The 144,179-nt window shown below is 38.6% G+C and overlaps 1 protein-coding gene across 1 annotated transcript; it reads right to left on the minus strand.

Moving 5' to 3' along the window:
- Positions 1-10,514: 10,514 nt before the first annotated feature.
- DLGAP2 (DLG associated protein 2) lies at positions 10,515-114,216 on the minus strand. Its single transcript, XM_063291145.1, has 10 exons — positions 113,200-114,216; positions 105,050-105,261; positions 85,726-85,873; positions 81,014-81,233; positions 50,253-50,602; positions 32,695-32,780; positions 31,784-32,199; positions 23,557-23,648; positions 16,026-16,178; positions 10,515-11,182 (listed from the first exon to the last, which is right to left on the minus strand). Exons 1-10 carry the CDS (start codon positions 114,199-114,201, stop codon positions 10,964-10,966), a joined length of 2,898 nt encoding a protein of 965 aa, XP_063147215.1. The 5' UTR covers positions 114,202-114,216; the 3' UTR covers positions 10,515-10,963.
- Positions 114,217-144,179: the final 29,963 nt, after the last annotated feature.

Consider the following 144,179-nt stretch of genomic DNA (forward strand, 5'->3'; position numbering starts at 1 on the left):
TCCGCTCCTTTTTAACATCTACATGAAATCACTGGGTGAGATCATCTGTCACTACGGGGTGAGGTATCATCAATATGCAGATGATACCCAATTATACATCTCCATCCCGGGTGAAGTAAGTGATGCCTTGGCCACCCTTTCCGAGTGCCTGGGGGCTGTGGGGGCCTGGATGGGGGACAACAGGTTGCTGCTGAACCCAGGGAAGATGGAGTGGCTGTGGATTAATGGATCCTTGATTTCTGGGAAATTGTCATCTTTAGTTCTGGATGGGGTTGCACTGCCCCAGACAGACCTGGTGCATAACTTGGGGGTCCTCCTGGACTCACAGCTCCTGCTCAAAGAGCAGGTGGCAGCCGTGGCTAGGAGGGCCTTTGTGCAACTTCGTGTTGTGTGCCAGTTACGCCCCTTCCTGGAGTGAGAGGCCCTTTGAACCGTCACTCATGCCCTTGTTATCTCCCATATAGACTATTGCAATGAGTTCTACATGGGGCTACCCTTGAAGAGTATCTGGAAGCTACAGCTGGTGCAAAATGCAGCCGCGCGGGCGATCTTGGGTATCCCAAGATCAGCACATGTCACCCCTTTGCTCCGCGAGCTGCATTGGTTGCCAGTATGCTTCCGGGTCCAATTCAAGGTGTTGGTTATCACCTTTAAATCCCTACATGGCATGGGTCCAGGCTACTTAAGGGACCATCTCCTCCCCATATCAACCCATCCCTCCCAGTCATGCAGAGAGGGCATGCTACAGACCCCGTCTGTAAGAGAACTCCATCTGGCGGGGTCCAGGAGGCGGGCCTTCTCTGCAACAGCCCCTGCCCTTTGGAATATCCTTCCCCCGGAAGTGAGATTGGCTCCCTCTCTCCTGGACTTTAGGAAACAACTAAAGATCTGGTTCTGTTATCATCCTGGGGCGGGAGAGAGAGTAGCCATTCCTGGAGATGGTTAGTCTCTTAGAAGGACCCTGCTCTGCTTGCAAATCACAGAGAACTTCCAGCCATCGGGGTTTTTATCGTATTTATTTTATTGTGTATTATAGTATTTTACAGTTTTATATTTTTCTTATTTATGTTTTATTGTAAACTGCCCAGAGTCCCTTTTGGGAGATGGGTGATGATAAATTTGATTGATAGATAGATAGATAGATAGATAGATAGATAGATAGATAGATAGATAGATAGATAGATATTGTCCACTCATTTTCTCATAGCACTGACTGCTGGCAGAAGCAGCTAAGCTCACCTGAGGTTAGTTTGGGGCAGGGTGGGCAAATTTTATGTGGCTGGTGGGGGTGGATCCAACTCTACAGTTTAACAGTGTGGGGTTTCCAAGTTTTTTTAGCTATTTAACTAAAACAAAAAATCTGTCTGAGCAGCTCCTCCCACCACCCTCCACTTCTATTCCAAACTATAAACCAGGAAATGTGCTTGGGTGAGGCAATTGTTTCACTGGAATGCACACTGTGGCCCTGGAGTAAAACAATAATAATGAATGTGGCCACTGACGGAAGAAAAATGCCCATAATTGATTTACGTGCCAGAAATGTCCCATCTCCCTCACTCCTCTTTGACACGTAATTGATATAATGTGCCTCTGTTTGTACATAAACATTAGGAGTGTTCCAGTCCTTCAGAAGGGTTATTTCATGTGCAGGACCATATATGAAACACCTCTTTTCAGACTGTTGAAGCAGCTACTGTACATTTTTTTTCTACATTTGTTTGGCTACTATGGAAACTGCTTCCGGCAGTTTCTTCCTGTGTGGGTGTGCAGTTACTTCTCTCTGCATTTTCCCAAATACACCTGATAAGATGTTAATCGGGTTACATTGTAACAACTAATTCTGCTTTGTCTCCTATTTGCATTAGAATGTGCATTAAATAGCTTCTGCTCTGTGCTAATGAAGCACAGTGCAGAGAAGATCATGCCATGCTGTAGTCATGATGCTGCAGTAAGATAATGTCGCTACATTAAATGAAGTTGCTGAATTGATTTTAGGTATTATCAGTTTCTTTGATGTGTCCTTTTGGTATGCTATAATCTCAAATAATCAATATGGAGTCCTCCTTTGGGGGAGATGGGCGGTGACAGAAATGTGAAGTATAAATAAATAAATAAATAAATAAATTATCAAATGTGATTTGCCAATGTTTTTTGAATGAGGTATATTATTTACTGTCTAAACCACTCCTAGGAACCTTTCAGTTGAGGGTATTTTTAAAAAGGGATAGTGGCTTGTGTGTAAATTTGCTTCCATTTGCCTTTGCACATCTAATACAGGTTTTAGTTTGTTTCAAAAGCTTGCATGACCTATCTGACCGAAAGCAACACTTGTCTGCTCAGAAATTCTGCTTGCAAACTGCCTTCAGTTCTGTTACAATAAATATAAAAATCTTGCATCTCCCATGGAATTATATTGTGAAAAGCATCTGCAATCCCAAACCCAGCAATAAGGAGCACCCGGGTACTCAGAGACCCACCTCTTGGTGCCCACTAGCTTCCCTGCTCACCTTTTAACAACGAAGATGATGGTGATGATGGTGGTGGTGGAAACAAGCAGGCTACAGAATGACATCATAGACTTCAGCATCATTCTATTTACAAGAATACAAACGTATAGTGTCCTTGTCTGTCCAAAGGGAAATGACAGGTAATGATGCTAAGGGTGTCCTGTGGGCGGGGTAGGATTTGAGGAAATGGGTAGCTTAAACCACTGCTTGTCTCTTCCATTTTGTGAATGGCCAACTCTCTCGACAGCTGTTGTTTGAGAGCCCCTGCAGGACTTCAATTGCTCCCAAAAGATTAGGAAGCCCAAATCTCCAAAAACATTAGGAAGTTTTACTCGACAGGTAACTTTCCAGTGCAAGGGCAGTCTTTCCTAACACAGAAGGCAGAAGCAAATTAAACAGATGTTTATGCATCTTTGTACATAAGAATCCACATATATTTTGGGTTTGCTGAATAAGCAGGTCTGTATCTCAGGGTTTCCATTTCCTAGAACTACCATAGCTGGGCAACAAAAATCTAGATTACCACTAGATGGCAATACAGGTCCTCGCTTACCGACCACCCGTTCAGCAACTGTTTGAAATTTTGATGGCGCTGAGAAAGGAGACTTAAGTCCTTGAAGCTGTGGCCATTGCAGCATCCCTGCGGTCATATGATCACCATTTGGGCACTTGGCATCTGGCGTGCATTTATGAGAGTTGCAGTGTCCTGCAGTCAAGTGATTGCCATTTGGAACCTTCACAGCTGGCTTCCAACAAGCAGTTAATGGGGAAGCTGGCAGGAAGTCGCAAGTCACAGTCACGTGATGTGCTTAATGACCAGTTGTGATTCCCTTAATGACTGCAGTGAAACTGAGGTGCGGTCATGTGACGTTTCACTTTACGACTACGTCGCTTAGCGAGAGTTGCCAGTCCCAATTGCAGTCAGTAAGTCAGCACTACCTGTGTTCTGCATTATTGCCATCTACTGGTCATCTGGTGTTTTGCAGCCTAGGTATGGCATTCCTGCGCCTTACCATGTTCTGATGCATGCTCAATAACCCGAGGCTGTGTTAATAAAGGAAAAAGCCAGTTATGTCAAAAAATTTAATTGCAGAATTATTTACAGAATATGGTCATAAACAATACAGGAACCAATTTAAAGAGGCAGCTTCATAAAAGAGCCATGGGAGAGTGGGGAAATAGTGAAGCACATCTTGTTTTTCTTCTTACAGTTAGCTGAAGGCAGAGAAAAGGTAATGAAAAAAGAGGAATAAAACAATTGGCAAAGAAGTTTCAAATAAACAACATTTTTGTCAAATGAGATATTACCGAGAAGCAAGAAATTGTTGTAATGAAACATTACACTGTATATTCTGTATAGATATCCTGCATGCTACTAAACAGAACTTCTCAAAAGAACCGTAAAAGCATGGAAAAAGAGAAGTACATAAAATAGTTTCTCTAGTAGTGTAGATTTATACAGATGACAAATATTTGGCACTCAGTTTGTCCTCATTGTTAATACGATTTCTTGTGTGTGTATGTATATATATAAAATTTATATTTATATATATATATATGTCTATATTTCTTTAACAATAAACTAAACAACTATTTTCCTGTTTCTAACATTCCTTGAAAGTCTATAGGAGGAATTTAATTTAGTTGCCAGGCCACCCTTGGATATTTTGGCACATCACATAGTAAGTGAACCTCTGTTTATTTCTGCACCGAAGAAGCTGTACTATAATCGTGACTTTTTGCTTTATAGGAAAGAACAGTTCCAGCGGAGTTGCATCTGCATGAATTTTAGAGAGTTCTTTTTTAAAACAACCCACTGCAATCCATTTAAAAAAACCAATGCATATAACAGAGGGGGTAATGCATACATCTTGAGCCCTTTAAAAGTGGAAGGGTGACAAATACCAAACCTCAGTGCTAAATTAATTCACAGATAGGGATGTACAGATAAGTGTATACACTTAGAATGGGTTGAAATGGATAGGACAGAGAATACAAAATTTCAGGAAGGACTTCATCCACATTTATCATTAAATGTTGAGTACATTTTGCAGAATGGAAAATGCTCAATTATAAAAAGAGCTGTTTTTATAGAGCCAAATTTATATTCAAACAAAACCCTACTGTGATTATACTTTGGTTGGAAGAAAAAAAAATGGCTGTTATAGACTCGTAGCAAGGCTTGGCTGATTTCTATTCTTTAATTCATACTGAGTATGAAACCATTTAGTTATGAAAAGGTTTCCAGCATTTGTATCACTCAGGCATCTACTGTTTCAGCCTTGTTTTTTAAAAAAAAACGATTAGGAGAGGATACAGAAAATAAAGCAAAAAAGAGCTATGTTTATATTTGTTGCTTTTGTGAATATAATACCTTCCCCCCCCCTTAATTTCTTTTCAGGGGAGAAGCTCTCATTTTATAGTTTAGAACTTAACTGTATATAAATATCCATGTATTCTACAAGGCCAGGAAGATGCAAGCAATGTGATCAACATTTGAGAATTCTGTATCTTCATTCAGAAAGGGAGAACTCTGCATAGAACAGATACCCTAATTTCTTTTCTGATTACATTCATTCTCTTTCTTTCTCTCTCTCTGATACACCTTTCCTAGAAGCCCTTGTGAATAGATGGAGCACAGATTTCTAGGGCTGAGCCATAGTTAAATATGTACTAAAAGAATGAATGTGAGAAGTGAAATTAATATATAAGTGATACGTTTGCAAAATTTGGAGAATACACGCACTGCTAATTAAAAAGAAGCCGATAGGATGATATAATTCCTAGGCTCTAGAGCGGTGTCTCTCAACCTTGGCAACTTTAAGGAGTGTACACGTCAACTCCCAGAATTCCCCAGCATGGCTGGCTAGAGAATTCTGGGAGTTGAAGTCCACACATCTTAAAGTTGCCAGGGTTGAGAAACACCGCCAGAAGCTCCAGTAGCAGTTGTGCAAATGCAAAACTAGTGCAAGCCAATATTTAGAGAAATGAAGTCACAGCAGTCCTAGTTCCCCCAACACCTCAACTGGATCAGGAAGGAGGGCAGTTGTTGGGTCATGGGAATACCAACAAAATTTTCTCTTGCATAGGGTTAAACCTCACACAGTCAGTTATGTCACCGAAACATCTTTATTCCAACCATCGGCCCATTTTTCCTATCTAATATTCTGATGAAAGAGAGCCAGAGAGATATAGCAGTGAGGGAAAAAACCCTCTCTGACAAGCCCTAATAGTACAGGAAACAACTGCCAAAGATTGCATCCAAGTTACACCTGTTCCTCCTTGCTTGGCCAATGGAGAAGGAAGGATGCCTGTATCAAGAAGTCCACTAGAGGGCAGCAAAGTGAGAATCTAGTTGTCATCTGTATTTCTGTGGCCCAAATTAAATAGTCTGTTAAAAGTAACTTGTCTAAGAGATGTTTTAGTTTTTTTTTTTTCTTAAGGGAGGGGGAATCCTTGGCCAATCCTTCATCTAAAGTAAGCCAGTCCAATCTTGACTTGTCTTGAAAAATTGCCAAATATCCACTGCCACATTTGTGCAGGGATTAACAATTATGCAAAAAGGGGAGGGCGGAGGAAGAATTGGTCTAGAACAACATGCGTCTGTTTTCCCCTAATAAATGAACATATTTTCAGGCTTGTAGAATACAGCTTCTTAGCAGCTGGCAGCATACAAGTGACCTTGTTTAGGCTTGGAAGCCCAGCAGGGCCTAGTTAGCACTTGGGTGGGACTCCTCCAGAGAAGCAGAGCTCTAGGCTAAACTGGAAAGTTGAAAAGCATCATAGAAAGACAGAATGGCAAAGTGCTTTTGCATTGTTCTTAAGGAAACTGCAGGATGTGTAGTCATGCTCAGTTTGAGGGCCTCTTTACATTTACAGAAGAGGGAAATCTTTGAATACATGCATGGCTTCTGAAATGTATTTGATACAACCAACCTTAAGTGCTCATGAGTGTGTCTGTGTGTACAATAACAAAACAGTGAATTCCTTTTTCCAAAATGGTTTCTATGAATATTTTATATAAAATCACATCTTTTCTCTAAATTCAACATATGATAGGGAAGAAAGTAAGACAAAGATTAGTTTGTTGATGATTTTACCCACAATGTTATTTTCATCCTCGGATATTATCCCAGGAAAGGCCATTTGGATCAATCATGTAGTAAATCACAATGCGCATACAAAATATTTTATTGTAATTGGCTCTAATCATGTTTTAAATGATGGGGTATAACTCATAAAGAACGTTAATAAATGTGATTATATATGGCTGGCATAAAATGGAAGACAAGTGATACGAAACACAGTCCATAATCCTGGAAAAGGAAGTCTAGAATAGTTTCCACTTTCATTTGGAGAGGTTTTGTTCCATTCGGGCTAATTCTCTGCATATTTACTTGAAAACAAGCTGCGATGTTTTTAATGAGGCTATTTGAGATACGCTGGCAGAGGACTGCTGTTTGCAATCAAGAATTAAAACTATTCCCTATTAAGGCTTACTGAATTCAGTGGGGCTCATACCCTGGATGCAGGCTTAGGATTAAACAACAATCCTACTTGGTCTGGAAGTGAACTCCATGAAATATAGTGCTTATTTCTGAGTAAATATACATAGGACTGTGTTGTTAACCAAATGTAGTAATGTATAGGGTTCTGTTAATTGCATGTGCATTTTGATAAAGAAACAAGGCTGCAACCCTATGCCCACATGGCTTGACAATAAACCATCTGAATTTAATGGAACTTACTTCTGGACAGATATGTGTGTGAGATATTATTTTGCAAGTTCTGCTATTATTTCTTATATTACTAGGATTAAAACATTTATTTCCCAAAGTAGTAATTCTGTCATGTCTTGAAACAGGAATATAGTCATGTTGAAATGGAAGTGATTAATTTTCAATGCTACTGCAATATACAAATGTATTCTATATTGTTGAAAGAGTCTTTAAATCAAAAGCACTGCAAGTCATTCCCAAATATATTACTTATAACATTCATTCTAGACAGGGCTGAATGACTTGTAACATGTGTAATATAAACATTAATTTTTATCTCCCTCTCCCAAATTAAAAATATAATACATAAGAAGCATGGCTTATTATTTGCCATTATTGTTTTAATCTTTCCTATATAAAAGAGATTGAATATATTGCACTTAAAAACTTGACTTGTGAACAGGTAACACTTCATCAGAATTGGCAGAAGGCATCTGGTTTACATTTTAACTATTTTTCTTTGGAACAGAAGTGGGACATATGGGGACATACAGTGGCAAAGGCATTTCTTCAACATATTCCCATCATTGCATGAACAACATGCAATTTAGCATTGAAGTTTCAAAATGGCCAAATTTACCCTTCATGTATTTTGCCTTCCTTTTAAATGAGAGTACAGTTTTTAAAAATGATTTTATGTTAAAAAAAAAAAAGACCTTCAGATGACTTTGAATAACATCTTGTTTGTCCTGGAAGTGAATTTCCTTTCTTAAATTTCCTCTCTCAAATTCTTAGGGAAAGGATCACACTATATATTATATTAAGTGTATGTGAATGGGATATATACCTTTTTTTAAACTTGCATGGTTGCTGGAGTTATGTGTTTTTGTATGTGCTTTTACAGTCTAGCATACTTTTTTTTTTTTTGCTGGTATGCTAACTTATGTTGCAAATGGCAGAAAGAGAATATTGAATACAGAAGCACTTTACTGTGCAATCACTAACCACAGCTCCAGCAAAAGCAGTTTAAAATTTAATGAGATTTTTGCGCAAACAGTACTGGAGGGCATTGATGTGCAAACATGGTTAGCTGTGCTAGGCTTTCTATTTCATAGCTAAGAACTTTTTGTCTCTGAGTATGCTATCATTGGGAATCAAATGCAGATCACTTTATCACAATCAGTCCCTTATCTATATAAGCTAAGTGAAGGAAGAAAAGCATATGTGATTTGGCAATATCTATAAAATAAAATGAAATAAAAATATAGCAGCATAATAGGGATGCAGCAGAAGGAGAGAAAGATATATTTCAAATCTGCTGTCTCAAAGAAATGCATATTGTATTCATTTATTTCCATGTAGTTATTTCTAATTAACAGCTCCATTTGAAATAAAATTATGTCTTTAAAGATGCCTATCCCTGCAGATATTCTTGCATTTAAAACAAAACTATAAGCAGCAGTAATATTGTACACTACCCCAAAATCAATTTATTTCCAAGTACAGAAATTCTTTGAACGCTCTGTGGATGAGAATATCTTAATCATCACAGACTAATAGTTCAGAAATATTATTGTTTCATTATTGACTTCTCCTTCTCCTTCTTCTTCCCATTTTAATGCTAAACATTCCTCTTGGGTTTTTTGTTTTTTGTTTTTTTGCTTCCAAATGCAGTTTAAGGCTATTTGGTAAACTATACATAAGAGATCAGGCTCAATTTACAGAGTTCCCTCCTTCTCAAACATTCAACTCTAAAGATTCGTATCTTGAAGCTAAACATGCTTATATCAGCTTTGTCCTAAAACAGAATGCATGCTGAACAAAATACATTGGAAGAAAGAGGGATGGGATATGGAAAACCTAATGTTTTCTTAACTTCCTACAACAGCATTCTCCAACATGTGCTCTTGAGATACATTAGGACTAAACTTTCCCATCTTTTGTACAATTCTTATATAACACTGCTATTGTTCATGCAAACTAGCACGACGGGAGATGTAGTTCATCATGTGTGGAGAGCACCGGGTTGGGGAATGCTGTTAAAACTTCTAGCATTTTCAATCATGTGACAAGCTGAAGGGCTTGCAAAGTACATATTTAAAGTGCTCATCACGGTGAAGAATCAAAGTGCTGTAGGCTAGTTTAAATAGCGGTTCTGTCTATGGCTAAATACATTTTGTTTAACAGACTGATAACAGAAATTTGTCTCAGTTCTAATATTTTGTATTACTCAGAATTCTGACTTCAATAGTGGCGGGATATGTTTTCTTGTATCTTCACCTGAAAACATTCAAAAACTTGGATCACAGCCTTTGAGAAGGCAAAAACAGTAACATGTTATTTTCAGAAATGGTTAAACTTCGGTGTAATTTCTAGCTTTTGCTGTGATGTTGATCATGGACTTGGAAACATGCTACTTTCCTTACATTCTATTGTTAGAAGCCACACATCTTTTAAAACATGTTCTTTATGTGTGAAACAATCAATAGACGTTTTCTTATTTTTAATTCATACTGCATAGGAAAAAAGAATTCCGGAAAAAAAATTACAAATGTAAATCACAGTTCACCTTTTTTTACCTCAAGATTACCATTTAAACTGAGATATACTTACCACTCACATTCATATTTCTTAAACTGGTTACAACATCACAACTGGTATTTTAAACAAGCAAAGGTTTTTTTAGGTTTTGTTTTTTGTTTGAAAGGATACCCTGGAAACTCAATTGATCTAGCATTTTGAAACTTTGTGTATTATGTGTAGCATCACTTTTCAAATTAAAAAAGAGTGTTCATGAATGAAATTGGTACAACAGAAAATAATTGTTTAAAATGTAATGAATGTTCCAAAAGAGTAAATAGAGCTTTCACATCTTGCTACGGATGATCGAAATTCTTAAGGCTTTCCTTTTTTCCTCTTTCTTCAAGTTCCTTTGCATTTTTCCTTCGGATTACTGGACGTGTGTCCAAAGGGACACTTACCTCAGGAGAAGACTTTCCCAATTCGAAATGATTCCCATGCTTCTCTGTCCTGGGTGAATTTTGGAGTTTAATGGCTGGATATTTCTGCTCATCTCCAAAAATTCAGTGTGAGATGTGATGAGAGACCTAGTGCTAGTTTGCAGTAACCAAGAGAAGCAGAGTTGCTGAGCACATGGGCATAAAATGTGATTAGGTTCAAGGCAAAGAAACTGGAGCGGGGAGGGGAGGGGAGGGGAGGGGAGGGGAGGGAGGGAGAAATGGATTCTTTCTTTTCTTGCACTTTACGTTTGTAGCACCTTCTGCTTGGATTAGCTAATGCCTCTGGTGAATGGAGAGATGCACCCAATTAAAAGTTTGGTTTTCTTACTCCTAGTTATCACATCATTTATAAAAATAGAAATAACCAAAAAAGTAAGCTGGGTTCCATCTCAGGAGGTGTTTCCTGTTGTCCTCTGAGAACGTAATTTTGTAAGTAAGGTCTCAACAAGCCCTATGCGTTGGAGCTGACTGTGTAGTCTGATCCTAGTAATACAAAAAGAAAAAGAGCAGTAATTCTTGCAATGGGCTCAGCAGATTCTGAGGACATAAAAAGCATTCCATTGTGCGTATGGCACAAAGGAGACAACACCATGGGCCGCTGGGTGTGGGGCGGGGGATGGTGAGAAAAAATAGCAGGGAAGAGACAAACTGTACAAGCACTTGCTTGGTTCCTTCATTTGTTTAAAAAAGAGGAAGAAACGATGCAGCATTTTGGTCTTTAAAGCCTTGTTTGGGCTTCTGGAATATAGATCTCAATGCTATCTGCACGCTCTGTAGCTGAATTTTGCCGAAAAGAGGCTGCCCTCTTAGCAGCCATGAGCCGTCTTCGAGCTTCTTGGCGCTGTCTGTCAGGCAGATCCAAAGACTTCTCTCGTGTGATGGGGAATTTTCCTTTAGGGGGCTTCTTTGGTACAGGCGGAGGAACCTTTCTCTCTTCCTAGGATTCATGGGGAAAAAAAGAGAGAGAAATGAAAGAAGGAAGGGAACATCAAGAAGGTGTGGGCATTCAGGGACTCTCACTGGGAGTAGCAGGTGCCTCCCTGTGATGCATCCATGACAACAGAGACTGTCCCAAGCTTGGTGGCCACTCAGCAATGTCAGCTGCGCACATGCACAAATGTCTGCATAGGACCAGGGACAAAAGGGACACTGCAAGACAAGCTCTTCCCTTTATGTATTTGTGTGCGATGATGAGCCGGGTCATGCCTCTGTTTCATCATTTTGATATTATCACAGTTAGGAAGAGGCACCTGTGGTCTACGTTGCCCTTCAGGTTGGACAATTCTTCTTTATTTCCCACATTTGAGAATTTAAGAATTTGTTATTTGTTTATATGGTTTATATGGCCACTCAGCTTGCAATGCAGGTAGTCCTCACTTACTGACTGCCTTGTTTTAAGTTACGATGGTTGGAAAAACGCAGCTTTGTGACGAATCCTTGCATTTATGGCCATTGCAGTGTCCCACGGTCATGTGATCACCATTCAGGTGCTTTGCAGCTGTGCACATTTAGGACCGTCACAGTGTCCCACGGTCATGTGATCACCATTTGTGAGTTTCACAACTGGCTTCCAACTAGCAGAATTAATGGAGAACACAGAAGTGAAATTGCAGGTCATAGTCATGTGATGTCTCACTTAACGAACACAGTGATTCACTTAATGATGGAAGTGGAAGTGACGTTGTAAGTCTGGTGTGGTCATGTGATTTTTTGCTTAGCAACCACAGCACTTAGCAACAGAGTTGTTGGTCCCAATTGTGGTTAGTAAGCGAAGACTACTTGTAGTGACTTTGGGCAATTTACATATGGTTAAAAGCATAAAAACAAAAGAACCAAAAACAAAACAAAACAAGCACCTTATACAGAATAAGTAAGGCAATCACAGCATATTTCATGCAAGGAATGTATGTACATGTACATCTCTCTCTCTCTCTCTATCAAAACCAAAACAGGTTTTCATGGCCTTCTGGAAGGCCAACAAGGTCGGGGTCATCCAACTCTTTGGGTAGGGGGAACACTATTCCATAGGGTAGATGCTGCAACAGAGTAGGCACACTTCCAAGGTCCCACTAGGTGCCATTGCTTCATATAAAGGGACCTGAAGGGACCTGCTTCTGCCAGATCTTGTGGGGCAAGTAGGGATAACCCAAAACAGGTGATCTGTTTGTACTGCCTACCAGTGAACAGAATGGGAAACCAGTGTTTGGTGACTTCTTGTTTAGTCCTGCCAAAATTACTAAATCTGTCTGGCAAGAGTGGCTGCAACTATAAACGCAAATTAGAAGTATTTAACTTCTATGGAATTCAGTGCAGAAGAGAAAGGATGTGGAAGAGAAGGCTGAGTTTTAAACTCTCACACTGAAATCAGTAGGGCTCGTATTTGACAGGATAATACTCAGAGGCTTTATTAAGGATTCTCAGCCTTCAGAGGTGAAGTGAAAACTGTCTAAAGACAAGTTTTTAAATACTAATGTGTTTCTTCACTGGAAATGAGAAGCAGCTGTGTGCACATTTCTGTGCTCCTTCTGTACTAAGATCCTGGCCAAGTTATTGACTGAGCAAGTATTCAAAAGGGAGTTTATAAGAAAGTGTTCCTTTTAATATTCAGGATTCATTTTGCTTACTATAGGGAGAATGCTTTAACTTAAGTTAACAAAGAGCTGACAACTCTCCAAATTAAATTACAGTAATGGTCAAAATGTTGCAAAGTCATCAGATATTACCCAAAATCTTGTGAGATGGTTCTGCAAGATCGGCACCTTAACATGAGGTCAAGGTGAGAATATAAGAACTTATGAAATTTTGGCAGTTTTGTGAGATTACAGGGAATAGTTGGACCACATAATTGTACTAAAGATATAGCTGATCCTTGGCATATGATTTTCACATTACACTTCCAGTCCTGGTCTCAGAAAATCCAAATATTCTATCCAAGGCTAAGACAATTGTGTGTGCACTAATCTACACATGTACACAATGAATGCATAAATAAAGATGCAAATAACGATATTGTTGTTGTTTATTCGTTTAGTTGCTTCTGACTCTTCGTGACTTCATGGACCAGCCCACGCCAGAGCTTCCTGTCGGTTGTCAACACCCCCAGCTCCCCCAGGGACGAGTCCGTCACCTCTAGAATATCATCCATCCACCTTGCCCTTGGTCGGCCCCTCTTCCTTTTGCCCTCCACTCTCCCTAGCATCAGCATCTTCTCCAGGGTGTCCTGTCTTCTCATTATGTGGCCAAAGTATTTCAGTTTGGCCTTTAATATCCTTCCCTCAAGTGAGCAGTCTGGCTTTATTTCCTGGAGGATGGACTGGTTTGATCTTCTGGCAGTCCAAGGCACTCTCAGCATTTTCCTCCAACACCACAGTTCAAAAGCATCGATCTTCCTTCACTCAGCCTTCCTTATGGTCCAGCTCTCACAGCCATATGTTACTACTGGGAATACCATTGCTTTAACTATGTGGACCTTTGTTGTCAGTGTGATGTCTCTGCTCTTAACTATTTTATCGAGATTTGTCATTGCTCTTCTCCCAAGGATTAAACGTCTTCTGATTTCCTCACTGCAGAAATAACTATATACTTACTAGAATTTAAATAGAAATGTTAAACATCAAAACACTGAGGTGAAAAATTTGAGCTAAGGGTTGTGTGGCCTGCCCAATCTGCTGTTCAGTTGAAGAGGACCTCTGTGCCACTGTGAGGAGTTTTGAAGACATTTGGAAGATAAAATTGTTCAGGTCTGATGGAGTTTTTAAATGTTAATAAAAGAACTCCAAGCAGCTAACACGATCTTGTAGAGTAGAAGCATGGACCAAAAAAGAGAACTTGCACATCAAGCTTAGATATGTTCAGAAATAAGTTCAGTCTTCACACAGCAGTTAGATGAAGAAAAGTAGAGGTAGCTTACTTTATTCAGCAGATCTGGATACAGGTAGGTTCATAGTAGGAAGGCACTTCATCACTTATTCTTTGTAGACACTTTCTACGTGGAATAGAAAGTCTGTGTGCAAGCAAGATGGTAGGGGGAAGGGCTGCAAGCCTGCAGCCTCCCTGCTTGCATGTCTGCCCACGAGGTAAAGATGGAGACTGTGAATCTCCCAGACTCAAGAAGGAGGAGGAAGAGGAAATCAGGTGACCCATGTGACTTCCCACAAGCACAATAGAGACATGCCTACCAGACAAACCCTCTTATTATGCTCGTGAGACAATGCTGGGTTGCTGTGTTGACCCCTGATAATTCCAACAAAGTCAGGTTTCAGGCCTGGGCTTGGTATTGAGACCACACAGATCACTCTTATGGGTGACTTGTGGCAAGAGCAGGCCAGTGGAAGTACAACTGATCTGGTCTTGCTGGAACTCACTTGCTGATACTTTTGATATTATCAGTTGTGGTGTCTTACAGGACTGCTTCTGAGGGTTGGGAGTTGGAGGCACTATTTTGTGGTCACTTGCTTCCTTCCTGAAAGGGAGGTTCCAGTCAATAGTCATGGGAGGGAAGAGATCACACCCTAGGCCTCTCTATTACAGGGTGGCAGATGGTCGGAAAGTATTTAATATCTATAGGATGCTGTTGTGTGAGGTCATCCTCTGGCATTGGGTCAAGTATCATCAGTATGCAGATGATACTCAGTTATAGATCTTGTCCTTGTGCTAAACAGGAGATGTGGTGGAGTCTTATCTCAGTGCTGAGAAACTGTTAGTGTCTGGATGGGGATTAACAGGCTATATCAATCTCAGCAAGATTGAAAGGCTGTAAGTGCAGAAGTCTTCTGATACCAGAAATATTCCATCTTTGGCTCTGGATGGGATTGTAGTGTCCTGTGCAGAATTGGGTTTGTTACTTGGGGATCCTCTTGGATTCATACCTGCTACTTAAAGACCAGGTAGCAGCTAGGATTAGGAGGACTCTCACACAACTTCATCTGGTGCACCTTCATCATGTTTTTTTCTGAATCAGGAGGCCTTAGCCATCTTTTCAGCTGGTCCAAAATGCATCAGCTTGTGTAGTGATGGGAACTTCTAGATTTCCTGTCTAACTCATCTACTGCAACAGCTGCATTAGTTGCTAGCTTCCTTCCAGGTGTAGTTCAAGATGCTGGTTGTCACCTTTAAAGCCCCATATGGCTTAAGACTTGGATATCTATTGGGACTGCCTTCTCCCAGTGGCTTCTGCCTGCCCAATAACATTGGGGAATATGGGTTTTGCCAAGGTGTTTTCTCAAAAGGGGTGCATCTTCAGAGAGCACAGGGATGAGCGTTCCCAGTCATGGCCTCACTTTTTTGGAAGCACATTCCTCCCAAGATTAGATTGGTTACCATCCTGTTGGTTTTGTGAAAAGGTACCAAAAATAGCTTTCTCAGAGAGCCTTGGGGAATAGTTTTTCAATGAGGGAAAGCTACCTGCTATGGGTTTCGTTGTTGTAGCTGTTCCTTGGGATGCTCGGTTTGAAGGGGCGGGGGGTTCTATTGTTTATTATGGTTTTTATTTTAATGTGTTTTTAAGTATTATTTTGTAAGCTTCTTTGAGCTTTGGACTGAGTATATAAACTTTAGTTTCGAGGGAGGGAGGGTGGGAGGGAGGGAGGATGGACTTCACTGTGGTCCTATGTATGCCAGCATGGCCAGAAATACTGGCCATGGTACTTGCCATGTTCCCTGCACTTTCTGGAGAGTGTTGTCCACTAATAATTTCACAAGAAAGTAATTTCAGGCTTAAAAATCAAAGGAATGCACCACAAGCAACCAGACAGTGCAATCTGAAAATGAATTGTGCTTACCTTTATTTCAGGTGATTCTATTATTTTCCATTCATTTAGTTTCAGCTGATGTAGTTCATCAAACTTCATACTGACATCTTCAATTGAGAGTTGTAACAAGTCCCAGAATCCTGCTAGGTCTTGTGAAGTTGGCCGGGGCATAGCACTGGGATCCTGCCATATTCACAAAAAGACCAAACGTCATTTGTTTGAAAGGGTGTAGAACATGTTTGGCATAATATAAATGATCATATTTTGGATGGAAGACTCATGCCATCAAAGTCCAACTCCTTGCTCAGAGCAGAAATCCAGATTAAAACATCCCTAATAGATTAGTTTCTGCTTGAAAACATCCAGCAAAGGGGTAGCTCTCAATCTCACTTGGTAATTAGTTCTGCTATTGAATTGGTCTTAACATTAGGATATTTTTTCTGTAATTCAATCAGGAGTTGCTTCCTGTAGCTGAAATCCATTATTCCATGGCCTTGCCTTGTAGAGAACAGCCTCTTCAGGTTCTTGAAAAGTTTTATCATATCCTTTCTCAGTCTTCTTTTCTCAAGGCTAAACATATTCAGTTTCCTTACTTCTTATGACTTTTGTACCTTGGTTTAGCAGACATCAGAGTCATGGGCTAAGGCTACTAAACATTTTACAATCCAGAGAGACTGGACATACTTTTAAGATTCCAAATTTAAAAGTATCACTAATGATTTTTTCAATTTGTTTCCAAAATTTTGCTTCCAATGATCCCATTCACAACTCCCCATCTCCTTGACGCCAAGAAAAAGTAGCTGTAATCTGCAGATGAGTTTTCATTAACCATTCAGAATACCTGCTAAAGGGATTTCTTTCAAAAGGAAAGCATATTTTTAGGGAACAGTGTTTTTTTTTCAGAATCCATTCACCTCATAAAATGGAAAAAGATATTCTCAGATGAACAATGTTCCTAATTATATATTGGATTATTATTTTTTAATTTTATATCTCAACCATTCAAAAAGAATATTATATGTCAGACCTCTAAGGAACTTAATGTCTTTTTATTCAGGGCAAAGGAGACTTGGGGCACAGCCAGATGGCCACAAAAGACAATCCACCAGTCATTGAGCCAGCAATTTCTTTTCTGAGCTCTGTTTGAATAACTGGGCCAGCATGTGGTGCTGTCTTTACAGTTTTAATGCAAAACAAGTTGAGGAAAGCAAGTGGTGAATTTCTCCTGGCATCATTTCCCCTCCCACTGACCATCAGCTGCCAGTGGGAAGAACAATGACCAGTTGCTCCTATTAAGGCTCTGAATGGGTAGTTGAGGCACCTATCAGTTAGAAGGTACAGAAGTCCTCTATCTACGACCTATAAATTTGGCTATTTCTGAACATAGGTCTACCACTCTGTTGAAAAAATGGTGTAGCCCAACTACATAATTTTCAGCCTCGTCTCTTCCAATGGAGCTTGCTTTACATGCTCTGGCCACAAGAGGACTACCTTCTGCCGCTGAACTATATACATCAATAATAACGTCTGTGGCTCCAGACTAATATAATTTGCTTGAAAGGTAAAAGAGGTGCTTCATCTTGAGGCATCCTTAAATGTAATCTTACTCAGGAAGTTATGTATCTTAAAATAATAATAATAACAACAGCAGTCCTCAATAAACTGATTCTATCCAGAGGGAAACAGCTAATGAAAAGAGCCTGGATAATGTTTGCACATCTGTATTGACTTATAAACACAATGCTTTGAGCTATGGTCTCATTAAAATGGCTACATTAATCTCTACTACTGCAGATTTGTGCATGTAGAAAAGTCCAGTTTCAACAAAATATAATGCAGAAGGTATTTACTTAGGCCATCTTTTCCTAACCCAACAACCTCAAGGCATGACAGTTTTCAAACACATCATTTGTCAGCCTAACTGAAATAATGGAATTTGCAGACCAAAATGCCTAAAGATCATCAAGTTGGGAAACACTGCTTCAGAAGTACTTGTGTATATCTGCATTTGTGTGTGAATATGTGTCTATACTAGCATTACAATTTGTGAATAAAAGGAAATTTGGCAATTTATTGTTAATTTAGCATTGAAATTAATAGATCCGAATTAATTTAAGGGTTACTTAAACCAGTTTTGCTTTCTTAAACAGTAAAGCATGTGCACTGGTCTGCATTTGTTTTCTGTTGTGTTAATTTACTCTGTATTCTTTTAAAACCTCTCCCAGTTTCAGAACAGGCATATAGTGCAGAGGGCTGCTGTTTAATATACAAAAGATCAGTTTTGGTTGTCTGGAATTAGCTGTGCTGTTCTTTGGTTCTTGGTCTATGAATGTAACTCAGGATAATATGTTCTACAATTCTCTAATATGAATTAAGGGTACCAAGTTTGGCATTGCATAGAGGTTTACAGAATGCTGTTTTTATCAATTCACAGACAAATTGTATTAAGACTCTACAACTTGGACTGGCTCCGAAATTCTCTTCCTTTGGACTTTTAAAAAGTTGGCTTCTGTACTTTTTTCTTTCAATGGCCTGGTTTCAAGCAGATTATTGTTAAATGAAACATGCATGCCTCAATTTACTCAAGAATGATGCATCATCTACTTAAAAGGACTTGAAATGTTTGTGTTGACTGTCTAGAACAATTTGGACAAATAACTTATATAGTCTACATGCTGCTTAACTCCTTGCATTTCTGAATGGACGTTGGCATGATTAGGTGGCAGTACTGGACCTTCTCTGTGTTATAAAGATAAATGTGTGTGTATGTTACCATGAGGTATCTCCTCATCAGCCATCCGACTCCTGTTGGCCAATTACCAGCCTTAGATAGCACAACACATAGCAGGATGCCATTACCAGAAATGATCCTCTCATGCATCTGCACCCTTTTTTGTTTATTTGTTAAATTCTAATCCTATTTCTTTCATACAGAAGCTCAAGGCAGTGTGCAAAGTCCTCCATTTTTTTCCCTCAACAACAAGAATCCTGTGAGGTCTGTTGAGCTGAGAAAGAATGACTGGTTCTGAATCACCCAGTGAATTGGATTACTATAATGTGGCTTAACAACACTAACTGAAGGTTTGTGTGTGTTAAGCAATGTCTTTGCTGAAATTCCAGGGACAATCATCCACCACAATCCCCCGAGTCATCTATTAACTTTAATTTTTAAAAGGTACAATTAACATTATGTCTATTTGATTTTATCTCTCCTCTCCTCTCTCTAGATCTTTGTGAGTTGGTAGATATTTGTATGTGTGCGTGTATGCATAAACAAAGCCTGCTGCCCTAGGATGTATCTCCTTACATAATCTTAACATCTGGATAAAAGAGGCTGTGGATAAAACTGGTGAGGTCATATATCTTAAAAAGAAAACAAGCAGCAGATAGTGACAAGTAATGATGAATCATTAATAGTGACAGTTTTTCTACATAGATCAGTCACAGGTGATTTGGAAGCAAGCATACAGATTTTTTAAAAAATTTCCTACACAAATCTCACTATTACAATTTAAAGATCAGTATAACTTTAGAAAGTTGTTGGGATTGCTTTGGACATCTTTAAATTGCTTAAGTATATCAATCAATTTTTATTTTGGTCATAGACCAGCATATAACTAGTAACATAACAATTATGCTAAAATAGAAATACAAATAAAAAGTCATATTGATAGCAAAGAATAAGGTAGAGATGAAATTATTAAGGTAAAATAACAGAGTACAGGTATTAAAAAGCAAAAGAATCCTATAAAATTACAAATAATTTTACAATGAATAATCTAAATACCATAAATAACTAGGGCAAATAACTACAGGACATAAGTAACACTAGAATTTGTAAAACACTACAGGAATGTAAAGCTATGCTAGCTTATATTATAAAATCAGATCAATTTTTATTCAGACATAGACCAGCAAATAAAACAGAAGATTCACATCTGATTAGAATAAAAGAAAAAATACATAACATTCCAAAAATATCTAAGAAAAATTAGAAGAGATATTGTGGCATGCTGTACAAATTATAGAGCAATATTTATCTGTGGTCAATGAAGTAAAATCTGACTGGTCTGATAGAAACAGTTCAAGGTAAAAAGTATCCGAACGACCTGGGTGTTTAGTAAAAAATTGAGATAATAATTCCTGGCGAGCATCTGCATACGGAGGACAATATAAAATGACGTGTTCCATCGTTTCAATTACTCCTCTGCCATATGGGCACAGTCTTTGATCGAAAGGGATATTTCGATATCTCCCTTCAATAACAGCTGTTCGAAGGACATTTAATCTAGCCAAAGATAAGGCCCTTCTAAATGTTGGAATCATTATGCAGCTAAGATATGTGGCTGGTTGGAGAAGATGTGTGGAATGGCCCAAGAAAATGTTTTTAGGTAAAACTGATAAATCTGATTGTAGCTCTAAATCAATGGCCCGTTGTTTGAGATCAGCTAGTGCACATTCACAGCCCAACAAGATGATGGCTGCCCCTGAAAAGCCATATAATTGCAGTTTGGCATGTATTGCCTGGCACCAAGAAGATTGAAAGCTGTCGGTCATGATCAAAGGGGCCAAGCCAATTGGGAAGAAAGAAAGCTTAAGCCAGTATAAAAAAGTATAAATCCAAGCAGAAGTTTCTATTTTCTATCACGGCAACGCACCACGTTGGGGACGCAGCAAGGTAGTTGAAAGACAGATCTTAGAAACTTGGATTGGACTCTTTCAAGAGAAAGGAATGACCTGTAGGGGCCCAACTGCTTAAGTATATCTTGGTGTTCAATACTGTATATCATGAATAAATGTGTATAGCAGTGATTAAGGCGCATTTGAGCGGTCAGGGGTAACACCTGAGGCACCTGATGTTCTGAGAGCCAGCTGGTGAGACTGAGATGTAACTGTAAGGAACACGGCCAATATTTTCAGTTCATAATTTGGCTTTTTTGGGGATGGGAGTAGGACACCTACCTGGCCATATTCTTAATGCCCTCCCCCCAGGTCAACATCATGAAGCTGGAATTTTGCCCCCAGTTTTGGTGATGCAGCCTTGGGAAGCTGGGAGGAATTAGGGAAATGTCAAGCACTAACTCTTTCAAAAGTCTTAAAGCAGAAGTATAAAGGGTTACCCACAAGGACACAGTTGAAGAAAGGAAATCAATTTATGTTTTATAATACAATGGGACTGTGCAATGGTTCGGTTTCAATTTCAAAAATGTGCTTTGGAGCACAAATGTAGCCCCATTGGCAACTTCTTGAAGCAGCTGCTGCTTTTCTTCCTCTATAGCTGCCATGTGATTCCATGAAAAGGCATGGCTGTTTTAGAAAGTTGCACACATACACTATTTGCACTTTCATGCACTCCAAAGCAAGTTTTCACTGGTTGCCTTAGGTAAGTAGTGAAGCACAAGACAAAAAGGTAGAAAAGGAAACATAGAGGGTTATATCCAGTGGAAGCTTTGCTTTCACAGAAAGTGCTTCCACTTGTATGGGTCAGATTTCTGACCATTCCTCTCACCCCAATTAACCTTCCGATACTCTCAATGGATGTGGTGGAACTCTCTGGAATACACTAGGGCTTAGCACCCCCAACTAGCCACAATTAAGAAAAAGTGAAGACAGGTATGTGATGTCATGACACAAATCCACTATTTTGTACTTGTGCCCTGACTTTGGACAAAGGGCTTATGTTCTGCCATTGTGATACACTTTTAATTAGTTGATACCCCCACTCGCTCCTGCAAAACAGTTGGCCTGCACTGCCAAAGCAGAGGCAGTTTTCACATTTGCAAAGATATCTGATTAAATAAGTTGCACAAGTTTTGTGATTTTTCTAGAAGAGGAGGAGGAGGAGGAGGAGGAGGAGGAGGAGGAGGAGGAGGAGGAAGCTAGCATGGTTGCCTATAATGTTAATTCTATGAACCAAAACCAAATGAGTTCTTCAGCAATAGTAACTAAAGACTATGTCCAGTTGCATTTCACATATATGTTTTAATCTTACTGGATAACAAGTTAAAATAGACGTAGAGAGAAGAAATGCTTTCTCATACTGGTAAAGGTTAAACTGTAAATATTACAGAATGATTGATTTTAAATAAGACAGATTTATAGGTCACATCCTTTAATGCCAACTCAAAATTTTATTTACAGCAGTTCTCTCATTCTAATAGGAAAAGCCAATGTAACAGGTAACACTGTACTTCACTGACAATATTTGCCAACAGAAGCTTCCCCCATTTCTAATTTAGCAATGAAGAAACTAATGGTAACAGGTATCAGGGGTATTTTGCCCCATATTGATGGGAAAGGTATTGTGGCAATTTTGCTCCATGGCTTGGACTGTACAACATTTGATTAATTCTTGTGTCCATCACCCTTTTAGATTAGCAGCCATTGGCTCATGATTGTCATAGTCCCATGAAATTGGTATGTGACTCAGTATGCCAGGGGAATAAAGGGATTGGACTGGAGCCCAGAGAACTAGCTCCTCATTTCCAAAAGGTTTTGGATATTAAAGTAGTTAGTGATATCATAAACAAAACAATAAAATTACTGCAGATGTCTATTTACCCACTTGTTGATATCTCTTGGGATCTCATTCTTTGCTTAAAGTTTTTAACTATAAAGTTATTGTCTCTGAATAATATAAAACAACAACAACAACCCAACAGTGTATTTCTAGAGCTTCAAAGGTAGGCTAAGGCAGAAGTATCTTTTGTTCAAGGACTGGGAGTTTTCATTCTTCTCCTCTCAACAGCCACTTTCAATATCCCCAAAGCTGTTTTGATATATTCCCCAATCCCACTAGAGCTGTACACTGCAGAGAATGGGGAATCTGTTCCAGGATGGATAGATGGATGAATAGATATATAGATAATTATTTTTAATATTTTATAGACCAAAATAATCTGTTATGGGTTGATTGTACTGCAAGACAAAAATTGCTAGATCTTTATAAGATAACATTTGATACCCCACTGAGTCCTAAATGGTTTTTGAAGAAATTATGATTTATTCTATGTACTGAAGGTTCATGCTCCACCATCTTGCCACAGGGTGGAATTTCTACTTCCTTTTATTGCGATAGAATATTTTTTAAAAACATTAATTCATGTATTTATCAATAATGTAAAGTTTTTTAAAAACAGCTTCTAAGTCATGCCCTCACAAGGTGACTTCTTATATTATATTATATATATAAAATCAAATACAAAAATGTCATAAAACTTTATTTAAATGCAATCTTATCACTGTATGTTCAGACCAAGCCCTTAATGCAGATCATGCTGAGATGCAACAAATTCCCAGATGACTTTGAAATGCTCATAGTAGAACTGGAGTCTTCCTCTGTCAAGCTCAGGCAATGTCTGTTGTGCAACAGGGCATACAAATAATGAAATATCTGTACACAATTTATATATGCAATTGTATGCTTAGCAGATTTGGAGTTCAAGGTCTACAGATGAAAATCAATCTCCAGATGAATAGTAAAATAGTAGCATTTAAACTTTAAAGCAAATTAATAAATAACTTCAAATATACTATGCAATGTTTGAAAATAAGAACTTACCAAATTCTGTTGACAAAGCCAATAGAATTGCTGGAATTTTTGAGACATTAGCAACTGTGCACTTCCTACAGCACTTCGGATCTTACCTAGAACTGAACAAGAAGGTTGATTATCAATTTAGATCTGAAGCAAAAAAACAAACAACAAATACATTTATATAACCAAAAGGTTAACCTAGAAAAAACTATTATTCCTGCTTTTTGGTTGTGAATTCAATTAGTTGTGCAAGCTTTTCAAACTGTGTTTGAGAAAGGAAGTCAGAGATGAGATCAGCTTAAAAATATTATTTGGAAAAGCCATATGAGAAGCTCGAGAAAAGAAATTACTTTCTCAGTTGCAAAAGAGCCAGAGTGAAAGCATATGATCAAGTGTTACTGGATACTGTTTCATCTCAAAAATAATGTAAAAATCCTGGCTGTATTGTCTAGAATCTCTATTCTGTGCAGATTTACTTTTTATGGAACATTCAGGTGTTTCTGTCACTAACCTGTCAAGTTCAGTGTTTACTGGATATTCATGTTTTTTTTCAGACAGTTTTGTGATGATTTTTTAAAATACATGTAAAATATAACTGCAATTCCAACCCCAGTGCAGATAACAGGATGGGCAAAACTTCACCAAAGTCATTAACAACTTCCCTCCTAACTCTGATCCCCTGGATCCTTAATAGGTTCCTAGATTTTCTAGACCAGTGGGTTATACAGTCCTGCCAGATTACAACCCATTTGATCTGGAAGCCAGTCCAATGATGTATGCCCAACCAGGTCCTCCTTCGCATTGTGCTCTCCAGCTACGGAGCAATTGATTGCTTAGTGGCAGAGGGTCCGGTTGGCATTGTGGTAGAAGAACCAAAGGAAGTTTCTAAAGCCTTCCTTTTACATTGGTACCAGATTAAGAAGCCCCAACAAACCCTGAGTCTGCTGCTGCATGGTGGCAGCTGAGATTGCCATTGTGATGCTTGTCCCCTGGCTGGAGCGACAAATGGAAGCTGGGAGGCCAGGGCCAGGCAGGCAAGAAAGCCTGCTTCTCTGGAGCCTGAAGTGCAGGAGGAAGGGAATAAACCTACCCACCACTGGCTTACTAATGGTGCCTTATGAGCAGTGAGGTGTATTTGGCAGCAGAGCTGCAGTAATTACACTGGGTGATCTTGCTCATTGCCTTGTCAATTGTAACTAGGCTGGTTTTTATTTTTCTCTTACCTGAGGCAGTAATGCTGTATCTAGTGTCCAGTATCTTTTACTGGCCTTTCAATGCTAATAGGGGAGGAAGTCTTGTCTCATATTTGCTCCACACCTCACTTATTCAGTGACCAGACGTAGGAATGAAAGGACCAGTCTGCTTCCATTCTGTTTCAGTTTTGTATGTGTTTACACACAAGCCTATTCACAGGGCTGCAACTGGGGGGTTAAGCGGGGCATGTGCCCCGGGCGCCGTGCTGGGGGGGCACCAAAATGGGTGCAGAATCCATGTTTGCCCTGGGTGACACAGACCCTAGTTGCAGGCCTGCCTATTCAGGCATTATAAAAACTGCTATACCTCACCACATGAGCAGCAGAGAGGAGTCCCACCTCCACGGGCCATACATGCAACATCATTTCAAGGTAGACATGCATGCAGCTCAGACATCTGTACAAGGAGCTGTATGTGTTGGCTTCATCATGAACCAGAACTCTAAGTTAACAGGGTATGAGGTGCTGTGGAGTTCAAGTGCATACAACTGTACAGATGCCAACCTCCATTGGACCAGTTTTTGCACTGGACAGTGGGACACCTGTCCTTCAGGAATGTCACAGGAACAGGGCTTCTCCTAGCTACTCATGTGATGAGTTTCCTGGTTTTCATAACCCTGAAAACCTGAAGACAATTCTTACTTATCATGAGTAATCAGGAAACATCACCAGGATTAAATATGGGCATTTACATGGCACTCTGTTTTATTTTAATGACGTTAAAATATTAAAATATTTCCATTCATGATAGTTAGCTAGAAAATGCATTTTATTTTCATCCCATGGACTGCCTTCCTAGAAGCAAAAAGAAAAAAGAAAAGGAAGAGATCCTTTTAAGTAGCCTTGAAATAACTTATATATTTCAATGGATTTCATTTATATACTTTATGGTCAACATGTCCAGAATTTAATAATTTTGGTCCACCTTACCCACTTGTCATACTCCAACAATAAAGAACTATAGGTTGCCCCCAAGTTATGCAATGGGATCAATATGTAGCTGATAGACAAGCTTATTTTATCATCAAATAATTCTGACTGATATTTTTCCTGTCAAACCTAAAAAAAAGTTGTAACTTAAAGCTTTTTGCTTTTAGGTAACCTGGATTGTGACTTTTAGTGACATATACTTCTCTGTGTACATTGCAACTTCCTTTCTCCTAACTCACAACTGAAAAAGTTTCAGGAGGGGAGGGAGAATCTGCTCTTAGACCAGGCTCCCTTGTGTGATAGACTTTATAATAACAACTACAAATGGAAACACCTCCTAAAGCAAAACCTTTGTGTACTGCCTAGAAATGAAGAGCAAATCAGCAAAATGGATTATGTGTTGTGTTCTGAATCACCAGTTCCAGGATAACAAGAACTTCCACTACTTCAGCATGATATGAACAGAGTGTATTGTACCACATACAGGACACTAGCTTAAAATGGTTTAAAGAATTGCAGGAATGGCATTGACCACAGATTTTTATATTTCAGAAACTAGTGGAAGTGACAGGGGAGAGGAGGGAATAGATTGAAACTTACATCTTACAGGCCTGTTTATAGATTTGTATTCCAGTGATTTCTTATCTGTTCATCAGTGGAAGTGATACCTGGACACCAAATGATTACTAAGATGAACTGCAAAATGATGAATTTTGCACAGTTGCACAGGAAAGGAACATCGTGAATCCATTTTTTTTCCAGTTCTTCTGAGATCTTGTTATATATTTAATTTTCTATCAATTATTTTCTAAAGTATTATTCTCAGAAGTATTTTTTTAAAAGAAATGTTTGCCCAACTTCTAATGATCCTAATTAATTATACATTAAAATTAATGTATAATTAATTTAAAAAGATAATTGATTATACCATACATGATGTTTGAATAGTATGTGTGGGTTTGTGTGTACATGCACATATAAATGTACGCCATTCTTTATTACAGACCACCTAGTTTCAACATTATTTAATTATGGGCAAAAAAGCGAATGGCTAAACTTATAAAGTGTATTTTGCAAACTGTACAACAGTCACCAAAGTGCAGTAGGTCCACTGTTCTTCAACAAAGACATCCTCTCCTCTCCCATTCCTTTTTACTTTTGCCCCAGGCTAGTGGAGGAAACCGTATTCCTTACAGGTTGTTAGGCTTTCTGCATGAACGGAAAACAAGGGGAAGTACGTTTCCACACACTGTTGTACTATGAAGAAGCGGAATCGGACTTCGGCTCAAAGGCCCTAACGTGGACTGTATGATCTCACTGGGTGGGGGGGCTAAAGCTCAAACCTTACCTCAGTGATGTTATCTGGTTATCAGAGGAGCCCTGGCAAAGCAATAAAGGACCTTAAAGTGCTTTTTTCTCCAGTATGGTGTACAGTTTTTTTACAACAGCCTTCAGCAAGGGCACCTAGACACCCCTATCTTTCAGGAAAGATGTGAAGCTGCTGAGATAGACCTGATCTAGCATTTATTTCCAATGGAAAGCCTGTTTAAGTGGCTCTCAGCATAGATAATGGAAACAGTCTGGGAAGGGGAACAGAGCACCGGGAAGAAAGCTAGTGGACCAGATCAGAATTTTTCATCCTTCGTTAAAAATGAAGTTTGCTTGGGAAGGTTACTATGGATCTACAAAATGTCCTATCCATCTGACACAAGATAGTGACAACTCAGCTGGTCTGACCTCAACCCAGCTGGCCACTGAAAAGTCTAAACAATTTCAATATGGCTACTGTTGGACCATAAATTCTTTCCAAGTCATTGAGAACACTATAAAAGAAAGCGTCCTGTCACATATAGCCGAATAACAGGAAGCGTTACTAGGAAGGTGTGATTTTTTTTTTTTTGCAAAGTTTCAGAGCCACTCTCCTTGTCCCAAAATCAGTATCACATTTTGAAGAGTGGCACTTCTGTCTAATCACTCTAAGAATTAATTACAAAAATATACCACTGCTGACACAAACTTTTCATATATTTCTTCTCAGTTCGCATAATGTTAAAAGAAGAGGGCACCATGGCTTTAAAAAAAATAGACATGGAAAATGTTATGCATGATAGCTGAATGTCAATTCCTTGCAGTTAATCATTCACAAAGAATATCATGGGATGGCCATCACCATTGCGCTTTTGAACATCTAACATCTCATTTTCAGTATAGAAGGGATATTTTATCAGCGCCATCAACACAGTCACCAAGACTGTTGGTCTGAAGATATGAATTCCTTGTGCTTTGGGACTGGTATTTTCATTATCCCAGATGCACATTACAAGCATACATCTTTTAATAAAAGGACTATAGGATTGCCATACTCTATAAAAGCAAACTTAAAAGTCCATTGAATCTGGAACGGAGAACAAAAAAATCCTCTCCAAAATAATTAAATGATATTGCAGCATTGTGCTATATTTTCAGCAGCTTCAAAACTATTCTCTTGAAACAACATATACAAAAAAGTTAATTAACTTTATGTTGCAGTTGTATAATTAGTAGGGACACATGGACTCAAGTCCTGGAATCCCACTGGCATGGAGCTTGATGAAATTTGTGTTCACAGGAATCAGCATTGGTTTTCAAGATGCATTTGTGCTTTGACTAAATCTTTATTTGTAGGAGGAGGAAATCATAGAGAAGAAAAAGAAGCATAAATGGACTATCTGATAAATGCCATCCAGCTGTATCTTAGAGAAGATCTACTTAGGCTAAATTAATAGACAGAGACATGTAAGCATGGGCATTTCAAATATACAAATTTTCCTATAAAATCTACTAAAAATCCTATTTCACCACATAAAATAATGGCATCTGATTAGCGCTGCCTTGAAGCCATAACTTGTGCTCCTGAAGATGTATTCATTTTGCTCATCTGTTGAACAACATGCATTTCAAGTTGTGACAAATTCCAAAATTTGTCATGCAAAGGACAATAAAGAGACAACAATACATTGGCTAGCCTTTAAGATGCCACATAACTCTTTGTTATTCCACAGAATGATATTACCATACCCTGCTAACAAATATGTCAGATTATGTGTGGTGAAAAAGCATGGAAAAGAGTTTTCACCTGGAAGATTTAACAAGCTTAAATGGGTTGACATACTGCACCAATTTCTTTCCTTGCCAATGTGATCACCATTTCTTTAAGAAGTCTATTTTTATATGTACATTATATTTAGACTACAATTGGTAATGAGCCCCACTGAACATAATAGGACTGATTTATACATGGGGTAGTATTGCAAAAAAGGAACGGAATTCCTATGTTATCTGGTTATCTGCTGCACGCTTTACTGGACTGAAATACTGTAACTACTTGTGACAAGATTTCCTTTTTTACACTAGAGAATTATTAGATTTTTAGAATATAGAGTATTAAAATAAAATATAACTTGCACTGGAAGTAGATTAAAATGGGCAGGTTTAGGCAAATTTATGCAGCTCTTAAAATATTCTTTGGATTCATCTTTGCTTGCCTTCAAAGTATTTGGACTGCTAATAGTCCAACTGATTTCACATTAGTACTAAAAGAAAAATATATATCATTGTTTGTTTAATTACTCTAAAAACATGTTTGAAGCAATTCAATTCTTTCAGGAAACAAAGCAACATTTAAATAATCTCTCTTTTTGCAACATTAAAAGAGATTAATAAATATTTAGCTTTTAAAAATGCCTATCTTTGTTTAAAATGGAACTATAAAGTTTATCTTACCTGATATGGAATTGGACTAGGTTTGCTAGCTAATTGATGGGCCAGAGTTGAAGAAACTTCTGTTGAAAAACCATTCCTTCATTTGACTGATGAAGTTCCTCTGGATTCAACCAATTATTTCTAATATAGAGCAAGATGTGTTTTTCACATCCACTAGAACAAAAATTCTACAACTCTTTCTGACCTGCTACCTCATTATGTTTTACAGGGAAGGAGTGGAGGGCAATCTAGGTTATAGTGACTAACCTAAAATCAACTTATCCCAGCACAAAACACAATATATCTCCGTTGTAGCTTGGGCCTATTAGAAAATGTGCTACTCTTCTTGTAGGGTAAATTGAAACATTTCCTTCCTTAATCTTCCTATTAAATGTTTGTTTCTATTGACAGAATTTTGGACTGCTGCTGCTAACTGAATAAAAGACAGACAAAGCCCTTAACAACAGAAAGTAATGCAGTATAGCTGAGATAGAATATAGTATGCTGACTTCTCTAATGTAACTGATGAAATACCAGTCTCTAAACCTGTTTTCCCAATTTCCAAGAATGGGTGTATTGTTCAGTATTGGAAATGCATCAGTCAATCAATAAATGACTTCTGCCATCAATACTGGTTCTGAATATGCTTTATATAACTTTTGTTCATATTTTAATGAATTAATACCAAACAATTTATTTATATTCATTTATTTATTTGAATTTATTAGCTGCCCAACTCCAATGGACTCTGGGCGGTGTACAAAACTAGAAAAAACATAAGAATAGATAAAAACATCCAATCAGATGGAAATTATTTATAAAATAATCTTATAAACAGCAAAATCAAACAAAACAAAACGGGCCCTAGACAAATAGTAAGCATCAACCCTAGGGATGGGACCAAAGCCAGGTTTTCAAAGCTTTCTGGAACCCCAGGAGAGAGGGTGCCATCTGTATCTCTGGGGGGAAGCTGTTCCAGAGGGTGGGGGCTGCAACGGAGAAAACATGCTTCCTCAGTCCCACAAGATGACATTTAACAGAGGGGACCTGGAGCACATCCACTCTGCTGGAATGTACTGGGTGGGCAGAAATGACTGGAGGCAAGCACCTTCTCAGATATCCAGGTCCTATGCCAAACAGGCTTTACAGTTAATAACCAGTACCTTGAATTCCACCCAGAAGCCAACTGGTAGCCAACACAGCTCATGTAGCAGTGGTGACACATGGGCACACTGAGAGACACCTGTTACTGCTTGCACAGTTGCATTCTGAAGCAGCTGTAGCTTCTGGGGGGTCTTCAAGGGCAACCCCCATAGAGCACATTGCAATAATCCAGTCATGAGGTGACCGGGGCATCAATAACTGTTTGAAGGGCCAAACTATGATGAGTGGACAACAATTTTATTCAGAGCTACTGTTATCCAGCATAAGAAAAGCTAGTAAGCTTTTAACAAGGATTTAGGAATAACAGAATCCAGAAAAATGTGTTAAACTTAGAAACAATGTTGTATATTTCTTCTGGTAATAATTTGACCTTTTTTTTTTAAGCTAGCAACTATATAATGCAGGTAAGATTCAAATACTTCATGGATCATATTCTAGCTCTTCCTGTCTCTAAAAGCTAAGACTATGGTGTTTTATGTTTGGAATCGCATCTAATTCTCTCTCGCATACTTACAGTACTTACAAGGAAACATATGCATGTGTGTGTTTGATTTTATGTAGAAATTTAGAAGTTGCAACTTTTATAATACAGGTAGTCCTTGACTTACAGTCATTTGTTTAGCAACCTTTCAAAGGTATGACGGTGCTGAAAAAAGTGACTTACAACCGATCCTTACACTTACGACTGTCTCAGCGTCCCCATGGTCATGTGATAAAAAATCGGGCACTTGGCAACCAGCATGTATTTACGATGGTTGCAGTGACCCAGGGTCATGTGGTTACCATTTGTGACCTTCCCAACTGGTTTTGGACAAGCAAAATCAATGGAGAACTGTGTGGTTCGCTTAATGATCACAGTGATTTGCTTAATGACTGCCACAAAAAAATGTCATAAAATTGGGTACAGTCATGTGATGCCTCGCTTAATGACCACACTGTTTAACAACAAATTTTCTGTTCCCTATTGTGGTTGTAAGTTGAGGACTACCTGTAATATTAGTGGAGCCACTCTATGCAGTGCAACGGCAGGATGCATGCTCCATCAGAAATTCCGTGTTTTATCCAACTCCAGAACACAAAGTGATGACAGTAACAATACAGAAGTGCATAGATAAAAACTGTAAGATGAAAATAAACATGGAAGGAATGAGATATGCTCTTACTTTCTTCAGAAAGATCATTTTCTTCTGCTTCTCTCTCCATCTCTTTGCACCATCCTTCCATCCTTTTAGTCTCAGTATGTAGCAGCTTCATAAACCAAGATCCATCCCGGCGACATGGAGACATCCGTCCTGTTTCGACTGTCTCAATGGATGGTTCCAACCAGGGTTCAGGTGGTGGGAGATTGGAGGTGTCAACTTGGGTCCTATAATCTTCTCTATAACTAAACAGACCTTGTGTCCGAACAGTTCTTACTGCACCATACTGAGTAGGAGTACTTGGCTCTGAATGTCGCTGGAAAGAGCCACCAAACTGAAGTCCCTTGTCCTCCATTGTGATGTGTCCAGGAAAGCCTTCAAGTTCTAAATCAGCTTGAACAGCTGCTGTTACACTGTTTGAGCGCTTAAACCGTCCATGGCTGGAGTAAAATGGAAAAAAAATACACCAATCCATATATTGACAATATATAGTTTATAAAAAAAAACGGACTGTCTACATTCTGCTACTTGTGGATGTTAAAAAAAGCTTTATAAATATCAGGAACAATGAATATAAAGATTGAAATACACAACATGAACGGACTGCAGTCTTTATAGGATAAATGGTTATTAATGATCCAAAGGAAGATACAAATGAAAATTATTCAAACTTCATTTGGAAAGCAAATATTGATTTATTCTCACAGTAGAAGCTTGTAAATAATCTTGTAAATGCTGCAGTGTCTCACATCACTGAATTAAATACAAATAAATGAGTTAGAAATCTTAAGGTTTAAAACAGTGTGGGGATGATGGGATTTGAGAAAAGATTATCATTGTTATTTAGAAACAGGAATAAGTATCTGTGAGCACATGACAATATCTATACTATACATCAGGCAGATGAAAATATATAAAGAAATTGATCAACCTACCGTTTGTCATCTTCCACTTGCACCCCAACCGAATGATACTCCCGTAAGCCTCTGCTATCGGTATCTGAATCCGTTGCTGCTTCCACCTAGTTCAAGACAAAGGAGAAATGCTTTGAAGTGAACACGACAATTGAGATTTCACCTACCTCAAAGATTTAAAGTAAAGTTGAATTCCAGCCTCCCCCAAATGGCACTTTTCAGGTGTGTTGAAGGCGGCAACTTCCAGAATTTCTGGGGTCTTCCTCTTGCATGAAATGAGGGTGAGGGATACAAAATTAATCCTTAGATTCCTCTTTCTCCTTTCAGCTCCCAGCATCACACCCCAGGCTATAACAGAATGGCAGGGAAGGTAAGAATGGGACCTGCAGGAAGATGGGTAGTCAGAGGACATTGTCAGCTACCTCCATCTTTCAGCACAAGACTAAATCTGGATTCAGCCCTGCGTTTCCAAGCACCTGAAAAGTGAGATGCGTACAACTTGTTGACAGTATTCGGCCCATAGTGCAGAACCCATGATCATGTGGTGGTCAGCATGTCAACTGAGATTTCTTAGGATCTTCACCCTATCCATCATGACCATGGAATTTCTAGTCTTACTGATTGATGTTTTACCTACATTTAAAAATTCCTGAATGTTGCATTCTTGGTATCAAAAAAAAAATCAGTCTATCAGACAAAGGCTGTTCCAAGTTATCATTCTGCACAGCTTGCCAAGGCTGATGCTGACTAAATACCTCAACGATTATTGCCATGCTTTAATGATCCTTGCTTGCTTGCCATGCCTAGAAGCAGAAGTGGGGGCCAAATGAGGATTTTCTCTGAAATTTGACAGAGTCAGTATTTTAGTGCGAAGTGCATAAAACTAAATGACAGTGGGATTTATTTCTAATATAGAAACAAAATGAAAGTGGGATCTTTTAGTTTTTAATCAGGAAAAAAGTCACCCGTCTGACCACAGGCCCATCAGTTTTGTCCAAGTAATAAGAAGAAACAACAGCATTTCAGAGTGTTTCACTCTGCCTGTATTCCAAGCAGTAATCCTGTTGCACAAACAGTTGTTACATTTAGTTCACTACCAATTTTTTTTCTATCAAAATTGGATATAGAGATTTTATCTCATTATGTCTATCAGTTGTACTGGAGGCTGTCCTTAAATCTATAAATGTTATGTACAAGTCAGTCTTCTTTCTAAACCTAAACTTGCTCAACAAATATTATGCAAAGACAAAATAATCTGGCATAGCTGGTTGATAACCATGCCTGTTCACCAAGAAGGAGCTTTTCCATTTCTTGCTGCATCCCAGATTTGTACAATTATTCAGCATAAAATTTAGCAAAAGTACCAGTTGGACTATTTGGTCTCGGGTTTGGTCTTAGGTTGTAATTTTCTTTTTCTGGATAACAGTGAAATTGAACATATGCCCATCTTGCCTATCTATGGACTCAGCCACTGAAATCATGCATGAAACATATGTTTCTGAGTGTGTATGAATGATGTATTTTATAACTGTCTGACATGCTTATGGTTACTAATATTAGGACATTACTGTGCTGAAACTCGGAATACGTTAAGTTAAAAAGAAGCAGTTGGTGGGCACTTGGACTTCAAGAAATCCAGATGGGATAAAAGACAGGCCTGCCTTACTTGAAAGCATTCACACTAGAAAGGACATATTACTTCTGAAAGTTCTTTTGTGAATGACTTTTAGAGCCCGGAGACTGTTGTTACTATTGGTAACCCCACTGGTTTAAAAAGCAACCAGGACCTCCAGGCAATTTTCCTATGTTACAGGATTATGAATACATTTTTGTAAAAGATTGTGATGACTTATCCAGGCAATTCAAGACCAGAACATAAATTTAAAACTACTACTAACCATAAAAACACATCTTAAATGTAATACTCACATTAAATTGACTGTCCCCAGTAACTCCTGCCTTAATTACCACTTTAATGGATAACTGCAACATGCTTTACGTGGGTCTGTCTTTGGAGACAATCTGGAAGTCACAGCAGGTACAAAATCTGGCAGCAAGATTACTGGCAGCATAGCCCTACTGATGCAGAATTAAACCTATACTAAGGTCACTGCATTGGTACAACAATGGTACTAAACGGCACAACACCAGAATACATCAGGCAATGCCTTGTCAGAATTGCCCATCCAGCCCATTCATTGAGAGGGGGGCTGCTGAAAATTCCCTCCCCTTGTGAGATCCACATGGCATGGGCGTGAGGACAGGCCTTCTCTGGAATAGCCCCTGCCTTATGGAATACTCTCCCCCAGAACTATGTGCAGACCCCACCTTGCTGTACTTCCTTAAAGCAATTAAAGCTGTTTTAGTTCCACATGCTTTTGGTCCCAACTGAGTGGCTGTGGGCTTTATTTTTTGGGGGGGGGGAGTGTCTTTGCTTTCTGTGGCTATTTTTTTCATTTCTGAAACAGTTCTGAATTTATTTATTTTTATGCTTTTTGTTTTTCTTTTTTAATGTTGTACACTGCCCAGGATCCTTTGGAATTAGGAATGGGTTATAAATACTATAGAATGAATGAACGATTAACAATAAACCTCAATTAATCCAAAACCTAACAAAATTTAATCATAATTAACCCAAATTCTAACCCTTCACTTTAATGCCAACTCTGATATATACCCTAACCTGAACCCAGAATGGAATTTCAACCAATTTCCACTAAATTATAAAATACTCCAATGCCAACCTCATACTAAATTTAACTCTAAATCTCAATGAAACCAAATTCTATCCCCAACTTCACCCAGACGTAGTGATGGGGGGAGTGTTTATGGGGTATATTAGTGTTTACTGATGTCTTAGATTTATGTTATAATAGGTATTTCGTGGTGCGGTTAGGGTTATGGTGTACAGTTGTATTTGCGTTGGTGTTAGGGCAATGTTATACTTAGGGTGTGTGTTCATTGATCTTTATAGTCAAATTCAAGAAGGGCATTAGGTGCCCTTTTATGGTCAGTGATGGTCTTAGTTTTATGTTGTAACTTTTTTTTTTTGCTTAGGGTAAAGTACAGTTACTATTTCTACTGGATTAGACTAAAGTTAATGTAAGGATTCAGGTTCATTGAGGTATATGGTGAAATGTATTGCAAATGTTGGCATGTGGAGAATTTTTATGGTAAGTGGTAGACTTAGTTTGATGCTACAATGAGGATTTCATTCTGGGGTTTGGGTACCGCTATATACTTCTATTGGGAGCACAGTGAAATTAGGGCTACAATTCAGATTCATTCCCCTGTGTTGTTAAATTGGGTTGGGGTTAGCTCTGGGGTGAATCTGTATAGTTAGAGGTAGACGTAGCTTTATGTTATAAGGTGGATTGTCTGCTGCAGTTAGTGTAAATCACTGTTGGGTTTTTTTGTTAAATTTGTACGTATTGCTAAATGTGGGGGAAAAGTTAGCGCTAAGGTAAATTTTTATGGATAGAGGCAATCTTAGATTTTGGCAATGATTGAGATTCTGCTCAAGATTTGGATCTAGGAGATTATCTATTTGTATCGGCATTAAAGGGAAGTTAGGTTAGGATGCAAGTTCATTTATATTTATTGTTAAATTTAGCATTAGAGTTAGTATTTTAATGGCTAGCGGTGGTCTTAGCTTTATGTTACAGCTGGGATTTTTTGAGTAGGACAATTACTCTTTATATTGGTGTAAGGGTGTGTTTACATCAGGGTTCAGGACCACTGAAGTTTATTGCTAGTACAGAATGAGTGCTAGCACTGACATGAGTTTTTATGGTAGTCTTAGATTTATATAATGGTTGAGATTTTGCAGTGAGGTTAGAATCATGGTGTATATTTATATTAGGCTAAGGGTTAGGGTTTATTGAGATGTATGACTTGGTTTCTTTCAGGCTGAGCTCATTTTGAAATACAGGCCAAATAATAGCAACAAACATTTGTTAGAATCTTTTTATAACTTCTGGTAATAAAATCATGAAGAACTGAAATTCAAGGAAAAACAAAAATTACTTGATGTATATAAAGGAAGAATGGGCACCCATTTTTGCAGTTATCCTCTATTTATACTATTTATATAGGTGTGAATGATAATCATCACAGATATTTAAGATAGAAAAAATACAAGGAATTATCAGACTGTAATTGGAATAAAGACATGAGTTCAAATGATATTTTTTGTGCATTGCTGGCAAGGCTCTAATAATATAGCTATTCTTTAGCAATATTATTACAGAGGGTTTCTGAAACAAGAAGATATAAATAATTTCTGGAACTTTTGGTAATTTTCTTGGTTTGTAGAAAAATATCATGAAACCTTCATGTCATATCACTGACCACAGCCAGAATAAAAATCATATTTAATGCCTTTGTAGTATGTTTCTTAAGAAACCGTGTTTAGTCTTGAACTTTTACAAGGATTCTGGCTGTTGCTTCAGAATAAGAGAAAAGGACACATTTAAAATCGCATGTTTCCCACTGTGAAGATCTAGGTTTGAACTTCTCACCTCCAAATAAGTATCCCTTGGCATTTTAAAGTGCAGTGTGCAGTGAAATTAAGTGGTACATTAATCGGTTAACTAACAAATTAAGGAATAGTACAAGAAGCAAAAAAGAATTACTGTGTTCTAAAGGTCTGGATTTATTCTATTGGAATGAATAAGACATTAATCTAACAACATTTAATATTTTTGTAATTTCTTATTTATTCTGAGAATCAAATTATTTTGTTAAAAAAAGAGCTTTATTGGTAAAATCTGTTTTTCCTGTATATTCATTGGTAGTGCTTTCATTTGTGGATTCTAAATGAAAATGTAATTGTGTAAACTCTTCTTATACCCAGAAGGAATATCTTGTGGCCTGGGGGCTCCCTGCTGCCCAATCCCATCTTTGGGGGCCCCCACAAGCACTCCCATAATGTGCTGTTGAAACACTGCCAGTTTTTAATGCCTCCGTTTTTTGTTTGTGGGCAAAACAGATCTACTAAAATTTGCAAGTCTTACTGCACTCATTTTGCCTCTCAAGTACCCCAATTCAAACTAGGACAAAAAGGAAGCAGATGATCAAAAACAGCCTGGCTGTACAGATGTTTTTTCCACTATCTTGTACAGCTATGATGCAACCATCAGTGTCTTTAGTTGTCTACACTGAGAAGCTTTTTGCTTCCCTGGTATCTTCTTGTACACATTTAGGTTGGTACAATCTTTTTAGAATGCAATACTGTATCTGTCTACACAGGAATAAGACAGTAAGTCTTATGTGGAAGTAAGCATATATAGAACTATTTTTTAAAAAAAACAACTCCTTGCTATCCAAGATTAGAACAAGAATGTCTACACTTAAAATATCCCTGGAAATGGCTTTGTTTAAACAGTCCAATATCACACAAGTCCTCAGCATCTGATCACAAACTCAGTTCCTATGCAAAAGTACTAGAATGAATCCATAAGGATAGTCCTATGTTTAAGTCTAGAAGTTTTTAATGTACATCCATGGTTTAACATAAAGCTGGGTGGGGACATTTTGTGATTAGAGGAACCAGATTCAATTTCCTGGAATCTTCTGGGAGGAGTCATCCAAATCAATGAGGATATCGGATTAATACAGCACACACGGACCCAAGTAGGCACTGGACTTACACAGAGAATTGGGGGGGGGGGTGTATACTCACACAGAGATATATACTCACACATAGAATTTGGGCAGTGGGAGGACTGTTAGTCTTGTTAGCCATTGTTTCAGATCCCTCTCTTGCCACTGCTAGTATCTGTCAGGCCCCTAACAGCAGTGTACAACCAAGGAAGCTAGATTCACATGGAGTCTCATTAATGACCTTTAATGTCAGGAAAACATGGCTAGGTTACAGGAACTTGGAAACTCTGTAACTTTGTAACAGTCCTCATTCATTAGGGAGTATGTTAAAATGGGGCCCTCTGCGAGCTGTTTGATCCTCTTTCTCACTGACTCCGTAATGGAGAGACTGAGACTGAAATGCCCACCTGATCCCTATCTGTCAGGTTTTGAACATTTCCTTTCTTTCCCAGACTTTACAATAATGTAAAGGACATTTCAAATTAAGCAGGAGGTCGGGTTGGAGAAAGACTTTTATTTTAGATGTTCCACAGTGATGGTGATCGCTGGAAAGGGAAGACTAAACTCTTTCCCAGTCAGCACGGACATTCCGATGAAAAGGCCGTGATAACTGACCCATCCCTTTGCATTCTCCTTTCCAGGAGAGGCTTGGCAGTGCAGAAGAGTTAGCAGTGTTGGTATTCAGTCATCTATCTTTTGCGAGGGGAAGAGCAGCAACCTGAGCATTTGTGGCAGACAGAGATGAGGCCTCTGAGAATGTTTTTGAAGCTGCACAAAGCAAATTACTATATAAACACTATAAACAGGACACATTTGGCATTTTATGAAATATTCTGGTCACAGACCGTAATTGTAAACAAAATAAAGCAGTTGGGTTACATCCATAGCAATGATTTCTGCACTGAACACATAAAAGATAATGAAAGATATGCAGCCGTTAAGTATGTGCAATTAATATACCCGAAGGGCTTATGACTGCATGTGTCTTTTTTCCACATGCTCCAAAATGTTTGGACAGGTATATATCCTCTTTGTATTTTATGTGCTCATTACGGAAAGCAGTAACAGAATCTGGCTGCCATGTGCTAAATATGAAGTGGGTTTTAAACAAAATGCAACATTAAACTAAAATGAATATTCAATGTGGGGAAGACAATCTGAGTTACAGTGCTCCAGATATTTCTGGTGAGGGGGAACATTTAAAACTGAAATAATATTTGATTCCAAATGCTGGTGATAACATAGCTAACCCATTGGTTTGAAGATTGTATGTATGATTGCTTACTCCACCAAATATTTCATTTCTTTAGTCTGCTCTGTAGGGAATTCCTATTAAAAGGCAGTAGTTGATTTTTACCTGCTGATCCCATAAAGGTTAAAATGAAGAATGTCACATTGGCTTATTGCCTTACATTAAGCTGCATTCCTTCATATTACTGCTGCTTTACAAATTATATAAAACTGCTTTACAAATCAAGTAACGTCTTAAATTAACAGTCCTGCTGTGAATGAAAATACAGATGTACTGCAAAATTAGTGCATAGCCTTCTTATAAGTATGCTTGCTGTGTCTTTTTATCAAATCAATATGTAAATAAAACTTTCTCAGATGTTCTAAATGCAGGTTTTACTGGGAAACCAAAAAAGGTTTATGAAACGCATGATTTGTGTATTGTAAACCAGATCCTGCAACCGTGTTTTGCAGCCATAACAATCCTATCTTTTCTTCCACAGATTGCACAACCACCAAGAGTTTGCCAGTGACTGCAGAAATGATTTATTTGTAAACAAATAAATTTGGCTGATTTTGTGCTTCTAGTTTTATGGGCTCTATAGTCTCAGTGGGATCTGCTGAAGGAATGGCTGCACAAGGTCTTTATCCTACTCAGCTTTATTTTTTAAAAAGGAGACTATGCCTTTGACAAATAATGTTTGTCATTTACTGTACTTGAAAGCAAAGAAAGCAGAAAATGAACAGCAAATGTCTTGTTGCTATAGAGATTTGTTGGGTGTCTGTGTAAATTGCGAGACAAATATATGATAGGATTCCATACATACAAAACTTCAAACCAGTGAACAGGCAGATACTGTCCTTGTAAAGGGTATTAAAAGGAAGAAGGGGAAGAAAAGTTTGAATGACGGAATGAGAATGTTAGTGTTAATTGTACTGAAAATAGATGAATCAGAGTATCTGATATGATTACAGCTTTGGACCCAATAACAAACAGTACTGAAAAAAAGCCCTTCACTCTTTCTGACTGAACAGATTGAACGGGAAAGTGGTCCTTGGAAACCCAGACTAGCAGACAATCTTCTGAGCCTTTCATTATCATCTACTAAAGCTGCACATCCTCAAGAGGACAAGAGAAACCTCACTGCAGTATACTGCAGTGTGAATTGTTACAATCCTGTGTTTAATTACTGCCTAAGCCTATAGGGAATAGCTGACCTGAACATTTTACATTTATGCTAAATTGCATCCTTTCCATTAGACTGTTGCAAAGTCATTTGACACAAGTGGATAGATGGGTTTTTATCCAAGCCCCATGGCATTTTATAGGCTTAGGCCCTTGGGTCGAACAGTACATTGTTGCAGAAATGCTTTTAGAAGATCTCTTTTAAATGAGACATATCTAATCAAGAAGTGTTTCATGGTGTCAGTTTAAATTCAGCAATAATTATTGTCAGTAGAATGGCTTTTATTTAATGGAGACAGTAATTCCACCTATTGAGGAAGACTTGTTTCTTTCTTTCTTTTTTGTTTTAACAGGGCACTACTATCCTGTCCAAGACAAAGTTAAGAGATGACTGCACTACCTTGGAACCAGCGTCACCCTGCTGCCATATTACCAGGAGGAGAAAGGTGAAAAATGCAGCAGTAACACAGAGCTGAACCTAATAGCATATTCAGGGAGGATGCCTATACAACATCCAAGATTACCTTTTCCTTCTTCTGAGATTCCTAAATCCTCAGATGGGTCATCCAGATTGATTGTTGGTACTTCCATGAGCTTTTCAGCATCAGGGAATGGAAACTTGGCAGCCATATAAACCAATCCAACTAAAGCAAAGCAAACCACACACCAATTCTCCACTATCTAGGCTCACGTGTTTAGCTTACCATGATGTATGAACTTATTCATTCGACTTAGCACTACGGGAACTCATGCTTTTATGGCTTGCGCAACAAACAACATTTGTGGATCAGTCCAGCTATTATTGTGCAGCAACATCAGGGGTGACAATGGGGGTGTCAAAAAGTCAAGATTGCAGTGGGACTGCATGATCAAAGTCCCACCCCTTTTTAATGTGCATTGCATTCATGGCATGTATCTAGAAAAGTAGTGTCATGAGTACTGATGGTGAGCAGGAGGGGGCCCCTATCCAGGGGGGAAAACGCATACGTAGTACTGAGGAATTAAGCAGCCATTCAAAGAGACACAGATCAGACCCGCCTTAACTTTTGGGGTTTATCTGTCTGGGTTTTTTCCCACGCTTCTTCAGTTTGTTAGGATTTTCTGTCTAATGTAGCAGTAATAAAGCACTAGAGACCTATTCCTTGTCCCAGCGTGGTTCCTGGCTATTAGGACATCAATCCTAACAAACTCCCCACTCCCATTGAAAGAGGGAGGAACAAAAAAAAAAAAAGGAAGAGACATTTGGGAAAATGTCTTCAGAAAACCAGGAAATTTGGCAGGCCATCCAACAACTGGCAGCAGCATTGCAACAACATCAACAACAAGTAGATCTCCAGATCAACACATTACAAGCAGCCATGCTACAGCAGTTACAACAACCAGCTCCGATTAACCCACAACCGGTGCCAGCAGCAGCAGCAGCAGCAGCAGCAGCAGCTCCTCCAGTAGTCTTGAGATCCCAGGGCAGTCTACCAGAGAAGTTTGGAAGAGAAGCAGGACAGTTGAGAACCTTTCTCACACAGTGCACAATGTTTTTCGACAGCAGACCGGCAGAGTTTCCCACAGACAGAACCAGAGTCACCTTCATTTTAAGTCTGCTAAAGGGCCCAGCAGCCAAATGGGCTATTCCCATGGTGGAGAACAACAACCCGATTCTCAACGACTACCAGAATTTTCTGGCAGGGTTCCGGGCACACTTTGACGACCCGATCAGAGAGGTCACTGCCAGCTGGGAAATTCAGAAGCTCAAGCAAGGCAACAAGACAGTGGGAATCTACATTGCTGATTTCAAGCTGTTAGCAGGAGATCTGGACTAGAATGAGAGTTCCTTGAAAGACCAATTCAAACAGGGGCTGGATGAAGAAATTAAAAATGAATTACTGTGCCAGGGAACACCAGCTACCCTAGAAGGTTTATATCAACTGTCTGTGGTCGTAGACGCCAGGCTAGAAGAGCTCAGACAGATGCAGCCGGGGAGAAACAGGGGCCTCAGAGCGCTTCCAGGATTTCCAGCTCTCTCCGCAGCATCTCTTTACTCAGGACCAGAGGAGCCGATGCAGATCGGGGCAAGCAGGAGGCTTATTTCCGAGGCTGAGAGACAGAGAAGGAGAAAGAGAGCCCACTGTTTCTACTGCGGAGTCCAAGGGCACATGGTGAGAGCTTGCCCAGCGAGAAGCCAAGCAAATTCCGTAAGAGCCCCAGGGCAAGCAGCAGAACCAAGAGCCACCTCCACCTCGACTTCCAACCAGGGAAACTCTGTCGGTCTCCCTCCACAGAGCTCAGCAGGGCAACCATCAGTCAATTAAGAAGGGCTCATTCTGAGGATTCCAGGCAATCCTTTTACTACTTACCAGTCATAATGCACGTAAACCCAGAGCACCAGGTCAAGCCAGAGGCCCTCATGGATTCCGGAGCTTCCACCAATTTTATTGATGTACAGACTGTACAAGACCTCAACATCTCGACCATAGAATTGCCACGTCCCATAGAAGTTGAGACCATTGACGGCCAGCCCCTCAAGGCAGGGCAAATTAGAAGTTTCACAGAACCTTTGCAGCTAACAACGGGAGACCACACTGAGTGGATCCAACTTTATGTTACTGCATCACTTAATGTGCCTATAGTGCTGAAGATCCACAACCCACTGTTGAACTGGACTACGGGAGCAGTCTCCTTCCCAGCTAAGGAATGCCAGCACCACAAGATTCAAGCCGCTCTCCTCTCTCCAGCAACCAACGCAGTCACGGAAGCAGGGGGGGTCCAGTTGCCAGCCAAGTATGCAGATTTCGCAGACGTTTTTAGCGAACAAGAGGCCACAGCACTACCCCCCCATAGGGACTGTGATTACACCATTGAGTTGATACCTGTCATGAGTAAGGATGGCGAGCAGGGGGCTCCCATCCAGACTGTCAAGCGCATGAGTAGCACTGAGGAATTGGTCAGCCATTCAAAGAGACACAGATCGGGACCGCCTTAACCTTTGGGGTTTATATGTCTGGGTTTTCCCACGCTTTTTCAGTTTGTTAGGATTCCTGTTATGTACTAGCAATAAACATTAGAGACCAGTTCATTGTCTCAGCGTGCTTCCTGGCTGTTAGGACATCAATCCTAACAAACTCCTACTCCCATCGAAAGAGGGAGGAACAAGAAATTAAGGAGAGACATTTGGAAATGTCTTCAGAAAACCAAGAAATGCGGCTCGCCATCCAACAATTGGCAGCAGCCCTGCAACAACACCAACAACAAGTAGATCTCCAAATCAACACATTACAAGCTGCCGTGCTACAGCAGTTACAACAACCAGTTCCGATTAACCCACAACTGGCGCCAGCAGCAGCAGCAGCAGCAGCAGCAGCAGCTCCGCCAATAGTCTTGAGATCTCAGGGCAGTCTACCAGAGAAATTTGGAGGAGAAGCAGGACAGCTGAGAGCCTTTCTCACACAGTGCATAATGTTCTTCGACAGCAGACCGGCAGAGTTCCCCACAGACAGAACCAGAGTCACCTTCATCCTAGGTCTGCTAAAGGGCCCAGCAGCCAAATGGGCTATTCCCATGGTGGAGAACAATGACCCGATTCTCAACGACTACCAGAATTTTTTGGCAGGGTTCCAGGCACACTTTGACGACCCGATCAGAGAGGCCACGGCCAGCTGAGAGATTCGGAAGCTCAAGCAAGGTAACAAGAGGGTGGGAATCTACATTGCTGATTTCAGGTTGTTAGCAGGAGATCTGGACTGGAATGAGAGTGCATTAAAAGACCAATTCAAACAAGGGCTGGATGAGGAAATTAAGAATGAATTAGTGCGCCAGGGAACACCAGCTACCCTAGAAGCCTTATATCAGTTATTGGTGGTCATAGATGCCAGGCTAGAAGAGCTCAGGCAGATGCAACCGGGGAGAAACAGGACCCTCAGAGCGTTTTCAGGATTTCTAGCTCTCTCCGTAGCATCCTCTCACTCAGCACAAGAGGAGCCAATCCAGATTGGGGCAAGGAGGAGACTGATTTCCGAGGCTGAGAAGCAGAGAAGGAGAGAGAGAGCCCTGTGTTTCTACTGCGGAGCCCAAGGGCACATGGTGAGAGCTTGCCCAGCGAGAGGTCAAGCAACTCCAGTAAGAGCCCCAAGGCAAGCAGCTGAAACAGGAACCAGCTCCGCCTCTGTTTCCAACCAAGGAAACTCCAGCGGTCTCCCTCCACAGAGCTCAGCAGGGAGACCATCAATCAATTAAGGAGGGCTCATTCCAAAGATTCCAGGCAAGCCTTTTACTACTTACCCATACTCATACACGTCAACCCAGAGCACCAGGTCAAGCTAGAGGCCATTGTGGATTCCGGAGCTTCCACCAATTTTATTGATGTGCAGACCGTACAGGACTTCAACATCCCGACCATAGAATTGCCATGTCCCATAGAAGTGGAGACCATTGACGGCCAGCCCTTCAAGGCAGGGCTGATTAGAAGGCTCACAGAACCGGTGCAACTGACAATGGGAGACCACACTGAGTGGATCCAGCTTTATGTTACTGCATCGCTAAATGTGCCGGTAATCCTAGGCACGCCTTGGCTGAGGATCCACAACCTGTTGCTGAACTGGACTATAGGAGCAATCTCCTTCCCAGCTAAGGAATGCCAGCACCACAAGATTCAAGCCGCTCCACGCTCTCCAGCAACCAATGCAGTCACAGTAGCAGGGGGAGTCCACTTGCCAGCCAAGTATGCAGATTTTGCAGATGTTTTCAGCGAACAAGAGGCCACAGCACTACCCCCCCCATAGGGACTGTGACTGCACCATTGAGTTGATACCAGGAGCCAAGATTCCAGCAAGGAAACAATATCCCATGTCCCCCAAGGAACTAGCCACCTTAAAGGATTACTTGGACTCCAATCTCCAAAAGGGTTTCATCCGACCATCTACTTCCCTGCGTCTGCTCCTACCTTCTTTGTACCAAAGAAGCCTGACCCGTTGGCACCGGCAAACCAGGAGGCACCCATGAGTGGTGCATGATTTCAGTTCCCTCAATAAAGTCACGGTCAAGGAAAATTACCCACTCCCCTAATATCTGATCTGCTGGATCGCTTACAGAAAGCACGCATTTTTACTAGGTTGGACCTCAGGAATCTGTACAATCTGATCCGGATGATACCAGGTTTGGTAAATTTGAGTACCTTGTTTTGCCCTTTGGCTTGACTAATGCAGGAGCCATATTTTCCTGATTTATGAATCAAATTTTCTCTGATTTACTAGATAAGTATCTGGTCACTTATCTAGATGACACATTAATATTTTCTGAGGATGCTACAACTCATGTAACCCATGTACGTAATGTCTTACAAAGACTGAGAGAGAACAAGCTGTTCGCCAAGCTAGAGAAGTGTGCCTTCGATTTAACTGAATTACATTTCCTGGGCTATAAAGTATCAACAGAAGGCATATCCATGGATCCTTCTAAGGTCCAGGCAATTCCCTCTTGGCAACCCCCCCCGAAATGTGAAAGAGGTACAAAAATTCCTAGGATTCTGCAATTTTTACAGGAGATTCATGAATAAATTTAGTGACAGGGCTAAACCCCTCACACAGCTTTTGAAGAAAGGATCAAAATTCATTTGGGGGGAGAGGGAGCAAGCAGCCTTCCAAGAATTTAAGCAGCTCTTTGCATCCCAGCCGCTTTTGAAGCACCCTGATCCCACAAAGCAATTCATAATGCATTCAGGTGCTTCAGATTTTGCTATTGCGGCTGTTTTATTGCAACATACTAACAAAACAGAGAATACTTTGCTCCCTTGTGCATTTTTCTCCCGCACACTCTCACTCCTTTTAACAAGGAGTTGCTGGCCATTAAAGCAGCATTTCAAGAGTGGAGGCACTGGCTAGAAGGTGCAACCTTTCCTGTGAAAGTTTGCACCAATCACAAGAATTTACAGCTTCTACAAAACACCAGATCCCTCACCCCACGCCAAATCAGATGGAGCCAGTTTTTCTCCCGTTTCAATTTTGTTATTTCTTATGTTCCCGGGGCGCAGAACTGTTTGGCAGATGCCCTGTCTCGATCCATCCAGGCAACCCCTGCTACTCGCTAGGAGGTACAGGCTACGATATTACAACCTCACAACTTTCAGCAGTCTATGAGGGGGAACCAGACAGAGATTTTAACAGCAGGCAGACAAGCAGAGGACCTATTTACAAGAGTCAGAGCTCAGCAGCAACAGGACCTGTATGCCAGGGCCAGGATGGATGACCTCCAGAGGGGCCAGCAAGACACTGCCTCCCCATTTAATGTGGAGGCAGGAATCCTCTGGCATAGCGGGCGATTATAGATTCCCTCCTCATTGAAGGAAGAAGTACTGAGACTTTGCCATGACCATCAAACGGCAGGCCACGGAGGTGTTTTCAAAACTCTCCATAGAGCTCTGAGAGACTACTGGTGGCCTAAGATGACTGCAGACATAAAGGGTTATGTTGCTTCTTGTCATACTGTAAATGAGCCAAGCCTCTCCCAGGGAAGCCCACAAGATTCTTGCAACCCCTACCCATCCCCAGTAGGCCTTGGGATACAATCTCCATGGATTTCATCACTGATTTACCCCCGGTCCAGGGGCTGACTTCCATACTAGTGGTGGTGGACCTTTTCACTAACATGGCGCATTTTATTCCTTGCAAGGGCCTTCCATCTGCGCAAGCCACAGCACAGTTGTTTATGGACCATGTTTTTAGGTATAGAGGCATGATAAATCACTTGGTGAGTGACAGAGGCCCTCAGTTCACTTCCAGGTTCTGGAGGGCCCTTTTCCAGTCATTAGGGGTCCAGATCCACCTATCATCATCGCATCATCCGGCTAGTAACGGGCAAGCTGAGAAAATTAATCAATGGTTACAGCAGTATCTCAGGTGTTACACCACTTATCAGCAAGACAATTGGCCAGCCCTGCTCCCCATGGCAGAATTTACTTATAACAACTCTGTGCAATCCTCTACCAAGATGTCTCCTTTCCAAGCACTCTATGGGGTTAACCCTCGGGTGTTGCCCACCTCCTCCCAGCAGGGAACTGTTCCAGTCATGCCTGATTTTCTTAAAGAGCAACAAGCTGCACAGGAGTTGTTAAAGGAGCAGCTGAACAGGGCAAAGAGTGCTTACAAGAGAGCTGCAGATGCTCACAGACAAGAGGGGCCAGCGATTGCAGTAGGAGACAAAGTGTGGCTCTCTACCAAGTTTTTGACCTCTACCAGAGAAGTTGGACTCTAAGTTTGTGGGCCCTTTCACTGTGGTACAGCAGATAAATCCAGTGGCTTATTGCTTAAAGCTGCCAGCATCCATGAAAATCCATCCAGTCTTTCACAGAGCCTTGCTAGCCAAAGACCCTCCCCCAAGTACCTTACGATTGCAAATGTCCCCCCCACCTCCAGTAATTGTGGAGGGGGAGGAGGAATACAAAGTCAAGGAAATTCTGGATTCTAGGAGGAGGGAAGGGGCATCCAATATTTAATACACTGGAAAGGGTACCCTGAGGAAGAGCGCATGTGGGAAAATGCCAGAGATGTGCATGCACCAGCACTGGTTCAACGATTCCATCAGCTTTTCCCTCACAAACCCAAGCCTCGCAGTCTACCAGAGATTCCTCACTTGACTGAGCAAGCAGAGGAATCCCAAGCAGAGGAGTTCGTAAGTTGGCAACCTCCACCCCTGCCAGAGGCTCTGAGGGCAGAGAGAGAGAGGAGGAGGGGGAGCCTCAGTCCTCCACCTCCGGCTTGCATTTCCCAAGGGGGAGGGGGGAAGAATCTTCTAATTATCTAGCTATTTTCCAGCAGCAGCCACCTGGGCCAGAAGCGTTATCAGACCTGGAGAACAGCACTGATTCATCCTTGGAGGAGTTTTCCTTTGAAGACTTTCCATTGTTGCCCAGTTCCCATGGGAGCTTGGAGGGGGAGATGGACTCTCATGAGACCCTGGAAGGAGGAAGGAACTCTGGAAGGGAGGGGGCTGACATGGAATGTGAATCTGGAGGGGAGGGTGATGTCATGAGTACTGATGGTGAGCAGGAGGGGGCCTCTATCCAGGGGGGAAAATGCATGCGTAGTACTGAGGAGTTAAGCAGCCATTCAAAGAGACACAGATCAGACCCGCCTTGATTTTTGGGGTTTATCTGTCTGGGTTGTTTCCCACGCTTCTTCAGTTTGTTAGGATTCTGTCTTATGTAGCAGTAATAAACACTAGAGACCTATTCCTCGTCTCAGCATGGTTCCTGGCTGTTAGGACAAGTGGCAAGGCTTCAATCATGTATTCATGCCTGCTATCTTGACTTTTTGGGACCCTCACTCCCATGGAAGCCCCTTGGTCTCGTGAATTCACATATCTCAATTAACACATCTCCTTAGATAATTTGGTGATTTTTTAAAAAACAAACAATGCTGTTCAAATAAATAGGTTGATTCAAGCAGTGGACTTTACAGCTAGTTTAAAACTGCTTATTTTGACCAGCAGAGCATCACTTCTATGGTGTTTGCTTATCACCAGGAATCCTTCTCTCCATTTCCTGTCACCGAATGTGACAGTTAGCACTCGTGTATTTCTAGAACAGAGGTAAAAGCAGGTTCTGTGGAACCTCAAGATTTGTAGAAGTTGTGCTGCAGGTCACACCTACAAGCACGATTCAGCCTTATTAATACTTTCTGTTATAGTATGTGCTTAGAGATACTTCCTGTTTTTATCCTATTGGCATAGCCCCAGTAGAACTCTTACTATACTGTGCTACATCATTCTAAGCCATGCAAAAATGATGTGGTACTCTTTTACCATAGGGACAATATCATTGCAGATTTTAAGAAGGGAAAATGATTAATTTAAAAATGTGTATACAGGTATGTGAAAAATGCCACCATAACAATTCAATATGCCAAAGCTGACGTGGGTCCCTCTTCACAGAGGGACGTTTTCAAAGAAGTTATCCCCATACTGAGTTCAAATCTTCATGCAGGGGCTATAATGTCTAATTTTGCAGATTCAAATCTATTTGTTTTCAAATCTCTTTATTTCTTCCCAACCACCAAAGGGAGAAGTGTTACTAGCACTATACTCTTTATACCATAATTCCACTTTTCTTATAGCTTCAAAACCACTCTTCTATAATAGTCTCCATTGCTATGTAATTAAAACACAACCATAAAGGAAGAATAGGGCAGTACAAGGCTAAAGGAAAAAGAGGAATATCTGACTGTTTTGACTGTTGCTGAGATCTAGTATCAAGGTCTCTACAGTGAGAGACAGAGAGAGACGAACATGCTGTTCGCATGTGGCTGATCAGTATAATTTTCATCTCGAGCATCAAGGGCAGGTAACTTGCCCAGAGATAAATCCATTCATTTTATTTCCAAGCACTGCACGTTGGGCTCAACTCTGCTGTGCATGGACTTGTAGCCAGGATGTGAATTACAATTAATGCTAAATGCTGCAGCCAGGGATTGTTGTTCAGCTTGTTAGGTGCCTCTGGGCTGAATAACTCATCTGATGTTATTTATGGAGCTCAGGTGAGCAGCTCATCATAGAACAGATGTTAATGACAGGCTACCTGGATCCCTATGGATGAGCGCCGACTCTTCAGGAACTCCTCAGCCTTTGTTGCAAGGATGGCCTTGTCGCTGGTTCGCACGGAGCTGATTTGACTGTCCGACATGTGGCGTTGTGCGGCTGCCGTTTCCATGGCAAGGTTCATAGCCTTATTACTATCCAAACTGTCCGTGGAGTTGTACATTCCTCGGCCATCCTGAGGCCATGGGGAGATCCCCTGAGTCCGGCTGTCCTGATAGGCATCCTGGGTTGATTCTGTGCTGCTCTGTGCTGTAACTGAAATTAGTGGCTTAGAGGTGGTACGAGGGGGTACAGGTGGCGGTGTTTTTTTGTAACTTGTGTAAGTTACAGCTATGAAAGGAATGCAGAAAAAGGAGAGAAAACATGGTTAGTAAAAGGCATTGCAGTGATTTGCGGGAGATGAAAAAAGCTTAAAACCTGACTTTGCTACTTAAAAACTGGAGGCTCTTCTCTAATACATACATTGGTGCTCCTCAGAATCAGCATCAATTCTCCCTCCTATAAAGAATGGGTAGCCATAGCAACATGTTCATTGCACTTTAAACACAAAGCAACAATGGCTGGGAGTGTCCTCAGCCATTAACAAGTTAATGGAGATTTTCCAAAGGGAGGGTCAGAAATATGAGTCTGAATCCACACACTGATGCTCCCTGGAGTTTTGGCAGCACTGAAAAAGCTGCTAGGATTGTCTTTATTCAGAACTGTCCTGTTGCTCCTGAGTCTTCCTTCCATCCACATCATAATACTATATTGCCTGAGCAGTTCAGTAACTTAGAACAAGTCTTCTCACTATAGCTTTATTGAGGAAAAATAAATTAGAATAGAAAGCAGAAAATTACCCGGTAAAATGGAGCTAATCTAAGACACCTTTTTTCCATTAGGTGGAACAGAGAATTGTGCTTTACCCACTACGGTAGTCAAATGCATAGTTTCTCAAGGCAGCTATTTTGATATCCAAGGGGGGAAAATATGTAAATGCCTCTTCATGAAAAGCTCTCCTATTGATAGGACAGACAGAGTCCAAGTCCTGAAGATATTTCCATTTTACCTGCACAGAATGGAGTTGTACCTGAACAAAATTAGAAGCAAAATGGACTTCAGATGTGAGTGATATGGAATTATTTCAGACATGCTGTTTTGGACCCAGAATTTCATAGTTGATAGTATAAAATGCTACCTGCTAATTTATAGGCCTGTCCAAGCATTAGTAGCATCTGCCCAACCTTATTGTTGCTTTGGAAGCTAAGCAGAATTGGGGCTGGCAAGTACTTTAATGGGAAATCTTCTGGGAATTTCAGGCTGTAGCTTCACTGGGAATTTAAGGGAGGGGAGGGGGAAACCATCTTGAAAAATGTTAATGGCAGTTCCAGAGGATGACTCTGTCCATGAAATCCCCAGGAGTTGAGCTCAACCTAATTTACAGTGTTACAGGATAATCCAGAATGAATGAAAACATAGGAGACTACTAATTTCAATAAAGCACTTTAAAATACGTGCATAAAATAGCTACTTCTAACTTGAAAGGGGGGAAAAAAAGTAGATGCTTCAAATATGGATCAGGTCCCTATGAGATTTATCATTAACTTGCCTGAAGCTGCTCTTCCTCACACACACACAAAACCTATTGGGAAAAGGTAGGGGGATCTCAGAAGAAACTAGAATGGTGCTCCATCTGGAAAGCAGTATCGTGATAACCCATCTAATTTCCTTTCAAAGGGATTTATTTATTTATTGTTTAAAAAAAAAAGAACAGAAAAAGAACAAGAGGAGCAAAACACAACTATAATATCATAGAAATGCATAAATTGTCAAAGGAGGGAAAAAAACACATCACATCCTGTTTTTCTCCTTATAAAGTGCTTGTTGCCATGGAGGGTGGAAACAGGCTGGGCCTCCCTTGGCCTTCTGCAGCTGACCCTTCATAGTTTCAGCCTGACATCTTTTAGCCGGGTGTGGTATTGTGGTTAAGGTGGGTGCTCACACATTGTACCACCCGCCCCCAATCCACGGTAAATGAATTTACGCGACACCCAGACATGCATAAAACTTAATTATTTCAGTGGGGTTAGGGTTGGGCAAGAAAAAAATATGCTACTTTTATTAATTACATTTTAATGGATGTATCACAGAGGTCCGCACACTTTGCAGTATTGTACCTGCCCATGTCAGGCTTGTGCAAGCAAAGTGAGGAACAAAGGGCAAAGAAAAAGTTCATAGCACTCCCATATTATCTTCACAGGCCTGATCAAGTTTGTTTGTTTTTTTTTAAATTGCAGCCTTCCTCTAAGTTCCTGCTGGACCACAGTACAAGAACCCCTGGAACTAGGAACTGGATCAAGTCTAGGAAGATGCAGGTTCATGTTCACCCCATGGGAGCTCACAGGGTGACTTTGGGCCAGTCTTTACTTTATCTCTCAGCCCAACCTATCATACTGGGTAAATGTTGTGGAGAAAAACCAGAGGAGGGAATGCCACCTAGACCATGAGCTCTTAAAGGAAAGATGTGATATAAATGAAATGAATGAACACATTTGCTCTTCTCCAATCTATGTAGTTGGAGCATGTTTCTGACCTCTTCTTAGCCAGATGTGAGGTTTCAGCCTGCATCTGACTCCGAAAACAAAACTGATCTGGAGTCAGAGGGGGAAACCGAAACTGCTCAGGAGAGGCTTGAAAAAGCAGAACCAGGAAGTGACTCAGCAGAGTGGGAGAAATGGCAAACAGGGATTGGACAAGCTCTGGTGGGGGATCTGAATGCTCCAATCAGTGCGTGAGACAGGAGAGCTGAGAAGTGCGCGAACCAGAAAGCAGCCCGATTGGCTGCTGGAGAGAAAAGGTGAGGAAAGGATTGGCATAAAAGGCAGACGGGTGAAGAGCAAGCTGCTGGAGACAACTGATCCTTCAAGCTCTCAGCTCTTGCAGAAAGTCTTTACCTGTGTCGGAAGCCTCGCCTGTAGCCAGAGTGGAATCAGCGCCATCATCTTCTACCTCTGAAGATTTGCCTTCTGCACAAGCCACTTCAGAGGATCCTCCTCCTGCCATCCTGGCTGAGCACAGTCTCATGTCTAGCTTGGGACCTCATTGCCACATTTCAGTGTGAATCAGGTGTTCACCCAGCCCTGCTCCTAGCCTTCAGCCATGCATAGGATCTCCAGTCCAGTGCAGTCCAGTCTTGCTCCGAGCCCAAAGCCTCGCCTAGAATCTCCTGTCCAGCCCAGTCATGCTTCAAGTTCTCAGCTTTGTCCAGGATCTCCAGTCCAGTCCAGTCTTGCTCCAAACTCCCAGCCTTGCCTAGGATCTCCAGTCCAGTCCAGTCCAGTCGTGCTTCAAGCTCTCAGCCTTGCCTAGGAATTCCAATCCAGTCCAGTCTTGCTTCAAGCCCGCAGCCTTGCCTTGACTCTCCAGTCCAGTCCAGCCTTGTTTCAAGCCTGCAGTCTTGCCTTGACTCTCCAGTCCAGTCCAGCCTTGCCTCCAGTTCTCAGCCTTGCCTAGAATTTTCAGTGAAGCCCAGCCTGGCCTCCAGAGTCAAGCCTTGTCCAGTGGTTCCAGTCCAGTCTCTCCTAGCCTCCATGTGTCAGTCTGGTCCTATCTGCCTGCCAGCTCACAGATCCTTGCCTCCAGCTTTGCCATGCACTCTAGCTCCACCAAGTCTGACAGCTTCGATCAGAGAGTTAGCCGAATTCTGCCTGGCTATTCTGCCACAGCCTGACCCTGCAGCCATGCCTGTTCATCCATCATTGCCTGGGTGGTCTTGATTAGAACTACCTTGCCTTATTATTCACCAGGACTCTATTACTGTAAATTGTTGTTTATTCGTTTAGTCGCTTCCGACTCTTCGTGACTTCATGGACCAGCCCACGCCAGAGCTCCCTGTTGGTCGTCAACACCCCCAGCTCCCCCAGGGACGAGTCCGTCACCTCTAGAATACCATCCATCCATCTTGCCCTTGGTCGGCCCCTCTTCCTTTTGCCTTCCACTCTCCCTAGCATCAGCATCTTCTCCAGGGTGTCCTGTCTTGTCATTATGTGGCCAAAGTATTTCAGTTTTGCCTTTAATACCATTCCCTCAAGTGAGCAGTCTGGCTTTATTTCCTGGAGTATGAACTGGTTTGATCTTCCTGCAGTCCAAGGCACTCTCAGCATTTTCCTCCAACACCACAGTTCAAAAGCATCGATCTTCCTTCTCTCAGCCTTCCTTATGGCCCAGCTCTCACAGCCATATGTTACTACGGGGAACACCATTGCTTTAACTATGCGGACCTTTGTTGTCAGTATTACTGTAAATAGTTGTTTTAAATAAAGAGTTTTGATAATAATTCTGTCTGGCCATCTCATAGTCTGAACACCAGAGGAGATCTTGTGAAGGGTAATCCAAGGGTGGCAGAAATCAGGCTTCCTCAACAAGCAAGGTGCTGAACTGGAGCTAGAAGCCTCTGTGTTTCTTGTGATGGCCCAACTGGTATGCTATGATGATCACGTTACACTAGAGCAAAAGATTGGAACAGGCTACTTATTACATCCAAGATATGAATTTTAACCTTTAAGACTATCAGATGGACTGGTGGTCTCATTATGACCTTACACAGATGTTAATTTGTGTAGGAGAATGCCTTTTTTGAGTTCCCACTTGCAGAAGCCCACTTCTTGGGCCCAATAAAAAGGGATTCCTCCTGTGTGACACTGCAAATTGTGTAACTGTTTTGGAATTTTTCTTAGTTCTTGTCCCCCGCTCTTTCAGAAAAGGTGTCAAGACGCAACTTTTGGATTCAGCATTTTGCATTGCTTTAATGTTTTATTATTATTGTTATCGTTGCATTAAGCTTTACAGTATATGTGTAATTATAACTATATATTATAGTTTCTATCTCTATCTCTATTTTGATTTACTCAACACAAATCAGAAAGCACGGCTTTCTTCCTTCTCCATTGATAACAATTATTATTCTTAATGGGCAAGTGTGGGTAGCAGGAAAGATTCCCCCTCTCACTGCACGAGGTCCCAATCTGGATTAGGCTCCTATTCATTGTCACTTGAATACATATTGTGTAATTTCAAAAATTCTGTCACTTCTTTTTGTTTTTTTTGCTCCACTGCTCCTTTTGGGGGACTATAAGTGAAAGTAACAGAATCAAATGTAATTTACAATTCATTTATACAACAATCCATTTTTGTTAATCCCTTTTTTATTTCAGCCATGACATTGAAGGTATGAAGGGAATAATTAGGAATTTGTATGTTGCCTGGATACCTAGGATAGTAGATTCCAATCTACTCCTTGCTCCCTCAACCAACATTATTTATTCACACAATAACAGTTTTTCTTTCATAAAAACCAGTCCAAAGCATAAATATCTACTTTAAACAAACACAGAGTTCAGTTTTATTCAGTTTTTAAACAGTTTTTCTTTGTAGGAACAATGCTATAGTCTTCTCTATTGCTATCTTGAAGATCTTGGCCACTTTGTTAAAGTTCTAAGGAGGAAAAAAAAACAATTATTTACATAGACACAATTGTTTTTATACAATGTGTATAAAGGGTTGAAGGACATTTGAACAAAGGTTTGCCAAATATAAGTTAACCGAAAGTACAAAGTTAGGTTAAATAAGCTACCAAGTATTCAGTAGGAAAATTATATTGTATAATCATGATGAGTTCTATATATGTTCACCACAGATGAGTTCATGCGATGTATTGTGCTACAGTTATGTAAGATTAGAAATAAAATACTTACAGTGATGCTGAGAGTGTCCACTATGTTGATGACAATCTTCTTGCTTCACCGGAAGTAGCTACTGCAGAAACGGAAGGGCAGCTGAAATAGAATCTAGATAATTTGATATTAAAGAATATCTGGCAGATCCTAAATAGAGGTAGCCTAATATGCTTGATGGGAGAGAATAGCTTTAGAAGCAGCCTCGTCCAGTGCTCCCTGAAGGTGTTGTACTACACTCCCACCATAGACAGACCACATAGCCATTGACCCTGCTGGCTGAGGATAATGTAGTTAAACATTATAGAGCATTCCAGGTTGGGGAAGACTGTCTCTGAGATATAGACCCAGCCTTCCCAATTACCCAAATCTCCTTTCCAGTTTTCAGCTGTCTAGATCTTCCTTATCTTCTAGAAGTGAGTCTATGGGTCATGATGCTGCAGTATTGCATGCTACAGATGTGGTGCCTTCAAAGAAAGAGTGATGCATGTCCATTTTCTTCTTCCACACATTATTTATGTTCATTTGACTAACCTTCAGGTGACACTGCCTTTTTGCTGGACTTGTCCTTTATTGGGAGAATACCTAATGCACTGCCAGAATGGACACCGGAACACCTAGGTGTCAGTGGTGTTATGTCCCTTCATCCAACTTTGCAGGGTTAGGTTGAAGGGCTACAGGAGACCAGAAATACCATACTTTCCAAAAAAAATCTTTGTATTAGTGTTAATCCTGCAACTGAAGGTGGGATTTTCTACAATTTGTAGAACTAGCTTGCTTGCATTTTTACATTAAGAATCACCGCAGGAGTCCTCTTAGTGCTTGCACACCATAAGGGAACTGGCCAGGAGACCTGACAGATGTACAAGGTTGCTGTTGTACTTGTATAGCATGCAGCATAAACCTCTTCCCTATGTTTAATTTCTGTTTTGTTAAGCTGGTGTGGAAAGAATTAGACTACTTGTCCTGAGGCTTATGCATATATTTTGCTTTAAACTGGGAACTACAGTGTATCAAATATATTAAGCAATAAGATGGGAAAACTTTGGGGTGACTGCCTGAATTGGACTTTCAGTCATGTGAAGGTCACATTCATGAAACTGTCAAAGGGATGTATATTTGAAAATATGAGCTACCTATGAATCAATATAACACTAGCCTATGTGGAAAATATCTAGGCTGACGGAGATAAAATTTCACTTGAATTTCACTTACTCTCCATTGCTGGAAAGACATGGAAACATATTACATTTTCTATGTAACAGTCTAATTCATCAAAGATGCACTCGTACCTTGCCTTCAAATTGTGATGGACAATATAAAGCAAATATCCTTCATGAGACAGGTTCTGATCTGAAGGATTTGTGTTTCAGACAAACTTTTTTTTTCCTGTACTCAAGATTAACTTACAACAATCAGTTTTCAATTAAATCTTCATTTTCTTAGCGAGTATGAATGAAAAGTAAGAGGAGGCCCCTGAAAATGTTAATAGTAACTTGGACTTTTTGTGTGCCTTCAAAGATACTATATAACTTTGTTACTTTTCACAAAAATAAGAGAGTAAGAAGATCAATCCAAAACTCAGTAAAAATCTGAGATGCTACCATCATTTAATCAAATATAAAATTCAATGTATTCTGGAAGAAAAAATAATGAGGAAATTTTCTGACAATTCAGGTAAATGTGATTTACCTCACTAAATGGTTTATGTTTAGAACAGATATGGAACACTTTGTGTTCTGAATTTACCTCTCTTCTTTAATAATCAAAATTATGACAGCTTCAGCTCTAAATATTTCATTTTCTAATTAAATAATGGCCCTATTTAAGAATCTTCTTTGATATTCTGTCTTCTTTCAGGATTACTGTATGTTCTCATGTTCTATTTCATTTCAACTTTCAACTGCCTCATTTCAACTTTTAAATAAAAATGCTGCAGCCATTGTCTTTCACAATCTGAGTTTTATAAAACGAATGAAAAATCTGTACACGAGGGCAGGAGAACCACGAAACCTGTTTTTCCTCCTCCTTCCTAACATTTGTCCAGCTTGGCTGCAACCTGGGTAAAGCGGGTTTGTCATTTCATGTTGTCTGTAGCATCTCTGCAGTTGAGCTTTCAAGCTGTGTAACTTGTGTCAATCAGTCAAGTCAGCACCTTTTCGGTTGTACTTTTGGATGGTGACCTTTTACATTTCGTTTTAGAACTGTTCTTGCCAGAGAGTTGTTGCCTGGTACATGGCCATGTAATCACAGGCATATTCACATTTTCTCAGCAAATGGAGCAACACCAAGAGTTTTCCATATATCTACATTTGCCCTCAGTCTAGTCCTGTTATGCCAAGTGACCATCTTTAACGCTTGTCCGCCTGAAGGAGTAATTGAACTACCATTTATGCTTAGGTCCTTTAAGGATACCAAATGTAACTTAGTTGGCTTGAGGTTGAGGTGTCTCATAAATAAGCTTAATTTACAAATGCTAAAAAGTCCTGTTACAAATGATTTTCTTGCACAATATACAATTTGGTCAGCTCATAAATTATCTACCATAGGTGACTTAATAATTTCTAGAGACCTGGGTTCATACCTTAAGTACTATGGCATAGCCCCAAGGTCCATGTGACAATCTTCCTTTAGCTTTCACCTGTGTATTTATGCAGGGACCAATCAGGAATCAAGTTAAGGCTCACTTAACTTGCCTGGTCATGATGGCTTTCAGGGAGTCAGATGGAATGGTTCTCTTGAGGGTGTCTCAATGGTTTCATTCTGAAGAAGGAAGTGCATACTTATTGGCTCTCTGCTCTTCTGGTGCATAATCAGACCCATCTGACCCCCAAGATTGTAATGTATTTGATGTGTATTATGCTCCTTTAGCCAGGCTCCACGTTTTTGTAAGGAGGACAAGGAAAAGTCCAAACCTGGGGGATGGGGGGCACTATTCTAAGAACTGGTTTAGTAAATCCTGCATTGCCACTAGGATGGCATTACTGGAGTCTTACCCTACACTACAGAATGCCAGTTTACCAGATTTCACTCAAATTTTAAAAGGATTGACAATATAAGGCTCTGCTCAAAAGAGAAAATGGTTGCAGCTAACTGAAACTACAAACTCCAAAAATCCCTCTCTATTTTGGTATATTATAACAAATTATTCCTATAATGGTGCTACCCAATTGTATTGTAGCATTCCCTACAACACCTAGGTATATTATTTCCAAATTTTATATCATGATCTTCTTCATGCTTATCTGATGGATGTGCCTTTATCCTCATTATCTCAGTGGTCCCGTCATATGCAATGAAATAAAAAAATATCTTTTTTTTTCAAATAATTTTATTAAGAATTATAAATGAAAAGGATAAAAGCCAATACAACAAAATACATAGGAAAAGAAAAAAGTGTGAAAAAAAGAAAAAAAAGACTTGCTCCTTCATTCCAGCAAGTAAAAACAATCTTAGGAGCTTATCACTATCTCTAAATACAATATAATCTCTCCTCATCCCATATCTCATCTATTGAATAAAAAAAGCAATCCAAATGCTTTGTCAGTCGTTCTTTGTCAGTGAAGGTCCAGATGTAACTATTTTTCTCCTTCAACCCTGGTCAAATAAGCCAACCTTGTATTCCTTCCCTGAGTTTTTAAAAATATCTTCTAAACCCTTCAAAAAAGAGACCCAGAGCTCGTTTTCTGTTCATCTGTTTCAAGCCAAAAATCTTCCAGAACTTCAACAGATTTCTTTTGTATATCTAATATGTAAAGTTTGTCCTTTTGTTTATCACTTCTAATAAAGTCCTTCAAAACCTTAACTGAGCTCCTTTGTATATCCAATAAAAAAAAATATCCAAGCCAATTTCTTCAGTATTAGTACATCTCCTTTTGGGAATAGATCATCCATTGGTTCCATTTGTGTACTCGTATCTTTCTGCATATCCTTCTCATTAGTTGTTATATTCAGAGTAATTTCAAAATTCACAATTTCAAAATTTCAAATCATCTGTTGTCACTTGTTCTTGTTTTGTAATTCCAATATCACACACTTTGTCAATTTTGTCAAGCAATTATTCCAAGGTTTGTATTATAGATCTGCTCCATTTTCTCTATCCTCTAGCTCCCTCTAGTGTCCAACCTTCAAGGTCCCCTTACCTTGAAAAAGCTCAAAACAGTCACCATTTTCCCAAGGAAAAATGTCTTCAAAGCTCTCTGTGAGCTTTTGAAATTATTATTCCAAGTCCACCTGAGCCCTTAATCTGTTGTTAATTTTTCTGAAGTCCGTATTCTGAGCAGCCCTTTGCTGTTTAATCCAAAAAGTAATATTTTTCACAAGCTTTTGAAAATCACATTTAAAAGTTCTTTCTCTAAGGAGAAGGTGACTCACTAGCGAATACAGTATAACTTGCTGTTCTGAAGGGTCTTAATCCTTTTAAGGTAAGGCAGCAGAAAAAAAAATCCGAAGTGATTAAGAAGTGAGGCTCGCTTATTGTTCTGTAAAAGGCTGTGTTAACAACTGTGAGCGAAAATGGTTCCTCCCTTGACCCCCAGCTACTCAACCCATAGGCAAACCGCAAAATGATAGTTCCTGCGGTTTACTCACGAGCAGCGGCTGTGTGGAGTCACATGGGCAATCTCAAGAATGCTCCTTAATCCGGAAAGCATTTTGGTGACCAGGATCCTGTGCCGATCTTCGCTGAAACATCATCCCACTGCCAAAAGGGATGTTTAGCTCTCCATGGCTCTCAACCAAAGTGCAGTGGAATAAAAAACATTATCAACTAATTTAAGAGTGGTAAAATCTCTGCCAGTGATTCTACTCCTCCCATGCTAATTAAATCTAATTCTCACTGGTGGGCACCACTGTTGGCCTCTTTATTTTCCTATATTACCCAAACAGTTAAGATCCCAGAGGACTGGAGGATAGCAATAATTGCTTGCCTATATAAAGAGGGCGACAGGAATGACCCAGCTAATTATAGACCAGTTAACCCATTGAACACCATTAGCAAATTATATGTCAGGTATCTGTTCGTTAAACTCCCTACCTGGGTGGTAGATTAGCAAATAGTTGATCCTGTACAAATGAGGTTCCCAGAAGGATGATCTACCATAGACCACTGTCTAGTCCTTTAACATCTGGCAGATAAATATACAAATCATTCTGATTTTAAAGCAGCTTGCAATAACATATCTAGGATAAGACTGGGATCTTCTCTAAACAAACAACTTTTATTGCTAATTTATAAGATATATCTATCTATAGATATTTCTTATAAAAGGTAAGATATAGCTGGGGAGAGAATCTTTCTGATTTCATCCAGACATCTAAGAGGGTGAAGCAAGGAGGTATTTTAGTCTCACTGAATTTACTGTACTTTAACATTCTGATTAAAACTCTCCAAAGAGCTGACACCCACGTGCCTAAACTAGCCAAGAGACACCTCCCAATTCTACTTGAATATGCATCATCTGCATATGATGCAATTCTTCTTCCTCTAAGAATCCTGGCATTCTATTGCAAAGAGGAATGATTGGTTATTCATTACAATAAATCTAAAATTTTGGTTTTCTCCAATAAAAGGCCAAAGCAAAAGTGAGTAATTGACTCTCATGAACTAGAGCAAGTTAAGTGTTTTAAATATATGGGTATTGTCTTTCAGACTTTTAGGAAATTAACAACTCAGATTAGTTCTGTCACTTCTACTGCCCAGAGGAGTGCATTAGCTATAACCAAATTTTATAGACAGTGAAGGCCAAATTACGTTCCAGTGGAAATTAAATTGTTTATGACTAGAACAGTTGCTGAATACTGTATGTTATACAGCTTGGCCCATTTATAAACTTAAGGGCATATGAAAGCATCCAATCAAGCTTCCTTAGAACTTGCTTTGCTTTCCCAAAATGCTTTGGCATGAAGCTAATATTTCAAGCATTAAAGGGATAGAATGAATACACACACACACACACATATACACATACATACATACACACACACACACATATACATATACACACACACACAAACACACACACACACACACAAAAGGCCCAGGACCGGATCAGGAACCTAACTTCATGGCTCCAAATCATGTTTGATCCTACAGGGTTGTTACTTCTGTGTTGTTATCAAATTTGTACAGAGGAATTATATAGTCTTGGCCTTTCTCCCAAATATATCAGCCAATTAACCCTTGGGGAAGCCAAATCAATGGTAAAGAAACAAATTAGGGACACTGAACATCAGAATGACCTTGCCAGTGTTCCTGGATTTTATTGCCAAATGTTAGGCTGCCATCAGCTGTCTACTGTGGGGTATTCATACAATGTAACCCTAAGTATAGATGGGTTTTTTTTTCTAGAGCTCATTTTAATATTTTTCATTCTGCACTGTTGGTGGGTAGATTTCATAAGACTCCTTAACCTCAGAGGCTTGGTCTTTCTGGCTCTTGGGAGATAGAAACTCCTGCCCGTGTCTTCCTATGGTGTCCTTTCTATGCTATCTTGAGACACGCTTTGCTCTAATTATTTCCAAATTTGAGGGTCATACAGATCAGTGTTATGTTCATTATTTTTTAAGGGGTATTAACTCTTCACATACATTTCAGGTTGCAAAATATCTTTACTGAGCCATACAGTTGTGCAAAGTTTTGGCTTAGATGTGTTGTTCCCTTATTGTATGAAAATAATGGGTTTTCTGTAGCAATCTATTTTCTTTTTCTTATTTGTAATATTGGTCAAAGATCATAAGAAAGAAATTCAATTTCTTTTCATTTTCTGATCGGATGACCTTTGTGTCAACTAACATCTTTAGGATACATTACCATACCATCCAATAGTCAATTTTTAAGTTATGAGATGTGATATCTGAAAAATATGTTTATAACTGCCATGCTATAGGTTTCAGTGCAGTCCAGGATACGAGTACGATCAGCATTGTGTTCACTATATTCTTGCCCTCCATGGATGTGCTTAAAACCATCTATTGTATGTCCAACATAGCCAATGAAATCTCTTCCAATGAAAAAAAGATTTTTGGTGTTGATGACTTGAGGGAGCATTTCAAAGTCATTCCAGAATTTGTCCTTTATCATGTCTGGGAATCCAGTTTGTGGTGCACAGTGTGAAATGACCCACAAGGTACTGGATCTCATGTCAATTTTGATGGATATTAAATGATTGGAGATTTACTTCAGTTCACTGAGTTCCTGGCTGATAATCATGTCCACATCATTTAGTTTAGTCTTGCCATAGTAAATCAGTAAGTCCTCCCGTACAGTATCTTGATAATTTTGTTAGACTTGTTTCTTTAGCCTACCCTGCCCATAGGCAGATAGCCTTTATGTTCTGGTCATTTCATCAGAGCAATGATAATCTACATTATTTCAGGGGATGCCATAGGTGAAGGTAAGCCATCAGTGAATGGTGATGGGACAAGAGGTTTGTTCTTCAACCAGTCTGCCTACAGAGCCTGTGGTCCATAGTTCTTATTTAACATTAGTTTTCCAATACACAGCACACATTCTCCCAACACAAGAGGCAATGCCTTAGAAAAGAGTGTGTATTCTTTAAAGGCTTGAGAGTTGCAACAGGCTTTGTGCAATATGATAAAGATTGTAATTCAAAAATGGGCAAGGCCAGGACCAGAATTGACCTATTTCGGGTGCTGGTAGTGTTTTTAAGTGGTAAGATGCTTTCTTAAAACTTCTTAAAGCATAAGACATTCATTTTGCCCCTTAAAATCATGTTGCTCCCCCCAACTACCCCCAAACAGGGACATTTTTTTGTCTTTTGCCCTGGCAAGGTGGTGTGTGTGTGTGTGTGTGTGTGTGTCTGGGAATAATGAAAGAGATGTTACTAAGTTAAATGCAGCCCACAGACTGCTCTTTCTGCAGTCCTGCCAGAGGGAGAGGCTTGACTAAGCAAATTGGAAAGGCAAAAACAAGCCCAGGCTACTCAGTTTAGCAGTCATTAGTTGCACAAGCTTCTCTTGGCAGCTTTTGGAAAAGGAACAGGAGACAATTCAAATTACAAACTGGGCTTGGAGAGGCACCAACCCAAGTAATTTTAGTCAAGACCATTCTGAATTGAGCCAAAAGGAATTTAGACATGACTAATTACTACTGTACTTAGAAATAATTTTGTCTCACATGCTCACCAGAACTTGGGGTGGGATGGGAAGAATATGTGGAATTCAGTGAGCTATATGGCAATTGATAATTTAATTTGTAGAAAGACGAGATGCAATTTGTTGAGCGGACAGGGCCTTGCTATATCTCTGCAATGCTCTTCCTTGCCAATAAATCACAGGCTAATTGAAAAAGTAAATATATAATCAGAGAGGGGAAATGAGGGACTGTTCAGCCACTTAATTGCTGATAACAAGGTCGAATTACCATCAGGATTACCATGGTAATAGGGAATAAGAGCGGACAGGAGGCTTTTGATTTCCATTTGTATTTTTTAAAAATACATCTCCAAAATACAATGAACTCCAACCCTCTCCATACCCCATATACCCATTAATTGTACTTTAGGTAGAACCATAGCATCTGCATATTTGCTAGAATCTAACAATCTACCCAAATAATTAAAGTTATGCCAGCATAAATTATTCACAATATGAATAAATGTTTAATTCCTTGTAATTTATTTTTCTTCTTTTATATTCTTTTTACTTCCTAGATTCAGATTTGTTGGATAAAAGCAGTGTTAGCTCATTGTGTATTCATAATTTTCCTTGAGAGTGGAATTGTTAACTCAAATAAAACTACAAAGTCCATTCTTTAGAAAAAAAGAAAAATGTTTCCATGATTAAGGCCAGATAATTTTTGCTTCTGGTACAGGTAAACATTTCACTGTTGAGTCACCTGCTGGTTTTGAAAAACACACTATGACATTTGAAAAGCTCAGGGATATGCCATCACTTGGAAGATCTGTAGAATGGTCTCCTTTGCTGGCGAGCTCATCTAATTTGTCTTATTCTGTAACTGACACAGGGCACAGGGTTACCAACACAAGAGAACATGACAGGGATACAGAATCAAAAGTACAGGAGATTATAGAAGAGGTGGGGAAACCAGAAGAGCTAGAAATGGACATGGGACAGAGTGGCTGTGGGTTAATGGCTCTTCCGTATCTGGGACTTTGTCATCTTTGGTTCTGGATGGGGATGTACTGCCCCAGACAGACCCGGTGCGTAATCTGGGGGTCCTCTTGGACTCACAGCTCCTGCTCAAAGAGCAGGTGGCAGCTGTGGCCAGGAGAGCCTTTGCGTAGCTTCATGCTGTGTGCCAGTTATGTCCTTTCCTTGATTGGGAGGCCCTTTGAACACCCATGTCCTTGTTATCTCCCACATAGACTATTGCAATGCGCTCTACATGGGGCTACTCTTGAAGAGTATCCGGAAGCTTCAGCTGGTCCAGAATGCAGTTGCGCAGGCTGTTTTTGGTGCCCTTAGAAGGGCACATGTAACACCTTTGTTGCGCGAGCTGCATTGGGTACCAGTTTGCTTCTGGGTCCAATTCAAGGTGTTGGTTATCACCTTTAAAGCCCTACATGGCATGGGGCCAGGTTACTTGAGGGACTACCTCTTTCCCATTACATCAGCCCATCCCACCTGATCATGCAGAGAGGGCATGTTATGGACCCTGTCTGTAAGGGAATTTCGTTTGGCGGGGTCCAGGAAGCAGGCCTTCTCTGCAGTAGCTCCTGCCCTGTAGAACACGCTGCCCCTGGAGGTGAGACTAGCCCCATTGCTCTTGGCCTTCCAGAGGAACCTGAAGACCTGGTTTTGCTGCCTCACTTGGGGCAGAGAGGGGACTAGCTCCACATGGGGATGGCTGGTACCGTAGACCTCTCCTCCCATGTATGGACTGTATTAGACCCTCTTGCCACTTGGATTTTATTTTTTATTCTTATTTTTATACTTACTTTAAGGGTAATTATATATTTATATATTGTAATTATATTTTATGCTCGTTTTAATTGACTATTTTATTGTAAACCCCCCCAAGTTCCCCAATGGGAGGAGATGGGTGGGGACAAATTTAATAAATAAATACATAAAATTTCACAGTGTTCTCAAAAGTGGCACCCTGAGCAACCAGGGCTGTAAGAGATTTTTCTTATGGCCACAACACTTTAAGGCACTCTCCATGAACCAAAGTGAAGGCAGAAAGAGAAGGGGAGAACAGAGGAGGTAGGATGGCAGGTAAGCGAAGCAGGCTGTGTCAGTGTGGTGTTCTCCGTAAATGGAATGAAGACTAATGGTGCTTTTATTTATGGTGGTTTCTGGAATGAGTCAGGACAGAAATTTAGGTAACTCCTCTTTTCCCTATCACTGGCAGTGTAGCCAGATGCTACTCGGGGGCACCCTCCATTTTCTTTCTTCTCCCACCCTAATTTTGACAATGTAAGTAGTGGCTGTACTAAGCCACCCCCATCCCAGTCATGGCAGTATGGGGTTCTTTCTTTATCTCTCTTTCCTGTTTAACAAGAGAGGAGCACAATTTCTCCCCAGACCCTTTCTCCATCCCATCCACCTTGTTGTCTGAAACTGCTGAAGGAAAGCAATACTCCCCCCCTTCTCAGTGCATTAATGCCTCCATCTAAATTTTCCAGAGATTGCACGTCAGCTTTTGAGTTGTATATAGCCCATGCATCTCTGATGCATGGAGAGAAAGAGACAGTGAAAGGAAAGATAGAGCTACCAAGACTAAAACAGAGGGCGAATAGAGAATGTTGCTTTGGCCTTCCAAACTTTGGTATTGACCACTCCCAGCACTGACATGCAGCACTCTTAATGCCGGTGTGAATGTGACCCTCAAACTAGACAATGTTCCCCAAGCCAGTGTCATTAATGTCCTTTTGCAAAAGCTTCAAGACTCCATTTGAACACTTGCATTGCAGCTAGAGAGCTCTGAGCTACAGAGGCCAATGGATGACATACAAAAGGTTCTATTTTAGTTCTGTTAATTAGCAATAAATTATAGTGTATCGAAGTCTTGAAGACAGCAAGTACTGACAGCAGCTTGCTTTCCCCCATTCTCTAGTCAATCTTTCTTGCTGTCAGATAGGAAGCAGAATTTACTGCTCAGTGCACTATAAACTGGCACAATTTTAGCATCCATAAACATTGTGCCATACATGTTCCCTGTACTTTTTGCAGGGGCTGAAGTGTCAGAGACCTGGCAGTGTTACTGTAATTAAGCAGACTTCAAATGTGAGTCATAATAGCAGAGGGCAAGGCTTGTATTCATTTTATTAATGTTTGTATCCATTGAAGTATTTATTCAGGGTGATCACAATGATGTGAGCAATTTTAATAGCAGTTGTCAAGTTAAGGTGCATGTGTGTGCACGTGTATACAGTAAAATAAAGGTGTTCCTAGGCATTTATTCAATCCACCAATTTAATACAAGGTTTTGTATTGTGGGGCATGTACATTTTATTTTTAAAAGTAGAGCAGAAATGCACTGGTTCCCATACCTTCTTAAAAATCAGCATTTAAATACTGAATATTCTTCATGGGTTCTGAATGTTCATCTACTTATCAAATATTAAATTTCTGGTATTTGACACTCACTAATATCTAATTTCAATATCAGATATATGGCAGTTAATATTAGACAGTACTTGATAACATGCTGCATATTAGTACTTGAGAACATTGAAAGCTGACACTAATCATACATCATAGCGATTTTCAACCATTTTGCCTTCAAAAAATCTTTTCCAGATTAATTTATATGCCATAAAGCTTCTCCTTGTGTGTCATGGAGGCCTGTAGATTGCAAAGGATTATGGATGCATGCTCAATTCATTCTTGTTGCTACACACTTGGCAGGAGATGATCAGCAGCAGTAGATATTCTGTATTCAGGGAAAGTTCCCCATAAAAAATATGAACGAATCCTTAAGAAGCTTCCAAAGCGTTGGAAGGCAGGCAGTTTAATCCATCACTCACTTCTGAAGTTGCCAGAGAATAATATATAAGACTTAACAGTAATTTAAAATTTTACACATAATAGTATTTTTAATCTGACAAATTTGATAATGTGAAATTGTAACAGCATTTGATTTGCAACAGCACGCTTCACATGTAAACCCTGCCAAAAGAATGATGAAGTGCCAAATAAGTCTAAAGTGTTCAGCATTTTGGATGTTGAAATAATCCTTTCTAAATAAAAGAGGAAGAGGGTGGCAATATGTATATTTAGAATAGCCTTGCTTTTTTTTTCTTTGATGTACATCAGTTTCATTAATTTCTAATGAGAGGACATCTCAAGTAGGAATAGATGAGCTCTCTCAGGGGAATCTTATATATCTACTTCTACACTTCTTTGAAGTATCCTCTGCAACTTGCAGGATTCATACATGCACGTACCCTGCTATAGATATGAACATCTACTTTAGGCTTTCTCTCTTCCTATAATTAACCAAGTTTGTGATGCCTAGACTTCTCCCTGATAAACAGGCCTGGGCATGTTAAATTCCAAAAACAAGTTGAAGGCAATTGTTTTTGAGGATGCGATCCCTACCACCAGTGCAGCGAGAAGCTGAACTTCTTAAACTTCTCTCTGTTCAATTATTAGAAGTGTTTCACATGAATCTGGCAACTTAATACTAGATTAACCATTAAAAGCCTGGTAAAAGAGATGCATCTTGATTGATTTTTATTCATGGGATCTTTGTCCCATCCTACTTGATTACTTTGTTCTGAACAGTAAAAATAAGCAGACAAACAACACTTGTAAAAAATCTATTTGGTTTGCTTTTTACACTGAAGATGATCTATACCCCCCCCCAAAAAAAAGAGAGAGAGGGAAAGACCTTAATTAGATTAGAGCTGTATCAGTTATGTACTTCGTAAGTTTCAAGTCATATGGATGACCCCCACATAATGACTCCTGTTAGCAAATAAGACAGATTGAAAAACTGCACGGTGGGAGTGACTGCATTTGAATGTTGAAAATATTTAGAGTGTATGTGCCAGATAATCAGCACATTCTCATATCAGTTCAATAAATCATGGGTTAGAATTTGTCAAGAATCTACACCACACTGCTCCAATTATTTTTTTGTGACCTCATGAAGGTAAGCTGTTAACACTGATGATTTGGCAACATCCTATAATTTGCATCTCAAATCATTTTGAAGGAAATATGAGAAGATTTTATTATCTCCAAGGCACTATATTTCCTCCTGCTGTGTGATCATTCTTGAATCAATTGGATTTAGAAATGCAAGCAGAACTATATAATTATATTCATAGAAATTGTTGATAGCTGGTGTCTGTGTGCTAGGTCTGCTTAGATTTTTAAAGCTGCTCTTTGCTATTTCCCTACAGTTATTAAAGTCTAACTCTCCCAATGATGTAACCTCCTTACTGCTGGTTTTATGGGATCAACAAGATGACTGATTGAGACTGATCTACATAAATTCCACAGAGCATGACCTTATGCAGCTCCCCAAAGTCTATTAAAGACCTGCTTACTTGATCAACCTCAAGAGCAGAAATTCCCAGGACTTTTTCACCTTTAGCTCCAGCCAGAATGGTCAAGGATCTTTGCTTTAAAAATGACCTTCAAGCCCTATCCCATGAATCCAGCCAACATCAAGTTTCAAGCTCTTGTTATCCATTCCCAGGATCAAGCTGAAGAGATCAGAAGCTGAGCCTTTTCACTTGGGGCTTTTCCTTTGGGACTCATTCCTTTTGATAACCTGCCAGGAGCTCTTTGGCAATTTTCAGGCTATACTACAAGGCATATTTATATCCTTTTCTACCAAGGAGTGCTCCTTGGAGTTTATGCTGCTTTCACATTGAGCTCGGTAGTGCAATTTATTTTTGATTTAGGTTGAAATTTCTAGGATATATATTGGGAATTAGAACCTTTCAGGTTAATTTTTTCTCCCTAACTGGATGGTCTCCAGATATGTTGAACTGGAACTAGCAGGATAATGGGAACTGTAACACAATGCATCTGGAAGGGGCAAAGTTGCAGAAGTCTCTTTTAGGTGAAATGGATTTCTCTAAAGCAGTAAGCAGTCCTTCAATATATTTCTCATTAACCCACTTACTCCCCCAATCTTGGGTTAGAATAACAATAATATGTATTACTCTGTTTTTTCTGAAATCATTCCTGATTAACATGATGATCTACTTTTATGTCAAATGTATAAAACGGGAATGTGGCATCAAGACCCGTGAAGATTCTAAAATAGTTTTGTTTTAAGACTAGCACTGGGCATTACTGATAACATATAAACAAAGTAAAAAATAACTAAGATCATCTTAGGTCAAGATAAGATCACACCGGGAACATATTCCTTTATTCTAACAGTGGGCAATATTTTTTAATTGAAAGTCACATCTCTCTCTTTGTAAAAAGTATGACTCTGGAAGTATGTATAGGTGAGATTACTGGGGGGATGGCTGAAAATTATATTGATTTTTGGTGTGTTTAACTCTTTGGGGAAAGATTTTAAGGGATGAAATGAGTGTGTTAAGCCATAGGTGTATACAGTACATTGGGCAGCCCATGTAATGGTCTGTGGGGAGTGACCTTGGGAGACAGGGCAAAGAGACGCAGCTAAGGGAATGGTCAGATAAAAGGCATCTTAGCCCGCAGCAGGAATGTGGGTGGGGCAAGAGCTCAGAAGGGACCCTCCCTAGTTTTTTGGGCTGTAAAGGGAACAGGGGGAGAAATGTACGTTCAGACTTGCAAGATTCTGTTAATGTAACCTTACAATAAAATAGAAATGTCTCATCTGGCCATGTTTCCTATCTGGTCTACCTCAGTCCAAAATCTAAGCCTCACATCCCACCTTCATGTTGAGCTAAACCACCTTCATCTGAGAACTTTTTGCCTTAGAATATTCATAGTTGTCCACAGGAGGTCAAAAAAGTCAATGTTGCAGCTACAATCATACAATCCAAGCCCTGACCCTTTTTTACATGTGTGGTGAGGGGCTTGGATTATATGGTTGTGGATGCCATTTTGATTTTTTTTTTTTTACCACTCCCTGCTGACATTCCTCAATACTTTGTGGCTTTTTTGTATTATAAATACAAAAAAGATTCACGTTTCTGTGTTATAAAGTAATGTCCCATGGTTTACATTGCGTGATTGGAGTCAAAAGTGAAAAAAGTCACTTTTTTTTTGCAAAGGGGAAAAGACTACAGATAAATACTGTAACAAAAGGTCATATTCAGATTATCAGTTATGAAATTGACATTGTAAATTGTTTGGAATGAAAGGACAAAAGAATGATGCCTGTTGTTCATAGGTTACACACTTTATGTATTTTCAGAGAAAGCTTATAAAATAGATTAATTATCATCAAATATCAGCAATATAAACTAACAAACCCAAGTAGAACAGCATGATCATCATATTAGCATAATAGAAATGTGAATAATAAATAAATAAAATAAATATTTATAGGGTAAACAACAAAGACAACAAAAAGCATTTAGTTAACTAAAGAGAAGAGGGCAGGCTTTAGAAGTGAATAATGAAGGAGCCAGGAAACTTGGTTGGGGAAGAGAATTAACAGTCCAGGAGCCAGCAGAGAATGTGACTGTTCATATATTGTAGGAGGTAACCTGACCTTCAAAACTCTCCTAAACCTTATTATGCCACATATTGTTTCAGTTATTTGACTATATTTCTGAAAGCTGTACATGCAGGGTCAAAGGCCTGTTTTCACAAATAACAGATGACATAGTAAACCTCTGTCTGAACTATAATAATGAATATAAACAAATTAACTTCCATAGGAAAATATATCAACCTGTACATGGAAATTGAAGGTTTATGATGAAGTGGTTTGGTTACAGTGTTTTCGCTTAACTGTCTCTAAAATGCTAATTAATTGTATCCTGTTTTAAAATAAAAAGCATTTGCTCATATGAGATTCTACCTGTATGATGAAATATTTTATGCTCAAAAGTCTTGGGGTCAGAAACAGGTCTGTCTTCTCATCTGCAGCTAAGGAGAACTAGATTTCAGGAACAAGCAGTTACTATACAGTATATACTCAAATATGTCAACTGATAGATTGATTACATGTCATCAAGTTATTGTTATTCTTAGAGATCACACAGATAGATTTTTGCCATGATGATCTGTCCCTAACCTGGTCTTTCAGCTCTTCCAATGGTACACTCATGGCTACTATAACTGAGTATCCACCTTGCTTCTGTTCATCCTCTTCTTCTCTTTCCTTCCACCTTTCCTAGCATTAGACCCTTCTCCAGAGACCTAGGTCTTTGCATAATGTGTCCAGAGTAGGATAATTTGAGCCTGGTCATTTGTTCTCAAGTGAGAAATTGGTTAATTTGTTCAATGATCCATTGGTTTGTTTTCTTTGCTGTCCATGGTATTCTCAGGAGTCTCAAGCAACAATGTTCTTTCTATCTTGCTTCTTTAAAGTCCATCTTCCATAGAGCCTTGCTTCACATGGCTTGCACTAATCTGATTTGAATATCTTTTCTAAGGCCTTCATGGCTGCTCTACCAAATGCTGGTCTCTGGTGGATTTCTTGACGGCTTGTTCCTTTACTGTTGATGGTTGATCCTAAAAGGCAGAAGCTATCCACCACTTTGATAACTTCATTGTTGATTCTAAGGCTGGTTGTTCTGTTGTCATTAGTTTGGTCTTCTTTATATTTAATTTTAGTCCCATTTTTTCATGGTGCTCCTTGACTTTTATTACTAGGGCTTGCCGATTCTTTGCATTTTCAGTTATCAGGGTAGTGTCATCAGCATGGTGCAAGTTATTGATGTTTCTTCCTCCAATTTTAAAACCACACTCATCTTCTTCCAGTCCAGCTTCGCTTAATATATATTCACTATATAAGCTGAATAAATAAAGGGAGAGAATACAACCTTGTCTCACTCCTTTGCCAACCTGGAGCCAATCTATTTCATCTTTTGGAAGACTTTCCTTGTTATTCCTTCTGTTTCCATCTTTACAGTTGTTGTTGTAATACTGCTTCTTGTCTCTTCTAGCGGTTCTCCAAAACTCTTTGTTAAGTTCCTATCTGAGAGTTTTGTCTTCCTTGCTTTTGGCTTCTCTTCTCTTCTTGGCAATTTCCACAATTAGTTCTGACATCCAGTTTGCTTTCTTCTCTTCATTTTCGGCAGCCTCTTCTCACATTCATCCTTAACAACTTCTCTAAGTTCATTCCATAATTCCTCTGATTCTCTATCAACAAGGTTCAGGATTTCAAAGTGATTCCTAATGTTCTTCTTGAAAATGGTGGGTATATGTTCAAGATCATATTGTGGAAACTGTCCTGCTTTTGTCTTCTTCGTTAGCTTAACGTGGAACTTGCACATGAGCAGTTCATGATCTGTTCCACAGTCAGCACCTGGTGATGTCTGATGCTGTAATGGAACTCCTCCACCTCCTCTTAGCAATAATATAATCAATTTAATTTCTATGTACTCTATCTGGTGACATCCACATATAGAGGCATTGTTTTGGTTGCTTGAAGACAGTGTTAGATATGAAGAAATAATTGGAGTGGCAGAAATTGTTAAACCGGTCTCCTGCTTCATTTTGGTTTTCTAAGCCATGCAATCCAACTACATTTTCCTCTTTCATGTTTCCAACTTTGGCTTTCCAGTCTCCAGTCACAAATTGAACTTGATCACAAAACTTATGAACCTCCTCTTCTTCTGCATCGTGCTGAAGCATAAACTTGAATGATCATCATGTTATAGGTTTGTCCATGAACTCTAGTCAATATTATTCAGTCATTAATTTCACTGTAGCCAAGTACTGTTCTTGATATACCCTTCCCAACTATAAAAGCAACACCATTCCTTCTTTGTTTTTCAATTCCTGAGTAATAAACAGTGTGATCTTCTGACTGAAAGTGTCCAATCCCAGTTCTTCTCAATTCACTGATGCCTAAGATGTCAATTTGTAGTTGTTTCATTTCATCTTTCACTGCGTTGACCCTTCCTTTGTTCATGCTTCTTACGTTCCATACTCCTACTGTAATTCTATCTTTGCAGCTTTGGATTTTCTTTTCCTGTACGGCAACATCAGCAACCAGATATCCCAGAGGCTTTCATCTAGCCACATTATGAACACCATTCGTACTCTGAAAGATCCTCCGCTCTTCCTCAGTAGCATGTCAAGTGCCATCTGGCCTGGGGGGGCTCATCCCTCTCAGAAACAACCCCTCCCCCACCATGATGAGGCAGCACAGCAGGATTTGGGGAGGGGGGTAAATATGTCAACAACTATCATATCCATTAAGCTAAAAAGTAAACGTTCTAATTTGTTCCTGTTATAGCTTTGCAAACTGATTTATACTGACCTTATTGCCTCCATGCAATAAAGCTCTGTAGCACACCTCTAGAATACGGAAAGCTGCCATCATATAATCAATCTATCTGGCCCAATGTTATCTGTGTTGGCCTGCAGTGGCTCTCCTGCAAGGACTCTTTCTTGGACTACCTGAAGCACTATAGGCTGAATCTGAAAATGATGTTTTGCAAAATTCTGTTCTACAATAGGACTGTTCTATTGTAGAATAGAATAGAATTGCCTGTGGATCTAAAACATTTGAATAGAGCTCATCTGAATGCTGTAAGGGTCTCCAATATTTGGAGCTAGTCAGTTTGAATATATATTATGCATTAGGGTACGACTACTACATTTCTACCTCATCTTAGGTAGAAAAAGATCTGATGTAGGCCTCAAGATTAGGGCTTTGCCCTTTTCCCCTTTTCTATACAAGATATCCCAAGAATTTTGAGCTCAGAATCTTTATTAATCATATAATCTAGTGCAAGCCTCTTTAGATTTATTGGGTCTTGCAGATATATTAGAATTCAACTCCCATAATTGCAATCAGCCTTCAGCAAAGGATCGTTACCTTGTCATGGTGCTGGAGCTTGAGCACCTCAATGATGCCATGAGCTAAACCGTGAAGGGCCACCCAAGACGGGAAGGTCATGACAGAGAGGTCAGACTAAATGCGATCCCTGGGGAAGGTAATGGCAACCCACCCCAGTATTCTTGCCGTGAAAACTAAATGGATCAGTACAACCAGAGATATGTCGGTATACCATCGGAAGATGAGACCCCCAGGTCGGAAGATGGTCAAAATGCTACTGGGGAGGAACAGAGGATGAGCTCAACTAGCCCCAGACGTGATGACGCAGCTAGCTCAAAGCCGAAAGGACGGCTAGCAGCCAACGGTGCTGGTGGTGAACGGTGAATCCGATGTTCTAAGGATCAACACACCATTGGAACCTGAAATGTAAGATCTATGAGCCAGGGCAAATTGGATGTGGTTCTTGGTGAGATGTCAAGATTAAAGATAGACATTTTGGGCGTCAGTGAACTGAAATGGACTGGAATGGGCCACTTCACATCAAATGACCACCAGATCTACTACTGTGGACAAGAGGACCACAGAAGAAATGAAGTAGTCTTCATAATTAATAGTCAAGTGGCTAAAGCAGTGCTTGGATACAATCCAAAAAATGACAGAATGATCTCAATTCGAATGCAGGGCAAGCCATCTAACATCACAGTGATCCAAATATACGCCCCAACCACAGATGCTGAAGACGCTGAAGTAGATCAGTTCTATGAGGATCTGCACCATCTACTGGACAACACGCCTAAAAGAGATGTTATTTTCATCACGGGAGACTGGAATGCTAAGGTGGGCAGTCAAATGACACCTGGAATTACAGGTAAGCATGGCCTGGGAGAACAAAACAAAGCAGGACATAGGCTGATAGAATTTTGCCAAGACAACTCACTCTGCATAACAAACACTCTCTTCCAACAACCGAAGAGACGGCTTTATACATGGACTTCCCCAGATGGACAACACCGAAATCAGATTGACTACATCCTTTGCAGCCAAAGGTGGCGGACATCTATACAGTCGGTAAAAACAAGACCTGGAGCTGACTGTAGTTCAGATCACGAACTTCTTCTTGCACAATTTAGGATCAGACTAAAGAGATTAGGGAAGACCCACAGATCAGCTAGATATGAGCTCACTAATATCCCTAAGGAATATGCAGTGGAGGTGAAGAATCGATTTAAGGGACTGGACTTAGTAGATAGGGTCCCGGAAGAACTCTGGACAGAAGTTTGCAACATTGTTCAGGAGGCGGCAACAAAATACATCCCAAAGAAAGAGAAAACCAAGAAGGCAAAATGGCTGTCTGCTGAGACACTAGAAGTAGCCCAAGAAAGAAGGAAAGCAAAAGGCAACAGTGATAGGGGGAGATATGCCCAATTAAATGCAAAATTCCAGTGGTTAGTCAGAAGAGATAAGGAATTATTTTTAAACAAGCAATGCGTGGAAGTGGAAGAAGACAATAGAATAGGAAGGACAAGAGACCTCTTCCAGAAAATTAGAACCATTGGAGGTAAATTCCAGGCCAAAATGGGTATGATCAAAAACAAAGATGGCAAGGACCTAACAGAAGAAGAAGAGATCAAGAAAAGGTGGCAAGAATATACAGAAGACCTTTATAGGAAGGATAACAATATCGGGGATAGCTTTGACGGTGTGGTCAGTGAGCTAGAGCCAGACATCCTGAAGAGTGAGGTTGAATGGGCCTTAAGAAGCATTGCTAATAACAAGGCAGCAGGAGACGACGGCATCCCAGCTGAACTGTTCAAAATCTTGCAAGATGATGCTGTCAAGGTAATGCATGCTATATGCCAGCAAATTTGGAAAACACAAGAATGGCCATCAGACTGGAAAAAATCAACTTATATCCCCATACCAAAAAAGGGAAACACTAAAGAATGTTCAAACTATCGAACAGTGGCACTCATTTCACATGCCAGTAAGGTAATGCTCAAGATCCTGCGAGGTAGACTTCAGGAATTCATGGAGCGAGAATTGCCAGATGTACAAGCTGGGTTTAGAAAAGGCAGAGGAACTCGGGACCAAATTGCCAATATCCGCTGGATAATGGAAAAAGCCAGGGAGTTTCAGAAAAACATCTATTTCTGTTTTATTGACTATTCTAAAGCCTTTGACTGTGTGGACCATAACAAATTGTGGCAAGTTCTTAGTGGTATGGGGATACCAAGTCATCTTGTATGCCTCCTGAAGAATCTGTATAACGACCAAGTAGCAACAGTAAGAACAGACCACGGAACAACGGACTGGTTTAAGATTGGGAAAGGAGTACGGCAGGGCTGTATCCTCTCACCCTACCTATTCAACTTGTACGCAGAACACATCATGCGACATGCTGGGCTTGAGGAATCCAAGGCCGGAGTTAAAATCGCTGGAAGAAACATTAACAATCTCAGATATGCAGATGATACCACTTTGATGGCAGAAAGCGAAGAGGAACTGAGGAGCCTGATGATGAAGGTGAAAGAAGAAAGTGCAAAAGCTGGCTTGCAGCTAAACCTCAAAAAAACCAAGATTATGGCAACCAGCTTGATTGATAACTGGCAAATAGAGGGAGAAAATGTCGAAGCAGTGAAAGACTTTGTATTTCTAGATGCGAAGATTACTGCAGGTGCTGACTGCAGTCAGGAAATCAGAAGACACTTAATCCTTGGGAGAAGAGCAATGATAAATCTTGATAAAATAGTTAAGAGCAGAGACATCACACTGACAACAAAGGTCTGCATAGTTAAAGCAATGGTGTTCCCCATAGTAACACATGGCTGTGAGAGCTGGACCATAAAGAAGGCTGAGAGAAGAAAGATAGATGCTTTTGAACTGTGGTGTTGGAGGAAAATGCTGAGAGTGCCTTGGACTGCAAGAAGATCAAACCAGTCCATCCTCCAGGAAATAAAGCCAGACTGCTCACTTGAGGGAATGATATTAAAGGCAAAACTGAAATACTTTGGCCACATAATGAGAAGACAGGACACCCTGGAGAAGATGCTGATGCTAGGGAGAGTGAAGGGCAAAAGGAAGAGGGGCCGACCAAGGGCAAGGCAGATGGATGACATTCTAGAGGTGACGGACTCGTCCCTGGGGGAGCTGGGGGTGTTGACGACCGACAGGAAGCTCTGGCGTGGGCTGGTCCATGAAGTCACGAAGAGTCGGAAGCGACTAAACGAATAAACAACAATTGCAATCAGCATGGCCCAGTTGACTGGGGATTATGGGAGTTGTACCCAATACATCTAGACAGAGCATCTGCCCTGTGGTCTCTGCAATCATACCTTATGCTAGAACATGCTGTAAGTCAAAGAAGAAGCAATTAGAACATGGAGAATCAATATTTGGAAATAAATAAAAATAGCACTGAAGACCTCCTACATCAATAATTTATAATACTGTTGATTTTCCAACTTTCCCCTTCTAACTATATGGTTGCAAAAACAATGGAACCAGTTGTTGAAAAGAAAAATCACATGTACGTGTTTTGCTGAATGCTTTCTTGAATTTATAATGTGTGAACATACATATGTATATATGAATGTGCACGCATACCTGTGTCTCTCTGTGTGTGTATGTGAGTGTCCCCTAATTTTTGCCATTACTGAAAAAGCCTCGGTGAGGCATTTGGATGCTAATTAAATTGCCAGTTTAAGAAACAACAGTCATACCGACTGAACTATAATTTCCAAAGGTAATTAAGAAATATGGTAATAGCACTAATCATGCAGGGACATCCGAAAGAGAAACTTCAAACTGTAGAAATAAAGACTTCTGAAACACTAATCTATATACTAAAACTCTTGTGCCTGTTTATTTGTAAGCCTCAGTTGGGCAAAACGGAGCATCATAGGGCAACACTTTTTGCACCAAGGTACCTCTAATGGGCTAACTTACAGAATGCATCCAAAATTTGGGACCCATTGCTCCCATGGGATTGAAATTTGGCAAAGTTGTGGCCACTTCAGTACCACTTCCAACTACAGTTCCCAGAAACCCGCAGGTTGCATGGCACAAGGGAAGATGGGAGGGGTGTATCCTTGCCCCCTTTCCGGCCTCCCTCTGGCCCCTATGCCCAATTGGCTGGTGGCAAGGTCTAATGGACATGTGGGAATTGGCTGCTTTGGAACCAAGGCTCAAATTTGAAATCTCTTAATGGCAGTGGGTGGTAAGGGAAAGATGAAGTAGCAACTCAGATGCCTTCTGGTGAGGCAGGGCTGGCTGGAGGGCGCCAGTGGTCGATGGGTGAGCTCTCTTCTCCTTGGAGGGAGGGGGCCCTTGGGGACATGCTGGGATGGGGAGCAGAGGTGCAGTTTTCCTTGTGGTCTGTGGCTCCCTTTATTCCCCCTTCCTTTATCCCCCCTCCCCCAACTGCAAAGTGGCAGGCAGTTCTGTGGGTCAGCCGAGGAGGAGGAGAAGTGATTTCTGATGCTCCCTGCCAGCTTCCCACAAGCAAAGTCAATGGGGAAGCTGGCAGGAAGTTGGAAGCCACTCCCTCTCCCACTGCTTTTTTGCCAGTGGTCATCCTGTTTCTCTGTTTAGGTAAGGAAATACCTTGAAACAATGACCCAACAGCTGATGGGTTGTCTAGTTATATCCATTTATAGAAAACACTAAAAGGGAAGGGGGTCTTCAACCAATGAGAGGAGTGACTCCAGAGAGCTGTAACAGAGCAGGATTCAAGGAAAAGATGAAAGGGGAAGATGGGTAGAATTCTGGGAGAGACTGTGAGGAAGAACCAGCAGTACTTTCTCCTCCCTGTTAATAGTTGTCCCTGAAGCTTTTACTTCCTCTTGCTCACTCCCCTGCTTCACACAAGCCTGCGTTTAGAAGTCATATGATTAAGAAAATTGATGAGCTCAAAATAAAGGTCAACAGCCCTCAAAGGACAACTTGTAAAAATTGAGAGAAACCACACAGTATAGAAACAGTGATCTGAAACGATGGAGCCTCATCATTGCTAGGATCTCAATGGACTTTCCCCTACTTACCCTTCCCCTTTCCTTTTCCCTCAAACCTCTTATTCGTATTAGGATGAAAGAACTCATAAACACTAATGTTACAAGAAAGGAGAAATTTAATTCAAGCCAGCTGGTCTGGATATTGAGTCTTATGAACACATTTTACTTAAAAGAATCTATGGCTTGATCTGGATGTCAGCAGCATGGCCATGTTGCATTGACTGAATGTATGGAATTTTAGCAGAGAATTTTAAAGGCTCGGTGACATCTTAACCAAACTGTTAGGAGGCACCTTTTGACTCTGGCAGGCTTTGGATGGAAGGAGAAGAGACAACCTCCTAGGACTAACTGCTGAAAAGTGAGTGGTATAGCAGCATTTGTAATGCCTGCAATAGTCTTGTAACTGTGTGCAGAGTACATCCAAGGTTACTGCATGATGCATCAGAGGGATTAATTAATTAAAAGGCATGTCCCTGAGGAGTCCCCTGGTGAGAGAGAGAGAATGCTGAGATTCAACCAGGCTCTGAGCTTGGACGTAACACAATTCTCTTTACAAATCATTTATAGGAAGCTGTGAATGTATTGAAAAGCCTTCATATAAATGGCATGACCATGATTTATGTAGAAAAATATGTACACTTCCTCTTAGTTAGGGTGCTTTCAGGATTCTTTCTGTACTTGGCTTAGAGCAGGAACTATGTTCTCTTTCTTTCTCTCCTTCCTTCTACTCCTTCTGCCATTTTCTCAATCTTTCTCCATCAATATCCAAGCAATTCATGAATCATGAGACTGTAAAGCAACCGGTGTCATTTCAGTGTTGCCTTTCAGACAACTGGGTTATTATAATTTCAGGGATAAAAGCATGAGCAGGTTTTGAAACCTACCACAGAGCTAAGAAAGCTCAGGCTTAAAAGATAGCACAAGGTCCTAACGACCTAAAATTATGCAAAATATAAATCAATGTATAAAATCAGCATATAAATATAAATCAATATATAAAATCAACATAATAAAATTATGCAAAATATAAATTAATATTAGAGCTAAAATATTTTTTTTGCTCATCACATAGTTGAGTTGCATATGTAGCTTTCAATTCATCACCATCTTCTGTATTTTCATCATTTTAGATGTAAAACAGCTGATTACAAAAGGTATAAAGTAGAATACTCACCTGTTGTTGACCTGATTGTTGAGGTGATATTAGAAGATGCCATTGCAGGGATACATTCATCGTCTTGAGAATAACCAGCCTGAATGGCGCGCAAGTAACTGTGGCTTCTGGTTCGGAAACAGCCTGGCAAGCCAAGGGCATCCATTGCCTGAGCTTCAACTTCACTAAACACTGATTCACAAACAGATTCAAATTGCCCATTGACCTCTGCTTCACTCATCTAGATAAACAACAACATTACATTTGGTGGGTTTTTTTCCCCCTGGCTTTGCAGAAATGCATTCAGCTACAATACAATACCAGAGCTCAAAAGAGATATTACCTCAACATTAATACAACAACCCCATTTGCCCCTTCTGCCCCCTCCTCTACATTCTTATAATGCAGCAGTTGGCATCAACTTAATTGAAATTAGCTTCTCTTTGCCATCAACTGAGAGCTAAGCAGACTCTTTTAATTCTGGTGTTGGTCTGAAAGAACATTTTCAGATACTGGTTTTTAATTCATTACATTAAATAAATAGCAGGAACAACAAGACACAGAACCTCCTAAAGCTGATGGATTCTAGCTGGTTGTCCTAATTTTGTTAGCCTGTTTTCCCTTCACCATCATTTTCCCTTTCTCAAGGAATCATCTTGAAAACAAAACAGAAATACAGCTAAAATACTCTGTTTCTCAAATCTTAAATGAATAAGCAGTTTTGGGGAAAATGACAAAATAATTTCATTAACTGTTCATGTTTAACCATGAGTTCTGGGCTCGTGTGTTTGTCCTTCCTTCCTTTAGTTTGCTGTGTGTGAGGGAAGAAGGGTTGGATAGGTAGGTCCCAAAACAGGACACTAGTTTGTTCAAACTAGAATTAGTTAACCAACTCTGACCTGGAACCGGTTTGATCTTAATGTGGATGGACTAATCGTTTCCCCAAATCTGGATATAATGGGAAATTATGCTGTATTTCAAACTGTAAAGTGAGGTTTTCTTCCCTGGTGCAGAAGAGGTAAGGGAGAACATGAGCAAGTGAAGTTTCCCCAGACCATAAAGGGAAATTATAATCTCCTGCTACATTTGACCAGGAAAATATGTATTCCAGCTGTCATTTCTTTCAGATAGTTGAATGGCCAGTCCATGAAACACTGCTTATTCTGTGCATCAGAGGTATTCATGGGAGTAGAACAACAACAAAAAAACCACATCTAAGGAGCAGAGTTAAACATCAGGAAAGGTGACCACCATCTAGAATCATCTGATGCAACTAGACTTTTGTGGGTGTTCTACTCTATGTATTCAAAATAGTCCCCTCTTAAGAGTTCTGCTTGAATTGCACTCTATTACCAGGAGAGCAGCACACTGTCACAATGTCAGGTGCAAGGTGCAAAGAGAGAAACCACAAGAAATAAGAATTAGTACAGCAGACTAGAGGAAATACATTCTTTCCTCTACATTGTTCACATGCCGTATAGGTTCTCTCTTGGTGCTGCATTTAATGGTGCCAGTAAGCTCATTTAGTGGCATACCTCTCAATATGAGGAGAACAAAAGCACATTGCTTTCCACATGTTATTTTTTTAAAAAATGTTTCAAGAAGTGTCTGTTTCATGGGAAATCCTAGACCAGGGCAGGAAACCTGTGACAACCTAGATATTGTTGAGCCACACTTCCAGCAAGCCAGATAGGGCTGCTGCATGTAGAATTCAGCAACATCTGAAAAGAAACAGGTCTCCCACTTGTTTTCTTGACCATAGCCCAGTTGACAGCTATGCTCATCAACAGTTCTGACTGCTGGCACTTAGCTCCCCACCCCAGTAATACTGCTTGAACTATGCCAATAGGAAAGGGGACAAGTTGATTAAATATGTATTGTGTTTTTTAATTAAATAATTTCAGTGAGGTGTATCTATCCACACAGAATATATACAGTCATGTTCCATAAATACACCTCCATAATAAAATTAGTCTGAAAATAATTATTTTTCAATGCTTGTAATTATTATTTCAATTCTCCCAGAGTCATAGGGAGTCGAGCAGCATACAAATTTGATAAATCAATAAATTCTAATCATATTAAATGTACTTTGGAGAGACAAACATTCTTATTTTGAATTACCTTATATAAACAAAGAAAGATATATTAAGAAAGAAAGATGGACCAGCACAATTATAAGTATGATGAAGAGGAACGTCTTATTTCTTTACTTGCAAACCCAATCTGCTAGCAGATAGGATCTTTGTTTTCTGTTGAAAGGGAGAGCAAAAATGGTGTATTATCCTCTTCTGCAGTGGAGATGGATGCTTTGTAGAGGTACAAAGAATGCATATGATGTGGAACATCTGGGGAAGAAGAGCTTCTATCAAATCTACATTACCCTCAGCTGGTATTGTCCTCTGGTCTTCTGCAGAAGTGGTAGGAGATATACCTAGCAAACTCCAAATGCCATGTGGACATAGCCATCTCTTTTGTCACACTAGTGGGTAAAGGGAATGGCTTTGAAGGACAGGGGGAAGAGTTGCTACCAAGGCAAGGGTCAGGGCTTGAGCCCAGGCCAAGAAATAACTCCAGAAATCTCTCAGACAAGGCCATCCCTAGTTCACATGAGGATAAAGTAAGGGAGGGGGAAAGTACCTTCAGACTTGCAAGATTCTGTTACAATAAAAGTAGTCCTGACCTATATGGCATTGGTTTCTTAGTCTGGTCTACCTTGTAGGTCTGACACTAGACTTATTTTCAAAACAGAACCTGTTCCAAGTATTATGTGACCAAGTGGTGATATAGGACTTTATGTCCTTGGTGGGCGTAATCCCCCAGCCACAACTGAAATATGATTGAAAATGAATTATCAGGCTGTACTTCCTTTTCCTCTTCTAATATTTAATAATACAAGATGTTATGAGGTCATATAACCCAAGAGGACCTGTGATTGATTGAGTGATATTGATTTCTGCCCCAATTTGTTATGACTCTGCCTGTCTTACAAAATACAATAAAAACATCAAAAGAGTATCAAAAGAGTACCCAGAGAAAAGAAACAATCAGTTAAAAAAAACCAAAACCAAATATCCCATAAGAGGTCTACCACCCATTCTAATCCAAGTCCTAGGAATAAGGCCAGGTTTTAAGGGCTTGTTTAAACAGGGCCAGGGTGGGGTCTGTACAAATCTTGACCAGAATGGCGTCCCAGAGGGCAGAAGGCAGCAGTCCCTGTATACAGCACAAGACTCTAGAAAGGTGCCAGCTGCATTTTCTGTTTAGCCTTGCAAAAGAGAGGAAGAGGAGGAAGAGGAGATACTGGATTGCTGTTTGGGTGGCAGCAATCTGGCTCTGCAAACCTGCTCTATATATTTGCAGCACTGGAAATTGGCTATAGTCTCTATACCACCAGTAGCTGCTGGGACTCTTGTACCCAGGCGAGAGATGCACACGGTTGGCAAGAACCCTTCTCCTTCCCATGCTGCTCAGATTTTCCTAACTAAAGCTATTTCAGTTAAGCCCGTTACAATAATGGTGGGCAACCACAATTGGAACTATTAGAATTAACTGTTGGAACTCAGCAATAACAACTACAAAGCAATGCTACATGGAAAGTGATTGAATGCATAAAAAACTCTTGCTCCAGTTTAAACTTTCTACACCTAAATAGGAAAGGCATACCAAAGCCAGAAGCATCAAAGTTTAACATTAAGTGGCTTCAGATTCCAGAGATCTATGCTACAGAACAGAAAAAGGATTCTCTTTAAAGCCAGAGAAGGAGTGGAGGTACATGCCTCCGGGGGAAATGGTGATGGTGTCACTGGGTGGGCCAGGTCTTTTTGATGTCTTTTGGATCTGGGCGTAAAGGCAATGTATGTAGTTTATGCCTGCAAAGGTATGATGAATCCATTTTAATTTGGGGTTTCCTTTTAAAAGTGAAAAAATACACCACCAAAATTATATGGTTTATTTCCAGATTTTACCTATGCAATATTGGGGTAGATTCAGATACTGTAGTTGCAAAAATGGGACTGTGGAACTGCATATGGCCCATAGGCTGACTATTCCCATTATATTTCCAGCTCAGCTTTTTTCTTAAAATACTAATGAAAAAAAGAAGCTAATCATTTATTTATCTGCCACTTTGTAGATACAAGTTGAGGTATAAATGAGGGCAAACTAATTATTCCTAATTGTGATCACATTTTGCAAATTACTCAGTGCAATGCACGCATTGACTTTAGGATGTATTAACTCAGTGGGCTATTTCTCATATACAGTATCAAAGAAATAAACTATTTGCCATAAAATATATAGTGATGGAGCAAATAATTGGTATCTACAAATTATTTTTTCCACTTGTCAATTGTTTTTGTTAGGTACATATGTGAAATCATTGAACACTACTATTTACAAACTACAGTCTGTAAGCAGCCCAAGACTCTTCTGGTTTCTATTACAAAAAAATTATTAAATTGCACATAAACAAAGCGCTCAGCTTTGGAAAATAACCAGTAGCTTTAGTTCAATATTTTCTTTTAGAATATTTGAAATATGTTAAGCCATTAATATTCCCTTTATCTGATTTGGAATTATTCCAGATTTAATTTCTCTAAATTACCTCTGAAATAAAATATGAAATTATTGATTATAAGCCTGGGACATGTGGTCAAACTCCTGAATTTGTTTAAAAAACCCTATAATTATTAATATTATTGTAAAATGCATAACAGGAAAAAAAATCCAACCTGGCTAAGGCAGCTGGCCTGACTGAGTGTGCTGACTGCTCTCATATAGCTCTGATTCCTTGATCGAAACTTAGGGGAATTGTAGTTTGCCGAAGGATCCAGGGTATGGCCACCGGGCACTTCACTGGTAGCTTGCAGATAGCTCTGACTATTAAAGAAAGATAGAAACAAAGTTTGAAAAACTATGACAAGAACATACCTGAAAGAGCTGAAAAATGTTTTATATAAAGTATCTTAATAAAGAAAATAAATGTGATTTCTGCATAGTGGGCATCTGTAGCACTGATAACTGTAATCTCCCAATGGAAAAAGAACATGTGATGGATTTCGCCTCTTCTATTCCTAGGTACATTCTGGCCCTGTCAATACTAACCATCTGGTCAAAATGGGACATGTACAAGATCAGCCCTGCCGAAATTCTACTGTGATCGCTAATAGCATAATAAGTACTTAAGAATTCTGAAACACTCAGATCAGTGAAGCTTTTCTCAAACTTGCTGACATCCTACTTCAGGGAGTACTCAAAATTTAGGCTTAATGCTCAAATCTTCCCCAAAGCTTACAGTCCCAAAGATCATTTCCCCTATGTATTTTTGAAGTGTATAACATTCAGTTTATGCTAAAGAATCTAAACAATTCTGCAATAACAACCTATAATAGCAATAATTGATAATGGTATGGCCCCTTGCTGGTAATTCAGATTCATTCTGCAACCCAGATAATATCATTAACATTTCCCCCCAAAACTATGATCTGCCGGTCAGTTCTTTCCATTTTTATGCTTAGCATTTGAGATCTTTCTTTCTCTGTTTTGTATTACAGGTAGTCCTCGACTTATGATCGCAAATGGGACCAGAACTTCTGTCACTAAGTGAAGTGACCATTAAGTGAGTCATGCCTGATTTTACAACCATTTTTGCCATGACTGTTAAGCAAATCACCACAGTTGTTAAGTGAATCATGTGATCGTTAAGCAAATCTGGCTTCCCCCATTGACTTTGCTTGTCAGAAGCTGGCTGGGAAGACTGGAAAAGGCAATCACATGACCCCGGGATGCTGCAACCATCATAAATACAAACGGTCACTAAACAAAGGGTCGTAAGTCGAGGGACACCTGTATACTACATTTCAGTGTGTTGGACATTTTGTGTTCAGTAGTTTCTCCACTATGGTGAGAACATGGTTTAATCTGTACTCTGTCCTCTCATTCATTTGCAGTGGATCTCCTGGGATGGCTGCACTGCCCATTTCATTAAGGAAGATGTCTCAGACCCAGGGCTGATGCTTATGTTCCTAGTAAATGATATTATATATTATCCCTCCTTATTGCACCCTGAAAGTAGATACTAAATAATTCTAGTAAATAATTAGCTATTTATATTTATTAGGAAACCATCTTGTAATTATGATTCTTAATTCCAAGAAAAATGGAATGGGTACAGCTCTCACAGAAGCTTGTTATCAATAAAAATAGCAAATTTAGCAAAGGCTAATTGGAGAACAAAAGATGAAAGTCCACCATAGACTTTAATCACCTTTTAGAGAATATTCTTGTCAATGGGATAATTAAGTGTTCAGAATACTTCTGCCTTTCCTGCTGACATCAATCTGACCTAAAACTGTTAAACTTTTGCTGGCCTGTCTTACTGCATTACTTGAATGTCAGCAGTCCGTGTAAAGACCTTTTTTTTTTGCTGAAGTGATGTTCCTTTGAAAGGTAAATATTAACATGTTAAATTAAAAAGTGCCTTAAAACACCTAGAAAATCTTAAAGAACCTTGGGAAAAGGGAAAACCCAAGTAACATATGCAACCAAATGATAAATGTAACTATAACAACTGGTCTTATAACTTTAATCCCTTTTATTTAATCCTAGGATTTCCATGTTCAATTCATTACTACAGCATATGATGTGTGCTGTAAATATTTATGGAAAGTATCTCTGAAACTCAATACATTATACTTAAAACAACTTTCACTTGGGTATAGGCAAGAGGTGAATGTTATCAGAATCTTACATTCTGTTCTGCCTATAATAGGAATAAGAACGAGCAAGTAACAATACATTGCTGCATTCTACACTGAATGGAATTTGATAGAAAAATCAGCAAGTTTCTGTTAAATATGTCAGAGAAACAAATTCCCAGGGAAAGTGCAAATCCTGCATTAAAACATACCACAGTCTAGTCATGAAAGCTGAGAGTTGCAACACATTTACTAAGACGCCATTTCTTAATCAAGTTAGCAATAGGTTACATTTGTTTTTACAATGTACACTTAATGCCTGCTGTATTGCTGCCATTAATACATGCTGCAGTTAAACATTACTATGAATTATTCAAATCAAATTAAATTGCTTCAGTTTATCTTCAAGCATAGCTTAACATTATTAATGTTAGCTTAGATTATACTCTTATTATATCCGTTCATTTGGTAGCTTGGCAAAATCTTGAATGGTAAATAAGTCTTCTTCAGGCAACCTGCTTAAATTCACAACATAATTAAAGTGCAATCTGATTTAAGTGTACTCAAGATAAGACACAAGAGTTAGTGGACAGGTTCTTCTGTTGCAATATACATAGAACTATATGAAAAAGTTAGGGCAGCAGATAGGAAAGAAGCTTTACGACAGGTACTGGAAAAATTAGCTATCAGGCAGTCACTTAGTACAATAGTATATGGTGAAGAGGTAAAAGCAATAAGTAAAGAACTTGTGTTTTACAAAAACTCCTGCCAGATTCTTGAATGACTATCACCTAAAGTAACAACAAGGATATGGGAAACAATGTCATGCTTCCAGAAGGACAATGTGGGCTGCAAAGAGGATGATCAGCAAAGAATAGGGAAGCAACCCCTTAGAAGGCATCTATTTCTGGGGAATAAACAGCTATCCCTTTGTGCCTTAAAGTATTTATTTAATTAAATATATAACCTGTGGGTTACTGTAATATTAGGAGAGAAGAGGAAACTTTTGAAAGAGTTGCATCAGTATGGCTCCAGCAGGATAAAGGAACTGATTACTTGGTCAGCAGAATCCAGAGAGTGCTAAATTGGAATAAATTATTGTGCACATCCTAACAATGATTTAAGCAAGTTGTCATTAACTCCTGGATTCCAAATTTAAGCTTTGATAAATGTCTAAATGCTAAAATCCAGCTTTCTCTGAAATGCTAACTGTTCTGCACACTAGAAAGAAGAAATGAGAAATCTCAAGATATAAAGAAAATGGTAGCATGAGTAGAAGGGATTTATATTTATTAAGCCCTGGGAAATATTTTGGGGCAAGCTGGGCTTAGGAAACATTATTTCTCTGCCTTCATTGCATTCGCCGATAGCTGCCCAGCAGCTCTTCTTAGGGTGACCTGTTCCTTGCTGGGGAGAGACAGATCCCAGGAGTATCTACAGGGCTGTGGTGAGGAGCAGGCTGGGGGAGGAAGGCTGCTATGTGGCAGATAAAATCTTGGAGTTGGAACAGGTCCAAATGAATTGCCTAGGGCATAGTCCTGTGATGTTATCTGGCCTGAGTTTGATTCTGTGACTTCTGATGAAGTGGACAAGGTCCCCTAAACTGTGAATTTAGCCACCTGATTGTTAGATCCAGGCTCCTCCTGAGTTGTCAAGGCAGCCCGAGAGGTGACCTGTGATTGGGACCATGCAATGGTGTTTGCTTCTTGAAGGAGGGGGTTTCTCCAGCCTTGAAGGAGGTGGTGGCGTGCCCCCTTCTCAAGAGGCCATTGCTAGACCCTTTCATTCTGGATTTTCCCTTTGTGGGGAAAGTTGTTAAGAGAGTGATTGAACAGCAGGTGCAGAGGGTCTTGGAGGAGATGGATTATCTGGATCCATTCCAGACAGATTTTGGGCCAGGGTACAATACTGAGATAGCACTGGTCTTGCTTGTTGATGACCTTTGGTGGATCTGGGATGGAGATGGTGCATCCAACATTGTGCTCCTAGAACTCTCGCATCTTTCAATATCATCGGCCATGGTATCCTTCTGGACTAGATGCAGGAGTGAGAAGTTGGTGGCACTGTGCTACAGTGGTTGGCCTTCCTCCTCTGGTTGGTTCCAGCTGGTGTTGACAAGGGTGGGGGGAGAGGTAAACCCTACAGCCCCTCATTGTGGGGTTTGTCAGGGCTAGACTCCTTTACCCCTCTTGCTGAATAACTACATGAAACCACTGGGTGAGGTCATCTGTCAGTCTGAGGTCCAGTATCATCAGTATGCTGATGATGCTCAATTGTATACAACTCCAGGCTCTGCATGTGAAGCTGTCAATGTACTGACCTGCTGTCTGGAGGCTGTTTGGGTCAGGATGAAGAACAGACTCAGGCTCAATTGTGATAAAATTGGAAGGGTTTCACTTCCCTATTCGAGACTAGCAAGCAATTTGGGGCCCCTCCTGAACTTGTAGTTGCTGGTTGAAGAGCAGGTTGCAGCTTGACTAGGAGGGCTTTTGCACAGGCCTACTTCATACGCCAGTTGTGCTCTTTCTTAAACTGGGAGGCTCTTCAGATGGTCACTTGCACCCTAGTCACCTCATGACTGGACTATTGCAATGTGGTCTTCATGGGGCTGCCATTGGAGACCATCTGGGAGCTACAGCTGGTACAAAATGCAGTGGTGCAGGCAGAAATGGATGTTTCTCACTACATCTCCAACAGTACAATCAGGCAGAGTGGGTGCACTCTGGGTTCCTTCAGTTAAATATTTTCATCCCGTGGGACTGACGAAGTATGCCTTCTCTCTTGCTGTCTCTGCCCTCTAGAACAGTATCCCCTCGGAGATACACATGGCTCCCACCCTTCAAATGTTCTGTAGGTCTGTAAAGACTTGGCTCTGTTCCCAGGCCTGGAGTTAAGGTATTTGTGAAGACCCTGGTGATTTTTGGTTGTTATTTGTATGGCTATTTGTGTATTAATGTTTTTCTTTTTATATTATATATTTTTTTAAAATTGTAAGCTGTCCAGAGTCTTTTGGAGTTGGGTGGCCTTGAAATCTAATGAATGAATGAATGAATGAATGAATGAATGAATGAATGAATGAATGAATGAATGGAGGATAGGGTCTGCTTAAACCTAAAGGGGCTCAGACTGCTGGCACTCAACCACATACATGTGCCACTGCTAAAGTGAATTCTGGGGAAGATTAAGGAGCATCTAGTTCAGGAAGAAACCTACCAAGAGGTTAAAGGTGAAAATTAGGGATGTGCAGCACTTTGGATGAAATGACAGAAAGGTGCTTCAAGAGGCTATGGGCACTTATGCTGACATTGCCTTAAAGAAGCCACATTTATACGTAAGTAGAAAACTGCAAAGCAGAAAATAGCTAACATTTGATTTCACAGAGGCAACTAAATGAAAGAAAACTAAAAAGGAAGTTGAAAGTTAAACCTTTAATACAGTTTGAGGTTAAGTACTTTCTATAATCTTTGGGGTTTACTCAAATGTACAGTAATAATCACTCTGTTGGAATATGTGATGCAGTTTGGAAAGATACCACCAAATCTAAGTGGTTACCAGCATAGTTAATGAGAATTATCATGGAAGTTATAACTGAAAAGAAGGTTTTCAGCAACGGAAGTCTTGCCCAGATGACAATAAAATGGAAGTAAACCTCCGCAAAATAAATATAACCATTTAGAACAAGTCTTGCTAAAGAAGAGCTTTTGCAAAGATAAATCCTATTCTCACTAACCTTTTAGAGTTCTTTGACAGTGTCAACAAGCATGTAGATAGGGGTGATCCAGAAGATATAGTTTACTTGGACTTTCAAAAGGCTTTGACAAAGTCCCTCACCAAAGACTCCTGAGCAAAGTTAGCAGTCATGTGATAAGGAGAAGCTCTCTTATGGATCGGTAACTGGTTAAAGAACAAAAAGCAGAGAGTAGGAATAAATGGACAGTTCTCTCAATTGGGGTGCAAAGATCAATATTGGGATCAGTGCTTTTGATCTTTTTCATAACTGATCTGGAGTTAGAAGTAAGCAGTGAGATAACCAAACTGGTGATGCTAAATTATTTAGGGTGGTTAAAACAAAAAAAGAACAATCATGAGTTCCAAATGGATATATTCAAACAGAGACAGCAGATATTAACAAGATGAGTCAGAGCAATGTATACTGGGACAAAATATGCTACCTTCACCTACAGGCTGATGGGATCTCAGATGATAGTGGCTGACTAGAAAAGGAATTGTGGAGTTCTGGTGGAAAGCTTAATGAAAATACCAGTCCGGTACATAAGTGCTATGAAGAAGCCCAATACCATGGGAATTATAGGAAAGAAACTGAAAATAAAACTTTCAATATTGTAATGCCTTGTAATGCCATTAAGTTTTTGGCTTTTTCATTCAGAAAATACAATTAAATGGGGTGGATATGAGAGAGATATATAAAATTATGCATTGTATGGATAAAACAGGAGGGTTTTTTTTCTCCTCCGATGAACTAGATTCATCAGAATGAATTGAGTCATGGGAGAGAGGTAAAAAGGAAGCATTTCTTTAAATAGCGTATAGTTAAATAAATTTACTGCTATTAAGGTGTAATTATGACCATCAGCTATGATGTCTTCAAATGGGATTAGACTATCAATCATGAATAGACATGATGGTTATGTATTAAAAGCACTCTGTCTCTCAATACCACTTGCACAGGAAAGTGAGAACCAGTGCAGTACACTGATTAAGGTAGGAACAGACTAGACCCTGGTTGCAGTCCACCTTTTACCATGGAAGCTCACTGGAAGACTTTGGGCCAATCACTCTCAGGTCACTCTTCCTGACAGTGTTGTTGTTAGGAGAATAAAATGAAGGAATAATCTCCAATTAAGATACCTTGAACTCCTGGAGAAGAGGCAGGTTATAAACTTTATATCATCATCATCATCATCATCATCATCATCAAGTTGCTTGGTATTATTGCAACAATACATCAACAAATCTGTCATCTTTATATTTTTATATTTTCATACGTTCCTAAGACGATGTATTCCCAATTCATTTGCATTCCCAGACATGTACAGAATTAAGCTTTACGTGAGTACAATACATTAAGATTGATCAGAATCACTAGATGGGAACCCATTTGTGATCACTGGAAGACAAATGATTATTTATTTAGGCATTTAGAGACATCTGATAGAATGTGTGTTTCTGTTTACACTCCAGGATTCATCTCAGTTAGTTCTCAATTGATGTATCTTTTAAAGGAAAAAATAGCCTTTATAGTTTAGAATATTCTTTTTATCCCAATAGTCCCACTAGTTATATTAGTATCAAAGGAATTGCTTCCTGAGATGAGTAACTGATTAAATTCTTGTAAACAGCTTTCAGCATACTTCAGCCGGAGGAAGGCGGCCATGGCAAACCCTTTCCGAAAGTCTCGCCAAGAAAACTGCAGGGGCTAGTCCAGGCAGTCATCAGGAGTCAACACTGACCGGATGTCATGTTCATCGTTTCAATGTGCTTGGTACATCGTAACGTTTTGCATGTCATTAGCTTGATGCGTGTTTCATCTTTGCCGGGAGGATGGTTCCTGCTGGAAGTGTGTTTATCTCTTGGCTGCGAGCTCGGAATGTATTTCGATTATCTCATGTGTTCAAGGTTGCTTTCCCAGGCTAGAAGAGCTGACGGTTGCCAGCACCTGGGACGGGTGGTTCTGCTGGCAGGGAGGCGGGGTTACGTTTGCAGCAAGGGTTTTTAGTTTGTATTTGGCGCGCTTTCTGTCATTCTCAGCTTTCTCTGTACTTGTCATAAGTTTCCTAATAAATCAGATTTCATTTAGCAACCTCTTGTGAGTCTGAGTATTTGGACTAGGCAATCATTACACCGGAAGGCATGCGCACACGCACACACATACAGTATATAAATACAATAACAAATGTAGAATTTTAGGAAATACATATAAACACTGACTTGCTTTTCTCTATCACAGGTACCCATATGATCTGATTTCTTAAAACAATCCTCTGAAAGAGCCAAAATTTGGGAATTCTCTAAAAGAATGTTCTACAATTTCAGATTCATGAAACAATCATCAATATTTGATAAACTTCTCAGTGAAACAATAGAGAATACCATGTGGCTGCTATGTTGGGATAAGGCAGCTTAGATCGGATGTTGGGAAATATAAGCTGACACTAACTATGGATTTCAAGGTCAAAGCTTCACTTATACTCATGACTCAGTCTCTCTAAAAACACCCCAATCACCTTCAAACTCTGAAGCATTAATATATTGTGTCCTATCAAGTTTATTCTGTTAAGACCTCTATGCAAAATGTAAGTCAGTAGTAGACATTTCTCATTAAGATGGATTGCTTTCTGTAGCTACAGCATCTCATCTTTCCTTCTCCTTTCACCAAAAGCATCTTAAATTAGGATAAATTCACACAACCATTTTATCTATTTATATTATATTCTCAATCTCTGTCTGGGCTGTTTATGTGATTTCTGGAGTTTGAATCACAGATTACAACACCATAGCCCACCACAGTATTTAAAATGAATCTAATAAACATATTTGGCTCTTTGTCAAGGGAAGAATAAGCAGAAATATTATTAAAGGCAGATGGATTTCAATTTACATTAATGTTTATTCATGCTACAGCTGCCTTTCTGCTTACCAAAGCCAGCCTTAATATGGACGATATATCCTGAACATCTGTATCATCTGAAAGTGAAGAATGCAAATGCCTCTCTGTAGAAAGACAAGTCCACTTTGGAAATTGCACTTACCTAGAAAGCCAATCCAAAAGTGATGTTGTCAACTAACCAAGAAAAGAGACTGACATGACTATGAAAGAGAGCTTGCCAAATGGGATAGAAATTTGCCTCTTCAAGGAAAAGCATGCAGTCCAATTTCAAAGAGTCATTGTTGAAGAACCATTGTCAGAAAAGAGGATTTCTGGATAACACACCTAGCTGTCAGATATATTTGAGCTAGTTAAAGATAATCTCCCTAAAACATCAAGAGTTTTATAACAGAATTTCCAAATTATGCATCACTGATCTGTTTTTTTAATGTCAACAGTAGACAAAGCATGTCTAGGTCTTTGGCTTCCATTAATTAATAAACATTTTTGCTCTGACAAATTCCTATGAGATCAGGACTGGGAAGTTAATAAACAAGAATGGAAAAGCTTATAGGCAATCCTAAAACATTTTTATTTATTTATATTTATTTATCATATTTTTATCACTGCCCATCTCCCCCACATGGGGGACCCTGGGTGGTTCACAGTAAAAACAATTTAAAATTCAATAAAATTATAAATAATACTTATTATTATAAATAATAATTCAGTAAATATAAAATACAATAAAATCCAAATAAGGGCAGATCAAATTTTACTCATTTCTTCAAGTTCTAGTGCTTCTAATAGCATTAATCTAGCAAATTCTTATGGCCCAAATGAATGCATAAGATTTACTAGCTTTTCAGCAAATATACTTAGAAAAATAAATATATATATTTAAAAATCTGTTCAGTCATGTCCAATTTTCAAAGACTGCCTGGACAAGTCCCTGCAGTTTCCTTGGCAAGGTTTTTCAGAAGTGGTTTGTCATTGCCTCCTTCCTAGGGCTGAGAGAGAGACCAGCCCAAGGTCACCCAGCTGGCTTGGTGCCTAAGGCGGGACTAGAACTCAAGGTCTCCTGGGTTCTAGCCTGATGCCTTAACCACTACACCAAACTGGCTCTCAAAATAATTTTAAAAGAGGGAAATTATTATGGAAGGAGCCTTTAAATGTACACTCTTTCCAAAAGTGGATTAAAAAATAACCCTGCATTAAGAATAAGGTGGAAATAAATCTAATCATCAGTTTTCTCCATGAATCTAATTTGATTTACATTTGGAAACAAATGAATCCCAGAGCGAGAGAATAAATCTTTTTTCTACGTAGACATAGGTCTTACTGTAAGATTTATATTTTGTTTGCTTGCTCCTGTTTTTTTAGGACTAAGATAGTCAATACTGATATATAATCTGCAAGATCAACCAACTATATTATTTGTGTGGCAGTTGAACAGCTCTTTATTTAGTAGGCCAGAGACTGTTGAGAGAGTAAAAAGAGATATTAAGGTATTTTATCACGAAAACTTAGTTAATAGTCCTACCTTGATGTAGGACACACTTAAGTCTGTCATAAAAGGGCTTTTGAAGCTATAAATGTTATTCAAGCTAAGGAGAAAACAAGGGAGGAATTTCTTAAAGATTTCTTTTCTTTTCTTCATCAACATAATGGCAATAAACTAATATATGCCAAAGGGTTTTGTAAGTAGGCAGAACTTCAGCCTCTGGAAATAAATTACATTCAGATTTCTTCAATAGCTTTAGGGTTTAACTTTAGACTAGGGAAGGTGCAGCCTCCTCTAATTAATAACATATTTTATGTCCTTTAATCCCTTTACTCTGCTTTATGTCTAAAATACCTGATTGTGAAAATATTAGCAGTTTAATCAACAAAATCAAATTAAAAACACTGAACTTTCCCACAGGAATTTACCTTGCCTTTCGTATAATTGAACACATGTAGTTTTAGAAGCATGCTAAGAAGCATGCTGAGAATGGAAAATCACCTAGCATGATGGACACACTTATGAGTACTTAAGGATTTGAGATATGTTTTAGCTCCTTTTCTCATTCTTCTTTTTAATATGTTCTCATTGGGAAAGAGATCTCGGGGATTTGGCAATTAATAATGTTTCTTAAGGCCAGGAGGGAATCGATTTCCCATGCTCCTATCAAGCTATAGTGTTACAGAATCAGGATATAAAAATTCTGTTGTGTAGGGTTAATTCTATTATTACTGAATAGATCTGCAGATCAGTTCAGCTTCATACTTTGAAGACACGCAGCAGACTCTATTAGATGAACTTTTAATATTCGTTATTGCAAATCTGTCAATTACCTGGCTACCTTTAAACATTCATAAAGTATTTCATAGTTCAGAATGGAGGCCCATGTCTGAAGTCCTAGGGAGACACTGCTTTGATAAAGCTTTTACTTGTATCTTGGAAAATTTATATGAAAGTATATAGGTCATAACTGGGTATAACTCAGAAATGATTGTTCTCAGAAAAGACAGAAGACAGTGCTATTCCTCTTGCCATCTCCATTTTGCAACTGTTGTGTGGCAGAGTTGATCTGTTTCCAATCCACAATGCAAGGGACAGGGAGAAGAGTGTACATCACAAAGAAAAGTTGTTTATAGGAAGCATTTATTTCTAACTCATGCAAGCTATCCTGGAGCCACTTAATATTTTCAAATTATTTCAGACTGCTTTGGGTTTGAATATAATGACAATAAGTCATCTCTTTTCTGCCCAGCCATGCCATTCAATCCAAAGCTTAAAATTCTGGTTTTGTTAGAAATGCAGCTGAAATAGTCTTCATTTAAATACCTAAGTATTATATGATGAAAGAAGGGAACCAATTAGTATGTAGGAATTACAACCCACTCTTGATGCAAGTAAAACTGATTTATTAAATGGCAAATATTAAAGTTATCTTTGCTTGAGAGAACAGCTTCAGTTAAAATAATGATTTTACCCAGTTTTGTTTTCTTATTTCAATATTTTCCAGCTGTCCTCTTGGACTGCAGACAGTGACAATTTCTGTTAGAAAAGTTTATTTACAAGCAAGAGGCTTAGATTTTCAAACTTTACTTTCAAAGTAAAGGAAATCTAAGGAGCTGAGAGGGAGATGATCTTTAACTCCCCAGGTGTGCTATAGTGTATGAACTATTTGTTATATATGAACCCATATCTATCTATCTATCTATCTATCTATCTATCTATCTATCTATCTATCTATCTATCTGAGAAGATCCTTTTAATATGGAAATTCCAACTGCTCTGTATTAATGCCACATTATTCCATTTTTAATGGAACTGGACCAACAACCAATGACTGAGCTGGAAGAATGTAACATGGTCATAAAGGTTATAACATGGTTTTTGAATATCCAATTTTCTAAAAATTCTTCTTTGGAATCTACTTCAGACACATAGTGAGCAGGCCATTGTACTAACAAATACTTTAGGATAGGATTAGCTCAGTTTCTAGAATTTGTAAAGTAAAGTTTCCTTCAAGCTGAACTCAACTCCTGGTGATTTCATGGATGCATTCCTGTTTTTTTCTTGGCAGCAATACAGAAGTGTTATTCCACTGCTTTGTCCAGAATGCTTTTCAACTTTTCAATCTAGCCTATTTATTATTAGTAAAGGAAAATGTTTTTTTGGACTAATCAGAGCTTATGCTATGAATAGTGTATATAGAAATAGCATCTCCTTGGTATTCAGCCAGCAATCTGGAAGCAAGTATATTGCTAGCTAGTTTTAGATCTGTTAGCTTTTTTTAATGTTTTTTTCCCCTTTCACTTGCTTTGATTACAAATAAAATGTTAATAAAACAAATAGAACAAAACAAAGACAAAAAAACAGGAATGCCTTTAATCAGAACACATATCTTGAAAAAACAAAATGTGTATTAATTATATGACTTTATGAATCTATCACAACTATCTAAATTTTAGAATATATTCTGAAGGCTTCACGAATTGAAAACATTTATTCATGTCATTTTAATTAACAAATATAACAAATAATCTACCATATATTTATCAGCAGTCAATGCAAATAAAATAAAAACACATTTTATACAATTTCCATAAAATGTTAAACTAAATGGCAAATTAGTTGAAATTGGATACCTCCTATAATGCAACCCATAGTTTTACCAGGAACACAGCTCTGGGGATGTGGGATTTTAAGCCTTTTTATTCATTTTCCCAATATAATTTGTTTATATGTTAAGAGAAAAACCATGTTGGGAAGGTGGAAATATGACTCAGAATAAAGAACTGGCACAAGAAAATAGCTGACTTATCTCCTAGCTTTGTAAGAGGAAAGTTATCGTCCTCAATGGTGGCAAAAATATCAGAAGGAATCTGGTAGCTCCTTTTCCAAATAATACATTTTATTAAAAAATAAGATTCCCTTTAATAAAATTTGTTAACCAGGAAAGGTGCTGGTACTTTGTGATTTTTTATCAACTAATTTTATGATTCTAAATCAATCTGCTTTTAAAAGAAATTAGAAAGAGATGGGGCATCAAATCATGAATTTCCACTGTTTCTCCCAAGAACATTACAGTCATCATATAACTGCAATTTCAAATGGCATCTTCATGGTGAATTCTGTAATCTAAGGCATAACATGTAGAAGTCTCCGTACAAACATCAGCAGCTACTAGGAATACTAGGTTGGGAACAGCGATGCTCCCTTTGTAACAGTAATCCATATAATATGGCAGTCGATATGTTTCTCCTGCAGGCAAAAAATCACCATGTGGCCACTGGCCAATACTGAAAAAATACAATAAGATTCTGCAGTTACAACATACCAGTACATAAACGGGGACAGATAACAAGAAGATGAACTGCCAACCGTGCTTAATACTGCCTTATCCAAAATCAGCTCAGTAGCTGCTGTAACTCAGTCTATTGGTGCTAGTGATTGGATCTTGCAGGCAACTGATGCAAACTTGTCTTTGTTCCAAGGTGTTGTCTGATGGAAGATGGCACACACAGAAGCCAACTGGCTCTCCAGGGAACTCCCTAGAAGAAGTGCTAGGAGAATATTATGGAAGTCTCTACAGAAGTCACACTACAGTAGATATGAGTCAGTGGTTCAGTAGCACCAACTCCATAAGGCTAAATTCTTTCTGCAAAAGGAATCTCTCTGAATATACCTGAAAGATCTGCTGATGATAAAATATCAAACCCCATTCCTGAGAAAAACCTGTGGTATTTGTGAACCATAAATTGCTCAGGATACGTAGCTTCTGAAACAATTTTACAGTTTCTCGGCTTAACCCTTGTAGAGATTCAGTTTGGGACTCTATGATCGGAATCCTTTGCTCAAGCTTTTTTATAGCTGCCGTGAAACCCAAGGCCAGCAATACTGCAGGAGAGTATCCACAGTGTTGTGATTACGGACATAGCATTTGGCAGGGCCTCTGCAAGTCATCACCAGGCTTAAGTCACTAAACTTGGAATGGAGACCTAATTCCATGCAGTCTTTAGCATTACCTGATTCTTCAGATCTCTCTGGAGAACCTTTAGGATTGCTCCTTCTTCTTTATGGTGCATGCGTGCATACCCACAATAAAGCTAGAAAGGTCAAAGAGGGAGTCATATAGAAAGAAAGAACTACACAACCCAGCAAACTGTGAACTATGGGAAAAAATATTTTCCTTGTAGAAAGAGCTACACAATCAAGTGAATGCCACTAATCTTGGGCTCTGTCTCCACTTACCATCAGGTCTGGCCTTTTCCATTGAAACGTAAGAACCTAAACATATTTTGGAAGGGAAATCCACAGTTGAAAGGCAGTGGCTTAATACTATACTTTATATAACCTTTTCCTTTGCAGATGGAAAATCAATAATATAGTCTCAAAAGAAGAGACTTGACCAGTCTCAGAGACACAGCTGGTCTTTAACCTTTGAAAGCAAAGTACTTAGAATTATGAGTCATCAGAACTGCTTTTCTGAATTGCAACCAGAATGCTGCAAAGCAGATTAAAGTCAAGTGTTTCCAGCAAGATGTTTCCCATCAGAATGAAAGTTACTACATTCTCCATTTTATAAACTATCATTCAGAGCAGCTATGTGAAGAATATCAACATAATGGCTTCTAAGCTATGAAGTTGTTTGTTCACGTTGCTATTTTACTAGGCCAACTAGACCTGAGTTGTAAATATTTGAGTTATCAATAGCTGGCACCAAAGAGATACAGAAAATCCTAGTTCTTCAATGCCCTCTTGTGATCATCTGAAGTTTTGCAACCCAGATCCTCCTAAGTCCCCTAAATTTGATAGTGAGGCCAAAGCATTTTCACTGGAAGAATTGACAAACGGTACTCCTGGCTAACTTTGTAACTTAAGATAACAAGTGAAGATCCTGGAGCATGCCAAAACTGAACCAACATGCCTAGCAAAAATAGAAGCTCACTGATGACCAGTATTGGTCAATAGGCTCCCTAGCTTGCAGGACATTGATAGTATGATTATTTCATTCATCACCATTCAGTATCCTTGGCTGTGCACAATTTCTAACAATGGCTAGATACTAAACGTCCATTAAAAGTATCAGAAAAAGAAATAAAGCTTCAGGCAAATGTAGAGAAAATACTTCATAAACAAAAAATTTCCATAAGGTGAACTTGAAAGGACTGGAATATATACTGGGGAAATTATACTACAGATTCTTATGTACAAAGCATATAACTTAGAGATGGATAACATCCCTATATAATATAAGAAGAAATTTGAAGATATTTATATACTTGGTACAACTTTTTCTTTAATTATAAGTGGTCCAAACTTTGGCAAATCATGCCATTGTAATTCTGGGCTGATATGGTAAGGTCAGATTTTGAGCCCAATAAAATGAAACTGTTTGGTAAGCACAGCTGTACGACTTATTTTCCTTAAAATAAATGAAACTTTAACAAGGAGGCATGCAAACAACTGAACATTGAGACTCAGAAGGAGTACATTTTAATTCTGTCTTTCATGAACCTAATAATTAAACTTTGCTGTGTATTTTTAATTGACATTTCTATTTTTCAAACAATTACAGTTTTTTCATTGCATCGATGTCTCTTAGAGATCAAATGCTTAATAAAAATTCTCAAGATAAAATGTAGAACGAATAATTTTGAAAAATTAAGCAAAATTACATTTTGTTTTGTGGGGCAGGATACATTAAGCAATCGATATATTCTGTGCCAATTTTTAAATATTTTTGTGAAATATAGATAATCAATAAACAACTATATTTACTAGTTTAGTAAAAAATTCTATTTTAAAAATTCAGTCTTTACATAGGGATTATGTGCTGACTTATCTAAATGCTGCTGTCTTTACAATTAATTTTATAATGGCTGTTTCAAAAAAACTTTTTGAATAGCTCTTTACCAGTAATCTCTCCTGCAGATATTGGCTAATTTAAATGAACTAAACTCCTGTCGCTAAACATCATTGCTTCTAAATAAAAAGAAGCTGCATGAGATGGTCATCTTGCCTGGGACAATGGTGAACAAAGGGGAATTTTGACCCTTTCCCCTTGGGCTATATTTTCACTCAAAGCATTTGGAAAAAAACAACAACAATTTGGAACAGAAAAATATTCCAAGCTTCTGCCACAATTTAGTTTATAAAGGGGCTGCCTATATAAGGCACCTTCTTTCTGGCCAGTAACTGGTCTTCCCCATAACACTCTTCCCCTGAAGACTTATGTTAACGCATGCACTTATTATAAGGATTACTTTTGTCACAACTCGTTTGGCCAATACAAGCCTTTGAGGCATTGGAAAGACATTGATGAGGTTGAGGGGCTGTAACCCTGGAACAGAAGACTGATGTGGGATTAAGGCAGTAGAGAGCTTCATGAACTTCCATTTTGGGGAGTGCAATTGATGGCAAATGAGCAGATGATCAATTTATGTTGAGGGATGCATATAAACATGCTATTCATTATTTCCCCAGCTAGCTGCCTTAGAGATTAGGCGGGCAACAGGGAGGCAGGTGATGCTTGATAATTGGATTCAGATTTCTCCTGCATCAAAAAATGTAATATTATCTATAATGGAGTGGCCAATAATTCCCACTTTCTGAAACAAATTGTTGAAGGCCTTATTTCCTTTGATCCCTTCTCCATATGTTGCATTTAATACCCCACTGCTCCTTCACCTGCTCAACTCCCTACAGTTCCTTTTCATTAAAATAATAATAATAATAATAATAATAATAATAATAATAATAATAATAATAATAATGAGGTTAAAAAGCTAAGTTCCAGGACTGCAAGTAACAGATGTTTGGATGTAGCTGAAACCCCTTGTCTGCCACCAGCCCATGATCACAGCAAATTTAGATCTTGTACTAAATTTCTACAGAAGGACTCTGGCAATGGTTCTTCTAAGAATTTTACACACATATAAAAGATATGATCAAACAGCAAAAACTGACTCAAGAATAAAGCTTGAGAAGCAATGTAGCAAAGCCTGATGCTTTTGAGACAACATAATATCTTTTATGTCCCTTAGGAGCAGTAATCTCTGATTTCTTAGACTACTATAACTTATTTGCTGTGTTGGATAATGTAATTCTCAAAATGCTACACATCGGATATTATTTGAATTCAGACATTTCTTCTTTTTCCTATTAATATTTTGACTTTTCTAAAACTTAAAACTGCAAACCTATAATCACATATCTGGAAGTGTACTTGACTGCAGTTAATGGAACTTCCTTTTACACTGTTGTTACATGAACATTCAACTTATGGATTTACAATTTTCAAGTTATAATTATCTTTCCTGTTGATGACTCTTTCTTGGACATTCAATCCATTTTAAGGAAGTACACAATTTATCTTTTCCAAACAGACAGGTTTTCTCTCATTAATACGCTACCAACATTGCTTTATGTGACTAATATTCATTTCGTTTGAAATGACAGTCTTAAAAAAATGCCTCTGAAACTTGTTTCAATGGATGTATGATTACATTCCCTTCATCCTAGCTTCTTACAGAAGGTCCTTGAACAATAAGTATCCTATCTCCTCAGTATAGTTTATGGTTTTTAAATGTCACGAATGATACGGAAATACAGTGCCTGACAGGGACTTCCTGGTCTACTTTGAAAGGCAGAGATCAGAAGGCTTTTAATGATATTCCCTGATGAGCAGCTAAGAAACAGAATAACCTTTCCAAGGCAAAGCTAAAAGAAGAACCTCTTGAATTTGAGCCCCAAGTATTTGGCAAGTGTCTGTGTGGGAGGGCTGGACTTGTAAATATGCCTATTATTACTTCTTAAAAACATAAAGCTGTACCACTTATACTACAGGACAGACCACATTTGCCTTCCATTTAAGAGGAACTATTAACTTGGGGAAAAAAACTGTAATTGTAGAGCCATCTCCCACTTCAGCCTTGTAATGATTGCCATGTGTATTTTTGCCTTTCAGTTGATGTGGGAAACAATGGTGAAGACTTATGAAGGCTTAGAACTCTCTATTTTCCCTTGCCCTAGTCAAGGAAACCCTCATAGCAAAGAGAGGATTTCCTTCACTTGCATTCACAGTGCCCAGTTGATGCTCTTTTAATTTGGCTTGTTGCTTCTTCCCCAATCGTAGGTTAATAGAGCATCAGACTATACAGTATATATGATTTTGACTTTGACAGCAACTTCTCCCTTACGAAGACTAAAAAAAAAATCTAGTTAGCTAACTTTCAAATTATTTACAGAATGAATATTCTTATGCTATGCTATGCTGTGCTGTGCTGTGCTGTGCTATTTGATTCTATTCCCTGTTCAGTCAGGGCCTTGGGAGAGAATTAAAACTCTGATTCTGAAAAGACTATTCTCTGTGATATAAGCAAGAAGCTGATGGTGACATGGGGTTTCAAAGCAGCAAAAGACTCCTTGTGAACCCCATGTCTATGGTTAGAAACATTGGTGCATAGAACTCACTTCACTGTGTTTATGTGAAAGATGATTATTTCTCTCAGGTCTCTTAGCTCATTACTGATTGCTCTCTTCCACTTCACCCTAGGGCCCTCTTCCAGGCTTATGTCCTGTCAGCCAGGCTACTTTTGGAGACCAGAAGAGCATTAGACCCATTTTCAGAAAATGCCCAACTGATGGGACATAAACATGGAGCATCTCTATGGTGGCAACCTATTAATTTGGCAACTGAGAGGTGGCTAAACATGTCATTCTAAGCACCCGTCCACACTCTACACCATTCCCCTTTAGGAAGAATGGACGGTGAGGGGAACAAGGTGGGGAATCCATCCATCACTTTCCGTAACTTGTCCTGCAGTAAAACAGTAAGGACAGCACCACTCATTGGCCTTGTTACTGTGACAGAATAGGGTTTGGCAGTTATGCTGGCATACTTTTCTGCCAGCTCAAGGAATGGTGGAGGGCATTTTCATATAGTCATGTGACTATGCCCTCATTTCCTTTTTTTTAAAAAAAGTATTCCACACTAGCTGACCAACAGTGAGGTGTTTTACACTTTGAATATTGATTTGACATTAATCCTTTGCCTTAGAAACATAATGGTCTATTATTATAGGGCAAGAAATTATTTTCCCACCAGCAATAAAAAGCATCAACTCAGTTTGAGAAGGTATGTATCCAACCAATATTATTTTTAGAACAGTATCAGCTGAAGCAGAAGATGAAGAAATAGCAGAAAGAAATGAAACTCACAAAAATAAAATAGGAAAAAGCTTTGAGAGGCTTACTTCTGGTGGTCACCAAGGGCTCTTTGTCCAAGAGATTTTAACAATGACTCCGGATGGACTGCTACCTTTGGTGATGTTTTGGGACTAGTGTCAGAATCTCCACTTTCCTCATCTCCCATGGCTTTAATATAACTTCCACTTCTCATCCTTCTGCAGGGAATCTCCTCATCTTTACCACCAGCAGGGTAACCTCCCCATTCATCTTGAGGTACCTGGGACAGGTATTACAACAAGCACAAAACAGAAATAAATCTGACATTGCTATGGGCCCCTTTTAACAATCTGTTACAAATAACAACTAAGTACTTGTCATTGCCAAGAGGGTAGATTTTAGTTTAGCTATTAACTAAATACAACATTCTGGTGGTATTTGACCAGGGTAAATGCAGGTGATTGTTTACCATGTGATGATATGGTGTGGTAACCCTTAGCAGCTATGGCCTGCTTTGTACTTTGTGGTGCACCACTGTTCGCTTAATATATATTGAGTAAAGCACAATTAGCTACAAGACATAAATCTCGATTTATAAACACCAGTGACTAGGTTCACACAAAAGAAACCAAAATCAAACATACAGCCAAAGTGAGTGAGGAAAATCTATCATCCTGATTCTTCAAGTGTCTTAAAAGAGGATCATTTGTGATCAGTGTGATCATACTGAAGCTGAGATATGCAACAACTGCAGTCATCTGCCTATCATAAGAGCATTTTGATAACTGGAAATATTTGCTAAAGAATGGGGTATGATGTTAATTCTAACCAATATGCTGAAAAAAGAAGACCAACTTGTGACAGAAACTTCTGAAACACCTGTCTGATTTAGCATAATCCCAAATAAGCCTGTTGTATTAGCTCTGGAAATCAATGTATCATCTAAATTTGCAATCTGGTAATCAAGTAAAAATGTTAATATAATGCAGATAACAACACCTCCAAATAAATTGAAACAAGATTATTAAATGTACTATGGACTTATATTGGTATATACAGCACACTTTGTCCTTACATGCAACTACTGCTTAATTGTCCCAACTTCTTAGTGTTTGGGTCTGCATTTTGGCACATCCTTAAGCAAATACTTAGCTGCAGTCTCTAATTGGTTCTGGCCTCAATTGTAGACTTGTTCTTCTTTGTTAATCTCTAACATACATACACACATACACACAGACTTGTATACACACAGTTATACAACTGTTACTAAAATCAGCAGTTACATATATACATATGTAAGATAGAATTATGAAGGCAGTTACAATATCAGTATGATTGACAATATGATCCTGGACTTAGGATAACAGTGATAAGTGACAAAAATGACAAAAGAAAAAAGTCCTTGGTTGCATGGCTTTATATTAGTATTATTCAGCCTTCAATACTACTATTTCATAATTATGGAGTATGAAAAAGAACATTTTCTTTTCCCTGTCTTACTGTTTAATTTATAACTAGGTTTCTTTAGGACATGGAATGTGGAGGAGAAGGCTGATTACAGGACATACACGTGCAAAAACTGTACACATAAAGAGTTTGTAGCTGCTGTTGAGGATTTTGTATTTCTGATTTTTTATAAAGGACAAAGAACAGAAACATGTTCATCTTATGCTTACAGAGGCTCTGTCTGCAATGCACAAGCTGTATGTCTGGGAATGGCCTATGACTCTAATTTCCTCCCTCCTCAGTGTGTTAAATATTTCCTACTGTAAATTATATGTAAGAGCCAGTTTGGTTCAGTGGTCAAGGTACCAGGCTGGAAACTGGGAGACCGTGAATTCTAGTCCTGCCTGAGGCATAAAGCCAGCTGGGTGACCTTGTGCCAGTCGCTCTCTCTCAGCCCTAGGAAGGAGGCAATGGCAAACCACTTCTGAAAACCCTGCCAAGAACACTGCAGGGACTAGTCCTGGCAGTCACCAGGAGTCAAAAACTGACTCGAAGGCAACCCCCACCCCCAGAAAAAGATATGTATAGGAATACTCATGATGTTTGTTTGTTTACTATATGCCACTTCAATCCAGGAGGCCCCTGAGCATTTTATATAACCTTCTTGTAATAAAAGGGTTAAAATTCAAAAATAGTATAATAAAATAAGAAACTACAATGAGAACTAATAACAAAAAAATTATTACGAAAGACACTACGGCCACCAAAAGCAAAAATATTCAAATGTAAGGCGGGGTGTGTGTGTGTTCTAACTTACATTAGATCCCTTCCCAGAGCTTGCTTAAAAACCCAGGTTATAACACTGTCAGAGTGTTACAAGTGTTATAGTATTAGTTGACAAACCTCACAAGACATTACTTTAAGCAAACAAAACAGTGAAAATTAAGCAAGGCAGAACAAGCAGGATTGATGTCGCAAATTAATTTAGGCAATTATTTTATTGCATCCCACGTCTCTACAAAGATTCCACCTGAAAACACAGCTTTCCATGCCCTTCCTCAAAATGGCCTTTTTGCAAGGCCTTTTTTCTCTACTCGTTCTCTTCTGGAATAATTTCCCATGGCACACATTTGAGAGTTTTCTCTCTCTAGACCAACTGCTCCGTCCATGAGAAGATACATATATGGGCTTTGTAGCAAACTAATACAAAAATGCCTGGGAGACCATTTTCAATTTTGCCAGTCATCATTTTATGGAAGCCTCACATGAAACATGCAGAATTGCATTTTACAAGACTCTTACCCTAAAGGATTTGCATTACATAATCGGATTGCAATGGGAGAGCAGTTACCGAGAAAGAAATGGAGTAGCTTTAAAAAGTGTGAATTACTTTACATGTAAACTGAGTGTAATATATAGTATTTGATAATACAAGAATTCCAGATGTTAACCACACCCCACTAAATTAAATGTTATGGTTCCCACTGATTTGAATGGTTCTATATTAGATAATTAAGTATTGGAATGAACATTAGCTTGACTCTGGCACCTGATAAAGATTGTTAAGATACAGCTGTACTGATATATTTAGCAGCTACTTGATTTCTTGCATGCATTCTGCTGAGCCAAGAAGCAATTATTTATATAAAATGAAAGAATCCCCATGTTAATGCGGACATCTGAAGACACATTCTAAAATCTGTAAGAATGAAAAAGAATGTAAAGGAAGAATGGAGATCAGTAGGAGGGAACTCAAGGGAAAACTAGGAAAAATTTCAGTTTAGAAAACAGATCACTTCATCATGTTATCTTATCTTAGAACAGAGGTGAACAGATGGGAAAAGTCTGCTTCTATTTGTTTTGACAAGATACAATAAAGGAAAAAAGCTTATCCGATTAAAACAACAACAAAACTGCCGCAAGCTGAAGCAACATCTTAAAGTAATAGAGTGACATGTAGAATAGGCTTCTTACAACCTGATTAAAAGCTGATCAAAGTCTGCCTTGAATGTTAACTGAAACTGAAAGTGGAAAAATACAGAGGAAATGCCAGAAAGGCCTAAAAGGGGTGGGTGGGTTGCTTTCTGTAGACATTTCATTGGGAAAGCATGAAAAACAGGTCTTTGAAGTAAAATTTCAGTTTAGCTGTTAAAATTTATCACTTTAGTTTGTTTGTTTTTTCTGCAGCTTAATTCTGATAACTTTTGTTCTAGAAACTAACTAAAGAAATCTAGCTTCTCTCTAATTCCAGTTTTCCATTACATATAGCTAGTATGTTACACAAAGAAGCATTTCCATCTTGGATTTATTTCTCTATGTCATTCAGTCCAATTGGTAGTAAAACCCCATATGTATGCACAGATAATAATCAAAATGCCTTTACTGCTTGTTCAAATAGTTACTGAAGCCTAAATTTTCCACCTGCAGAGTTTGTATCGGCTGAGAATCAGTACTCTTAATTGCTTGCTATAAATGGTGATATTTTTTTTAATTTTTAGAAGCCTTTTTCTTGACCTAGATAGTAAATCCTTGTAGACACATTGCTTAATTCATCAAGCAACTTTTATGTCTTAAGTTTAGAACCTGGCAGAAGATTTACCTGCATCAGTATGGTCACATTCTTTATTCGAATATGATTGCAAGTGTATGGCTAATTATCAGCTGTATTCTACAGGTAATTTATGTATGCATGCCATTTATGTATACATTAATTCTACATATTTGATGCAATATGCATTTACTTTGTACTCACAATTTTTGGTCCTGATGAGAAGCAAACCACATTCAGAAAAATTCAAGGAAAATAGTTTGTTTCTTCACTAGGATTTAGTCATTGTGTTCTGACAAAGTATGGAAACATGTTGAAATGCCATGGGACTTTGCGTACAGGGCCGCAACTAGGGTCTGTGTCACCTGGGGCAAACATGAATTCCACGCCCATTTTGGTACCCCCCCAGCACTCATTTTGGTGCCCCACCCAGCGCGGCGCTCGGGGCACATGCCCCACTTGCCCCCCCCCAGTTGCGGCCCTGTTTGCATACTATCCTGTCCCCGACTTCCCCGCATGCACTATCAAGTCTCTGACCTTGCTAAGTTGTTCAGCGCGCAATCAAGTCTGTCTGTCTGTCTGTCTATTAACTAGATTTGTAAGGCCACCCAACTCAAACAATATGACTCTGGGTGGCACACTCAAATAACCTTGTTGCGTTGGAAGCATGCCTTCTCTGTTGCAGCACCTGCCCTCTGGAAGGAAATCTCTCCAGAGATTCATGTTGCTCCCAGCCTCTTGGCATTCCGGAGGGCCTTGCAAACCTGGATGTTCTCCCAGGCCTTGGGCTAGGGTGGGCATGGCCCTCCATGTTAGATGTGTTCATATATATATCCATTCTTTGGATGGGTGTGTTAATTTGTTTATTTATATAGCCTTGTCTAGTTTTTATACTGTTGTTTGTTTTATATTGTGAGCTGCTCAGAGTCATTTTGGAGCTGGGTGGCACCTAAATCTAATGAAATGAAGCTGGCATGCTGCAAAGCAAGGCACTAACTTCCAGAATCATCTTTCTTTTGCAGAAGGCCATGGGTTTATATAAGAGCCCATACATGAGTGGTTGCAATTCCCTACATACTTCATAGATGCGTCTGCCCTCTTCCAAAGATAAACTTGGAGGTTGATAATAAGTATCCTGGAGGACTAATGAGAGTGGCAGAGAGCAGTCTTACTAATTTGTTTTCTGCTCCAAGGTAGGCCACATCCACATGAGACCCATTTGGGGAATGAGCAAACCTCTGCCCCCATTGGCAACCCTTTCTTTGAGCGCTCATAATAGGCTCTCAAAAGGTCATGTATGACCCATCGCCCAAAGGAGTAAATATGGAAAAGCTGCAGCCTTTAGAGTTTCTTTATGCCCTGGGAATACTAGTCCTCATTTACCTCTGATGATTGTGCAACTACTACAAGCGATGCAGCCACTACCAGCTTTGCCATACTATTCGTCTATAGTAATATTTCCTGTGATTCTTCCCAACATAGCCAGTCAACTGATGAAATTGCCAAGGAGATCACTGAGAAAACTGCTGGTGTTACTGCCAACCCTAAAGCCTTAAGGCCCCTGCAAGAGCTCTTAGAGTGGAAACATGGCAGGGCAAAGGTCTTTTAAGACCTGCAGCAGCTACTACTGTATGATGCTCTCCCATCAGATTGAGACAGAGAGCATCTTTGGAGCATATCAGAAGATAAGTGGACTAGCTATCAGCTGATGAGAACAAAGATGCAGGACAGTGGCTGTCTGAAGTAGCAGCCAAGGGAAAAACTAGGCTTTTTACTCCAGTTATCTGCTGGAAGTGTCAGCTGAAAGTCGTACTTCACACTACGCCAAAAACATGAGCTATTATGACAAAATCCCTTTCACTCACTCTCTCCTAACCTCTATTGCAACCAGTAAATTTATCTTTTATCTTTTAATGTTTTTATCTAAAAGGAAGAAAGAGCTAAGGACCTCTGAAGATAAACATGATCCTGTCTTCCCTTTACCTACCTTCCTTTTACTTTTACATTTTCAGAATATACTTAGAAATGGTTGCATCAGACTATAATGCTGAATATGTAACTTATATATACTTAAATTTATCATTTACATTCTGATCTGTTTATGAGTATTTGAATACAGAAAAATCAGTAATGGATTTCTCTTTATTCCATTTGATGATTAAAAAAGGTTTGCTCTGTGTGTCTGCTTTTACCTGACACGTGCGTTCTAATGAATCACTTTCAGTTAGTGAACATCCATTCCAGAATATCTCTTAGAAGCTGTCAAGTAAGTGATGCTGTCACTCTTACCTTGAAACCATGGGATCTATTTTTTATTCATTCATTAAATAGCCTTAGGTACTTGCTGCATTGTTCAAGGTTTACACATTTTCTATTCAAATTGGGCAAGGATTATAGGCAAGTATCATCAAAGATTCAATGCTTCAATGCTTCAGAGATAATATGTTCTTTATATAATATATCTAATGTATAATAAATGAGCAATATCTAACATAAAAATCAATAGCATAGTCTCAATATGACCTGTGTGATCCATGATGTCAGTCTCATCTAATTAAAAGCATTAGAACTTCTTTGCACCTGCTGAAAAAGAAAGTACATCAGAGGGATCCTCTAAAACATCCCCCTTTAAACTTCTGCTAGCTCCACAGAGGACAATTACTGGCTTCAATAGGATAATTACATTATTTCCTCACAAAAAATGTTGAAATTTAGTTTGTTCAGGCTTCTGGATTTTTAAAAATTATTATTATTAGATGCTTAATAACTCTTAGAAATTGAACAAGGTAGGTAAAATCAGTATTACCTATTTATATGACTTGAGGAACTATGGAATCAAATGTTCTGATTTTGTAAATCAGTGACAGTTTATTTTAAAAAACTAAAAACCTTTAATTAATTCATTAAATGATTGATTTGTAAAGCCACTTAACTATCACACAGATTTTTGATCTCCCCAATGCGGTTTATACAACCAAAAGTCTATTCTGTATTTATTGAATATCTTAGAATATTTATTAAAAGTTAGTAATAATTTTCTTGCTAGAAACTGAACTTAAGTTTGGAACATCAGCTCATGTATTTTGTTATTGTTATTTGATTTACCATTCACAGGGATATTAACAAGATTTTGCTGTTTTTCTTGGCTTAGGACACTGAATTTATGAACACATGGACACTCTGTGAATGGGAGATGGGGGCCAACCAAGTTACTATATGATTTTAACATAAGAAATGATGGATTTTTGATACCCTGGTGGATTTGTGATATATATTCTTGTTTTGTTTGTGCTTACATGCAATTCCTTAACTCAATTATATATTATATATTGTACTTTTAGTCATTATCCTATTAACTGAAATTATTTTGTCTGATAACATTTGACTGTGATTATTTTTCTTTGAGCTTAATGAAAGAAAAACAATGATACAACAACTTAGAAACTTATGATTGAACCTGCAAAGAAACTTTAATCCCACTTTTAAAGGGAGGTCTACAACTTAACGACTGAACAACAACTAAATAAAATATTAATTAGCAGAAAAAGATTTTGGATTTTGGAACAGGAAGGATTTTGAGTCTAGGTTTTTACAACTAGCAGGGGAAAAGTAGGTTTTCCAATCTCACCATTTTGCTCCTTTTTTAAAGAAATAGTATTGTTTCTTTATTATACATGCATTGAAACCGAATTAAGTGAAAGCAATCAGCATCTTTCAAAATGTTGCCCTTCCTGATTCATGGGCATAGCTGAAAGAAAATACACACACTGTGCATTCGTGAGGGTACCCAGGCTCCACTCAGAGTTCTCAATGGGAAGCACAGTCTTTGTTGCCCCATTTCGTTAGCAAGTAATTAAAGACCAGGAGTAGGACCCATGGATTCCATCACTGCTATCTTATGCTGGTGCTATTAAGGAAAAAGAATGAGGAAGCTCAAAGAAACTGATCTGAGATGCTTCTGTGCAGCGATTAAGGCCATAAAATGTTGATGGGACTGTAATGGTTATGTTTTAATCTTACTAAAGGTTTGTTATGGATAACTTATATAAAACCAGTTCCTGATCTCTGCTTCATGTTTTATTTCTAGGTCTAGATGAACTTTGGAAAACTAGGGGATTTTAACAAAGAAATTATGAGAAGGAATGCCCACAGAAAACTCTCTTGCAAATTTTAAAAGAGCATATTGCTCTTCAATTAAGAATATTAACTACATTTCACACTTACCTGAAGGTAATGGCATGGTCTCAGGGAGGGTTTGATTTCCTGATGAACTAGAGGCTTGTCTAGGTTAAGAGATGACTTCCGATAAGCTTCTTTAGCTTGGCTTACTGTAAGCGTAGACCAAGAGCTCCTTTTCATGTACTTGCCATCAGGGGTCATTGCAAGACCTTCACAAGCTGAACATTTCACATCATTGTTACTTTTTGAAGTCTTTAACGAGAGATCCCCAAAATGTCCCTGAAGAGCTTCAGGATAGCAATGAGAGATATGGTCCACATGATGCCTGTTTACCACACTAGGTGTTCGGTAAGTGCTATCACTGTCCAAGTTGTCATCAGAGCTCCACCAGCTGCTCATTCCAGTTTTATGCTTACTTTCAGGCTTTCGCTCTTTACTTTTACTTCTTTTGCTATGTTTAGAATGATGTCCATGATGATGGTCATCACCTCGGCCATCTCCCTTTGCCCCATTTACATTGCTCTTGGAAGATCCTTCCAAAGAATGTGATTTTGTGAACAGTTTTTGGACTGAATGAACAAGGTGACGTATTCTACCTGGGCTTTCACTGCGTTGTTCAGCTGCTGTTGATGTCCTTTGGTACTGTAAAGTGTGAAAGCCATCCCTATGGAGAGGAAGTTGCTTCTCAAATTGATCCAGCAAGTTTGCAGGGATCCGGTTAATCTTAGGGTTTGCATGAGACATGGTGCAATCGTCCCTAGTATCGTAATGTGAGGTGTAGTGCATTCTGGGGAAAGTGCTACTGGACATATGATCACCCATAACCATGGGCATCATCATACATTCTGAATGGATGGAGCTTCGTGGTGAGCAGCGATGGTGATCCATTGGGCAACTCTCAGTTGGGCTGAGAAGATATGATTGCCTTGACTCCTGGCCATGATGAAGATGATCGTGGCTGTGTTCACAATCTTCAGGGGATGCTAAACCACAAGTATGAGCAGAACATAGCTGTGATTGATTACGATTGCCAGATAATCCTTTCATGTTCCTTGAAACAGGAGAATATCTTTCCTCACTGAAGGGCTGCTGAGTTGGAGACCATGAGTACGGCTGATCTGTTAGGGGACAGACAGAGATATATCTGTCAGCTAGGACAACTATAACTTATATTTAAACTAATAATATAAACTAAAGTTTAACAATAACTTTAAATACATAATATAAAAAAATATTGATCTTTAATTGATGGTTAGATATTATGATAGTGGTTATTTAACCATATTATGGCTATGGCAGTTTAATATTAGTTCTAGCATCCATTACTGTCATGATAGTTAACTATTAGCTATAACATCCCTTATTTATTTATTATTTATTTTATTAGATTTAGATGGCTGCCTGATCCCAAAATTACTCTGGGTGGCTTACATAGTTAAAAAAAAAAGAAAAAAACAAAAAAAAACCAAAGAAGGATATATATGTCCAGACAAAATTACCCCAATGCATTACAAAGAGAAAAGAAAAAGAAAAACCAAAGTTGCTGGATAGTACAAGCAGGATGGTACAATTGTGTTCATGTCCTGCTTTGATCCGATCCAGCAGGATCTTTCTCATATTCATTCATTTGGACTTATTGCCAGATACTAAATACTTTAATCTACAATTAAATTTCACTGGATTTTCATCTGGATAATTGCTTCAAACACTTTATATGTTTGTGTTTCATTCTGTATGGGACAAAAAAGTCAATGAGGATACCAAACGGTGGAACACCCTTCACCCCGAGATCTGGCAGGCCCCTACCCCCTAGCCTTCCAGAAGGCCTTGGATACCTGGTTGATTGGGGTAGAGTGAGGCTGATGCTCAGTAAATGTGTTTCTGGATGTATGGGGATGTGTTGCTTTGGAGGGCACCATAAGTTTTTATTGTTTTATTGTTGTTCGTAAGTAGCCCAGAACTATGATGCATAAGATAGGCAGCTAAATAAGTTTGACAAATAAATAAACAAAAAATAAATGGTTCAATCCAGTACTCTCTGTGTATATTGCTATACAATGTGTGTTATTTTTACTTCCTGCTATTGGGAGGAAACCATTGGAAGACCTGAAAGACCAGGTTAGGGACAGATTGTCATGGAGGAAATCTATGTGGTTGCTAAGAGTCAACACCAAACTGATGACAAATGAAGAGGAGGAGGAGGAGGAGGAGACTTAAGGGAGAAAGAACCAGAACTCCATAAATCACATTCTCAGATCCTTAAAGGATTAGACTCTGATGAATTGTATTCAAGTATCTGACTAATTCAGTTAGTGCTATCCATGCCAGTACATTTTTTTTTAAATAAAGATGAATCAACCATATATTTAAATGTGGATACTTTCTCTGCAAGATTCCTGAGGAGGAAGAAGAGGAAAAATTGGAGTCAGTTCAAGTCCAGAAAAGTATTTCTACAATTACACAGCAAAGGTCCAGCTTCTTTTCAATTATAGCTAGGTAGCAGTGATATTACTGTCAATAGTTATCCATGCGGAGCCTAATGAAAACAACATGGATTTAGTATAATATATATGTATTATATCTATTCTTGCACTCTTGCTAGCTAAGGCAGAAATATACTGCCAAAGCTGCAGATTCTGCTAAATTTCTTCATGACCTTTATGGTAAATCATGTCTAATAAACAAAAAGGGGGCTTCTAATTAAGTGTCTAATAGAACACTACTGTGTTAACAGTTTGATGAATTCTTTGCTCAATGTTATATAAGCTCTTGCAGCTGTGAAATTTTGCAAACAAATCAAAGAAATAGAACAGAAGAGTTTGATTTAGGTATTCAGAATCCTCAAATTTAGTTTACAAATGTTTCAAAAGGAGATGAACATCTGAGCTGTACGAGCAACCCTTTACAGGAGCAGCCGTACGTTACAGTAATTATGCTTTATGCTAGCTTCTTTAAAGATTTTTTAAAACATTTTTTCTAGAAAAGATAGTTATTGAAAGTTACTACTTGTGCACAATACAAATAAGTAGTCAATTTCAAGGGAAATTGAAGCCTCAGAATGCTGTCCTTGTCATTTTATCACTTCAATGGTTTAATGGTGAAATATCTTCTGATAGAATGCATAGAATTTGATATAATAGATGGCATCAGCCGCTGAGCTACAGTAGAAATGCCAACAAATCTAGGAGGCCATTCAAAGAGTGCATAACTTGCTAAAATGTAATTGGACCCTTTTCACAAGTTTGAGTTTCAAGGGATCTGGAATATGCAGTGACAGAAAGCAGAACTGAAGTCTGTCAGGTGTCTTTCCTTGAGCAAAGCAAAATTACAACTTGAGCTTTTCATAAATACAGGGACCTTGGTTTGAAGTGAAAATTATGATGATGTGAGGGTTTTTTTAAAGAAAGAAAACCTAGATGCCTCTGGTTTAATTGTACCTTAATCCAGAAAATAAATGCCATTAAATATTGTGCTGGAAAAGGCTGCCTATCTCTCTCCTCCCATATTTCTTAAGGGACAAAGAATGTGAATCTCCCATCCCGAAAAAGAGTTATGTTCCTCCCTTTGCCTTCCTGTTTACTCCACCTGCTTTCCCTTTCAAGCCTACAACACATTCCAGTGTCTCATGGGAGGATAGTGAGAAGGCTGTGGGTGGATGAGAAGCAGCAGTGAGCCTTGCCTGCGGGAAGGCGGAGAAAGACACACTTCCCCCTCTCTAGTGGTGATGTTCACTGCTGTTCCGTAATTTCTACGGCAGTGAATCCTCCCTCCATTTGAATTTTCTTATATCACAATACATGTGCTTTATACATTTCACTTGCTTTTTATATATAGCACTTGCTTTTTCACTTTTTTTCCCAGGTGACTAAGGACTAGCTGACTTCACAAAAGTTGCTTCCTTTTTCACTTGTAAGTCATAATGACTACCTAAAAATGGTTTTATTATTTAAGATATTTATAACCTGATTTTCTGGACAAGCACAACCTGACCAATGTCAAGAACAATCATATATTCAAATCAGCACATAATAATAAAAGCATCATAACACTAAAATAGCCACAAGAAAGAACCAAAATTAGGTACTTAAATTGCTTAAAAACAGGCTATAAAACTCATTTTCAGTAAGACAGCAAATACCTACATAAAAAGGAATGTTTTTTCTTTCGGTCTCATTTCTGGCTTCCTATGTACATAAAATCTGACTCATACTCATAGGATCAGTTCCAGCCAAAGCTATGCTGCTAATGTTGATTGTCTCCCAGCATCCGTCTTGGTTACATTATTGCCTTTTCCACCACAGTATCTCCATGCTGGGCAAGCACTGCAATGTTTGACATGAGAGGCCACAGCTTGGCTGCTGAATGCTAACATTCAGCACATTCTCTTCCTGCTCTTAAGTCAGTTAATAAATAATTTGGAGGCATAAAGACCATCTTGAGGGGAAGCAGGCATGCCTGTTTTATGGCATATTATACACACACACACACACACACTATCTATCATCTATCTATCTATCTATCTATCTATCTATCTATCTATCTATCTATCTATCTATCTATCTATCTATCTATCATCATCCAACAGAGAATACACTGGGAATATATTTTGGTTGGATCAGGGGTGGCCAGCCTTGCGCTTTCCAGATACTTTGGACTTTTAACTTCTTCAGGCCGACACCAGCACGGCCAATTATATTGAAGCTCTATTTCAAAACAATTGAAGGACAGCAGGTTGGCTGCCTAGGAGCCAGAGCATTCAGTTCCTTTCAGAAAGGTTTTCCAATCAGGAGCTTTCCTAGCATCACAGAGATAGAAGGAACCTTTTAAGCCAGTGAGCCCAATTACCTGCCTGGTGCAGAGATCTGAAATAAAGCACCCTTGGAAGATGGTTGCCTGGCTCCTATTTGAACATATTCTGTAAAGGGAAGCCCACCCATTGCCCTAGGTATTTGGTTCAACTATCAAATCTGTGGTCCTGACTACCAACTGGAATCTACCATCCCAGTGTATTTCATACATACATTGAGACATGTATATGTAGAGAGATATTATGTATGAATAAACCGGAGTGGTAGATTGGTAGCTCTGACCCTTTTGTACATGTGCAACAGCATTGCACACACATATGAAAGGGACAGAATTTGCATTGCAATGCTGCTTTGGTCATTTTGATGAAAATGCAGGATCCTATTGACACCTTTGCATATGTAGAAGAGAAGAATAGCATTGCAATAGTGGTCTCCAACTTGACCTTCACAGATTGGTAGTCCCTTCAGTTACTGAATTTAACACAAACAGATATTGATGTACACACAAACACAATGCCCCCCTTCTTCCGTACATAATATAGCCTATGTTATATCCAGTGTTACTTTGGACAGCCAGGAATGCTAATTTTAATCTGTTTTAATCCTGTTTGTAAAACAAAGATGGATGGAGGGACGTTAAGGTATATACAGTGTCAACCAGGCACATAGGATGAATTTCTTGAACAAAGACCCCATTATGTGATCTTCCATTTCTGAGTCTATATTTGGACCACACCCTTAGACCTGTTGGATGGTGACTTGCAAATTTTTTTAATAACAACTTTATTAAATTTTAAAACAAAGAGATAAAACCTAACAGAAACTAATAAAGAAAGTGACTTGCAAGTTTTTAAAGTGTTAGGTTTAATGTCTTATTTACTGATATTCTTTTATGTTACACTGTTTCTTGGTGTACACATTTTAAATAGCAAGAAATGTTTCAAGAAAGGAAACATTGGCTATTCCCTGCGCTTCTAATCAAACATCTGTATTTTCACTTTAAAATCTTTCTTTTATAATGTGTATTTTGATATAACAAAGGGTGGTAGAAATGGTATCTATATTAGAAAGATTTTTAAACCCATCAACTTTAAACTAGCTCTCCATCTCCATGTGAGATATCTAAAATAACTTAACAGCCTAATGAAAAATTCACTGACAAGGTTACTCTTTCACATCAGCAAAGTTTTGCCTCTCCCCATGCATCCTGCCTTTCTTAGAACTTTTACCCCAGCCTGCCTTCATATCCTCACTAACCCACATTCACTTATCTTATGAATGTTTAAAACATTATTCCAAAATCTCCAGCAATTGATATGTCACATGGCTTCTCTTTCAGTTGCTCAATCTGTTTCTTATCATTTGTGAAGGAATAGCCATAAAGAAGCTGTACCTCAGATGCTTTTAATCACTGTGGATAGCAAAACACTCAAATAAGAATTCAACCAAGAACTGAGCAATAGTTTCAAAAACATGTGAAAAGTGAAAGGTCCCCTGTGCAAGCACCAAGTCATGTCTGACCCTTTGGGGGGATGCCACTTTTGCAACGTTTTCTTGGCAGACTTCCCTTTGCCATTGCCTTCCCCAGTCGTCACCCTCCCCAGCAAGCTGGGTACTCATTTTACCGACCTCGGAAGGATGGAAGGCTGAGTTGACCTGAGCCGGCAATCTGGAATCCAGCTTTTGCTGGGATCGAACTAGGGTCGCGGGGAGTTTTCGGTTGCAATACTGTCTCCTACCACTCTGCACTACACAAGGCTCAAAAATATAGAAGAATCCAAATTAGAGTGTTAATGTTAACAGTGATGCCCTAGAACATAATTCTTGGCTAACTGAACTAGTATAAAACCAGTTGGAACTCTGAGGACATTCAAAACAAGTGTGCAATTAGAAACTGAATGTTAAAATCAATCTATCTCTCAATGGAGGGAGAACATTCATAGCACAAACTAATTGCACCACAATGACTGAATAAAATATTCTTATTTAATATACCCATATGTTAAATATTTTCAGAATAACTGTAATCTAGATTAAAATGTATTGGATGCCAATACAACCTGGCAAATCATTTGTATGTTATTTCAATTGAAGAATGCCAGTAGAATAGTTCTTTAATTATATCATGACATAAGTTCACTGATGTAAAAAAAGTGACAAGGGAATTCTTACAGAAATTTTCACACAAACTGTATCCACAGTTTTAATTTGGGGGCAGTTTTGAAATGGAAACCAATTCAGCAATTGTGAATTTTTCCCTATTTATACCCACAAACCCTTAGCTTTTATCCTATATTCAGTTCTCTCTGGGCCTTTACCAGACTAACTCCCATCCCCCCACCCCACAAATATTGAATATTCTTCAAGGCAGGTGGTACCACCCCCACCTGCAAAGAGGCCTGAACCACTGCTTGGACCCAACCACCTGCCAACTCCCGGGAGGCCAGGACCAGACAGGATGGGCATGAGTCCAGAACACAGGTGGCCAAGCTCATAGCCACAAGGACCATGTCTACTTCCTTAGGATCAGCTGGCTCAAACAGTTTCCCCCTCCTCTTGACTTTCACATTAAGAAAGTAAGGTGATCATTTTCTCTGTCCAACGTATACTGTGAAGGCCTTATTTCCATGCTACATTTTATTTTTTAATTGAACACCTCTATACCTTTATATGTGGTGCTCTCAGATGGAGAATGACTCTAAGGCCTAAAAGCAAACTAGCCATGCTGTGGATGAAAAGAAAATAGTCCTTCAGTTCACAGAGAAGAGGCATGTTTTGATTACCTTTTAAAAACCTCTCCTTTTTGTGAGTAGTGGAATTATGATGGGTGTTACATATTTCCGCAGATGTAAATTCATATCCTCAAATGATAGCAAGTGTCAGCTTTTGTTGGTGTATCATATGTTTTATTTATAAAGACAAGAGTTTTTTTTAACAAGCAGCTCTCATTGCACCTAGAACATTATTACAAAGTTTAGTGCCAGCAATCCTTTGCCTAAATAACTGCCTGTTTATCCCTTCTATAGCAAAATATAGAAGTGTGACATCCATAGCAAATGATCCCAAAGGTATTAAACAACTTCTTCATAAATAGGTGTGGTAGCCAAGACATCTGAAGAGGCAATGACCTGATAAAGGTTATGTCATCACTAGTGTTATATGGTTGTCAGTTTCATATGGTTGCTTCCCATTCCCCTTCCCTCTGAAAGCACACAGTAGAAGGGGCACATGCTGTTATAGTTCCCAATTTCCCTGACATTAGTAATACTGGTATGAAATGTAACAAGATCATATATAATCCTTGCTCTTGGCCCACATGACCTCCCTATTTCAAACAGGGTTGCAGAGAGATTAGAAACAATTGTTGGTCTGGACGTCATAAGAACTAGTCTTCAAAGGCAACTGAAGGTGTAAGTGTGAATGTATCAGAAAAATAAGAAATTGGAGTGAGCTTTTTTAAAATACTCCTACAAGTCCTGGATTCAACATCTCCATATTGTATGTACAATGACTTTTTTGGCATCCAACAATCAACATACATGCCATGATTATGAATCTGAAATAGGCACTTTGTATTGTAGTCTACAGGAGGTTGGCACACAGAAAAAATGCAAAATGCTACCTACAGCTGACAAAGCTACTGGACATTTAGTTTACAAAGCTAACTGCACTTAAGGCTATGATACATTTAACTACAGAAGAAATGTTACCTTTTCAAACAGGAGGCCCCCAAACTCCATTTTTACATGAAAAATTGGATTCCATAGAATACAACAAAATCTGTGAAAGTAATAATAATACTTAATGCTTAGTGCTTTGGATAGTGACTAGCAATTTTTAACACACTAAATCTAAACATTTCATTAATTTATACTTCAACACTGAAGAAAAGGAAACCAGAAGATTATTTTTCCTCATCATTGTCTGGTTCAGACATAACATTAAGCTATAGTTGAATATTTAGGCTATACACATGCTCTTTTCCTCTGATGTGTGGAGTGAAGGAAATCAAACACTTTTGTTTGTAAACCAGAGTTCTCCCAAAAGTCATTTTTCAAATTATGGTTTTTGCAAATATGCCAGGATCAAACCAAAATTCTGGGTTTACTTAACTCCAAAGGCTAAATTTTACTTATTTTTTACAATTTGTATGCCACTTAATTCACCAGGCTCTGGAAACAGCCAGAGTTTTCCAAGTTTTGATTAATATAAAATTAGATGTAAAGGCTTCTAATGTCCCCCACTGAAACAAGTTAGGGGAGAAGGTGCAAGCCAAAGCTACAGTTTATACTTATGTCTGAATCAGCACAAAAACATTAAGGAAAAACTGAATTATTGGGTGTCAGAAGCAAAATTGTGCAAGACGTCTGATGATCTCTGTAGCAAATAATTTAGACTTAGTATATCTAACAATTACAAAAAAATGATTCTGTTCTGTAGCCTTCAGTCTCCAACCTGACCCCTCTAGATGATCCCAGGCAGCATGGAAACGACAAGCTCTGTTGTCTGGATAATTTGGAACTTGTAAATCCAATACATCTGCATATTATCAGATGAGGAAAGCCATGTCTAGTTGTCTGTTGTCCTAACAGTGACATTCCTGAATGTTTTAAAGATGTGATGTTTCAAATATACAAGAAAGAGAAATTGTCTTTCCTTCAGAGTTCATTCACAGAAATCTTTGAAAAATTAGGTGGGGATGCTGGAGATGTTCAAGTTTTAATATGACTTTTTGATCTAATTGCCATTTTGCTGGATACAGCTTTATGTCTTGTTGGTTTTCACAAGAAGGTAGTACCTGGAAATTGTACAGCTTTAGTGTGAAAGACTGAGAATTGTCACTTAAATAGCAGCAGTTTTATGAATGGACAAGCCCCATTCATAAATGCTGGGATATTTCAATTAATTTGATTTCTGGAGTTGCATATATCATGGCAGCTCCTTTTGTAGTTCTGTTACATGACCCAGGAGTATCCTGGAATAAACCTTACCCATGTCATCTAATCTAGGTTATTTTTTCATTAATTTCAGTATGCAAAAGAACAAAAAATAAATTTATGCTAATATGTTATTCCTAGGAAAAATTCAGATGCCTTATTTGAAAGACCCTGTTATGCTAAGAATGGAATCAGATCTAGGTTAGGTTTGTAATATATATATAACATGCTATTGAAAGAAATATAGTAACAAGCAGGACAAAAATGTATAAAAATAAATACAGAATGTGACAATCCAGACAATGGAACAATTAAGGGCTGGCTTAAATGGCTGTGTCTGGCTAACACATCAGGTTAGACCATTGTTGATTTAACCATGGGATATTGAGTTAGCCTTTTTGTATATTCCCAAAATGGCCTTAAAATCAACACAATTTTAGGGATGTTTTAATCCACAGGAGGGAAATAGGCCTATGCATGTTTGACATTCTGGGCTCTTCCTTATGGCCACATAATGGGATTTTGTCAATTTCTGAGATGAAAGTACATTGATATAAACAGTACTGCCTTACAGCCAACCTTTACCACACTTCAGGAATGAGGCTGGCAATGTTGTTACCTCCCCTCGCCCCCAATTTAATGCAGGGCAGTTTCAGGGCATCAATTGATGGATTCTATGATGGGCTTTCCCATCCCACGCTACTGGCAGGAACACCACTACTCCTCTCCTGAACGCATGGTGGGTGGGAATTCAAACTCCAATTTGTATTACTGATTTATGGACCCTAAATTTTACTGTGTCCCTCTTCTGATAGGACTGTCAATCTCTTGATTAATCTGGATGACCTTGAGATGGAAGGATCTATGAAATCATTTCACAAAACTGTTCATCTCCTGCCTAAATGACTGGTAAAAGGTAAAGGTTTCCCTTGACGTAAAGTCCAGTCGTGTCCGACTCTAGGGGGCGGTGCTCATCTCCGTTTCAAAGCCAAAGAGCCGGCGTTGTCCATAGGACACTTCCGGGTCATGTGGCCAGCATGACTCACGGAACGCCGTTATCTTCCCGCCGAAGCGGTACCAATTAATCTACTCACATTTGCATGTTTTCGAACTGCTTGGTGTGCAGGAGCTGGGACGAGCAACGGGAGCTCACCCCGCCGCGCGGTTTCGAACCGCCGACCTTCCGATCGACAGCTCAGCGGTTTAACCCGCAGCGCCACCGCGTCCCTAACCAAAATGACTGGAAGAGAATATTTAAAAAGCAAAACAGAATATCTTGAATTAGAGAGTTCTCAGTGCTGTGATACTCTGGAGTGTTTCTCAGCCTTGGCAACTTGAAGACATGTGGACTTCAACTCCCAGAAGTCCCCAAGTTGCCAAAGTTGAGAAACACTACTCTGGAGATTTCTCTCCTTTCTCCCTCCTGAAGACTGGCTCCACTGTGAATTACTGTTGGTTAGACAAAAGTCTTTTCTCTCTCCTTCCCACAATTCCACATGTAAGGGAGAGATAGAAAGACAGAGATTTCCCTACCTCAAGATCTGCCACAGCACAGACACACATAAGAAATCCTGGCTGACAGATCTATGGAACTTCTGATTAGTAAAATGTCATTATGCTGCAGCAAGCAGGATGTGAGAATGAGCCCAACACTGACAGAGAATTAACTCTATGTTAATATGAACTCTGTGCTGGCCAACACAACCTCACAAACTGTTAAGCAGCACAGTGAAAAAAGTATTTCTCTTTAGGGAAAGAAATTCTAAAAATATATAAAAATACAGTTTAAAAAGGAAGAAAATTAAATAAACTACAACCCGAGAATCCACAAACAGAATGTCCAAATTCATCTGCAAAACCCCTGCTGTTTCACTTTAAAAAGCAGTCAACAACGTAGTCCAGGATAAGTAATATTTTTTTAACAGCATGGTACTCATGAACAAGACTGACATGACAAATAATAGATAGCAAGGCTGAAGGTTTATCTTAAAAAACAACAACACAGAATCCAAATCAATGAATGAGCTGAAAAGTTCAGGTAGTCCCAAATCAGGCAGAGTATCTATGTTCACACCAATTTTACTAGTGGAAAGGGCAACAACATCACTTTACTGGTACTGATCAATGTTTGCTTATAATCTAAAAAGCAGAAAAAACTCACTTCTGTTAAACACATTTAACAGAAAAAAGTCTTCACTGAAGTTCATAAAACTGTGCTGAAGTAGCATACTTAAAAAAAATCAGTCTACTACAACCTCTCTTATGTGTGTGTGTGCGCGCGCCTGCATGCCTTTGAGTCAATGTTGACTCCTGGCGTCTGCCTGGACAAGTCCCTGCAGTTTTCTTGGTAAGGTTGCAGAAGCAGGTTGCTCTTGCCTCCTTCCTAGGGCTGAGAAAGAGAGCGACTGGCCCAAGGTCACACAGACGGCTTTGTGCCTAAGATAGGACTAGAACTCAGGGTCTCCCAGGTCCTAGCCTGCTGCCTTAACCACTACATCAAACTGGCTTTCTTGATAGGATTCTAAAACAAGGCCTTCTCTTTCCCTGAACAGGAACCTCTGTTCCCAGAACCCTGGCATAATTTTTCATTTTTTTCTTCTGTAGCTTTACTAGAACGTTTTTGATTTGTGGAGGCAGATACCCCAAAGTTTTTATTTATTTTAGATTGTTTTGGCAGTCATTCTGATAACGTCCTCTTGTTTCCCAGGGGATCTGTTCAGTCAGCAGTCACCACCTGAGCAGGCTGTTAGAAGAATGGTATCTAGTACAAACATTTTTTTTCACATGTCATTTTTCTGTTTAAGCAAGGTATAACTAAAGAATTAAACTATTATCTAATGTAGGAACACATGCACACTTCACACCAAGAATTCATGCATCATGAATTGTACATGGACATTGCTGCATGTTAAATTCTTGGATTTAGATGAATTAGTCAACTGGAACAACTCCAACACAAATTTCAGTGGAATGAATTTAACTGTCCAATTGTACTCTTTACCTTCATTTCCAGAAACCTTCTAGCGGTTGCTCCTGGTGGTCTGTGCCCATTAATAGTCTCTTCTGAATGTTGTTTAAAGCATTCTGACCAGATACTGTATTATTCAAGTAGATTGGATGAGAGCCCAGAAGCATAGTCCTCAAAAGATATTTTTCCCCAAACAACTGCAGAATCCAATCCTTTATAAATTCTGTCACAAATACGTACCATTGCAATTAATAGAAACTTGTTATTCTGAGGATGACTAAACAGAAGCTGAGTGTGTGTGTGCGTGTGTATATAGTTTAAAAAAAAAAAAAAAAATCCTTCACATAGCATAATAACAGCAGAAACTGGGCCGTAGAGATATATTATTTGTTTTATTAAGATGGTTATCCTTTTATCTCTGATAAAAATATTATTATTTCAATATTGACATTATCAAGGATGAATGGTGTTATAGAAATCTAATACTAGATTATAGTATTATATTTTGATTGTTATACTTCCCAATAAAAATTATAGTATATTGTGTGGAAGTTGGTATATTATACTGTAGTGTTATGATCCATGGGCATCCTCATTTTTCATAAAGAATAATATTAGACATTATAATATGATCCAAACAGTATATAGGTTGGATCCTTATGCAAGTAAGTCTCTTTCTCTTTTGTCCATAGCAGAAAAGCATCCACATACAGTTCTTTGAAAACTGTTTTGAGTTAAGGCATAGGAAAATGCTCCAGAACAAATTGGAAAAATGTTAAGTGCTTAATCCTTTTGTGGATATGTATAATGATCTTTCTGGCTTATAATCTAAGTGCTGAACTACAACGCCTAACATAATAATGAATATCTTATTCCTAAACACAACATCCAAATCCAAACATACAAACTGCAAGCTTCTACAAGTAGAATCAACAAGTTCTTCCTTATTAATTCAGACAATCTACTTCTGCAGTCACAAATTAGAAAAAAAAAGCATAAACCTGGATAAAAGACTATAAAAAGATTAAACCCCACAAGGCAATTAAAATTCTGGACTCAAAACTTCAAAATTTTGAAAATTTCAGGAAAAGGGTGAAAAGCCTAACAGAAACAATGGCAGTTTAAAAACCAACAGTTAATTCAGCTACATTTTCTACAGTATACACACAGATGTAGAATTTCAAACCCCAATATCTCACAATATGCCTCTTTTAGTAGAAGAAATGTACATAAATATAACAGCTGGCAAAAGCCACAAAAGATTTAAAGCAAAGTATGTACAATTTGGTTAGATATGCTAAATATGTTCATTATATTACCTGTCTGAATGACATAACACTGTTTTTCTTTGGGAACGATATACTAAGTGAAGGTTTTTAATTTTAATTCTGATTTATCTAAGTTCCTTTCACAGTTATGAAATGATCACTGAACACTGATATGCCATTTTCAGGGCAAAAGGCAAATTAAATAAAGGTTAGGCAGTGTGATGCCAATCAGCACCTATCTTGAAGCCCCAAAATTTCCCTGTCATCCCCCCAACCCCCAGCTTCATTTATTAAACTATCTTTTGAATTTTCAATAAAATATAGAAATTCAATAAAATGTGGAAACAGAGCCAGAACCAGTACAGTCATCTTTATTTACAAAATTATTCTTAGCTGTAAATGGGCCACAGAGTCATTCTTATAAAATATACATGGCGAATGCCCTGTGGCCAAGAAAAGATGTGGAACTGGTAGAAGGCATCTAAGGAAGCTGGAGAGGCTGCAAAGAACAATCTTTGGTTTTCTTTCTGACGCTCTATGATTGGCCACACCATTTATGAATCGGAAAGCTACCCTAGGGCAGCCATTTTAGGAGAGTGTTCATAACAAACCTTCACAATTTTAGGTATGTCCATTAGCTTTCCCCAAAAACCACCTACCTATGAGCTACTTTTAAACAATAATGAAGAAAAAAAGAAAGAAAGGCCATCTACCTTCACAACTGCTTCCCACCATTTCATGCATCTTTACCTTATTCAATTTATTACTTGGTCTTGTTGAATTCCTCTGTACCAGAACAAATATCTATCCATATTGTAAAACATTATGGAAGAACTCCTCAGTTGCCATTAGCAAAGATGGTGCTGTTACTTAAGGACAGTCACATGGTTTCCCCTCCTCCTAAAGAAAATAAAGATTTCCTGGCATAAACAATAATAATAGGCTATAAACCTTCACTGTCCTAAAATTGTGTAACATATTTTTAGTGGTCTGTTTGTTTGCTACAGTCATTAGCAGCTCCACATGCGAAGCTTCTCAGCACAGAAACTCTTGAACCCAAGTTTCTTGAACTGGATTCCTGGAGACAGCACTTTCTGAACAACTGATCCCACTGAGGAACGATTCCTTTTTACACCAGGAACTTTCGTCTTGCTTCTCCTGTTCTTATGAACTGCTTCTACTGTCAAGCAAAAGACACCAGGCCAGAGGACCATCCTAATAAGAGAGCTCCACAACCATAACAATTGAATATGTGATACAGTGGACCTGTCAGCTTTTATTCCAAACGGCACTGACTCCCTGGCACACTTAATGGGATTCTAAGTCTATTTAATTTATAACAGGAAAGCACTCCATCTTCTCCTAGAACTGTTAGAACTGCCTATGATTAGATCAAAGTCATGTGTGTGTGTAAAACAAATTTCTGGACCAGGGTGCATCCTGGGTGTACTGATTCACCACATGTCCATTGTTTTGAGGGGATACAATGTTGGCTTGTTTTCAGAAAGACCCTAGATTAGAGATCCTTGCTTGCAAAGTATAGCGAGAACATTTTGGGGGTGTAAAACTAGGCTTTGGTTGCACTTGTGGCATATTGGACAAAATGTGTCAAAACTGACTGGTACTGACCTTACTCATAGCAAGGAATGCTACATGTGACATTGGTATGACTAAACAAGAATCTCATCTTCTTGTCCTCTATCTTACTAACAAACATTACATTCAAGCCTTGCTAGACTATGAGGGATAGTGGAGGTATAATTGCTAGGGCCAATCCACTGGTCTATTTGATGAAAGATCATGACTTAGAATATAAGAGAAGTAAATGATAAAGAGCATGAATTAATTAAATGAAATGAATGAATGAATGAATGAGAAAGGTACTTAAATTGTGTGCCTGTAAAACTAAGAGAAAGGAGGACAGAATAGATCTGAATGAAAGTGGCCTGATCTTGTGGGTTAGAGCTAATGAATTAGGAAGTCAATGTATAGGTTTAATTATGAATGACAGGATTAAGTTATATTTATAGATAGTAGATATTTATACTCAAAAGAGTATCTTGGAAAAAAATGGAAACAAGAAAAAATATGAAAGAATGTGGAATGACTATAGGAAGATAAACTCTAAAACCCGTATGGAAAAAATAATCTTCTAACATAATGAATGGAAAATGTACATAAGGGAACAGGCAGAGAACATGGAGTGGTATTTTGATGGAAGTAAAAAAAAATGTTTTGGAAGTAGTTGAAGAGGCCTAAACAAAGAATCTCCACCAGAGTGAATGGACTTAAAAATAAAAGTGATGGAATGATTTGTGATAAAATTGAAGTGAGGGATTATTGGAAAGAATATAATAGAGATTTGTATGGGAATGATATTGGTATGTCAAAAAGTAGTGTTGTTATAAATGCCATAAACATTAATATCCAGGAGGAAATTGAAGAGAATGTTGAAAAGTAGCAAACAAACAGTATAATTGGAGGATTATAAAATCTGGGTGTGGTTTGCTTATGGAGAGGCAGTGTGACTGTTTAGCTTCTGTGAATGAACATTGCATCTGTACCCGATGGTTGGAAGAATGCCATTATTGCTCCCCTATACGAAGGAGAACATAGCATGGGGGATTGGTTTGTTAAGAATGTGAGCAAGTGTCTGGCAAAATTCTGATTGAAAGGGTAGAAGAAATGGCGGTGAATTATTAAATAATTTGCACAATATAGAGCTCAAGACTGGTGGCCAAATGTGGTAAGAATGATATATCATAAAGCATGCATAAGAATAAATGGAATGCTTCGTAAATGGTTACTACTGAGCAGGAAGGAAGACCAAGGTGTCTAATGTCAGTTGTTTAAGGTGTCCACGGATAAAGGTGTAAGGAATACTTAGGGCAATATCCTGAAATATGACTTTGAATAACCCCTGAGCTAAGTAGTAATTGTCTTTCCTTTGGAATGTTTTATTGCCTAACTGGTAAATTGAAAATTTATCCTGTCAGAAGAACTGGGAATCATTGACTTTCACTTGATTTAATGTGGGTCTGAAACTAAGAAAACAGAGGAAAAGAAAGCGTCCACCCTAACCTGAGGGAGAATAGCTTGCTGGATAGCCAACAGAACTGCTTACAGTTTTGGCTCAATTTAGACAGGACCTAAATTAAAAAGGAAACCAAACTGAGCTACATACAACTTCAAAAGCTTTCTTCCATGATATACAAACTATTAGAATGGCTGCATTTATGTAGATAAAATGGATAATTTGCAGATGAGGTTGATAATTTGAATTAGAAATATGAGGACTTGAATCAGTAATATGATTATTTATATATATATATATATATATATGTATATCAAAAAATGGCAGTGCTGAAAAGTCTGGTGATTTATTCACATGAAAGAACCATTTCTCATCTGAAAAACACTAATAAACAATTTGCAACAGATGTGAGAAAAGTTTTAAAGTAAACACAAATTTTCAGGATGAGATGACCCACCTACCTAATTATTCATAGAAATAATTTACATTTTCTAAACATTCCCTGCAACACTGAGGAAGGTTAGCTTAAAAATTGGATGTGAGCTTTTATTCCTGGAGCTGGAGGATAAGCTTAACACTGAAGTTGTTTATTTTATGAGTTTCGGTTTTTATTTGGCTCAAAAACCTAATCCCATTATTGCAGACTCCTGAGATCTATAGTACAAACCCATATTCTGCGTTTGTCATGACAAGTGGAAACCCTTGAAAGGAATGCAAACAAAATAATGATTTTTCAAATCTTCTTTCTCAGACAGTCCTAAAGCTAAATCAAAGCTTGTATGGCTTGCTAATTTATAAAACATGTGGAATGAACAGTTGGAATACTCTGTTTTAGCAAATCAAATACTTAGGGATTGAAAGAATGTTAAAGATTCATATTTTCATTTTAGATGCACTTCATTCATCTTAGATGTTAATGTAATGATCACTTCAGAGGATATTTGATAAGGGTTGGATGACAACTTCTGTTTATTGGAAATGTAAGATTGGACAGGGAGGATGTTCGGCATGTTTATGTGATGTTGCACTAGATACCAAAGATTTGGAATTTATCAATATATGAAAAACCTCTGGCTCTATCATGCATGGACTGTTCTTAAAGGATTGCTTTACTTTGATGGAGAGAACTTTGAACTCAGAAGGAGGTTTCAATCTTGAATCAGTATGCTGTCAGTGGACAGATAGCAATTGGTTCAAAGATCAAGCAGAAATGGAAGGCATATACTGAAATTCTATACAGTATTTTCAGGTCTTTGGGCTGTAAATACATAAAAATATTGTTATTATTATTCCATACATTAGGGATGTCAACATCCAAGATATCTTAGAAGATGTTTCCTATTTACTCTAGTATTAGCAGATAAAGTTAGATCAGCACTCCAGTCATTACCAGGTCAGAATGCTACAGGAGCTGATAGAATATCTATGGAAATATGGCAATTCACAGAAGAGAATTAGTAAAGGTTCTATGTCAGAAAATCTGAAAAATGGAACAGTGCCCAACAGATTGGAAGAGGTCAGTCTTCATACCAAAACCACAGAAACAAGATTTTACAGAATGTGACAACTATTGTACAATGATCTTAATTTCACATGCTAGCAAAATAATACTTAGAATCATCTAATGCAGATTAGAGTCCTACATGGAAAGAAACCTCATTGATGCAAATGATAGATGCCTTTAGTAAAATAGCAGGGTATTTTATTAACTGGTCCAAATCTGAATTGATGCCAATAGGTGAAAATTAAGTTACCCATCCATTTAAGGAATATCAATAGTTAGATAAGTGTTTACCAAAAGTTACAACTCAGTTAGTATCATCTAATATAAATAAAATATGTAAAGGGGTTTCTTTAGATAAGGATAGATGGGAGCCATCAAACCTCATCCTTTCGAGAAAGGGAATGCTCTCAAAATGAATATTATTCTCAATTTAATTTATATTCTGAGAGGAATCCCAGTTCATAAAGCTGGAAAATATTTTCAGAAAATAAATGCTTTGTTTAGAAAATGGGGTTCTTCAATTCTGAGAATATCTCTACAGAAAATGCAATTACCAATTAATGAGGGAGGATTTGGTTTTCCAAATCTGGAGCTATTTCATCACACTTATCTATAGTCAAGTATTAAATACTGGAAACCAACAATTGGTGTTAATTTTCCAATTTGGGCAACTTTGGAAAACACATTTATACCACCTTTGGCTGGATGTACAGTAGTAGGATCAAAATACACTTTTGTATTCCCAATTTTTAAAATTGGGAAAAAGATGATAACATGGAAAAATTGGATGGAGGCAGGGATATTGACTTTGGACCAACTGATAGATGATGAAGATGATTTTTTAACATATGCCATGTTAAGAGATAGATATCATCTATCACATGTATCCCAATGGCAATATTTACATCTACAACATTTGTTAACAACATTGTTTGGAACAGCAGCATTTCAGCTTCTGAGACACCTGAGTTATTAGAACAACTTGTTAAATCCTCTAAAACTAAAAAACCTACTATTAATTTTTATAGATATTTTTTATCAATAAATCAATTTGATATGAAGCTGTTAAGGGATGAGTGGAATAAAGAATTAGAGGTTTCTATATTGCTTAGACAATGGGAGAATGTCTTGACTTCTATAGCAAGAGCGTCACTGGACCTTAAACTACGACTTATACAAGTTGTATGCAGTCTCTGAGAATTGGACATGACTGAACATATTTTTTTTAAACAAGTGGACTATATAAATATGATAGTGTGACAAAAGTTAAAATTCTCAGAGGATAATATTCTATTCCATGTGCATTCTAGTACATGGAATTTGACATCTGGACAATGTGAATGGATTCTCCATGCCCTTACTATGGCCAAAAGACTGATATTGAAACATTGGAAAGATAAATGCACGGCCCCATTTATTCAATGGATTGAAGACCTGACTGCACTTGCTACTTATGAGCGGATTGCCTATAGGTGTAGCCTTTTTACGGACAAGAATAATGAAATATGGGACTCATTTATACAAAATGTGTGTGTGTGTGTGTGTATTATGAAATATATATGCATACATTAGAAAAATATTTATAGATTATTAACTATGATATACTATGACAAGTTTTTTTCCCTTTGTTGTATTTCTTCACTTTTTTGTAAGAGCACTTTTTAATGTATTTTTTTCTTCTTGATAGTGTATATATCTTAATATTATTTTTGTGTTTTGTGTTTTTCTTTTTTCTGTTATTAATTAAAAAGCAATTAATTAAAAAAAAGATTCCTACATGGAAAGGGAAATGCCAGGTATTCGAGCTAGTTTTAGGAAAGGCTGATGCATACTTTAGGAAAGGATAATTGAGAAAGCCAAATTGAGTCAACATGTGCTTCATTGATTATTGAAAGGCCTTTGATTGTGTTGATCATGTCAAGCTGTGGAATGTCCTTAGAAAAATGGGAACACCTGTACAGAGGATAGTACCATCACTGTCTGAATGGAACATGGCAAAGCAGTCTGGCTCCAAGTTGGCAAAGGAGTGAGACAAGGCTGTATACTCTCTCTTTATTTATTCATCTTATTTGCTGAATATATATTGAGGGAGGCTGGATTGGAAAAGAGATGAATAAAACTGGAGGAAGAAATACCAGTAATCTGTGCTATGCTGATGACAGTACCCTGATAGCTGAAAATGCAAATGATCTGCAAGCTGTAGTAATGAAAATGAAAAAATGGAACTAAAATTATATATAAATATAAAGAAGACCAAACTAATGACAATAGGTACAGCAACCAGCCCTAAAATTGATAACAAATACACTGAAGTGGTTTATAGCTTCTGATTTTTAGGACTATTAGTGGTAAAGAAACCAGCAAGTCAAGAAATATGCCATAGACCAGGACTTGGTAGAGTAGCCATAAAGACCTTGAAAAAGATATTCAGATGCCATGATGTGTCTGTACCTGCAAAGATCAGAATCATGCAGGCAATGATTTTCCCTATGATACTCTATGGAAGTGAAAGCTGGATTTTGAAGGAACAGAACAGAAAGAGTATTGACATATTTGAACTTTGGTACTGGAGAAACTTCTTGAGAATACCATGGATAGTAAAGAAAACAAACAAATCAATCATAGAATAAATCAATCTAATGTTCTCACTTGAGGCACAAATTATAGCTTGGACACATTTGTGAAGGCCCCACAACCTTGAGAAGACAATTTGCTGAGAAAGATCGAAAGAAGAAAAGGGTGATCAGCAGCAAGATGAATGGACTCCATTACAATGGTGATGGTGTACCATTTGGAGACCTGAAGGACCAGGCTGGAGAAAATCTATCTATGTGGTTGCTAAGAGTCAACACCAAGATGGCATATAATTAATAATATCTACAGCCATCTCCCCTTGGCTTTAGCTATTTGCCTTCAAAATAATCCTACCAATAATCCTTTAAAATTAAGGTGTTACATTGCTAATCCATCCAATGCAGTTTTCACACAATAGATTGTCTACTATTCCTCATATTTTTACAATAATTAAAATAAATCTAAGTCTCTTGTACTTTCTAATATATCCTCATAGATTTTGTCTTCTTTCCTTCTCTTTAGGGTAAGGCAATTTGTTGGAATTAAATTTTCTGAATAACATAAATAAATAGTCTGCAAGTGAAATGATTCATATCTGCAGGTTATGTGTAAAGTCTTTAAATCATCTGAAAGTTAGAAAAATCAAAATGGCATACAGAATTATTTTGGGTAGAAATAAATGAGAATGGGTATTTTGAATTTGCATTGTAAATCACTTTGTGAAAAATATTTACTATGGAAAGTGTATACAAATGCTTTAAATAAATTAACATGTAAATTTAATCATCCCATGGCATATTAGAATTTCAATCATTTTGTTTTAAACGATGTTTACTTAGTTATAATCTGCAGGTTAAACTAAAATATTTGTGAGAATAAAAGTGCTAAATTTATACAGTGTACTGTAATTATTTTCCAACAGGTTATAAAATGGAAAACACCTGGAACATATTTTTCTTACAGGCCTCTCACTGTAAAATAACAAGGGTAAGGAGAATGAAACAGAATCAGTGTGAAATTATTTGTCCTCATCAGTCATTCAAAGCAGAAGACCCAGCGCTGGTGTTCCCTTAAGGATGTAACTGTGTCCAGTTCATCACATTTATCAGCCTCTATGAAACTGTACCATGATTGGGCAAGGAGCAATATAGCCACTGTTGTCCTACTTGCATATTTTCCCATGAACACAAGGTTTCAGGCGAAGAAAGCTCATGCCATACAATTCTCTTGCACCCACTCTTTTTTCAAATATCTATACAATGGCTGACAAAAATGACAGCAGGTGTTAACTAGAGACTGTGCTAAGTACATTGTGGTCAAAGAGCAGCATTTTACACTTCATAAATTTCTTTGGAATTGGCCTAGCCTAGATTAAGGACTTTTATATTCCACTGATTACAGTTAAAGGTTAAATATAGGGATACCTTTGTCTGATTAGAAACAATTATTCTGTTGGCTATTTTAAATTGATTTTGCTAGAATGACAATATGTACCTGTCACAAGTATATCATTCCTTACCTCTGCCCACCCCCCACCCCCATTTTTCTATTTCCTTTCAGATTCCTGGCTCTGGTTGTCTGTTCTGCTGAGTTACCTCCCTCCCTCCCTTTTACTTATGAAGTCTTTTTGTACAATAAGTCTCCTTCTGCCTTCTTTTCCCTCACAATTCAGGTCAGTCCAGCTAATAACAAGCCAGTGTTCTTAGATCTAGACTAACTCAATTAATGTGAATTAATCAAGGATTCTTAGGACCAATGCAAATCAGCCAACAGCAGCCATTCACTTTCTGTGACAGATAGGCAGCTAAGGTAATTATTTTGTGCTGCTGTACTTTGGATTTTTTATACTAATTAAAATTAATTTAGTAAAGTACTGTAAAGGCTATGCATGACATCATATACAATATAAGAACATAAGTGACTGCCAATAGCTGGGCAGTTTCCCTTATTGCATCTAAGTGACATTTATAAAGTATATTTAACAGTACAATACACGTACATTGCTTGCAACTCAGACGCTCTGTTTCAAAGATGACAGAGTGTAAATGCCTGTATGTTAAATTGAGCAAGAAGAACAATTAGGGATCCTACTGGTGAACTAGCTGCACTGCAGGGTCCCTTCTGAACTTGATCTCTAGGTTGGGGTCAAAGTCCCTTTGCCTTTTGGTGTTAGATACTGGATCAGGAAGAACTCAGGAGTTCATGGCTTCCACAGTGCCTGTGGTGGTGGTGGAGGAGGAGGAGGAGGGGGAGAACATGCATTGGTTCATGGTATCATCAGTATGGAGATGACATTCAATTGTAAATTGCTACCCAGCCCATGCACGACATGTTGTCAATGTCTCATTCCAGTGTCTGAAGGAAGTTGAGGCCTAGATAGGATGAAACAGGCTAAAGCAAGCAAAATAGAGCTGTTGTTTGTGCATCAAGATACCCTGTCATCTCTGGTGTTATCTCTCAGTAAGATGGCACTATCCCAAAGAAGCAGGTCTGGAATGCAGAGATCCTCCTGGACATGCAGATTCTGCTGGATGGGCAAATGGAGGTTGTGGCCAAGGGCCTTTTGTTTAGCTCCAACTATTGCCCCAGTTGTGGCCATACCCGGAGGGTGGGGGGAATCTCACAATAATAACTTGTGCCCTCACAACTACTTGTTTGGACTACTGCAATCTGCTTACAAGGGGCTGACTTGAAGATCACTCAGAAGCTACAGTTAATGCAGAAGGCAGAAGCCCATTGGCTGGCACTCATTGCCATGAATACCTTATACCAGTGCCATAGGACCTTCATCAGCTTCTCATTGGTTTGTGGGTGCAATTAGAGTTTTGTTTTAATCAAAAGAGCCCTACATGGTTTGGCATCTAGGAACTTTCAGGACTGCATTCTGGAGCCAGAAAAACCCCATCCAATCTGTGTATCCTGGAAAGAACTGTTGTTAGTTAGCCACTACTGTGAAGTGAGACTGTTTTCAATGATCAGACTTGCTCTCATTTTGTTGTTTTTCTGGAAGTTACTCTAAATTTAATTTTTCCAGAGAGCTTTTGGAAAGAGATAGGACCCCATCTGTGTTTGTTGTTGGATATTGTGTGGTTCCACTATACTTCATCTATATGACATTGACCTTTAATTTTTATTTTATTTTATTTTCTTACTGTGGACATTTTAGCTGCATTGCTGTGTATGTTTAATATTACTATTACAGTATACAAAGTTATTAAATCAAGTAAATTGTAGTGATGTTAAAAGAAGATAAATAAATAAATGTTTATCTGTCTCTGTATATATACATACATACACACACACACATACTCACTCACTCACTCACCTATGTGTGAGTTCCAACAATTTTCATTATGCCAATGTGGGGATTTGTTCTTGTATGAAAAGAGTCTAGATCATCAACTCAGCATGGACTGTTAGACTATTCCCATAAGAAAAAGAATGAATGGGAATTATTCCCATAAGAATGAATGGGAATGAACCCAATGAATTTAATTCCTCTAGACATTTATAGATATATCGTCTTTTTTTTAAAGCTCTGTTTTTGAATGCTTTGGTATTTCTGTGCCCAGTACAAACAGTGAGAAAATCTGGAAGCGGTGGTGGTATAGAATGAATGTAGAAAATACGTGAGAAATACATGTTGATCATAAATTCTGAAATTAAAACCCTTATTCCATGTAATTATGAAAACAAAAAGTGCATGCAATCACACAGTTGCTTTTAAACGGCTGAAGCATCAGGTGGCATATAATGTTTGATTCAGACAAGTTTTGTTCAGCTAAGAAATATAATCCATACCTAGCTCTTCCTCTGGCGTGCCAGGAAAACTGATCCCCGTCTTGAGGAGGTCACCACCGTCTTCCTCTGAAAAGACAGGAAAAGGTCAAGAACGTAAATATTTTTCGAATCACAATTAGGTGCTAATATACTTTTAAAAAATTCAGTATCTCTTAAAACATGCTGGATGAGGAATTCTGGGAGTTGAAGTCCATACATCTTAAAGTTGCTGAGGTTGAGAAACACTGCCTTAAAAGAATATATGTTGTTTCACATATTCATTTTCCTACTTAAAACTGTGAAGGTGTTCCTAATATTCCTTCCTAATTCTTCTTCATCATGGCAATTACTCTCTAACCAAAATATAGGTTTTGAACTGGGTATTTCGGCTTCCCCCTGCTTCAATATTTCCAGCTTTATTTATTTTATTCGAAAGAAAAAATTATCTTGCTTTTATCTTTATTTTTTTATTTCATTGCATTAACTAAAAGTCTGTTTTACCTGGATTTTGCATCTTTTATAGGTTTCATATAGCCTGGTGCCTTTTTTTAGTTCTGATAATTTTTTTAATATATTGTAGTATTATGATCCTCACATTGTAATTTATTTTAGTTATTATAATTTTATCTGAGAAGGCATATAAAAGATAAATCCTTTCAATAAATATAAAGAATTTTCTGAAAGGTTTGGATCCAACACTCCCATTTTTAGATCGAGAGATTATACATCCCAGTATAAAGTCAACAGATCATAAAACCTATTCCAACACTTGAGATCTGTAGCCTTATGAGCTCCACAGTCTCCAAATAACATGACAACATATTGGGGGCACATCAGGTTGGGGAAGATTACCAAAGTTTGTCCATCTAAATTTCACTTTTTCTTTTAGCTTACAATCAGCTAGTTTTAAATAATGCAACCACAAATGCTGGTACATTTGATGATATAGATTTGATTCTGGTTGAGACATATTCTAAAGGTCAGCTAACAAGATTAAGATAGCAACAGTAGGAAAGTTTGTGCAAAACTCGCAAAGTTGAAAAGTCTTCAGAGAAAAAGAACATTTACTTTTTCTATCTAAAACTATTCAATTCACTAAGCACCGTAGATCATGAAACTGCCTAGAAATCAGACTTACATGTTAGATATAATGAATCTCCTAAGATGTGACAGGCTTGTGTATTTAAATAAAATCTATTTGGAGAGGCAATGGACAATTCCAATTAAACGCAAACACATATCAGGCAGTTTCCATAGAGATGGGTGTTAGCAGATTGCTAGGAAAGCCTTTGGCCCAGGAGAGATCAGAAAAGTCACACACCAGGCATGTCTATAAAAATAATAAACATATTTAAAGGCTGTTTGCGGAAAGGAGAGATTTCTCTCAGCTGCATACTCTCTGCAAGCCTACACAGAAGGGAAACTGAAACTAAAACAAGTTCAGGCAAGTTCCTCCCTTAGGCAATGCAACCATTAACACGTGAAAAGGAGACAATTAAATTCAACCTCTTCACCCGGCCAAAATGATTAGTTACCATAGTAACCTTAATCTGTAGTAGAAAACATATTAACAATGGGTGCATGTGATTGTCTAAGTGTTAAACTGAGAAGCAGAACCTCTACGTTTATTTCATCACGTGAAGTCCAACAATAAGAGGAAGATACAGTAAGTAAGGGAATTTTTTAAAAGCATTAAACTGAAGTACTAGAAAAAAATAGCTTTTAAAAATGGAGAAATGCAAAGTGATAGAGGCCCAGTGCTGTGGATAGTGTACTATCCTTCAGCCTTTCTTCTCCCTTTTTAAAATTAGAACAAAAATGAAAACCTCACAGGGATTCACTTGAACATATGTAATAAAGACTGTATAGTTCCTTAACGACAATTACTACTACAAAAGATAAAGCTCTTTTATATTTTTGCTGTACTGTAAAGAATGCCCAGTTCCCTTGGCCAGCAAATCTATCAAATTCCGTTCTACTTAATGAATGGTTATGGTTGGTATACACAAGCTCCCAAAATGCACACAGGCTTTTACTCAAGCCATTAAAATCTATTTTTGTTTTTAAAAAAGAGAATTGTTATGCTGAAAGAAAAAGTACAGCTGTTTGCTTTGCTGTAATGTAAGATTTAAATAAAAGGAATGGGTAATTTTACTGGTCTTTTCAGTAATTGTGCTTTTCACAGACCACTGCACCCTAGGATGTTTTCTTATGACTCCTATTTGGATATTATCACGATTACTTTCATCATGTACCTACAATAAACCAGAGGGATTAAGTATTTTTTTTCCTCTAATAAAAAAAATATTCCTACTCTGATGTGCTATTGTAATCTGAACTGTTTCTACATCATCCCTGTTACTGCTGCAGAAGATCGTATTAACTCAAGAGACCACTATAAATAACTATCAATTTCTTTACTTCTTTTGATAAAAGTAAAACAGAAAGGTGGTTTCTTTATTCTTTACTTCCAAAGGGTGAAAGTGTTGAGGTTATACCTTAGGGATCTCATTGCTGTGGTCAGCTGTTACCAAAAAACCTCAGATTGGTCGGCTTTCTGTTCATATACAGTTATGAATGGAAGTTTTTCACTGACGTTACCCTGACGCCTTGGCATTTTGTTCCCGGAAGAGCAGCAAGGCCCTGGCTTTGGAGTTTGCTGATCACCACAGCATTTACCTTGAGGACTATGAAAAAGTCAAACTTCAGTGTCGATGCAGTCCCTCTATTGATTAATGTATAAAGGCTCGGCTTCTTCTCCTGAGCCGCTTAAAGAGAAGAAATGGCTTCAATAGAAAGTCAAACAAGAGGTCTCTTGGCAAGAGAAATACAGAGGAAAAATAACCTCAAACACAATTTGAATCTATGTCTCCATCTTCATCAGAATAGCCTTTGTAGCACGCAATGGTTTCCTCGAGTCCATCCACATACGTTTACTAGTTACTCCAGTACAGTAACCATTAGGCTTAAAAATTTAGGCTTAGATTAAAAATTAAACGGAGGCAAATAGCTCCATTCAAATGCCTATAAATCTACAGCATTCTTCAAACAGCTATTTAACTATTGCTATATTCCTGTATTCTTCAACTTTATGTCAGTGCTAAAGGTTTTGAAGGTTTGTTCGGCTTTCATTCAGGCCAAAGGCTCCAAATCAGTTCCGAGTGAAAAAATTTGCAATGAGAGGCTCAGAAGGACATTTTGATGTCTTTAATCTGCTCGGTTTTTCAACTAGAGGACAGGTATAGGAACTGCCATTTTATCGTACAAAGGGTCCACCTCTGCTATTATATAGAACATGCAGAAACCTGCTGACTAGCACATACAAAGGTCAGATTCTGGCAGACTAGATTAAGTCAGCAGGCCAAAAATCACGGAAAAGAGAGAAAAGTGATGTTAACAAGGTTCAGTGTGAGTACATCTTATTTACATTTAAGGCTCTTTCAGTTCCACCTTGAAGCCTATAGCTGCAAGAAAAAGCTAAGCTTTGAGCTGAGTCTGAAAGAAGAGAGAAGTGATTGGAAACAGAGAGGAAACAGAAGGCTGGAGGGACAAGATGGAATCATGTCTGAAGCAACTAGGTGAAACAGCTTTGAATACATTGCGCTAGAGGAATGGTCAGCCAGTGAGCACATTTAAAACTCTGAGCGTCTCCTGTTCACAAAATGGCCCCCAGAAAACATGCATTTAGCAAAATGTCCACTGGTGAGGCTTCCTACCCCTGCTCAAATCCATTCTCAATTTATAAGGGATTTTATTTTTAAGAATAACTGTGGGATCCATGTGGGACCCAGAGTCTTTTGTGTACCCTCTAGTGACCTGATTCAGGTGAAGTCTTTAAAGTGGGTTTTTAAAAGATTTGGTTTTCCCATTGTCTTTTGTACATTGGATTGAAATTTGGTATTTCTACCCTACTACCAGAGTTATCACAAATGGATTTGTTTCTCCAGCCATTAAGTTATATCACAGCACCTTTAATTTTTAATTTGATCCTTCAACCTTCAACTCTTTTTATTAGATAATCACAACATACTATGGGTGTTATAGTAATGGATACTGAATATAAACTTTTTAAAAATATGCTGATATTTTGCCTATTTTGGATAATTATTCAGTATCATTATAAAACTTTATTAAGCTGGGCAACAATATACTTTATATCCTGGGTACATCATTAATTGGACAAAAAGCCTAATTTGCTTCCCTTAGGATGAAAGATATCCATAGACTATTGTAAGAAACTGGGTTTTATCATTTGTTTGGACTGTAAAAATATTTAGGACTATATTTGTCTTGAGGTATATCACAGTATGTTTAACTAAATATGTCAGAATGTTCAGATATGACTATAGCAGATATAAATTGAAAGTTTAAAATTACCAAGGAATCTTTGAAAAATTTGTTTTGTGGACTCCTCAAAGAATATTTTTAAAAGGTTAGATGATGATGATGATGATGATTTGTCTTGGCACTATAAAAAATTTGAGGGCTCTCTGACCCACTGATTTGGTCACATTTAGTTATGGCTCTGTTTTGGTTTCAATTCATTACAATAGTTAATATAATGTTGGGGAAAATATAGAAATTAAAGATGTAAATGTGATGTTGAATTATACTCTCAAGATATGGAATTTGTTCTATCGAGCCTGCTATTTGGCAAAGAGAATTATTCCACATAGATGGAAAGAAATTTGCACTTCTGATGTTCAAGAATGTATTCAAGAGATGCACTGTTAATGGTTTTTGAAATATCTTTATATTCTAACAATGAGAAAATTGAACCATTTGTTTCTATATGATCATGTTTTCATAAATATGCTAAAGAATTGAATTAGTTTTATACTAATATTTTATGGATCTTTTTTCTTCTCTCCCCTTAAATTTTCATTTATGTTAATCATTATTATGTATGTGTGTGGGATGTGTATGTGTGTGTTTGTTATGTTTTTTGTGAGTTAAATTTCACCAATAAAGAACAAACAAAAAATTATACTCTGTATAAACTAATTGGTGTTATGTAGGAAATGTTCATCCTTGCTGCTTTGCTCCACATGTGACGGTGTATTATTTTCAGATTAAGGTCCGATGAGTTGGTCCTGAGATCATCATTTTATCTCACAGGAGAAGTTCACTCATAGATAAATGTTTATCAAAATAGTTGTAGCTATATGAACTTTACATCCAGGAAAATTTGTTTAAAAAATGATTACTGTTAGGGAATAATGATTTTATCATATGGATATTATACAGATAATATGGATATTATATATTATTTAATCTTCTGCTTAATCAGTCTTTCTTGAACTCGCATTATTGTAAAGAGATGGCCAAGTATTTTTCACTCCTCTAACAGTAAAATCTTGTTCATAATTTTTCTGTACTGAAATTACTTTAGCTTTATTGCAAATCTTTTGATAGCTTGCATGTGAAAATGCAATAGAAGAGAATTTAATTTAACCTGCCAGAACTCTTGAGGTTTGAAAAACAGGGTGTTGGTGCATTTTTAAATAACGGCATGATTGTCCTTCATTTTAGCTACTGTCTATTTCATATGGTTGTGTTTTTCTCTATGCACATTGCTATTACATATTCCTATATGTCCTCTTAAACTGGTATTATTTATCTTCTGTATGTATGTATGTATATATATATATACACACACACACACACACACACACACACACGTGTGTGTGTGTGTGTGTGTGTGCATACATGATTCTGTGTGTATCTGTATGTTTTCTTCCTATTCCAATACTTTATTTGAAGAACAAGATTTCTATATGTAATTTTATTGCAAACTAAATCCTGTACACAGTGATGAGTAATAACGGAGAGAAATCCTGGATGTGTTCTGAGTGGAACTAAATGTTAAACATTACTGCTAATCATTACCTTTATCCTGTTAAAGTAGAAATAACTAATTAAGTGAACATCTTTCTTGTCTTGCTATGAGCATTATAAAGCTATGATAATTTAGGAAACTGCACTGCAGGAACATTTATACAGCTGGTAAACAGTCCTGTTTATCTGTATTATGTTGACAGTCTAAAGCTATAGAATAATAGCGTAATTTCTGCCTACTGTACAGCCTGCTTATTTAAGGACAGTTAAATAAGCCATAATTTATTGAAAACAGGACTCACAAGCCTTCAAGC

Source organism: Candoia aspera, chromosome 1, assembly GCF_035149785.1.
Source record: "Candoia aspera isolate rCanAsp1 chromosome 1, rCanAsp1.hap2, whole genome shotgun sequence".
Lineage (NCBI taxonomy): Eukaryota > Metazoa > Chordata > Lepidosauria > Squamata > Boidae > Candoia > Candoia aspera.

Coding starts and splice junctions, on each gene's coding strand:
- DLGAP2 (XM_063291145.1), bottom strand. CDS start 114,201: ATGAAAGGATTATCTGGCAATCGTAATCAATCACAGCTATGTTCTGCT. Junction 81,234..85,725: donor AGGCCAGCTGCCTTAGCCAG/GTTGGATTTTTT, acceptor TTGTTTATCTAG/ATGAGTGAAGCAGAGGTCAA. Junction 11,183..16,025: donor TAGAATCACCTGAAATAAAG/GTAAGCACAATT, acceptor CATGAATCCTAG/GAAGAGAGAAAGGTTCCTCC.